The 144,179-nt window shown below is 41.4% G+C and overlaps 1 protein-coding gene across 1 annotated transcript; it reads right to left on the reverse strand.

Annotated features, from left to right (window-relative positions):
- Nucleotides 1–24,013: 24,013 nt before the first annotated feature.
- Nucleotides 24,014–107,242, reverse strand: ROR2 (receptor tyrosine kinase like orphan receptor 2). The gene is made up of 9 exons (XM_064176545.1): nucleotides 107,185–107,242; nucleotides 95,349–95,426; nucleotides 80,164–80,451; nucleotides 79,059–79,089; nucleotides 36,564–36,691; nucleotides 32,575–32,889; nucleotides 30,636–30,881; nucleotides 28,798–29,000; nucleotides 24,014–27,359 (listed from the first exon to the last, which is right to left on the reverse strand). Exons 2-9 carry the CDS (start codon nucleotides 95,419–95,421, stop codon nucleotides 25,917–25,919), a joined length of 2,727 nt encoding a protein of 908 aa, XP_064032615.1. The 5' UTR covers nucleotides 95,422–95,426; nucleotides 107,185–107,242; the 3' UTR covers nucleotides 24,014–25,916.
- Nucleotides 107,243–144,179: the final 36,937 nt, after the last annotated feature.

Genomic DNA, 144,179 nt, shown 5'->3' on the forward strand with positions numbered 1-144,179 from the left:
ACAAGCAGTGGCTCTTTGCACGGAATGGCTGTTGGCTCGGGCTCTGGCACTTCTGAGATGCAGTTTGCAGCTATGCTGACTGTGACACAGCTGGGTTTTCCTCAAGGTCTTTGGACCAGTCTGTCTGGGAAAAAGTGCTGCCTTCCTTCTGCTCTCAGGCAGACTCAGACTAGGTTCAGGCTTTCCTCAGCATAAGCACTGCACACAGGCTATGTACTATAATATTAGTAAGTGTGCATGGATCTACAATACTTTTGGGCAGGTTACTCTCACATCATGACAGGCATTTGGATTTCTGGGGTAAACTGAGGCACAGCTTCTCTCTTGGCTCTTGTAGCTCATCTGGATAAAACAAATGAAGCAAAGCTTATATGCTGTGGTGAGGCTTGACTTCTGTGGGTTCTCCAAGCAAACTGAGGCAGAATAGGCTTTCCAGGTAAAACAAGCAAGTGCCCTTGTTTACAGCCTATCATTTGCCCGAGAATCAATTTGATAAATAAGCACAGATAAACAAAGTGATTATCCAGTGAGGATGGCATTCTGCCAAACTTGACCAAATAAGGCAGATGCAGCAGGTCAAATTCAGGCAAGGCCTTCTCATCAGACTTGCTGATGCCAGATCCTTTGTCTTTCTCCCACATTTCCCCAGACCCTGGAAAAAGAATGGAGGAGAGAGGGCTGGTGTTGCACCCGCTCGACTCTACCATCACAGTGTCTAATTTCAGGACTACTGGTAATAGTCTCGTGCTTCTGAAAAAAGAAACAGAAGAATTTTGGACCATTAAAAATTTATTGAGGGTTTGATTGGGAGTCCATCTTCACAACAGCACAGGCCTCCCTGTACCTTAATTCAGCTCTCTTATACCCTCCTGCGGAAAAAGGGTCCCAAAGACTATACAACCACAAGCTCTCCTTCTCCCCCAACCTTGTATCTTACAGAATCCAAAATAGAGAAGCTGCAAGATCAGAGTGAGGAAAACAAAGTTCAAAGCCAAGACAGAGAAGAGAGAGTGAGACAGAGAAATAGCAGCCAGTTCTGCAGAATATAAGCTACTTCTTCAGGCCAATTGATTGAGATTAACTTGCTTTTATTATAATAGGAACTCTGAGGAGTCCACTCCTCTCAAACTGTCTGAAATCCCTGGAAAATTCTGTTTACAACTAGATTTTAGTCTCAGACTGTAACAGGGTCTTCTGGTAAAGCAAGGTGTGCTGATGCACAGTTGTATTAGTGGTTTTAACCTGTTATGGAACACATTACAATGCAAGTGTGTAAGTTTTCAGTGGTAAGTTGCATCCTAAGAAGAAAAACATCAGGCAGGTGTGCCAGGAGACCAGCATGGATGAAAGAGGTGCTCCTGGACTTAGCTGGGTAAAATAAATAAATAAATAAATAAAGAGAGAGAGATTCTATAAGGAATGGAAGTAACAACAGCCACAGGGGAGGACTATAAGGAATTACAGAATCACAGAACTTTAGTACTTGGAAGAGACCTCCAGAGATGATTGAATCCAACCTCCCTACCAAGACAGAATCACCTAGGGTAGTTCGCCCAGGATTACATCCAGGCAGGTTTTGAGTAGAAGACTCCACAACTTTTCTGGGCAGCCTGTTCCAGTGCTTCATCACCCTCACTGTAAAGAAGTTTCTCCTTATGTTGAGGTGAAACCTTCTACGTTTCAGTTTGTAGCCATTGGTCCATGTCCTATTGCTGCTGACTAGCAAAAAGAGATTGTCCCAATCCACTTGACACCCATCCCTCAGATATTTGTATACACTGATAAGATCTCCTCTCAGTCTTCTCTTCTCCAGACAAAAGAGCTCCAAGTCTCTCAGTCTATTTTCTTAGATGAGATGCTCAGGTCCTCCAGTCATCCTTGTGGCTCTCTGATGGAGTCTTTCCAACAGGTCCCTGTCTCTCCTGAACTGGGAAGCCCAGAACTGGACACAGTATTCCAGGCGTGGTCTCACTAGGGCAGAGTAGAGGGGGAGAAGAACCTCCTCAGACCAGCTGGACACAATTTGCTTGATGCACCCCAGAATGCCATTGGCTTTCTTGACCACAAGGGCACATTTACTGTCCCATGGTGAACTTGCTGTCCACCAGGACGCCAAGGTCTTTCTCCATGGAGCTGCTTTCCAACCCAGATGCAGGACCCTGCACTTGTCCTTATTGAACTTCATGAAGTTTCCCTTTGTCCAGCACTCCAGCCTGTTAAGAAGGTCTTGTTGGCTGTCTGCCACCCTCCCCAGTTTTGTATCATCAGTGAACTTGCTGAGGGTACACTCAATGCCCTCATCCAGGTCATCAATAAAGATGCTGAACAAAACTGGACCCTGGAGAGGCTGATTTCCCAGAGAAGTTGTCAAAGCAGACAGGGATCAATGCAGATAAAATTGAACTTTGGCTAGGGACATAAACGGGAAGAAGAATTTCTTCAGGGACACAAAGGGGAAGAAGAATTTTTTCTTTCAATGATGAAAGAGAAGGCTTGTGAAAATGTGGATCCTGTCCAGAAGGAAAGGGGAGTTGTTTGTGAGGGATACAGAGAAAGCTGAGGTACTCAGTCATTCCTTTGCCTCAGAGTTCACCAGCAAGGAGTCTAGCAGCACCAGCCAAACTCCAAAGGACAAATACAAAGAGTGGCAAAAGGGAGATCCACCCACTGTAAGTGAAGATCAGGTTCAAGACCATCTAAAGAACCTAAAGGTGTACAAGTACACCCATGGGACTGGAAAGAACTTGCAGATGAAGTTGCCAAACCACTGCCCATCATATTTGAAAAGTTATGGCCATCTGGTGAAGTCACTTCTCACTCAAAAAGGGAAAACATAATCCCCATCTTCCAAAAGGGAAAAAAGGAAGACCCTACAAACTATGGACTAGTCAGTCTTACTTCCATGCCTGTCAATATCATGGACCAGATGGTCTTGAAGGCTTTGCTAAGGCATATGGAAAATGAAGAAGAGGTGATTGATATCACTGAATATGGCTTCATCATGAAAGGGATGTCATCTAGTGAAACTTGAACAAGTTTGAGACACGAGCCCAGGCCAGCTCATGAAGTGCAAGAAGGTCCTACACCTGAGTTGGTACAGTCTCAAGCACAAATACAGGCTGAGCGAGGAATGGCCCAAGAGCAGTTTTGAGGGCGTGGGGGTGTCAGTTGAGGAAAAACTCAACATAAGACGGTAATGTGTGCTTGCAGCCCAGAGAGCCAGCTGCATCTTGGGCTGCATCAAAAGAAGTGTGACCAGCAAGATGTGGGAGATGATTCACCCCCACTGTAGTGGGAGCTTCAAACTCCCTTCCCCCCCACCTCCTTCAGTGAAGGTTTGAATGGGGGAAGAACAAGGTGTGAAACTGCTTTCACCCACCCCTACAGGCTTGAATGGGGAATGGCAAGAGGTGCCCTTTTCTCACACATGTACTGACTCACGGGCAAGAGCGCACTAGAATCTAGGATTGTGATTAGCTGGATTCTTTGTGCCCAGTATATATTTGTATTGGACACATTGTCTGGGAAGAATTTAAATAGAATGATGAGAAAAGTGTGGGCAGTCTTGCTTGCTTTCATGCAGTTCCATAGCTCTCACGCAAGTGCTGCAAGTCCAGCAAGTCCATTAGGTCCATTCGAGAGAGCTGCTTGCGGCACTGGACCCGGCTCTCCTTGGACCCAGCATATCCTGGCCTCCTGCCTGCTACCCCAAGCTGAGAGGACCCTGCCTCTGCCGTAAACTGCTGCTGTTCACAGAAACACACCAGCAGCATGGCTTTTGCCTGTGCTGCCGAGGCAGTGCTTCTCCAAAAGGTCTGCCTCGTGGAAGTTGTGTCTACTGAAACTTTGACTTTGGCAGGTTTCATTCGCGTTGGACCTAAATGCCATGTGGATTATTACTTGCCATTCCAGAGGCTGATGCAAGGAAATCCAGGGAGTGTCTCCAAAATCCTTCTCCGCCTTCATGAGCAAATCAGCTTTACCATGGGCTCTCTGCTCTGTCTCTTGATATTATAAGTGGGGTAAAGCTGTGCTGTGGCTTACCCTTTTCCATTTTCTGACTTTTCCAAACTACTAAAATTGCCCATAAACATCCTTGTGGAAGCTCCTGATCCAGTTAGAACCTGTAAATAAAATTTAACTAGTTTTGCATACAGTTTGGGAGTGGGGCTTTTGGGGAAAATAAAAATAATTATATTTTTATAATTCCTGCCTCATCAATCATTCCCAGCCAAATCACCTCCCTCTCTGCTCTCAGGAGACTCCGTCTAGAGTGCTGCTTCCAATCCGGTGCCCCAGGCAGAATAAGGACATCAGACTGCCAGAGCAGGTTCAGAAGAGGGTTATGAAGATGATTAGAGGTCTGGAGCAACTCCTCTATGGGGACAGGATGAGAGAGTTGGGGCTGTTCAGCCTGGAGGAAAGAAGGCTTCTGGGAAACTTATAGTGGCCTTCCAGCACCCAAAAGGGGCCTACAAGAAAATGGGGAAGTTTTTTTTTACAAGGGCTTTCAATGATAGGATGAGAGGGAATGGAGTGAAGCTTGAGGAGGATAGATTTAGATATTAGACAAAAATTCTTTACATCAAGAGTGGTGAGATACTGCGGCAAGTAGACCAGAGAGGTCATGGGTGCCCCCTTTCTGGAGGTGTTCAAGGCCAGGTTAGATGAGGCCTCAAGCAACTTGGTCTGATAGAAGGTATCCCTGTCCATAGGAGAGGATTTGGAGCAAGATGAGCCCTAGGGCCCCTTCCAACCTAAAGCATTCTATAATTCTACATGAAAGCACACACAAACTGAAATTCAGAAGTACAGCAGTGAGACATCTCATTATGGATCTATCATGTCCTGTCTCACACTTGTGAAAAATCCTAGTGTACCTCTTTCTGAGATTTTTCTATGAACATAATTTCATTGTCTTTGCAGTTACTTAACTCTGTCCTATTGCAAGTACACTCATAAAAATCTAGCTATTGCATAAGTATAACATTATTCAAAACGCCTCCATTTCCACAGAAAATAATTTCAGTGGAAGTTTTCCCTTGTTCCCTCAGCTGCACTTCCACATTTCGGGAGTGGTTATTTAAAGACAATCACATCTACCCTATTTGATGGGCAAAATGCCTCTCCACCTAGAAATCACAAGTCAAAGCTATGCTTATGGTCATAATAAATCTTGTTTACCTCTTGTAGAGATTCCAAAGGTAAAACAAAATGTTAAAGGAGTTCTCACTGCCTTTTACTGTGCATATGTGTTTCCCTCAGTCTGCTTACATGACCAGCAGCCCATGCTTGCCACCAGTGTCATGATAAGCAGCTAAGTCCAAGGAAGCATGGGCACCACTTTAATGAGACATGTTTTCTGCACTGGTAGCAATATTCAGTACTGTATTTTCGGTAATATTCCAAGGTAGGAGTAAAACCAGATTTTTTAAACACAGCTCTTAGGACGTTGTACTTTCTTATTATAGTTCTCATTTTTTGAGCTCTATGGTCAACATTAGCCACCGTATCACTAAAAATTATTGTTGTGTGTTATGCTAAAAACACACTTACAAGTCTTACCAAATCTGGTTTATATAGAAAAGAATAGCAAAGAGTAAATGTCTGAGTTGAAAAGGGATCTCCTTTTTCCATATCCTTTTTCTTGTAAAGACTCACACAAGGCTTTGGTGGCAGTAAGGTTAACTCGTTAAATAGAAAAGCCTATTCTTCTGAAATCAATCTATCACATCTCTTAGTGTTATTTTATTTCTGATGTGCTAACTTATTCTGGCTTAGCATCAACTGAAAATCTCACTTTGGTTACCTAACAAGACTTCTATACAACCTGGGCATCTGATAAGCTGAAATGTAAGATGTCTTAACGTTTACCGTCCCTTACAAATGACATGTTTTGAGGCACTGCTGTTCAAATTCCCTCCCCCCCACCTTCCCCCACCTTTTTTTTTTTTTTTCCTGCGATAAAAGAAAATCAAGACAAAGAAGAGACCAAGGTCAGAGATGAAGAGCAAGCCAGTTTTACACTACTTTTTTATCTCATTTTCACTGATGCCTGAAACTTGAATTGCAAGAAGCGGAATCAGCCTAGTGTCTCTCTGTGATGTTCTATTTTGAAGGAAAGTCAAAAGTGGGAGCTTTTCAGATTATATCTAGATGTTATGGTTTAGAGCTTGTACTCCAGCCTGGTTCCTAATTGCAAACAGAAATAGGAGATTTCCAGAGACTTTGAGTAAAACACAAGGTTAGGGATTGGACACAGAATAACTGATAGGTTTATATCATCCCATTCTTTTGTTGAATAACTTACACTTGGTAGCACAAACTTCCTCTTACTTTTGCTTTTTTTTCTCTCTGCAGCTTTGCTTGCTTGCATGGCTTATCTCCCTTCTGACTCTCTGCTGGCTCAGCTAACTCATATTGTGTCTGTAAGGTACTGGACTGCCTATCTTGGGGAGAAAGCTGAATTATTGTACACAGAGGTCCTTATATTGCTGTTGACTTGTCAATATATGTAAATATACTTTGTACATGTTCGTTGCAGTTTATGTTTCTGTATTTTAGCCCACTTTTGTAAATATAACTTCAATTTTTCTTCCAAGTTCTGAGTTTGTTTGGTAATTTACTTTGGGGTGTGCTAGTTTAAAGCAAGCTGGAATGTTTTGGTGAGAAGAACTAGATTACAGGCAGTGAAAGGAAAGCAATGGTGATGTCTACTTCACTTACTGAGATGTATAGGAACAAGAAACAAAAACATAGATAACCACTCTCACTTGGGCTGCTGGCTGAGCTGAATCTCTCTCTCTAATCTCACCCTTCATTTTGGACTAATCCACTTTGCTTCCAAACCCCTTGGCTGAACCTCTATCCTTCCTTGGGACTGGGATAACGTTGAGCGGGGTAGGGGGAAGGTGGAAGAGGTGATTGGGAGCCCCTCCTGGGGATTCAGGTTTCTGGGAGGGAGGTTGTGTTTCTGTATTACCTTTTATTTTGTATATTTCTGTATATAACTGTATATACTGTAAATATCTGCTTGTATATTGTGCTAGCTGTACATATTATCTTCATTCATATTTCCAGAGCTGACTGAGTCTAGTCTGGGTGATTTCTAAAGTGTGGGAGGGTGGAGAACACCCAAACCATCACATGGGGGTAAATTCTAATTCATCACGGTCCAAATACAACCCACATCACTAGATCAACCAGAAATGGCAAATTTTGTTACAGTCAGGATTCATTCTGAAGAACTGGTGATGTGGCATCTCTCCCTGAGATCAGAAAAATCGTCATAGGCATGCAGAGCATATTAGCTCTGTTCAGTACTGCTTCTGCTGATATTCAGATGGGGCTGGGTTTTCCTTGTGGAGATGGGAACATGACATCAGGAAACATTTTACATGTTCTTGAGGTTGTTTTTTAAACAAGCTGAGTGAATTCATACCTTCTAATCAACATCAGTTCAGAAAACTATGTTGGGAAAAAAGGTTACAATATGCAAAATTAAAAGCCTAAGTACATAATTTACGATTTCCTTCATTGATAAGAATTTATAATGCCAGGCAAAATGTCAGACTACCACACAAAATACAAGACATTCTTTGTTAGTAACTCACTGGATTCCATCACTGAAACAGTGGGACTTACTGCTGGCTATTATCCTCTTGAACATTTCCATGGAACACCACTTTATTTTAAAATAATTTTTAAAAAGTATTAATTTTTAAATCCAGTTTAAATGATGCTGAAAGTGTAACCTTTGCCAAAACAACATTGTATTTGACTGTGTTATGTGAGAAGGAGGCTCTTTTTTTTTTTTTTTTTTTTTTTTTTTTTTTTTTTAATGCAGCTTCTAAAACACAGGGAAATACTGTGGAGCTTTATCAGTATGTATTCATTCAACAGGCTGCTTAGTATGTACCTGCATAGCCTGTGTCATGGAGAGGTTTGTCTGGGCTTTGGGGGAATGAAATATGAGGCTGAATTTTAAAAGGGTTTAAATAATTTAATATTATATACACAAGAAATCCCCCCTCCCCAAACTTATTTACAACTACCCTACACAAGTTCTTTGTAGGCAGTTCTGAGATTATATTACAAAATGTCTATATACAGCAAATTGGGAATTTAGCAAAAGTTTGAAGGATTTAGGAAGAGAGTCCGTGGCATGAAAGTGCCACTGGTAAGCTATTGAGAGTTTATGCTGGCTTAGATCAAATTTGCTCAGTTACTCACTGGCTGGAGTCAGTTTCAATGGTCCCAGATATCATGGGTTTGAATAGATTAGCTCAGGGGTTATTGGGGTGCGCTCTCTGGAGCTTCCACGGGCACAGTCAAGCTGGGAGCAGCGGCTGGAGCGGTGGCTGGCCGGGAGTGCCTTGGTCAGTTTCCCTGGGCTGGTGCCATGGGCTGGAGTCATGCAGCGGTGGTGGTCCCCAAAAGCAGCTGGAAGCGGCTAGGAGCAGCAGGTGGGTGGTAGAGGGTGGCAGGATAGGAGTGAGGTGCGAGATGCGAGAGAGAGGTAGCAGGGATACTGAATTGTCCTTTTTATGAGTTTTGACCCCACGATTGATGGTCCTTGGGCCACGATTCTGTCCAATGAGGGCTTGGCAACAGGCCAAAACACACCAAATAAGGTGAAGTCCGAGGGTCTGGTACCCCCAACTATGGAGAGGGCTCAGGTGGGTTCCCCACCCTAGGCGCGTGAGCTTATGTAACGTGTTTACTTCAGCCTTCGAGGAGGCAACCCAGACTCGAAGGCACCAAGGCCATTGTGTCCCATTGCCCCCCTTAACTTGTTTACCCCAAGTTTAGGCAGGGCAACACCCTCTGGGGGGACAACATGTCCGGGCATGAATAGATTTGTAAACATAGTCATTTGAGGCCTGTGCAACCCTCCACCACAGCCTGGAGAAAGAAAGCTCTGGGGAGGCCTCATAGCAGCCTTCCATTACCTGAAGGGGACTACAAGAAAGCTAGAAGGGGGTTGTTTGCAGGGACGTGTCTTATGAAGGGGAAATTAATTAATACAAGATGATATTTTCCCCCAAATTGATATTGTTTATTAATTTTGGTATTCAGAACTCTTACCACTTCCAGCCACTAGTTTTAATAGTATTCAGGTTCTTACACAGTCATAGAAACATTTTACAGATAATATCTAGATCTAGTAATAACCAGCAAAAAATATCTAAACATTAATTGAACTGGAAGTGAAGATTCCTGTGGTCAAATGCCACTTATCCAGTAAATGGACTCAAGGAGCTCTTTCTGCTTATGACAGAAGGCAACAGAGAATTACAAAGAGTCTTTTAAGTGTTTACTCACAAAATTATGATTACCTAACACGTGGGGCTAGCCACGGTCCCAGACAGTGCCCAAAAACCTTCAGGTAACTCTCTCTTGTCAGCTGCCGAGACTTGATTCTTTCCAGGCTTCATATAAACACACCGTGACAAATGAAGTGAAAGCAAAGCAACCACATAAATGTTGAAGTTACATAATTATCATACTGTTCTCTCAAGGGCTAGTATAATAAACCTTGTGTGTTAACCCTACAGAAAGAACATGTAAATTTGATTTAAAACAAACAAACAAACAAACCAACAATCAAACAACAATTAACCTAAATGTGCGCTGGACTTGTACAAAATGTATTCTATAGCTTCAAAAAATTCCTGTTCTTCCCACACAATGCAAGTCTCCCCACTTTCAGGATCCAGGCAGAAGCAGAAGTGCTGGAGAAGTGGAAGGAGGGCTGTGGGACTGTGCTTCCATCTTGAAAGGAGGGAGCTCACTTGAAGGCCTGTTTTCACTACCCTGCTGGCAGAGCAGATTAACAAGATGAAGATGAGTCCTGCCTCATTGATGTATGCAGTTTCTGGGGTTCGTTAGTGTGCTAGTTTGAAGCAGGCTAGAATGTTTTGGTGAGAAAAACTAGATCATAGGCTGTGAAAGGAAAACAATGCTGATGTCTGCTTCCCTCAGAGTCCTGCTGAAGAAGAAACGAAAACATTAGATAACACTCTCGCCATTTTTGCGGCACTCTGCCTTGGGCTGCTGGCTGAGCAACATCTTACTCCCTAACCTCACCTGCCACTCACCTTTGCTTCTTAACCTCTTGGCTGAACCTCTATTCTTCTTTAGGACTGGGGTAAGGTTGAGAGGGGCAGGGGGAAGGTGCAGGGGTGGTTGAGAGCCCCTCCTGGGGACTCAGGTTTCTGGGAGGGGAGTTGTGTTGCTGCATTACCTTTTACCTTGTATATTTCTGCATATAACTGTATATATTGTAAATATCTGCTTGTATATTGTGCTAGCTGTAAATAGATAGCTTCATTTATATTCCCAGAGCCCAGCTAAGACTAGTCTGAGTGATTTCTAAAGTGTGGGGGGGGGCGAGGTACACCTAAACCATCACAGTTAGTTAGTTTGTTTTTTTAGGAGAGGGATAGGTGAAATCTCATCAATGTTCAAGACACAAGGTGCAAAGTCCATGCACTATCACCTCTCACTGTGGTCCTGGGCAGCTATTAGCATCCAACACTGTTTTCCCTAGAGCCACGCGGAGTTGCTGCAGTGACCTTGATGTGCTTAGTGCCTTTGGACACAATACAGGTACCAACTCATTGGAAGAAGGGAAGAAAAACTTCAGAACTGTGGCCCAGCAGGGTGGAGACCAGACTGGCCATGGGGACTCAGCTGCATTGTGGCCCCAGCTTTGTCCCCAAGCTCCCTGGTCCCCAGACTCCACAGAACCACAGAACATTAGAGGTTGGAAGGGACCTCCACAGATCATCGAGTCCAACCTCCCTGCCAAGCAGAATCCCCTAAGGTAGTTTGGAGGTGGAGCAAAATGTTTCTCTGATCCCATTCTCTCCTTTGCTCAGACACACTCTGACAGATCTGTACCTCAGGCTGTGGGTAGATCTCTTACAAAGTGGCAAGACTGCAACCCTCTACACATCTTCCCCCCAGAACCCTCTCAGATGTTAGCACACTTTTAAAAATGCATGAACAAAGTAGGTATAGTGATGTTCACTCATTAAAATCAGATTATTGCAACTATGTACACTGATTTCCAAGCAAAGCCACAAAGGAAAAAAAGAAAGAGGTTCTCATATATGCTCTTTTGGCAAATATTTTTCCCAAGGGCATCAGCTAGTGAACAAAATGATTACAAGAAATTACAGTATGTATGATGAATACATTTTGGTATGCACAGAGCAATTTAAGGTGTTATAATGTCACACACACTACCACGTTTGAAAAAAAAGGGGAAAAAATCACAGGCTTTTAAAGTTATTAAGAAAGTAATGCAATATTTGCTCTGTGCTATAGAAGTTATTAAAGAAAAAAATATTTTAAAACTATGCTTTGACAAAACTGTACTTACAATTTGGTGAGTGTTTATCTAAGGGAAGAAGAAGAAGAGAGTTACTTATGTCCTTAATCCAAAACCTTTTGAAACTGAAGTTTTCCCCACTGAGACTGCAATGGCTTTTGATTCACTTCTCAAGACCCCTTGCCCTTATAAGACACACCTCCTCATTTCAGATCAATGCCTCTCACAGAAGATCTGCATCTACAAACAGTATGTCTGTAACCATACAGCCTGCACCAAACCAATGAACCCTGGAGACAGTTAAAACAATAATCTCCTGGAGAGCAGAAGCTGCCTTTTTGTAATGCTTTTGTGCTGTATCTAAAGTGAGGCATAAGCTATCATGAGGTTGCCGAGCTCATATGCAGTATGAATTCCATGGTACCCCATGAGCTTCACCTTGCAATAACCGTGTGAAGCACTGTGCTGGTTTGAGCTTAATTGGAATATTTTAATGAGAGAAATTAGGTCATTGGTTGTAAAAGAATAATTATGATGAAGTCATGATTCATTGGTTTGATGAAAGGGATAAAAAGCCAAAATGCAAATAATTTGTCCCACTTCATTCTGGGATTATTTTCCCTTTCACTTCTGCTTTGCTCTATTCTAATCTTCCACTAACCTTGGCTAACAGATAATAAGTAAGCTTTGCTGGTTGTTTTGGTTTCTATCTGGGAAAGAAAAAGGAGAGAGAAAGGGTGGCTTTGAGCCCCTTCTGGTCTTCATTGGTTTGTCTGGGAGGGAGCTTGGATTTCAGTATTGTTTCTAAATTGTACATAGTTGTAAATATGTAGCATATATATGCTTGTAAATACTGCTTTGCTGCAAATACAGCTTTATCTTACATCTCAGCCATCTGAGATGGTCTGGTAAATTTCAATAGTGGGAGAGGAAGTTCCTAACCCACCAAAAGCACCAGCAATTTTGTTGTTCACAGGAGAAACAACACCACCTGGACACATCCCTGACTCATATTCAGTAGACTACCAAACAATACCCCCAGAACCCATTTAAAGTTGCCAACCACATATCCCCAAGTCTGTACCTTCCCATGGTGTTGCGACCCAAGTGCAGGACCTGGCAGCTGGTCTTATTGAGCCTCACACAATTAACCTTGGCCCATTGGTCTAACCTGTCCTGACCCCATTGTAAAGCTTCCCTACACCCCAACAGATCAACATAGCTACCCAACTTGGTGTTATCTGCAAACTTACTGAGGGTGCACTCAATCTCCTCATTCACATTATTAATAAAGATATTAAAAGAAGACAAGCCCAAGTAGTGAACACTGGGGGACACCACTTGTGACTGAGCACCAGACTTAACTCCATTCACTACCATTCTTTGGGCCCAGTCATCCACCTATTTTTTTTCTCCAGAGCAGAATGCACTTATCCAAGCTTCATGTCCTGAGTTCCTGAAGGGGAAGGCTGTGGGGGACAGTGTCAAAGGCTTTACTAAAATCCAGGAAACAATGTTTACAGCATTTCCCTCATCCACTAAGTGGTTCACTTTGCAATAGAAGGAGATCAGGTTAGTCAGGCAGAACCTGCCAATCATAACCTATGATGTCTGAGTCTGATTGCCTGATTGTCTTGTGTGTGCTGAGTGATGGTGCTCAGGATGACCTGCTCCATAACCTTTCCTGGCACTGAGGTCAGACTGACAGGCCTGCAGTTCCCTGAATCATCCTTCTGGCCTTTCTTGTAGATGGGCATCATATTTTCTAGACTGCAGTCAACTGGGACCTCCCTGGATAGCCAGGATGATTGACTAATGAAGAGTGGCTTGGTGAGCACCTCTGCCAGCTCTCCAAGTACCCTTGGGTGGATGCCATCTGATCCCATAGACTTGTGCACACCCAAGTGGCACAACAGGCCACTTCCTCCCAGATTGTAGGAGTTGGACTCCCAGGGAGAAATTGATACCACTGACAAAGACTGAGGCGAAGTAGTTGTTCAGCAGCACACTTTGCCCTTGGTTACCAGGTTCCCTCCTGCATCCAGTAGTGGGTGGAGATTCTCCTTGGCTCTCCTTTTACTGATAATGTATTTATAGAAACCAGTTTATCTTTAATGGCACTTACCAGGTTAACTTCCAGTTGAGCCTTTCCAATTTTCTCTCTACTTGTCCTGACAAGAGCCTTGTACTCTTCCAGAGTTGCCTGCCCCTTCTTCCACAGTAAGTAGAATTTCCTTTTCTTGCTGATTTCTACTCTTATGGTGCACATATGGTGTTCCCTCTTGAGGAATGTCCAGACTTCCTGGGCTTCTTTGTTTTCCTCTCAAAGGATGTTGCCAATCAATCAATCAATCAATCTTCCAAACATGTCAAAGTCTGTCCTCCTCTGTCCTCCTCTATTGACCACTCTCCTACTTTCACTAAGAATTGAAAACTCCATCATCTCATAATCAATTTGCCCACAATAGCCACCAATCTTTACATTTCCCACTGGCCCTTCATTATCTGCAAACTGCAGATCTACTAAAGAGCCTTCTGTAGCTGACTCACCTATCATCTGCTTTAGGGAGTTATTTTCCATGCGCTCTAAGAATCTCCAGAACTGCTTCCTGTCTGCTATGTTGTATTTCCAGAAGATATCTGGTAAGTAGAAGTGTTCCACAAGAACAAGGACTAGTGATTCTAAAGTTTTATCCAACCACCTGTAAATCGCTTTGTCAACCTCCTCATCCTGGTTGGGTGGCCTACACAGACCTCTACCATGACAGCTGCCTTTTTGGCTCTCCCCCTAATTCTTACACACAAACATTCAAACCTATCACCACCACCATCGCCGCACTTGGGACAATTGAGACCTTCCCCAACACACAGGGCCACTCCACCACCTCTCCTTCTGGGACTCACAGCTTTCCATGCTGTGGCTTTTGAGGGGTGACACAGAACTAAGAGGAGGCCTGAGCTTAAACCACTCTTCTTTGGGATTGAATTCTGCGTTGGGTAGATTTGCTTCTTTCAATATGGGACAAATCTTTCCACAGAAGCGGCTTTAACAGTCACCAGCATCAGAGGACTGCTTAGAGTTTAGCTGCTTACACTGGATACCTAGACAGCAGAATGGGTGAAGAAGTTACACAACACATTACAGAATCACAGAATCACAGAATGTCTTAGATTGGAAAAGACCTTCAAGATCATTGAGTTCAATCATTAGTTTCACACTATGAGTTGCTATGGTTTGAAAGGACCACCAGGATCATCCAGTCCAACCTTCATCCCAGCGTCCTTTATCACTAGACCATAGCCTCAAGAGCCACATCCACTCTTTTTTTAAACACCTCCAGGGATGGCAAATCCACCACCTGCCTGGGCAGCCTGTTCCAGTGCCTGACCACCCGCTCAGTAAAGAACTTCCTCCAAATGTCCAACCTAAACCTCCCCTGATGTGACTTGAGGCCATTTCCTCCTGTCCTATCATTAGTAATTCGGGAGAAGAGACCAGCTCCAGCCTCACTACAACCTCCTTTTAGGTCGTTGTAGAGGGCAATAAGGTCCCATCTCAGGCTCCTCTTCTCCAGACTAAACAATCCCAGTTCCCTCAGCCCTCCTCATAGGTCATGTCTTCCAGACCTCTCACCAGCCTCATCACCCTTCTCTGCACCCACTCCAGCACCTCAATGTCTCTCCTATTCTGTGGTGACCAAAACTGGACACAGTACTCAAGGTGTGAGTCTCACAAGTGCTGAGTACAGGGGCATGATCACCTCCCTACTGCTGGTCATGCCATTTCTTATACAGGCCAGGATGCTGTTGGCCTTCTTGGCTACCAGGACATACTGCTGGCTCAATTCATTAGTTACAAGCAAAGGCATTGTAAATTGTTGATAAATAGCCAGCACTTACCTTTCATATTGTATTGTTGTAGGCTAAGGGTTAACTTGGTTCCAGTGGGTGTCACCAGATCTGCAATGGGTTATTCCCTTCCTTTTCCTGTCTGCTTTCTACTTAAGGGATGGAACTTGTGGTCAGCTCTCTCAGCTCCTGCTTTCTCCTTTGCTAGCTGGGAGGAAGGTTTGTTGCTGGCTAGGAGCTGCTTTGCTACACAGCGGGTTCTAATCCACTTCCACCCAGCAAACATGGTTTTGTATATATATTCCTTTCCCCTTAGTATCTTTTGTACTTTGTTTGCTTTTGTTAATATTACTTCTATTAACTTCCAATTCTGTGCAAGTCTGTTTTGTTTATCCACTTCACTTTCCCCTGAGGGGGGGAGAGTGGTAAATGTACATTCTGTCAATCTGGGACATAAAACACAGGCCAGCTAAGTCAGCAGCAGACTTACACTGAAAAACAAAGACATTACTTCCACACACTCTTTAGTTTGGGAATATTGAGCTTGTGAGTTAGTAAACAACAGAATTCTCACACTTCTACTGCTGCATGCTTTTCAACATGTGGAGATTAAGTTAATTTGTAAACACATCTATTAAAAAAAAACATATATACTCTGTATTTTAGCTTGTCTTCAGAGAACAGTATTTTAAGTAGAGGCAATACACTAGTGAGTACTGTGGTGATCCTCTGAGAGATACCTAATGGAGGGCAAAGGTGAGGAATGCATTGAAGAGCAAGGAACAAGAGCAAGTAAAGGCAGTATAAAATACCTCCACTTCATAAAGAAATAAATTCTTCAATCTGACTGTCAGCAGTGTAAAACTTCACAGTATCACAGTATCACCAAGGTTAGAAGAGACCTCATAGATCATCAAGTCCAACCCTTTACCACAGAGCTCAAGGCTAGACCATGGCACCAAGTGCCATGTCCAATCTTGCCTTGAACAGCTCCAGGGATGGCAACTCCACCACCTCCCCAGGCAGCCCATTCCAGTATCCAATCACTCTCTCAGTGAAATGCTGAAATGCTGAAAACTTGAAATGCTTCCTCAGTAATCTGTACCAAAATGGTCACCCAACCAGCTAGGAAAAAAGGATACACTGAGAAGACACACACTTAATGTGGAAACCAGACAATGGGAGAAAACACAACATTGGTGGTGAATGGTGCCACATGCAGTTGGCAGCCAGTCACTAGTGGTGTTCCCCAAGGATCAGTGCTGGGCCCAGTCCTGTTCAATGTCTTTATTGATGAACTGGACGAGGGGATTGAGTTCTCTATCAGGAAGTTTGCAGATGACACCAAGCTGGGAGCAGGTGTTGATCTGTTGGAAGGTAGGAGAGCCCTTCAGAGGGACCTGGAGAGGCTGGATGGGTGGGCAGAGGCCAATGGGATGAGATTTAACAAGGCCAAGTGCAGGGTTCTGCACTTTGGCCACAACAACCCCAAGCAGCACTACAGGCTGGGGATTGAGTGGCTGGAAAGCAGCCAGGAAGAAAGGGACCTGGGGGTACTGATAGAGGGTAGGCTGAAGATGAGGCAGCAGTGTGCCCAGGTGGCCAAGAGAGCCAATGGCATCCTGGCCTGCATCAGGAACAGTGTAGCCAGTAGGACAAGGGAGGTTATTCTTCCCCTGTACTCAGCACTGGTCAGGCCACACCTTGAGTACTGTGTCCAGTTCTGGGCTCCTCAATTCAAGAGAGATGTTGAGGTGCTGGAGTGTGTCCAGAGAAGGGCAACAAAGCTGGTGAGGGGCCTGGAACACAAACCCTATGAGGAGAGGCTGAGGGAGCTGGGGTTGTTTAGCCTAAAGAAGAGGAGGCTCAGGGGTGACCTCATTGCAGATACAACTACCTGAAGGGGCATTGTAGCCGGGGGGGGGGGGGGGTGTGTGTGGCCTCTTCTCTTGGGCAACCAGCAATAGAACAAGGGGACACAGTCTCAAGTTGTGCCGGGGGAAGTATAGGCTGGATATTAGGAAGAAGTTCTTCACAGAGAGAGTGATTTGCCATTGGAATGGTCTGCCCAGGGAGGTGGTGGAGTCACTGTCCCTGGAGGTCTTCAAGAAAAGACTGGATGAGGCACTTAGTGCCATGGTCTAGTTGACTGGATAGGGCTGGGTGCTAGGTTGGACTGGATGATCTTGGAGGTATCTTCCAACCTGGTTGATTCTATGATTCTATGATTATCTCCCTGGTATAAAAAGCACATGGATATTAACTCTTACATAAGATTTTCCTCCCAATGTTTCAAGTTACATTTCAGATATACATTTAATTTCAATCTCTAATTAATTAAATGGCAAACCATAGCAATTTATGAGAAAAAAAAATCATAGGATTAACAACCAAAATAGACAAAGATCTTTATCATAGCTGTAAAACCTCAGACTATATTTGGGAACAATCAGCCTCAGCTGAAATTGTATTACATCTAAATTAAATTAATGCTATACACTTGAAATGTTTCTGGTTTTAAATTACTTCAAGACAGCCCCTGTGTGGTCAATTACTTCTTAGTTTGCTGCCTGTTTTCCTACCTACTATCCCATCTGTTAATTACAGTATCTATGTCTGTTGTGGTTCTGAAATGAATTCCTTTCATTTGTTAGTCATGGTATATATCAGGCAGTCACCTCAAAACAGACTGAGAATTAGTGTTGGATTTCTTTATAAGATTGTTAAAACTTAATTAAAACAAAATTAAAACAGCTTCCAACATCTCCAGGGACTACTTCAGTAGTTTGAAAAGAAATTTGCAAGATGTCTTGTGGAAGGTGGCTGCTAGAAAGAAAAACTGCTTCAGTAACAAACAAAAAATATGTGGCAACAAAAACACTTCCTGTAAATCTCTGTAATGATTAATTATTACTTGGTGTATGGAAAAAAAAATCCAATTAAAAGAACACTTTCACTCTGATCTCCCTCTCCTCTCCCCAGTTCCATCATTTTTAGAGTTAACAAAAGAACCTCCTGAACAGATAAGTGACTTCCAGTTTTATAAACAGGACTTAAAAAGGACAGTTAAACCACCAGGTACACTGCAAATGAGATAAAGTGAAGTTCTTCTTTCAGATCAATAGAAATGAGAAGTAGCTACATCAGATTCTGCTTTCCTTCGACCTTTTTTTAAAAAAAATTTTTGAATTCTGTCTCTCCCGAAGATTTACAGCTCTGTGAATTCCTTACTACTTCCAGCTCCTGCCAAAGCCTGTTAATATTACTTGCTCCTGCTTCTGTGATTTGATGCTGTGTTTTTGCATTTAAAGCACCTAGATGGGGGCTGGATCAGGGAAAATCTTAGAATCAACCAGGTTGGAAGAGATCTCCAAGATCATCCAGTCCAACCTAGCACCCAGCCCTATCCAGTCAACTAGACCATGGCACTAAGTGCCTCATCCAGGCTTTTCTTGAAGACCTCCAGGGACAGTGACTCCACTACCTCTCTGGGCAGCCCATTCCAATGGCAAATCACTCTCTCTGTCAAGAACTTCCTCCTAACATCCAACCTATACTTCCCCCAGCACAACTCAAGACTGTGTCCCTTTATTCTGTTGCTGGTTGCCTGGGAGAAGAGACAAACCCTCACCTGGCTACAGCCTCCCTTCTGGCAGTTGTATCTGCAATGAGGTCACCCCTGAGCCTCCTCTTCTTTAGGCTAAACAACCCCAGCTCCCTCAGCCTCTCCTCATAGGGTTTGTGTTCCAGGCCTCTCCTCAGGACATGTGGCACGAAGACCCTCAGTGTGAGTGTTGGAGAGCTGAGTGTAACTCTGATAGTGACACCTTCAGCAAGTCCTATACAGGGACAGTGCACCATGAGTGCAGCTAGGGGATTCCTTGTGTCAGGATTGCCTCAGGAGTACAAGTGACTGGAAGCACTGACCTGAAAAAGTCCACTTAGTGCTGCTGGGAACTAGGTTTGGATTCAGAGCTGCAGAAGACCTCACACAGACCTGTGTATCACAAAGAGCAAAGGGGAAAGCATCTCTTAATGAACTACAATTGTATAAATATACATTATTCCGTGATGTTTCATGTCTGTTTGTCTGTATGTGTATGTACATGTGTAGGTGTGTACACACACACACATTTAATTAGATACTGAACTTAGAGGTCATAAAGTAAGCCAGGGGGCCCAATCAGCTGCAGCAGCAACTCAGTGTTAGAAAGTCCCACCACATATCTATCAAAGAAGAATAATGGCTGTGGAGTTCAGACATTACAACTCTTCACTATCAAACATTGGGCAAGACAAGATGAGGTGTGAAATCCTTTAACAGCATTTTGCTAGGAAGGAAATTCAGCCAAACAAACTCTCCTACTTTCTAGTAGATGTAAGACATTTTGGACTAGAGAAAGATCTGCCTGATCAGGATACTATGGACTTGGTTTATTTTGCCAGTGGAGCACATTTAGTATTTCTTGGTAGTCCCTAGGATGCTTAGAACTCATATTGTTGACTGAAGGGGTCAACAACTTGTCATGTCTTCGAGGTGGGCAAAACTGAAAATTTACACAAAGTCATTTCTGAAAAAAAAAATAAAAGTAGAAAGAAGCTGAGTTTTCTATTAAGATGGAACTAAACTTTATTCACTGAGCCATGGCACTCTTCTCTCTGCTCTTCTAACACTCCTTCCCAGTATCTGAAAGAAAAAATTGACTCCTGCCACTCTGACATAGATCTATTAATAGAATGGGAACATACATTGTTCCTTTACAATATGAATTTAGTCACATTCCTCAAATAGAGGATGCCTTTGCTGTGGGATTTTGCCTTTGTATTTTGGGTAATGGAAGTACTGGTTTTGAGAACAACTTGTGATAGAGTTTGTCTGTCTAGAAACTGAGAGTTAGTCTACACAGGGTCAAACTTTGAAGACTTTTTAAAGGTTTAAAAACATGAAAGCATGGGTTTATTTGGAGATACAGCTGTGGCTATAGCTGGGTGATTAGTTTTTAAAGTTTGTCTCAGCAAACACCTCAAACTCTGACATTTGAGAGTGCTCCAACTCAATGAAGATTCCTGAACGTTTTTCTAGAAAGCATCAGACTGCTTTCTTTCATTCCCACCTGGCTGAAGTGAGATGATTTCTCTGAACACAGAAACAAGTGACATCTGAAGAACACCTTAGAAAATAAGTGAGAAACAAATTCAAATTTGTATCTGAAAGAAAAGATTGAGGTACCATTACTGTGAAGTAATCTCGTTTTGACTTACCATGATATTCACAGCTAAGGCTTCCTGAATACAGGAAGCAAAGGATTTTATTCTCCGTGGTCAGCAAGTCTTTCTCAATCAGCCTTCAGGGAAACCATTAGATGAAACTGAGAATAGTGACATTTCGGTGGTGAAGGAATGAAGCTGCCTATTCAAACTTGTAAAAATAAGGCCTCTTACCAGTTGCACTGTAAGTGAATTTGTTATGAATTATGCAAAATTAATAATCAATAATAATTTGTATACCCAGGCAAAGATTGTTAGTAACTATGAAAAGTGTTTATTAACATTAAATCTCACCAGAAAACTTATTTACAATACTTGAAATGCATGGTTTAATTGCTTATACACACAGGGAACAGACAAAGCTAGAACACTTCAAGAAATAATTAGCAAATACAAACATTAAACTTAAAACTGGAAGGAGGTCCTTACTTTTAATTATACCTCTTGCCCACTAGGGGACTTGAGAGGCTCTTTTCTGCTACTAAGGCAGAAAGGCACAGTAGAATCCAGTTACAGAATTTCTTAGAGAAGTGCTTAGAATATTTACTCACAAAAATTAGCCCTGACTCGCAGGGCTAGCTACAGATTCAGACAGCACCCACACACTTTCTTTGGATGATCTGTGAGTCCTTCTGGCACAACGCCTTTTACTGTTCCTATGGGAACACTGTCTTCCAGATTCTGAAACAGATGGGAATGAGTTTCTGTGATGCACTTCCCTTTTGCCATGTGATGCTGCCTTGTGGCTTTCTTTGTGCTGCTTATCTTTGTGCTGCTTGTCATATGTGCTCTTTGCTTCTGGCAGTGATTTTACCATTGCCTTCTGCAGCATTATGCTCTGCTAAGCTGTAAGTTAGCCCTAGTGCTTAATAAGAAGACCTGCACTTTTGGCTTGTTTGCCTGGAAGCTGCCTTCCTCGAGTTTACTAGGAATAGACACCAAATGCCTCCATGCAATAGGCCTGCATAGTGAGCGTGACATCTGTGTTAAGACTGCACATTACAAGACATCCTGCCTACACTTGCCAAGACAAGGAGCCCTGGAAAGGATACACAGATCATCCAGAGAAAGTAGGACCAGGTGAGAGATTGCCTCTTTTCCCAGCACCCTGTGGAGCCTGACAAGCCTCAGCAGCTGACAAGGCATTGAGAGAACTCCCTGAAAGTGTTTGGGTGCTATCAGAAGCTGAAGCTAGCCTCACGAGTTAGGGGCTAATTTTTGTGAGTAAATACTCTAAGCATCTCTGTAAGAAATTTTGTAACTAGATTCTACTGTGCCTTTCTGCCTTAGTAGCAGAAAGAAGCCTCTCAAGTCCCCTGGTGGGCAAGAGGTAAAATTGAAACTAAGGACCTCCTCCCAGTTTTAAGTTTAATGTTTGTATTTGCTAATTATTTCTTGAAGTGTTCTACCTTTGCCTGTTCCCTGTGTGCATAAGTATCTAAGCCATGCATTTCAAACATTGCAAGTAAGTTTTCTGGTGAGATTTAATGTTAATGAACACTTTTCATAGTTACTAACAAACTTCACCTGGATATAAAAATTAATATTGACTATTAATTTTACACAATTTGTGACAAAATCCTGTCTTTATACATCTGTTCATACTGTATTGTTTATCATTTTATCTTCCCTAATAATCCCAACTGATAAAACAGATCAGAACACCTTGCAGCAACTCAGGCCTTGAGCAATATCCAAATGGGCTTTTAGACTGGCATTCTTGCCAGGCTGCACTAGCATGGTGGAAGTGTACACCTCCTCCTCAGCCACTCTCTTTGGTCAGATTACCAATAATCCCTGAAATTCTCTGCCCTATGATTGCAAATCCATTTTCCATCTACCCCAATTTGCAAATGGGGACCCACATTTGCTTTTATGCACAGGCAGATGCCTGGTTGAACAAAGCACTACAAGATCCTATAGATCTTTGGTTCTTTATGCTCTGGATCACACAAAGCCTAAGAAAACCTTGTCATGGGTCAAGACTTTGTCCTGGCACATATGACTGTGCCACATCCAAAGCCCTCCTGCCTTGTGTTTCCCATCTCACTGCTTTCTCAACAGGACTCTTGCATATGGGCGTGCAGACCTTCAGGCCTGCTGGTGCTAGGCTGATCACCAGACCTGCCAGAGACCTGTCCAGCACAGTGGTGCTTTGCCCTGCCTTGAAGAGAATCTCGGGAGCACTTTAATTCTCTGTAGGCATAGGCTGTACATTAGAGAGGTGGCTAATGACACCTGGGCTCTTTGTGTCTTTCTCCAACAGTTTTCTTCACAACAGTCTGAGCCAAGATAAGACACCGACATCATATTAGAGAGCCAGGCCTGAATGAGGGCAGCTGAACAATTTGGCATGGGCAAGGTGGAAAGGCACATACCAGATTGTGTTGTAAACCACTGCAGATTGGAAAGAAGCAGACTCTATCAGCCACAGCCTCCTGGCTCATCAGTAGGCTGCTGTGGACACTATCTATGCTTCATCAATTTTTCCTAAGGTCAGACATGTTTTCTTAGGAAGATCATAATGGCTGAAGCAGAGTAGGGAACTATCAAGAAGCAAGAGAAAACTTTTGAAACATCCCACAGCCTTCTCAAAACCATCTTACCCTCTCGTGGCCATTCAAGCATGTGTTTTTTTTTTTTTTGCTTAGGAAAATTGGTCTGTCGCAAAAGCAAACACCATCTTTACTGGACCTGGAAGGAAAAAGTAAATCTGAATGCCCTGGAGAGTACCATTTGGTGGCTTTACTGGGCCTCAGCCCCAGCCCTTCTCTCACCTTACCACATTGTCCCATCCACCTATCACCACAGCCCTTCCCTATTCTTCCTTGACCTTGTTTCCAAATCCTGAGGAGGAAAGGCAGATCTTGACTCTGTGTAGATCTTTACCACAGACATCACAGGAAGAGTAGCCTGGGGAGCTGCAAAGTGAGAAGTTACTGCCAGTCCCTATGACAAAGCAAGCAGTACTGTTTTGGTAGTGGTAACCACTTAGGTACAGGTGCTTGTCAGAACCACAGAGGAGATGTTTTCATGGTGTCATGACTCTGATTGTGGGAGCTCAGAGAAGTGTCCCCACATCCACAGAGAAGATACTACTGTGGTATTGTGGGTATCGCCAAGGCTGGCATAGGCAATTGCATACTGCTCCCCTCCCATCCCTTTGGGGTAGTGCATTCACCATCTTAGTGTGGATGAGAAAGTCAGCGAAGGAGACTGTCCTATTTTTTCTAATTATAAAGATTTATAGGCATGAATTCCTGAGGCTCGAAGATGGAAATTGGGAGTTTCCTAAACTGCATCCAAAGCACTCAAAGTTGTAATGCTCTTTGTCAGAAATGGTCTGAACTTCAGAAAGTGCTGTATAGAAACTTCCATTGACTACTGCTCATTCATATAGTGCATCTCTTCTCTGACTGAAGTATCTGTAGTGTAAATGGATCACTTATTCTCTATTTTTCAGGCAGTAAGTTAGACAGTGTAGACAATTAACAAAGTTCATTAGTCTGACAATAGGAAACCTAGAAGAAACAAGGAACTTTTTTTTTTTTCCTTTTATCTATCCTTTATTTAGTTATAGCACCCAAAGCTGCATTATATTAACACAAGTAATAAAGTTTTCATATTTTATTCCTGCCAGCGTGTTTCCAAAGCCAGTTGAAATGCTGGAAATATGTAATGCTGCATACCACCAATACAGGGTCTAGATCACAATGATATTATGACTTACAAGTGAATCCCAATGAAAGAATTTATAATTTAGGTGTGAAACCTGTAACTTAAGGAACTGTGGCCATTTTATTTCCACCAGGTATTATAACAAACAGCAGCTCTAGGAACTATAAAGGTAACATATTTAATCATAATTTTTTCATCACTTTATTGGATGCCCCATGTACAACTTACAGCTATAGTGTGTGTTGACTACAATGCTATAATGAGAATGTGTATTGCTTGTATTACAGAAAGGATCATGAAATGTAAGGACCTGTCTGCACGTTTAACAAAATGGAACAGCAATGCGACAGAACTGTGCCACATATGAATATTGTAAATGGATAAGTTATAATGTCATTCATTCAAAAAACCCCAAAATATTTCAATGAAAAAAAAAAAAAGGATATAAAATGTAGTAAAACATAAATTACATTTAAAGGCCTGTACATGATTCAAAGAAGCACAAACCCAGCACTTCGTACAGTATTGCTTATTTCGGTCCTCTAAGGTTCAAAGATTCATTTTCACTAAAGAGGCAGGAAAAAACATGGATTCATGTGCAATCCATCAGTAATTGTGTTAAATCAAGTAAGTCTGTAACCCCACACAAACCTCAACACTTTTACAACTTAGGAACAGACATGTGGAGCCCTTTTCTGTACTTGATAAACAATATGCAATTAAAGTTGGATTGTTAAGTTAGTGCACACCTATGATATCCCCTACAATATCCCCATTTTTTTGGTTAACAGTGTATTAAGGCTGCTTGCTGCTGAAAATACACAGCAGAGAAGGAATACTTTCATCCAAAAATGCAGTCAGATGATCTCGTTTGGAAGCTTCAGTTGTAGTCATTCATTGGGAATGATGAACGAAAGCCATCCTCTTTCCTCACTTGTTATTCCACAGGATGTTGTGGATGCTATAAGTTCATGTGGGTTCAAAATTATTTGGATCAATTCATGGTTGAAAATTCCATCAAGGCTGATTGAACAGAAAAGAATTCCACTTATGGCTTGGGAAGTCCCTAAGCTAGCGATTGCTGGAGGCTGGGGACATTCTACAAGGGAAATTGTCCTTGCAGTCTTCCCTGGTCAGACATTATTGATAGCATTTGAGACACGCTACTGAGCTGGAGAGGCCCATGTTCTGACTCAGCACAGTCAGGTTTGTGTTCCATTCTCCTGCTTTTCTGGTTATCTTAATACAAGCACAGATCAGCACCCTCAATGTGTAATCTTTTAGAGACAAAAACCAAACAAAGATCTCATGTCCATTATATCAAAGAGATAAATACTATAAACTAAACAGCTGTCCATCACACCCAGGCCATTCTTTGTGCTCAGAGAAATTCTACAACCATAGCTGGATTCCTTTCCGCATTACTGGTTTAAGCATAAATCACTAACATTACACCCACATGTCATGATATACATGATGTGCAATGCTACTCTGCAATACGTTGCACAGCAACAGTACATAACTGAAAAGCAGCTTCCCTCAAGAACTGTAGGACAGTAAAAAAAAGATTAAACCCAGCAATTCTATACCATCATATTTGCAAAATCTGATGGTGGCAATGGTTAATAAATCCAGTATACCATTACTGCTGCACTTTACATGACTGTAGGTTTTTCAGTTTTCCTTCTTTAAGTCAGGTCAAAATCACTGCTAATAAGCCTAAGGATCTATAGTCTCCACATGTGGAAGTGATGTGGAATTCTTAGTAACGAGACTGAATTCATTAAGCTTCTGATTGAATTTCTGCTTCATCCATCTGAAGTGTGTCGTTATCACCAAGCAATTCTGTTTCAGGCACAGAGCCCTCCTCTTCCTCTTCCTCCTGGACAGCATTCTGGGTGATGTCTTCTGTTCCATTATGTGTGTCATCTGTGCCCTCTGAGAGCAGTGCAGCCCTGTCAGCCACTGATGCATTGGAAGGTGCTGTCGTTACATAGCCTGTGCTGGTGGATCCACTACCACTATGGTGGGAGCCTGGTTTGGGAATGATCTGGGGAGGCATTTGCTGAGGAGCCATTTGCATTGGAATTTGGACAGGATAAAAATTAGGCAAGTAAGCACCATAGGCAGGCATTGGCTGGTAACCATTGACTGGAATGTAGAGCTGAGGAGGTGGGACCATTGGTCTCATCTGCCCTTTCATTTGTATGAACTGTGGTTGAGGGAAAGATGGAGTTTTCTGCTTTGGTCCAATGTACCTAGCATTGCTGATGTTGCTAACAGGGCTTGTGCTGAGAGAACTTGTTTGAGTGGTGTTGCTTGCCCCAGAGGTTTGCGCTGAGCTGTTGTAATTAGAAAGGTTTCCCCATGTTCTTAATCTGTTGTGAATATCTTTAAATCTCGGTCTTCTGTTGGGAAATTCATTCCAACACTCCAACATCAAAGTGTATATCCATGTGGGGCAGTCATCAGGACATGGTAAAACCTGTCGGTTCCTGATCATCTCAATGACATCCTGGTTAGAATAACCACAGTAAGGCTGCAGGCCATAGCTGAAAACTTCCCACAGCACAACTCCATATGACCATATATCTGAATCGACAGAAAATTTGCCATACATAATAGCCTCAGGTGACATCCACCGGATAGGAAGAAGAGAATTTCCCATCAGTTTGTAGTAATCAGCAGCGTAAACCTCTCTGAAAAGGCCTAAATCAGATATTTTGACATTCAGTTTATCAAAAACCAGTATATTTCTAGTGGCCAAGTCCTTGTGGACAACATGGTGGCTTGAAAGGTACTCCATTCCTGCAGCTATCTGAGTCACAATATGGAAAAAATCTCCTGGTTCCAGAGTGGATTTTACTGTCTTGTCATCATCAGTGCTGCCAACATCTGAATGAGGAGATCTCATCACCAAGAATTCGTGGAGGTCACTGTGGGAACAATAACTAAATATCATGCTTATAGGTTGTTCCTTTGTAACTATTCCTAGCAAACAAACAATGTTTGGGTGCTGTAATCGTGATCTCATCATTGCCTCATGTTTGAATTCTTCTCGAAGAGCCAGTTCTGCTTTGTCTTTAAGTGTCTTGATAGCAACAGCTTGTGTCTGTTCACCTGGTGCTGTGCCAAAAAGATGACCTTTGTAGACTTTGCCAAATCTTTCCTCTCCTAGTTCCTCCATAAACCGCACGGTGGACAAATTGATTTCTTTGAGTTTAGCCTGAAATGAAGTAAAGAAAACAATTCAGTAAAAAAAAAAATCACAGTGCTTTCTAAACTATAGATCTCTTATCAAAGAAAAGTGTTCAGTGGTTAAATGCTCCAAATGGAAGATACATAGGACCAAAATGACTTTTAGGTCTTTGCATATTCACATCAGTGCAGTATATTGATTTTACAGTTAACCTTGAAATGTATTATATTGCTATTTGATATGTAAGTTGAATTACCCTGCAAAATGATGAATAAAATTATTTTTACAAAGGATGAACCATATTTCCTGCTAAATGAATAATGGGTTCAGAGTAAATCTGGCAAATTATGACATCTATTAACTGAGAACTCTTGTGCTAGCTATGATGAAGAGGAGGGTGGAAGAGGAAAAGGAAGAAGGACTTTTTTCTCTGGTGCATGAAAGAAAAGGTGGCAAGCATAAGAGAAATCACCAAAGCTTCCCTCCTGCAGCTGGCAAAGAAAGGGAATTTGTGATACTGCTCTAATGAGTCCATCCTGATGAGCTTGGTCTGGAGAAGTACCCAATTGAACCAGATGCAGCCAGCACACCTTCAAACACAGGCAACTGCAACACAAGGGAGCAGGGGAGGTTGTAAAGAGGCTTTAACAGGTGATTTGGGAACAAGCTCTGATTTTAGTGGCTAACACACTGTGGTCTGGACCAGGCAGTTTCTAGCACAGCCCAGATTCAGCCATCAAACTGCCACCTCACGGCATAAAGTCAATGCAATTTGCTGCAATTGGTACTATCTTGGAAATATTCTACAGTTTCCTGAACAGATGTTGCCAATTCTTCCCAACTGAGCACAGATTTTTAGAATGTGTGTCTTGTAAATGTTGTGATTAAAAATTCAACATTAGTTCTGAACAGGACTTTAGCTTAGAGATCAGTTAGTTGAGCCAGAAAAAAATGTATGCAGGAACTGAGACCTGTAGATGGAAGTTCAAAGCCATTCTCATTTCACTGTCTTTTGTGAAGCATGTTACAGCTCAGCTCAGCAAACCCACGTGGTGGAGAATACTTGCAGACACAGTCAACGGATTAGACAAGAAACTCTGTCATGCATCCTGGTTTAAACAAGCAAACCAGCCATGTCATTAGTAGGAGTGAAAGTGAGCTGCAGGCTGAAGACTCGATCAAAAATAACATCACCTCCAGTCACTGAGACGATAGGCAGAAAGGGATTGACAGGTAAGGGCAAATGCCACAAAATACTTTGTCCTGAAAGCTGTTGCCTGAAGCCAGGATTTCTGAATACAACTTGTGAGTGCAAGACCTAGTTTTCACTGAAGTAGATGGCTAGTACAGTATGAAAATAAGATTCTTTACAACATGGGTCAATTTGAACACTGACAACATGACATGCTGAAAATCATGACAACTTGGAATTGTGCAGCACAAAAAAGATCTAAAAAACAAATACCTGTTTGTGTTGATTGATGAGTGGCATTTCCATGTCCTGGCTAGGAGATGCCATCAGCTGGCGGCGCTGTGGTGTAGCAGCAGATGCCTTCTGCTTGTTTCTGCACATACAGACCAGGAAGAAAAGACAGGCAATAACCAGAGGAATGGCTATGCTGGGGACCAGGATGTAGAGGATTCCCATTTTACTGTTGTCACGTGGACCTGGCAGGCACAGAAATGATAATTATTAAACAATTTTTAAAAAAATTAATTCAATAGTAAATAAAATCCCAACAACCTATGGTATGATTATTAAATGCCATATTTTAAACAGAAAGTAAATTCCTTTAGCTTGAAAATGCAAGTCACATTAACCTCTCCCAATTCTCCATAGTCATCCATTACATATTTCAGGGAATGGACAGAGTAATTAGCAGCATGAAGATAAACACCACATTTAATGCACTGACTCTAACAGTATGGGGTTTGTTTCACTTTGTTTTTGAAGTTTCTGGTTGTGGAAACTGAAGAATATAGACCAGAATATCATTGCACTATCTTGTTCAGGTTAAAAAAAAAACATAACCAGCCAACCAACCAACCAACCAAAAACAAACAAAAAGCATATAAATCAACGTGATAAACCACAGCACAGCATTGCAATCAGGCCTTCTCACTCACATTCAGACATTTCATCAGCACATTGCCCTCATTTGACCTCAACTTGTACTGCTTCTGTCCAGAGTAAAATAAATCTCACTTCTCATTGGCAGAGGTATTATTTGTTCTGCCTTTAATAAACTGAAAGTACTCTTATCTTGCTGTGAGACAGTCACAAAAGAGCCATCAATACACGTAATAAGACTGCTCTGGAACTTTCCTAATTTTTTTTTCTAGGTATTTGGAGACTTTAGGAAATTACTGTGATGTCTGGGTGTGATGTTTCCTGCAATCTGTGGTCTTGCTATTTGTGGCTGCTATTTTCACCACAGCCACTTCCCAGTGTTGTCTTTACACCATGTCACATGCAACATAGAAATTTCTTCTAAATGTCGAATCACGCTACTTATAAAGAATGAGTCAACTAAGAAATTTCATACAGTTTCTGAGAACTCTTAAATATCCAGGCAATCTGTAAAAAGAAGAGGGTTTTGGCCTCTGTGATACATCTGCTGCTATGGGAAACATGTCTTTATTCCTAACAATGCGCAGTATTAAGCTGCTTTGTCACATCCAAAGACATTTTTCGTTGTAACAGCTCTAAAGTGAAGGTTATACCGATACAGGAAAACGAGTGGGACAGCATTAAGCTGTGGAAGCTGTTCTTTTTATTTTTGATATCAGTTCTGCAATACAGAGCCACTAGCAGATAGCTGGGACTTTATTGATAAGATCAGCTGGTTTATGACATCTGTGCTGCACAGGGCTCCTTCCCAACCAAGCATGGTGCTCTGTCTCCCTCTATAGGACGTGAAAATCCCTGCTGTCTGCAAGACGACTGGAAGCAATAGCAATACACCACCAAGTAGCATGGGCAAATAAAACACATAAAAGTGATAAGTAGTCCAAGCCTGGCATTTGGCAAGTTAGGATACAAACTGCAGCAGTATCGTTAATTATTACCTCATCTAAAGTACCAAATATATAGCAAAAAAGTGACACACTATCAGTTACAAGCTCTCCTCTCCAGAAATTATTAACCACCTATAGCACAAAATGAAGGTGCCACATTAGCAATGGTGAGCAAAACTTTCGAAAGCATTTCCTACGTGAACTGTACTTGTAAAAATAGGGAACATTTGAAATTGCACAGGATTCAGGATAGTAGTGGGGGAAAAAAAGAAAGAGAATACATACTACAAGAAGGTATGTCACACAGTTCCATGCGTACGTTTTTGTTCTTTGTAAAACACCAGGGACCATCCATCTGACCTCCAGGATTTCGACAATACGCATGTCCTCCACCTAGCTCTGGAAATTGTGTGCTGGTCAGATCGTGGTTGTGGGGACTCTGGGAGTCCCAGAGTTGGCAGGTGTGGCCGGACTTAGTGATGCTGACTGTCCCTCTGTAGTCTGCTCCAGAACCATTGTAGCACTGATGATCTGCAACACAGTTTGACAAACCAATCAAGCGTCAGCATAATCAAAAGGGTTATTGAAGTGTGCAGACTTTGTAAGCAAACATACTTGAATTTGGGTACCAGAGTTGTGGGTTTTGAAGTTCTGCAAGTGTCTGTGCTCTTACACTCAGTTATTTCTGGGCTGTGCCCTAGAGTGGCTCATCCTCATGGCTATACAAAGTAATATCTCGTAATTGAGTATCAGTTGGTACTAAGGAGTACCTATGAACCTTTACATACAGGACAAGACAAATTAAATTAGACTTGAGTTTCACTCTAGGAAAAGTCCAGAACAGTGCAAATGCCTGCCATTTCTACTTCTCATAATATTCCTGTCTTGCTCACACTGCTCACTTCCTAGAGAAATCAGTGCTGCTTTTTCCAGTGTCTCTTATTAGCTTTTCCTTCTTTACTTCTTTAGAAATAAGAGATTCAGGCTTTTCTTATCTTTGCATATGTCACTTTCATATCTGCTTAACTCTTATCTTTACTCTTTCTGTTTTGCTGCTGTCTTCACTTCATATTTTTGGAGTCCTTGTCTCCCTCATACATCACTGTAACCAAATCATGAGTTTTTCTGCATGTCTTCAACATTATCTTCTCTATTTCTGAGACCCCCTCCCTAGCTGTCAGGGATCCATCTCTCTCACAGTCCTTCCCCCAGACTCCCAGGGTACTCACACTGCATCTGTTACAACAGAAGAAACACTGTTGGCTATGATCAGGTTCACTGAGGATCAAGGATGACTTTTTGCCAGACTTTTCGTTGTTCATGTTCTCGTTCCTTACGCTTGATACTTCTTTCCCTGAATGATTTACCTCTGTCATAATTTTCTCATCTTTTTCCACTTTTCAGCTACAATGGATTATTGCCTTCCAAGCACATAGGTAGTCCTCCTCACTGTCATGCCACGACTCCTGCTTTTTAAACTGTGAGTTCAAACAACTAATATTTAGAACAATCTTATCACACTTTGAACTTTAGAGTCTGTTGGAGATTCCTTGTTGAGCATTGTAAGGGCTTTTGACTAATTGCTAGGAAATGGAATACACATAAAGATTGTCAGCACACTGCTGGCAATGGAATGGCTCTTCTGCTCCTGGGTGCAAAATAAATTCATGGATGTGACATCAATGTTTTCATCATCCTGAAGAAAGACAATTACACACTCTGCACAGTTTGCAGGATTAATATTCTTGTGGATTTCCATACAGAAAGAATGCACACTACATCTTTAATTTTTAACAGATTTTTCCAGTGAAGTTGCCACAACCTATCTGACTGGGGTTTATTGATAGGTAAACAAAAATCATGACAAAACTCCAGACAGGCAAGGACTCAGGCAGAGGCATGCACATGAGAAAGGAAACCTACAACACACTGCTGGCCTTCCTAAATCCAAGCCAAGTTGGTTGTGGGAACACACAGTGTTATAGTCCAGGGTGGCTGCTATAACCCTTTTCAGTAGAGAGCAGCGTGCTTCAAAATTCCTTGTTATCCTAACTATGCCCTACAGCAGTGCAAGATTACAGTTAGTGTTAACCTGGTAAGTAGTAACATCCAGCACAGCAATACATCCTTGCAAAAAGAATGACTGATAAACTTTGCCTGCCATACTGAACCTGGATAAGTGACAAGCACTACTTTTTCCCCATAATGGAACACCCAGACTTACATCGGCTGAGCCTCTCCACGGGAATCCCAATCCTTATGCAGTTGGCAGCTTCCAAGGTGTCAGGTCGTGGGAGATCCTCACACTTAGGCAACTGTAGCTGCATCAAGATGAGGGGATTTGACCTAGCGATGTTGTACTCCTGCCTACAGAGATCATTCTCCAGAACCTCACATTCATCCCGGCACAGTTCCCGTGGCTTAGGAGTCCGAGAGCGCTCATCACACAGGGGAAACACGAAGTGGCAGAACGATGGTATGGCAAACTGCGAGCACTGATCGGACAGGTGCGTGGAAGTGCCAATCATGGTGAAGGCGGCTGGAGAGGAACAAAGTACTGCTTAAGTATCCATTTACAAAACATATGGGGAAAAGCCATCATATTCATATCATCTGCCTCTTACAACTTCAATCTTTTCTGGAAGATCGGAAAGCCTGCTGAGAAGCAGGGAAATTAGGTTATTTCTGCTGTAAAGCAAAGCTGACACTTGCAGAAAGCAAACCCAGCACCCCAGTGTGCTCTGACACCTGCACTGAGCTCATGGGACATCAGTTCTTGTGAATTTGCTCAAATGACTGGTGTTGAGCAAACTGTTAGCACTTGACCACTTTTAAATTAAAAGGTGAAATGTGAAGGCAAGATAAACCTACCAGGGTGCTGGCATTACTTCCAGTGTTCTTATTTAGGTAAAATCTATCTTCTTCTTCTTCCTTTAGACATTTTGATTAACAAACAAGAGAAGTGTTTTTCAAGCCTTAAGAGGCAAAATAAAATGTGTCATTGGTACTGGGGGAGATATTGCTATTAATAGGCAGAGAAAGGCTAACAGGCAGTAATTTGGGGAAAAATTAATGTAATCAATCTCAGCACACTGATCACATTAAGGTGAATGTCATAATGAATTAGGAACTTCATCCTCCTCTTTAGCTCTCAGTATTTATGTACTAACATTTATCTCAGAGTTTACTTGTGCACTGCAAAGGCAAGATAAATGTGCATGTGCATCATATCAGGATGAACCAAGCTTTAAAGGCAGAAATATTCATTCCCACACTGGAAAGCATCATTTGTGAAAGAGGCTTGTTAGGCTGTGTCTTCCACCAGCACACATTGTAAAAAATGAAGAAATGAGCAGTTCAAGTCATTCATTAATCTATTTACAATCTATAGATTAATTCTTTCCCTCTTGTCCTGGTCCTGCTCTCTCCATTCAAGCACCAACTTCCTACTGTTTCCTGCTTCCAGAGAGTCTCCGGTCTTCCTGAACACCACACTTGCAGCAAGCAGCATCAATTCCAACCTTTTGTACTCTTCACACATTTGGTTACTTTAATGCTGTAATATTAACATAGTAGTATAACCATTTACTAGTCATATAGGGAATACTTCATGCAATCATAGTATCAGGCCTCAAATCACAGCTGTGACATGTGCTTGCCCTGAAGACAAATGGAAAAATTAAACCTAGAGGAGTGAAGCAGTTGCTGTTGACTGTTTGAGATGCCACATTAATTTTTTAAGGCATTATAGAATCTATGTAAGTACGAATGAAGAATTCACAGTTACATCTTTATTTTGACATGAAGTGTAAAAGCGAGCAGGGCTGTGTAATTGTATCTCATGGGCATACATTGTTAGCTATTAAATAGCACAGGAAAGCCATTGCTAGCCACTCATTTGCACACGTCAGGGGTCAAGTTCATGCATTCTTTCTTGTTGGTTTTCCAGTCTTTCAGGTTGTATCTCAAGTTTTTCTCCAGAAACATCCATTTATTTTTAAATAGAAAGCTGTAATTCTCACTAAACCACATGGCCAGGACCAAACAGCAGCAGGGGCCAGAGAGACAAAGGGAATGTATTTCATATATTGACACAGCAGGGAAACGAAAATCCAGAACGAAAATTCCCATAGAGGTCGCCAGTAACCTTATTAAATGTTCTCAGTATCAGGCAGGAGGTGTCACTGCTTCCCACGCATAGCCTCCCCTGAGAGACCAGAGGCTCTCAGCACGGATACTTCTCCTACAAAAAACCGTGTTGAGGAGGTATGGGCAAACGTATAAGCAAATATTAGCAGCAATTACACTGCCTTTTCTATGTGTTTAAATCTAACAAGCCTAACAAGTTTAACAAGTTTAAATCTAACAAGCTTGGAACAGGCTCCCCAGAGAGGTCATGGAATCTCCTTCTCTGGAGACTTTCAAGGCCTGTCTGGATGTGTTCCTCTGTGATCTGTGCAAGATTGTGTGGTCCCACTTTGGCAGGGGCGTTGGACTCGATGACCTACTTGGGTCTCTTCCAACCCCTGACATCCTGTGATCCTGTGAAGTTACTGTGACTTCAACAATATTTAGTTTGCACAGAGAACACCCAATACTTTTTCATGTGTGGTAAGAACCACATATGTTCTGAAAAAGGCATTTGAGATGCCCCTGAGACATATAGATGTTGTACACATGTATACATCTATACAAGTATAGATGTTTGAAAATGTTGCATTATTAATGGGCTATCATTACTGCCTAGCTAGACACTGGGCAGATCTACATGGTGGGTCTCACAGAATTTTCCTAAAAATGAACAGTTTTATAAAAAATTCTCCCTAATTCCAAGACAGAGACACTCCAAAATCCAACCAATAATCAGTGGTATTAGGGATCCAGCAGACAAATCACAAATGTTCATGTTAAATATTCCAGACCAAGTATAACTCAATTAATATAAATTTTCTGGAAGGCATCAAAGTTTTGGTCTTTTGTTTGTTTTTTTGTTTGGTTTGGTTTTTGTTTTGTTTTGTTCAGTTTGTTAGGTGGTTTCTTTTTTTGTTTGCTTGTTTGGTTTGGTTTTGTGGTTTTTTTTGTGGTTGTGGTTGTCATTTGTTTGGGTCTTCTTGTTTGTTTGCTCGTTCATTTTTAATAAAAAGGACTTTATGAAACCAATTCACTGAATTACAGAGATCTGTAGCATGTACGGACATAATAGTAAAAGACAAATGAATTACAATGGGTTGCAGGAGAAAGGAGGGAGGAGGATGAGTCATAAAAGCACAAGGAAATGTCAACATCTGGATTTTTGCCAGTCCCAGAATCTGATCACCATCGCAGGAATAGAAAAAAAAATCTGACCTGGATTTCTGTCTTGACAATGAGCCTTTAGGGCAATATCTTAAAGGAGACAGAGCTGACAGGTGAAGTCAAACTCATTTTGGCCACTAATTATGTTAAAATTGCACATTCACTTAGTTAACCACATCTGGCCATAGGCAAATAACCTCCTGTTGGACTGAGTTAAGCTGGGTTAAATATTACAACAAACAGTTCGGTCTGTTCAACAGTTCCATTGATTTTCTCTTCTTGTGTACAGTAGTATCATAGCTGCTAATGTTAATGTGAAGAAAACCTATGTTCATGCACAGTCCATTTAAAGTTATTGAGATTCTGGATTTCTGGTTTTGATTCTACCAAAAAGATTATCAGAGGAAGAATCATCAGAGGCAGAGCACAGGAACTCTTGTTTGATGTAAATCAGTGTGGAATCCACATTCTTCCAGAATTGTGCAACAGGGAAAGAAAGCCAATGGAAAAGCCATCATACATTTTTCAATAAAATTAGACACCACTAACTTTTTATTGCATCACAAAGTGATTTACAAAAGAATCCTAAAAAAACAAAATCCAAACCAAACTCCTTTTCTTTGAAACCATCACGTAAAACACGCTAGTATAAACTGTAAGCTGTTAAAAAGTCAATGCTGCAACATTTTACTCAAGAACATGAAAGAAGCTTCTACACATGACTCCAGACATTCATCTTCCTTGATCCAAATTTTGCCAACTGCACAAGTAGGAAGCTGGCTCGCTTCCTCTAAATCTTAATATATGGATGCCTCAGTCATTGACCAATACAATGGAAAAGGATGACAGCATTATTATACTTGAACTGGATACTTTCATGAATGTTTTTTGCCCTGCTACAGAAAGGTAAAAGCTTACCAGTTATTCGGTTTTCAATTTCCCCTTGCATCTGGAGAGAGTCCACATAAATGGTCCTGTTTCCAATGATTCGCGCACATGCAATTCCCCTGTAGGGCTGACAGAACCCGTCTTCATGGTAATCTTCTCTGCAAAAGACAGGTTAGGATTTTATAAACAGATGTCTAACTGTTTCAAATGAATTTTTATATAATATATTTTTATAAAAGGTGAAAACCTCTAAGAACTCTGAATCTGAAATTGTTCGGGTGCAGCTTTCTCCACCAATTACCCTTAGAAGTATTAATGAGGTATCCTGTAAATAGCTCATTAGAAAAAGAAGTACACCAAAACTCAAGATTAATTAAAAATTCATATGGTAAAACTAATGGGGTTTGACAGATTAATATATTAAAGTCTTCAGACTGAGACAGCAACATAGATCTTATCACATGCCCCCATGCATTGTTCCCATTTAGTTTTATTCAGTGCAATTAGGCTAGCAGTTGTCTTCTGCCTCTCTCTCTCTCTTTCTCCATTTCCTGCAGTGAATATCAGAAAAGATCTTGCCAAAATTTACTTTAAAAACAGAGTAATTTTAAACTCTGAATTAGGTAAACAGAACAACAACAACAAAATCATCAAGGTTTTAACCTGATTTCCTCTTCTCTATAGTCAGAAAGAATGCCAGATTCCTCTTCCAGCATATATTTTAATATATTTTCCAACTCAATGACATTTTAGATCAGATTTTACTCCCTTACATCAACATAAATGTTTTTGCATAGGAGCACTAGCCTAAAGGCTCAGTGGTTAAACACATCATCTCCAAAGACTCAATAATACAAAGGTGGTCCTATCTGAGTACTGAAAAGGGCCTTCAGAGAGCAGTCTTAAGAGTTAATTATCAAGTATGTGTGTTTCCTCTGTCACAGGACAATCCCTGTGTTAGGATTCATTGGCCTGATGGATCCACACAAAGTTATTCACTGTACCATGGGGAAAAAAAAGCCATAAAAGATAATCGAGAAACCATGATTCCAGGACACCAGACAGCTTGATCAACTTTTGCAAGTAAACAGTTGTGCTGGTTTGAGGCTCACTGGAATATTTTATGACATAAATTAGACCGCTGGTTGCAAAAAGAAAATAATGATGAAGTCTACATCATTCACTGGTTTGCTGAAAGGCACAAAAAGTCAAAATATAAATAATTTGTCCCTCTTTGTTCTGGGACACTGCTTCCTTTCGCTTCTCCATTCTGCTGTAATATCTCCCCACTAGCCTCGGCTGACAGACAATGTAAGCTTTGCCAGTGAAGAGACATAGAGAGAAGCTTTGAGCCCCTTCCAGGCAGTTTCCTTGCCCAGGAGGGAGTTTGGATTTCTGTATTATTTCTATTTTATATGTAGTTGTAGATATTTGTAAATATACAGTGTGTGTATGTATGCTTGTAAATTTTGCTTCACTGTAAATATAGCTTCATCCTACTTCCAAGCTGTGCTAGTTTGAAGCAGGCTAGAATGTTTTGGTGAAAAGAACTAGATGATAGGCTGTGAAAGGAAAACAACTGTGATGTCTCCTTCCCTCACAGTCTCGATGAAAAAGAATGTAAACCTTGGATAACACTCTCACCATTTTGCCTTCACTTTCTGCCTGGACTCAGGCTGAGCTGCATCTCCCTAACCTCATCTGCCACTAACCTTGCTCCTTAACCTCTTGGCTGAACCTCCATTCTTCCTTAGGACTGGGATAAGGTTGAGAGGGGCAGGGGGAAGATGCAGGGGTGGTTGAGAGCCCCTCCTGGGGACTCAGGTTTCTGGGAGGGGAGTTGTGCTTCTGTGTTACTTTTACCTTGTATATTTCTGTATATAACTGTATATACTGTAAATATCTGCTTGTATATTGTGCTAGCTGTAAATAAATAGCTACATTTATATTCCCAGAACCAACTGAGTCTAGTCTGGGTGACTTCCAAAGTGTGGGGGGGCAGGGTACACCCAAACCACCACATATTTTTATTTGGCTCTCCCCAACGTGGGGCAAATTCATTTGAGTGATTGTTAATTAACTCTGGGAATCAGAATGAAGCTAATAAAGTAGCTGTTTTACATGGTGGGGGCTATTGTGTGGCCTGTTTTCTGTTTTCTTGTGTACAATTGGATCAAAGACCAAATTGGTTATTTTTTGCTTCATGTAGTTTTTAAGAAGGTCAAAGCTAAACTTACAAGCATTTTCTGGTCCTGGGGGTGATCTCATTCTTGGGTATGCTGGTTTTAATGTCACTGAAAATCTTACCAGTAACATTACAGGGGTATTTGCCAATAATATTACAAGCAATCGAAATACTGCTTTAACTACAGCCCTAATGAGGGTAATCCACCCCAGAACGGAGATGCCAGACATTTGTTCAGATTTTTGTTCATGTAAAATTGTGATGCTTCTCTCATGTCTTATCCTGGGCCTTATAGTTTTAATTTTCATATTAATTCTGTCATTATGTGTGAAAAATTCGAATGCAGTGCCTGTAAAAACTAGGAAAATTTCTGTCTCAAAACCAAACCAAAACAAGGGAATACAATCTCTTTCCCAGCAAAATTCAGGGGCACAGCCGGGGAAGATTTTGCAGCAACCAAACCAAAACACAGATAATTCGTGTACACCACCTTCTTCCCAGCCAGGGGCACAACAATCTCCTTCCCAGCCAAATTCAGGGGCACAGCCAGCAATAGTCCCTGTACCTCCTTCTCCCCAGCCAGACCCTGCACCTACTTCTCCAGATTCTGGGAAAACTGCCAATGTTCCTGACAACAAAGATAATAACAATGACAACAAACAAGGATTGGCAGGCGTCCCAGGAGTACAGGCTCAAAGTCAGAATGTTCCTAATAACACCAGCTCAGCCAGTTTGAATCCCCAACCAGCAGACCAGAACCCTGTTAATTCTAAGGCAGATCTGAACTCACAAACCTCAGGCCAGACCCCCAGTGATTCAAACCCTCAGGTAGACATGTCAAAGCCTGTTGCTGTGTAGGCCTTTTTGGCACCTGCTAAGGCAAAAGCCAAGACACAGCTTTTGACAAAGTGTGACTCAAAGGAGGATGTAAGAGAGGGGACCTCTGGTGAGCAAGAGGAGGAAGAGGAGGCATTTAGCCTGCCAGACCTGGCGAACATGCTGAGATCGCAGTACTCAAATGAGAAGAGTGCTATGAGGTTGGCTGCCAAGAAAGAGGATGGTTCCAATGAGTTTAAAAGTGCTATGAGGAAGGTTCTGTTTCTAGGCCAGGGACAACCAGATCCAGAAGAGGAAGAGGAGGACAATGACATCCAGGACTCCAACGATCCACTCAGAGAGGTCAGGGAAGTTAGAAAGGAATACTCAAGGGAATCAGGTGAACCAATCCTAAGCTGGCTAGTGAGATGCCATAGCATTGGTGCTAATGCTCTGCAGGTAGGAGACAAGTCTGCCAAGCAGTCAGGACCACTCACCAAGGAGAGTGGAGTGGACAATTACCTAGCAAGTCCTCTTGGTAAGGTTAGCTTGTGGACATGCCTTCTTTTGGCTGTGGCTATGAGATATCCTTCCAGAGATGATTTGCCATGGGCTGCCAAGAAGTGGAACACCATTGAGCAGGGAATTAAGCTTCTGAAGGAGTTTGCTGTGAAGGAAGTGCTTTATGGAGATCATGGCACACATGAGCCTGATGACATTCCTCTTGGAACAAGTCTCATGAAGAAGCTTATTAAGCTTGCTCCTTCATCCTATGCTAACATCTTGGCCAGCAAGTTCCTATCAAGGAGTGATAATGGAAGGTCTATCACTGTTGGTGAATTCACTAACCAGCTCCGGCAGGTAGAGGACAGCTTGTCACATTCTGGCCTAGTCTCTGCCATAAACACTGTGACTACAGAGATAAAGGGAATGAAAGACAGCATGAAAGAGCTGAAAGAGGACCTTAAAACCTCAATTTCCAATCTGGTAAAAGATACCATTCCTGCATCATCTGAATGGGTGCATGTTTCTGCCATCAGGAACAGACGCCCACCTCCTGCAAGGCAATTCCAGCCCAGGAGGAGACAAATTCCACCTAGACACCAGCAATCATGTGCATCACTGTGGATAATTCTGCATGACAAATACGGTGAGAACATGAACAAGTGGGATAGTAAACCTACTCCAGCTCTTTCAAAGAGGGTCAGGGAACTACAGAGTGGCAGAAACAGAGGCAGCAATGCCAGGAAAGTAGCTGTCACTTCTTCAGCTCCTGAGAGCAACTGCAATTATTCCAACAATTGCAATTTCTCTCACAACAGCACCAGTCACTGTGTACACCCCACATGCCATGTTCAGCATTAGGGTTGCCCTGTCTCCAACCAGGAGGAGGAAAGGGATAGTGGAGAAAACCAAATCTATAGGAATGTATGCATTAGGTGGCCTGGCTGTTCAAAAGTTTGGAAATACAGGGCTTTAGTTGACACAGGTGCTCAGTGTACTTTATTGCCATCAAATTGCAAAGGGACAGAGTCCATATCTATTTTTAGACTCACTGGTGGATCTCAAGAGTTAACCAAGTTGCAGGCTGAGATCAGTTTAACTGGTAAAGAGTGGAAGAAACACACTATTGTAACTGGTCCTGATGCGCCTTGCATTCTGGGAATTGACTTTTTGAGACAAGGTTGTTTCAAAGATCCTAAAGGTCACAAATGGGCTTTTGGTATAGCATCTGTAGAGATTGAGGATGGTAAATTGAAATTGTCCATTAGACCTGGACTTTCAGATGAATCTGCAGTTGTGGGACATCATGACCAACTGTCACTCAGTCATCCACAATGCACTGGAGAAAGGTAAAGCTCCAGAGCATATCCAGTACATCGACAACATCATTGTGCGGGGCCAAACTGCTGAGGAAGTCTTCAAGAAAAGGAACAAAATCATTGACATTCTGTTGCAAGCAGGTTTTGCCATTAAGAGAGACAAGGTCAGAGGACCTGCCTGAGAAATTCAGTCTCTGGGAGTGCGGTGGCAGGATGGTCGCCGTTACATTCCTCAGGATGTGATCAACAAAGTCTCCACCATGGCAGTTCCCACCAATAAGAAGGAGACTCTCTCTTTCTTAGGTGCAGTGCAATTTTGTAGACTACACATTCCTGGTTTCAGTCAGATTGTCAAACCTCTGCATGATGTGACTCGTAAGAGAAACAATTTTGAGTGGGGACCTGAACAACAAGAAGCCTTTGGTCAGATCAAGCGAGAAGTAGTCCATGCAGTGGGCTTGGGACCTGTGAGATCTGGTCCGGACACTAAGAACATTCTGTACACGGCTGCCAGTGACAATGGTCCAACTTGGAGTCTTTGGCAGAGAGCTCCAAATGAGACACGTGGTCGTCCACTTGGTTTCTGGGGTTGTGGCTACAGAGGTTCAGAGACAAATTATACCGCATCACAGAAAGAGATACTAGCAGCCTATGAAGGAGTGAAAGCAACTTCTGAAGTGATGAGAACTGAGTCACAATTGCTTTTAGCTCCTAGACTGCCAGTTCTAAACTGGATGTTCAAAGGCAAAGGTTCAGTACTGCATCATGCCACAGATGCAACCTGGTCTAAATGGATGGCTTTGATAACCCAACGAGCAACAATGGGTAATCTTGATCGACCCGGTCTGGTGGAGGTGATCACCAACTGGCTGGAAGGCACAGACTGTCCCAAACCTCCAGAGGAGAAAATAACTTGTGCTGAGGAAGCTCCTACCTATGGTGATCTCTCTGATCAGGAAAAGAACTATGCTTTGTTCACAGATGGTTTCTGTCATCTTGTTGGGAACAAATGAAGATGGAAGTCAGCAGTTTGGAGTCCTACCAGGAGAGTTACTGAAGTGAGGGATGGAGAAGGAGAATCCAGTCAGTTTGCTGAGGTAAAAGCTGTCCAGCTTGCTCTTGATATGGCTGACCATGAAAATTGGCCTATCCTTTACCTGACTCATGGATGGTAGTCAATGCTCTCTGTGGTTGGCTAAAGGACTGGAAGAAGAATGGTTGGCAGAGGAAAGGAAAGCCTATTTGGTGTGCTGATCTATGGCAGGACATTGATGCACGGCTGGAGAGAACTCCAGTGAAGGTGCAGCACGTAGACACACACATGCCTAAGAGGAGAGCCACTGAGGAACATCAACATAACCAGAAGGCAGACTAAGCTGCTAAGATTGCTCAAGTTGATACCAACTCTGATCTTGACCTTGATTGGAAACACCGAGGTGAGCTGTTCTTAGCTCGGTGGGCCCATGACTCATCTGGACATCAAGGCAGAGATGGAACATACCGATGGGCTCGCGATAGGTCAATTGACTTGTCCATGGATGCTATCACCCAAGTCATCTATGACTGTGACATTTGTGCTGCTATTAAGCAGGCTAAGCGAATCAAGCCCTTATGGCGTGGTGAGAGATAGTCAAAGTACAAGTATGGTGAAGCCTGGCAGATTGACTACATCACTTTACCTCGATCTCGTTCTGGCAAGCAGTATGTGCTAACAATGGTAGAGGCCAACACCGGATGGCTGGAAACCTATCCAGTTCCACATGCTACTGCATGTAACACCATTGTTGGTTTGGAGAGACAGATCATGTGGAGACATGGAACTCCAGAGAGAATTGAGTCAGACAATGGTACTCATTTCAAGAACAATCTTGTGAAAAACTGGGCCAAAGAGCATGGTATTGAATGGATCTATCACATACCCTACTATGCACCAGCTCCAGGGAAGATTGAGTGCTACAATGGTTTCCTGAAAACCACCCTAAAAGCCATGGGGGGTGGAACTCTGAGAAACTGGGACAAACACTTAGCACAAGCTACCTGGTTGGTAAATAGTAGAGGCTCAGTAAACAGAGCAGGACCTACACAATCAGACTTGGTCCAAACAGTAGACGGTGATAAAGTTCCTGTTGTATGTGAAAAGAATCTGTTAGGGAAAACTGTTTGGGTATTTTCTCCTTCAGGCGAAGGGAAACCTGTCTGAGGGGTGGTGTCTGCTGAAGGTCACACCTACTGGGTAATGCAGGAGAATGGTGAAATCCAGTGTATTCCACAGAGAAATCTAACTTTAGCTGAGAGAGTCTAAATTCAGAGTGTATAATACGAGCTGTTAGGAGTTTTCTGTTCTAGGTACTATCAGTGTCCACCACTGAAAGAATCTATGAGAGAATCTACATTACGTGAGCACGAACCCAACGTCACCTGGGAGTCCCTGTTCTCGTCTCACCTGTGAGGAGACAAACTGTTCTAAGCTTTTGAATCACCTACATCTATGATAGCTGGAATGAAATGTGAACTGAACTTGCAATATTCATTAGTGTAAATATTGGTTTAGATTAGATCAGATAATTCTCAGCGATACTCTGAGTGAAGTAGACAGGGGTAGATTGTGCTAGTTTGAAGCAGGCTAGAATGTTTTGGTGAAAAGAACTAGATGATAGGCTGTGAAAGGAAAACAACTGTGATGTCTCCTTCCCTCACAGTCTCGAGGAAGAAGAATGCAAACGTTAGATAACACTCTCACCATTTTGCCTTCACTTTCTGCCTGGGCTCAGGCTGAGCTGCATCTCCCTAACCTCATCTGCCACTAACCTTGCTCCTTAACCTCTTGGCTGAACCTCCATTCTTCCTTAGGACTGGGATAAGGTTGAGAGGGGCAGGGGGAAGGTGCAGGGTGGTTGAGAGCCCCTCCTGGGGACTCAGGTTTCTGGGAGGGCTGTTGTGCTTCCGTATTACCTTTTACCTTGTATATTTCTGTATATAATTGTGTATACTGTAAATATCTGCTTGTATATTGTGCTAGCTGTAAATAAATAGCTACATTTATATTCCCAGAACCGACTGAGTCTAGTCTGGGTGACTTCCAAAGTGTGGGGGAGCAGGGTACACCCAAACCACCACACAAGCTGTCTGAGCTGGTCTGGTAAATTTCAGCTGAGGGCTGGATGGGGGCTGGAGAGAGGGGGAGAGAAGTTCCTAACTTGTCACAACAGTAAGGTCAAAAGTTTGAGGTAACCCTCTAATATAGGTGATCTTTTTCACATATTACTTGAATACTGTTCTGCACTTTTCCTTTACTATCTTTGAATAATAATAATGTATATCAATACCTGTTCTGATCACCTGTGCTTCCACTTCTCTTACTTCACCCTTTCTTAGAGTGCCACATGAGCAGAAAAAAACTATCAGTGAACCCATATAAAACCACATAACTTTGGCTGGACCAAATCAGCACAAAAACCTGCTGCCTGACAATAGCTATTCAAGATGTTATCAACACCTATGCAGTGTGCAGCTCATTATTTCTGGATATCTTTTTCTGGTTGAGGAGCATTCCCATTTTTCCCTCTGCTGCGTGTTCCCAGTAAAGCTTGAGTTTACCTTTGGAATGTTGGTCAGGACAGTGTAGCCAAAAGCTGGAACCACTAGTCAACATTTGAGCCTTCTCTCCTTTTCCTCCCAGAAAAGAATAAAGTAACAGGACCTGATCAATCACACATCTGCTAGATGGTTTCATGGCGGTATGGAGTGTTTTGTGCAGTTGTTGCTCAGACCCGACTTATTTTGTGCAGTGTTGCCCAGACCTGACATATTTCCTATCACAATGTGACTGTTAAATATTCATATAGCAACACTTTGTCTACAAACTCTGAAACAAGTTCTGGTTCCACAAAAATGCATTGCGCTTTTTTGCCGTGGTGAATCAAGTAAAGGAGGATGTTTCAGGATCAGCTAATTCCTGCTGTGAAATTATTTTGCTTTCGTAACGTAGCCCCTAATTTTGCAGCAACTGCATCACGCCTGAAAGGACAAAAATATCAAATTATTTTATCTGTGCTTGTTTTATGATCCTTGACCACCTTAGCAGGAAGTCAGCAATTCCCATAAGGAGATGAATGAGCATGAAAACTCTATTTGACCTTTTTATCAAGAGTAAGTTCATACCCTTATCCTGCAGAACAAAGTTTGCAATGTATATAATTAAAACCATACCTCACATCTCAACCCTTAGCGCAGGGCACAACAAATTTAAAAAGAAAAAATAAATCAACAAAAACACAGCACTCCAAACAGCATGGGTTTGGTGACAAAAGCACCATGATCTCTTACTTAGCTCAGTTTATTTATTTCTGTCAAGAACTTCTAAATACAGCTTAGATGCTATATATACACACATGTGCTCCCCTGACCCATGTTATAGTCAACTGCTGATTAAACTAAAATGGATACGACCATTACCATGGATGCAAGCAAATGTAAACAGTACTCTGATGTCTGATACTCTGACAGAAGCTGAGCTGTTATTCTGCATGTATCTTTGTCAGGTCAGGAAACTCAGTGATTATAGTATGACTAGCATTAGTGATTGACAGAATTACATTATCCTTCCTAGGAAAACAGTCGATCTCAACAAAACTGTGGAAGTGGCAGCGCTTAGTCTCCTTTCAGATTGCTCCTTCCCTTTGGCTACATGTACACTCAGCACATGGCAAAAGAGCTGCATCAAAGAAACAACCTTAAGGGCTCTGATACAAACACCTGCAGGAGCAGTGTAATGCTCAGTTCAAAGTGAAGAGTTTGGAACCATGTGCAGCTCCAAAATATATGCTGGCAATTCATTTTCTGATTAGACATAAAAGCTGTTGAAAATAGGCAGGAATACTGAATCTTCACTTTCTTGCTGCTTGAACTGTAAAGTCTGCTCTGACGAGGGATTCTGGTAAAAGCAGAAGCCCAGAAGAGTCCAAAAGAGTTTATTTGTACCACTTACAGAAATCTTACAAACAAACTGCCATAGGTACTTCTGAATCTTTGTTTTTTATTGTTTCTTTTTTAGTATTTCAAGATAGCATTGCTTTGTCTCACTAGTGATTTTCTTCCATAGTCAGAAACATCACGTTGACCTTATTTTCTCACATTTATTGGAGGGCAGTGTCAAAGACAGTTCACCCAGAACATAAATTTTCTCAGCACTCTATTCAAGTGGAGGTAAGTAGGTATGGTCCTACTGAGAGAACCCTCATCCCACCTGCTTCTCAGATATTTGGACTTAAAAAAAAACCTGCAAAGAATTGGACTAAACAGGTCCTCTTTCTTGAAAATCCCTAGCTCCATTTCTTAGGATGAATGCCGTTTGTTTTCCAGATCCATAAGGCAAGCTTCTGCCAGAACACTAAACTTAAGAAATAGCCTTTCAAACATAAAACTAAAGCAAGAGATATTTTTATCTGGGGCACGCACAAATAAAACCAAATCACTGATACTACATTTACTTACAACATGGAGTTTCCGTAAGACGATCAGGTTTAACAGGTCAGGAAATGCCTTGAAGAAACAGGCACCAATAAGGCATTTACAAGTTCTTTATTACACATGCACCACACTGCCTGATTAAACGCTATCTGCTTTCAGATTTGTGGCAGAAATTAAATGGACCTTTAACCAACCAAACAATATAGAAGGAAGCTGCAGGTTCAGTGGTATGGTGCCACATGAATCCCCTTCCACTGACAGAAATATTAGTTCCAGGGCCACAACCACCTGAGTTTGTAAAGGAAGCACTGAGAGAATCAGGTGGATCTGAATAGAAATAAACCCTAGCATGTGTGAACAGTCTGTAGACTGAGGTCATGCAACACTTCCATATTGCAGATATCTGGTCTATAAGTATATGGGGAGGTTTCCAGGTGTACTGCTTGTGCTGCACAAAACATACTGAATCATGCCACCCCCACCTGCACATCAAGCATCACTTTAATTTTGTATGTGACACAGAAAGAACACCAAACAAAAGACTACAAAAGAAAATACCCAGGAAACAAAGAGGCTTTTATTAATGGAAAATCTGAAATGCTGAAAGAATACATCTGGGTACAATACACTGTAAGATATTTATGTAACACAATCTAATGTATGCAACTGTCACAGCCAGAAAGTCCAGGAGGTATATGAAACAAAAAAAGTCATAGTAAATGAAAAGCAACTGTGGAAACTCTGTTCAATACTAAAATCACCCTGTGAAGCATGTTTGGTGCCTCTGAAAACAGTTAGTGCAGACCTAGTGGTCTTGCTGGAAAATCAGAGAAAACACACCAAGATGTAACAATCACAACGGTTTACAAAGGGGATTCTGAAAGCATGGTTGAGAGGTAGAAGATATTTACTTGCTAGTAAGACATCTTTCTGGTCTCAAAGACAATAGCATTTTTAAATTTAAATCTATTTTCCTGAAGATAGAAGAGAGACAACACCATGCACCAGCCTCAAAGAGAAACTCAGAAATCCTCTGTAACACTTGGAATATTTTTTTTTTACTGAATATATTTAAAAAACAAACAAACTATTAATGCCCTACTGTATTGGGTGTGGCTGAGGTGGAGTTAGTTCTCCCCACAACATCTTTCTAGTGCTGTGTTTTGCTGTAATAAAGCTGTGTGTTGATAACACACCAGTTCTTTGGCTACTACTAAGCCAAACACAAGGGTGTCCTTTTCTGACATTTTCCCTCCAACAGCAGGCAAGGTGGACAGGCAGGCAAGATCTTGGGAGGGGACACAGCCAGGACAGCTGATCCAAACTGATCAAAGGGGTATTCCATACCCTATGACATCAGCTCTGACATAAAAGCTAAATGAAAGAAGGAAGTATGGGGGCATTTGTTGATGGTGTTTGTCCTCTGGAGCAAATGCTACACTCCACTTCCTGGGGAGCAGCCAAACATCATCTGCTGAAGGAAAGTAGAGGGTAACATCTTTGTTTGCTTTTGCTTCCATGTGCAGCTTTTGCCTTCACTATTGCCCTATTAAATTGCTCTTAAGTTGACCCACAGGCCTCTTGTTATACTTTCCTTCTTTCCTACCCACCTAAGAAGTGGGTGGGCATCTGGCAACCATCCAGGGCCAAAACACCACACCTACCAAAATACACTTGCAATAAAATGAATAAAATTACAGTTAAAATTATAATTAGGAAAAATAAATAATATATTCAAATAATAAATTTATAATTATTTGGAGGGATACACCCTCAGCTTCCACTTTTCCAAATTAAATACTGAGCCAATTCGTGGACAACAACAGGATATTGCAAGTAATTTTTAAAGACACAGTAGAAACTTTGCTACAACAGTTTCCCACATGCAACATGCACTTATAATTTCCTATACATTTTTCCCACAACAAACAAACAAACAAAACCCCAACCCTGAAGAATTGACCCTCTTTCATATTGTCTAAGAGTTAAAAATCTTGTAATTTTAAACTGTTAAAACACTAAGAGAGGACATAAAGACATCCCCTCATATTCCATTCCAAGCAGCGTGACAAAGGGAAGTTAAATGTACAGAAAACCATGGCTAGACAATGACAGACGAAGGAAAGGACAAATTATTTATGTCATCTTATTTGCTATAGGTAAAGTAACACAACATTTGGTATGTGATCACTCATCTTGTTGAAAAGTCTCAGAGCTTGAAAGCTGATGGCAGATGCTGTGTAAAGAGGATTATAGCTGACAGTAAGAACAGAGGGGAAAGGACAAGCATCATAGTTCAGATTATGAGTTTACTTAGCCTTGTGTGTCTATTTCATAGAATCAGACAAGGTTGGAAGGGACCACAGGATCATCTAGTTCCAATCCCCCTGACATGGGCAGGGGCATCCTATCCTACATCAGGCAGGCCAGAGCCTCATCCAGCCTGGCCTCAAACACCTACAGGGATGGGGCCTCAATCATCTCCTTGGGCAACTCATTCCAGGCTCTCACCACTCTCATGCTGAACAACTTCCTCCTCACGTCCAGCCTGAACCTACACATCTCCAGCTTCACTCCATTCCTGCTAGTCCAGTCACTACCTGATATCCTACAAAGTCCTTCCCCAGCTCTTTTGTAGGCCTCCTTCAGATACTGGAAAGGCCACAATAAGGTCACCTTGGAGCCTTTTCTTCTTCAGACTGAACAGCCCCAATTCTTTGCATAAACATAAAGCAAAGAAGTTAAATGGTCTGCAATACAAAGAACTAAAGCAGTAAAGAGTTTATGTTTAATCAGAGGCAAATCACTCCGGCTCATGGGAAGGTCATTATAAAATGCTGCAGTAAAAAAGCAGGGAATTCTGTTTTTAATATAGGTACGTATTAATGGTTTGTTTACACTGCATCTCAAGCTACTAAACTAGCACTACAGTCCTTATAATTTGTTACCCTTGTCCTGGAGTCCTGTATACCCATAAATTCCTCTCCCTCTGTGGTTTGAATGGGAGAGGAAAAGGCTCAAAAAGACCTGTTTCCCCACCCCTGCCCTGCAGGGGTAAAGGGGAGAAAGCAATGGTCTCTTCCAGCATGAGGTGTGCCCTGTGCAGTGCCCGCGTTGGAATTGGGCTGGGATTGGCTGTGGTCTTCGTGCCTAGGATGTGGTAACTCTGCTCTTTGTCTAGGCAGGGTATAAATATTGGGGGACTTCCGCCTTGGGGTTCCCGTCTTGGGGTTCATCCCCACCTGAGTGTTCACGCCTGCCTGAGAGTTCTCCCCCCTGCCTGGATAGATCCTGCAGAAGGAGCCCATGGCGCTCTGCTCTGAAGGACAGATTCTCGACATTAGCACCCTTTATGCAGGCTCAAATAGGCCTTAACAAGCCTCCGACTGCCTCTGAAAGAGAGAGGACAAGCAGCTGGACCACCCCTTCTTCCAGCCCGACTGTGAGTTATTTTGGCTCAGCTTTATTATTAAGTGGGAAATGCTAATATTTAATAGCTCAAGCCTTTTCCACCTTCTGACTTCCAAATAGTCAAATTATCTATGGCATCCTTGTAGATTTTCTAAAACGAGGTGAATCTGGTAATTAAAACTAAATCAATTTCTGCATATAGTTTTGGGGGTGGGTTTTTGGGTAAATAAAATAACTCTATTTTTATATAAATTCCTGACTCAGACACATTAATTCCCTGCCTCCGCAACAATCCTTACTCTGCCATGCATCATATCATAGCTCAGGGGACTAAAAGAGGAATGATTTTCAATTGTTAAAATGAGTTTACATCTCTAAGGCTTGGTTAGAGGATACCTTGAGCAGACGAGTCTAGTTGAGAGACGTCCCTGCTCATGGCAGGAAGGCTGGGGTAGATGATCTCTAAGGTCCCTTCCAACCTAAACCATTCTATGAGTCTGTGAAATATTCACTCCTCTCAATGAAACAGGTCACAGAGAAGATCTGAGAGAGAATAAATACTACATTTGTTGTATGTTGTATCACTGCAAAATTTCCCTCCCATCAAAACCCATGAATTTGTATTAATGTTACCATAGGAAAATACTTGGTGGTTTTCATTTAGGTTTATCTATTTACCGTTCAAGAAAAAACACCAAACAAAACACTCAGTTTCTTTTTTCAACATGAATTAAAATGTATCAAGAATGCTGAATTTTAAAGTAATAGTTACAACACACTATAAAATCATTCTTTCTGGTAGGCATTCTGTTGTGCTCTGGAGATCAATGGAAGTTTTGCTACTGACATTCAAGACAACGAGACTGAGTATAAATATTTGATGGAGGAAAAGAATGGGATATTTCAAGGTCAGTATTGCCTAAACTATTGCTATTCATCCATTGAGGAGGAATGGACTAACACCAGGTGCTCCTGACATTGCTCATAACTACTCCATGAACAGAGCAGAAATTCTCTAACAGGCACAAATGGGTTGGAGGTTTTAGCAAAGTTTCCAAAACCAAAGCATACAGAAAAATAAACAAGTGAAGAAACTTAACAAACCCAGAAACCGTAAAACACCAAAAACTCCACACCTGCACATCTGTGCCCTACCTGCCAAACGCAAGAGACAAAAAGATGCAGACAGAACTTCACTGTTGCATCAGACCCCTGGCTGGTTGTAGGCACCCATCTTATAGGATAAAAGCAGAGGTTTCTTGCTTTACTTGTTTCCGTACTCTAAACAAGGAGTTTCATTCCCTGACCAAAGGTTTATCTGCAAATAACCCACCTTTCCAGCACGTAAAATTGTTGTTTGCACATATTCCCCTGTGTCTAAAGGTTAGGACTCCTAGGATATCAGAAAATACCCATCAAAGTGCTTGATACATCAAAGACAGACTTCACTAAAATACAGGGGGAATGTGAAAATGTTTCCCATACACTAAAGGAATACAACAAATAATATCAGAAAAGGAGCGGGTGTCTAGTATTAACAAGTCAAAAAATAACAGGCAGGGGGGTTTATATGAATAGTCATAGCTCAGTTGAAGTCATTGGACCTGTGATAGGTCCCTCACCAGGGATATGGCCTGATCATAACGACAGGCTCCAAAAGCAAGATTACCTCATCTCTAGCACACAACTTAGACAAATATTAACAAATAGCATTTGCTTTTGTGGTTTTTATCCCAGAATGGTATGTAACAGAATCTCTACAAGAAGTAGAGATTACAGGATGAATTAAAGGCACTGTGCTGCTGAGATACTGTGACATAGTGGCTATTACTGAAACTTGGTGGGATGATTCCCACAACTGGAATGTAGGGATAGATTGGTAAAAGTGCTTTAGGAAGGATAGGCAAGGAAGGAGAGGAGAAGGCATTGCTCTCTATATCAGTGACCAGCTAGAATCAGTGGAGCTTCTCCTGGGGAAGGACGATGAGCTGGTTGAGAGTGTATGGGTTAAAATTATAGGGAAGACAGGGGAAGATGATGTACAGTTGGTGTCTGCTGCAGGCCACCTGACCAGCAGAACCAAGCAGATGAGGCCCTTCACAGGCAAATAGAAGCAGCTTCCAGGTCACAAGTCCTGGTCCTCATGGGGGATTTCAACCACCCTGATATCTGCTGGAGGGACAAAACAGCAAGGCATCAGCAGTGTTCCTGGATTGCATAGATGACAACTTCCTCCTCCAAATGGTAGAGAAACCAACAAGAAAAGGTGTTATGCTGGACCTTGTTCTCACCAACAGGGAAGGACTGGTGACTGATGTGAGTGCCAGGGACAGCCTTGGCTGCAGTGACCATGAAGTAGTTGAATTTAAGATTCTCAGGACATCCAGGAGGACATATTCTATGCTTACTACCCTAGACTTTAGGCGTGCAGACTTTGAATGCTTCAGGGATCTGCTGGCCAAAGTATCACAGGACAAAGCTCTAGAGGGAAGAGGAGCCCAGGACAGATGGTCAGTATTCAAGGATCACCTCCTCTCTGTCCAGGAGCAATGTACATCAACAAAGAGGAAAGCAGGGAAGAATGCTAGAAGGCCTGCCTGGCTGAGCAAGGAGCTCCTTGACATGATGTCACACAAAAAGGGTAGGAAGGATGAGCCAGGGAACTCCAGGCCAGTCAGTCTCACCTCTGTGCCTGGTAAGATCATGGAGCAGATACTCCAGGAGAGAGGATCTACTACTGAAACAGAAGTGAAGAGATGATTGGCTACAACCAGCATGGCTTCGCCAAAGGCAAATCCTGCCTGACAAACCTGGTGGCCTTCTATGAACAGGTCACAACTTTAATAGATGAGGGGCAAGCAACTGATGTCATTTACCCAGACCTGATCAAGGCCTTTGACACTGTCCCACACCACATCCTGGTCTCCAAGCTGGTGACACATGGGTTTGATGGGTGGAGCACGAGATGGATAAAGAACTGGTTTAAAGGCAACACTCAAAGAGTGGTTGTCAATGGGTCCATGTCCATGTTCAGGCCAGTGTGGTGGAGGGTTGCATAGGCCTCAAAATGACTGTGTTTACTTGGCCTGTTGCTAAGCCCTCATTGGACAGAATTGTGGCCCAAGGACCATCAATCGCGGGGTCAAAAGCCCATGGCACTAGCCGCCGTCCCAGCTGCCGTTCCCAGCTGTGGGAAAATTTCTCCCACAGCAGGGCATGAGCTGTAAACATGAGACCTTGTGATGGGAAAAAGTCCTTGAGCTGGAAGGCACTGTGAGCAACCCCTGCACATCTGCTGAGGGCTGACTCTGCCAGCCCCCTGGGGTGGAACCACAGGTTGTTTTGATAAGAAATAACCTGTCTGTACCTTACACATAACTTTGAGCCAATCTGTATTGTCTATTTGTGCCAGCCCTAGTCTAGCTGGGTACACCTCCTCTAAGAGCTATATAAGACACTGCATTACCCTAAGAAAATTGCACTGACCACACACACACACGCACTGATCACACACACGTGCTGATACACAGAAGCTAGAGAATCGACTCGTCAGTGCCCCGATCCTTGTTTTGCCAGCCTCCAGACCCCAACACCCAGCTTGACCCGCACCCGTGGAAGCTCAGACAGCGCGCCCCAATAACCCTGAATTGTTCCAATCAACGATATTTGGGACTTTCAAAACTGACTCCTGCCAGTGAGTAACTGAGAAACTCAATCTAAGCCAGAATAATCTCTCAATAGCTTACCAGTGGCACTTTCATGCCATGGACTCTCTTCCTAAATCCTTTCAAACCTTTGCTAAATTCCCAATTTGCTGTACATAGACATTCTGTAACATAATCTCAGAACCGCATACAAAGAACTTGTGTGGGGTAGCTGTAAATAAGTTCGGGGAGGGGGAATTCCTAGTGTATATAATATTAAATCTTTTAAACTCTTTAAAATTCGGCCTCACATTTCATTCCCCCAAAACCCAGACAAACTCCTCCGCAACAGCCAGTGACAAGTGGAGTTTCCCAGGGATCAGTCCTGGGACCAGTCTTGTTCAACAGTGACATGGACAGTGACATGGACAGGGGCACTGAGTGCACTCTCACAAGTTTGCTGATGACACCAAGGTGTGTGGTGCAGCAGACACGCTGGAGGGAAGGGATGCCATCCAGAGGGACCTGGACAGGCTGGAGAGGTGGGCACAAGCCAACCTCACGAGGTTCAGCAGACCAAGTGTACTGTCCTGCATCTGGGTTAGGGCAATTCCAAGCACAAATAGAGGCTGGGCAGTGACTGGCTGGAGAGCAGCCCTGAGGAGAGGGACTTGGAGGTGTTGGTGGATGAGAAGCTCAACATGAGCCAGCAGTGTGCACCTGGAGCTTGGAGGGCCAACCAGATCCTGGGCTGCATCAGGAGAAACGTGGTCAGCAGGTCAAGGGAGGTGATTCTCCCCCTCTACTCCACTCTGGTGAGACCCCACCTGGAGTACTGCATCCAGTTCTGGAGCCTCTATTACAAGAAGGATGTGGACATGCTGGAGTGTGTCCAGAGAAGGGCCACAGGGATGACCAGAGGGCTGGAGCACCTCTGCTGTGAGGACAGACTGAAAGTGTTGGGGCTGTTCAATCTGGAGAAGAGGAGACTCTGAAGTGACCTTATTGTGGCCTTTCAGTATCTGAAGAAGGCCTACAAAAAAGCTGGGGAAGGACTTTTCAGCATATCATGACAGGACTAGCAGGAATGGAGTGAAGCTGGAGATGTGTAGGTTCAGGCTGGACGTGAGGAGGAAGTTGTTCAGCATGAGAGTGGTGAGAGCCTGGAATGAGTTGCCCAGGGAGGTGGTTGAGGCCCCATTCTTGGAGGTGTTTAAAGCCAGGCTGGATGAGGCTCTGTCCGGCCTGATGTAGGATAGGGTGTCCCTCCCTGCCCATGGCAGGGGGGTTGGAACTAGATGATCTTTGTGGTCCCTTCCAACCCTGACTGATTCTAAGTAGTCTGTGTTTACTGAACAGAGTAATTGTGTTGGGTTTGATTTGAGTATTTATTTGCTAGCTCCTAAAGAAAGTACACTATGAACTTTATGGGGCTCTGTGCAACCTCATCTAGTTGGGAATGTCCCTACTTAGTGCAGCATGGTTGGACTAGATGACCTTAAGGCCTCTTTCAACCCAGTGTACTCTATGACTCTATGAACTGAAACTCCCAATTGTATTACTAAGATCAGTAAAAAACAAGAGCTGATCTTTATTTGGCTGATTCTACTATTCAGTGAAATTTTTAATGTTAACCATAGGATCTAGGAGCCCATTTTATGCCAGGTAATTGGCAAAGCAATTAATTGAAAAGCGAAGCCACAGCTGCAAATAGACTTCTGTGGCAAACAAGAGAAAGGTAAGTTCTTTGTCAAACAGCAAGCTGTAAACAACCACCTCATTTTTGGCAATTATTTCCATGGCAGATTATAAAATATGTATTTTAAAACACAAAACTCAAGACTCTGAAGTCTGTTTCTTGAACACAGTCCAAATAATGTTTTCAACATATATTCTGATGTTACGAGGAAAGGAGGATGCTTCAAATGCAAAGTATTTTTAAAAAGCAATTAAACACAAAACAGCAGAAGGATATGAGTAAACTGTGACACTGGATCATGAACCAAACTGTTCTTCTCACTAGGCACTCTTTTTAGTCAGTATCAGCACACCTAGATGAACTCCATCCATTCTGAGAGGTATCACCTTCAATGATTTACGAAGAAAATTGTATAGCTTTTATTTCACTCCTATGAGAAAAACACACAGTCCTCACTAGTAAAGATGTAGAGGAGAGCTGACCATATAAAACTGTGTCGGGATGTTGATTAGGTAACACTACATACTTCTGTGGCTTGATGGTATCACTGGCATTCATGTATGTATTATTGCCTTATATACTAAGAAAAGGTTCCAGTCTACCAAAAATTGTTGCTGTTCTCAAGTAATCACATATAGAAGTATAAACATGGGTGTCAGGGAGGGTCTTACTACAGTAACCTGAGTAAAACACTCGGAGAAACAAAGCCAATCAAAGACATCCTGAAGGATTAGAGGGTTATCCCTGAAGGTATAAGCAGCCATATTCCTTTGATTACCACAAATAACTTCTACTTACAAACTCTCTCTTTCAATTTACTCAAATTACATTTCTCTAAATTCTCCTTCTGCTATCATAGGTGTGAGCATGCTGGGACTAAATCCTTGAAAATCAGATGGTTCACCTGGCAATCACGGAAGGCTGCAATTTTGCTGAGTGAAATATCTGAAACATCTCAGTTACAACCCAAGGAAATAATTACAACTCTCCCTCCCCACTCAGGTTTTTTTTTTTTTTTTTTGAAGGCAAGTTGTCCCTCTCTATGTGTCTAATTAAAGTTATCTTCCTCCAGCATTCTGAAGGTAAAACAACAGACCCAGTGAGCCCTCTGAAGAGCTTCTAACAAGCAGCTACCTCTTCCTCCAGCTGCTAGAGGAAAGCAAAATTCTTGTTTACTTGTATCCTTCTTCCTACTGCCATGCCACCTAAATAAGCACTCATAGGTCAGCTTCAAATATGATTTGGAAGAATCCAGCAGGTGAAAATGTTATTTCAATTACTGTCACATCAAGGAAGAACTAAACCTGGTAGGGCCATCCTATGTGGCTCACACAAGGCTTCAGCAATAGGCATGACTGAGCCTCAGGGACAGTACAGAAAACAAAAGGCTCCACCTGGACTGCTGGGGATGTGACTGAGAAGGAAGAGATAAGAGGCTGAGTCAGCTGCCTGGCAGGAATGGGAAAGCCATTCTGGAGAGAAGAAATGAGATGAGGACAGCTTTGATGGCTGTGAGACACAGAGGACTGGTCATAGAATCATAGAGTCAACCAGGTTGGAAGAGACCTCCAAGATCATCCAGTCCAACCTATCCTCCAGCCCTATCCAGTCATCTAGACCATGGCACTAAATGCCTTATCCAGTCAGGGTGCCTTCTCATGTCTGGTGGGTGAAAGGGCAGCCGACTCCCACTGGGCTGGTCCAACCTTGCCTAGAGCAATCCTCTCCCCACTCTGTAAAACCATTAGGAATAAGCAAGATATAATACATGGGAGGTAAAACTAAAAAAAAACCTTTTTGGGTAGATGTTCATGCATCATGATTTATCTCCATGGAGAGACTTTAAGCACAAACAGAAATTTTATACTACTATTCAGTTGATGGAATATCATACATATGCCAGGCAGGCAGGTAAAAAGTATAAAGTCTTGAGATAAGAGTAGTCTAAGAAAGCATGGTCAAAAAGATCAAGTTATGTAATCCAAAGAGAAGGATAGGTTAAAAGAAAAACAAAATAATAATTTAAAACAAAAGAAGAAATCTTACAGAAGTGCTACAAGTTTCCTGTTTTGGGTTTTATGGGAAATGAAATATTTTGCTGACTGCTTTCTAGTCTTTCAGTAGATGCTATAAAGTTAGAACATTTCTGTTAATAAATACAATAGTTAAAAACTGGGTCAGCACAATCCCAAGCACAGATACAGGCTGGGTGTCAAATGGCTGGAGAGCAGCCCTGAGGAAAAGGACCTAGGTTTCTGGGTTGATGAAAAGCTCGACATGAGCTGGCAGTGTGCACATGCAGCCCAGACAGCAACTGTGTGCTTGGCTGCATCAAGAGAAGTGTGGCCAGCAGGGCAAGGGAGGGGATTCTCCCCTTTACTCTGCTCTTGTCAGACCATACCTGGAGTACTGTGTGCAGTTCTGCAGCCCCCAACACAAGGCAGACATCAAACTGGTAGACTGAGTCCGTAGTTGGTCCACAAAGATAATCAGAGGGCTGGAGCACCTCTGCTATGAGGACAGGCTATGAGAGTTGGGGCTCTTCAGCCTGGAGAAGAGAAGGCTTCAAGGAGACCTTCTGGTATCTGAAGGCAGCCTGCAGGAAGGCTGGGGAGAGACTGTTTGCAAGGACTTGTAGTGACAGGACAAGTGGTAATGGGCTTAAACTGGAAGATAGGAAATTCAAACTAGATGTTAGGAAAGGGTTCTTTCCAGTGAGGGTGGTGAGACACTGCAACAGGTTGCCCTGCCCAAGGAGGTTGTGGATGCTCCCTTCCTGGAGGTGTTCAAGGCCAGGTTGGATGAGGTCTTGAAGTGACCTACTCTAGTGGGAGTTTTCCCTGCCCATGGCAGGGGGGTTGGAACTAGGTGATCCTTGTGGTCCCTTCCAACCCTGACTGATTCTATGATTCTGTGACCTTCGAGACCCCTTCCAACCTAAAGCATTCTACGATTCTATTAATTAAGAATTGCTTCAGGAATTAAACATATTTCAATTGACCATGCCATTAAAAATGTGATCACTTAGGAAAGTATCTGAGCAGCGGGAAAATGAAAATAATTATACCAGTATCATTTTTTTTATACTTCCATCTTTTCTTTCTGTTTTTTTTTAATATATTAAAAAAATACATAAGCAAGACAGGTTTTCTATTTCAGCTAATACAGAGATTATTGTCAAACAAACAGAAATTATCATGGCATCAACTGTAACTGGCAACATGACATCTACTGACCTGTAAGTGCTCATCTTACAAAGTCTTTTGCAGATCATTTTTATTAAAACTGTAGAACCATTAACTTTTTACAACTGTATGATAGTGCAGTGTCAGTTTCACAGCAATTTTCCAGTTAAAAAACACCAAACCAAACCAACACATTCCATTTAACAGAAACGTCCAATATCAACTAAACTTCTGCTTTAAAGCCATATAAGCAACAATACGAAATACTTGTTAGCCTCTCTGATAGTTTTTGTGGGAATGCAAAGTGAAGAAGGATAATAACAGGCAGATGCTGACCTTGGTTCTCACAAGCAGATGGGTTACATCTTAGAAAGGATAGATAATGGACACCTCGTTAATGACGAAAACAAGGTGTGGTCTGTGATGATGGAGCGGGTTGTCCTCGACTAATTATGCTAATGTATCACAGTATCACAGAATCATCAGGGTTGGAAGAGACCTCACAGATCATCAAGTCCAACCCTTTACCACAGAGCTCAAGGCTAGACTATGGCACCAAGTGCCACGTCCAACCTTGCCTTGAACAGCCCCAGGGACGGCGACTCCACCACCTCCCCAGGCAGCCCATTCCAGTGTCCAATGACTCTCTCAGTGAAGAACTTTCTCCTCACCTCGAGCCTAAATCTCCCCTGGCGCAGCCTGAGGCTGTGTCCTCTTGTTCTGGTGCTGGCCACCTGAGAGAAGAGAGCAACCTCCTCCTGGCCACAACCACCCCTCAGGTAGTTGTAGACAGCAATAAGGTCACCCCTGAGCCTCCTCTTCTCCAGGCTAAACAATCCCAGCTCCCTCAGCCTCTCCTCATAGGGCTGTGCTCAAGGCCTCTCACCAGCCTCGTCGCCCTTCTCTGGACATGCTCAAGCATCTCAATGTCCCTCCTAAACTGGGAGGCCCAGAACTGAACGCAGTACTCAAGGTGTGGTCTAACCAGTGCAGAGTATAGGGGCAGAATGACCTCCCTGCTCCTGCTGGCCACACCATTCCTGATGCAGGCCAGGATGCCACTGGCTCTCTTGGCCACCTGGGCACACTGCTGGCTCATGTTCAGGTGGGTATCAATCAGCACCCCCAGATCCCTCTCTGTCTGGCTGCTCTCCAGCCACTCTGACCCCAGCCTGTATCTCTGCATGGGGTTGTTGTAGCCAAAGTGCAGCACCCTGCACTTGGAGCTATTGAACGTCATCCCATTGGACTCTGCCCATCTGTCCAGGCTCATCTTTCATCACATGGGAACTGCCAGCTCCTGTGCCTTCAAGAGCTCCTGTTTAAAGTAGGTCCAACCATCCTGGACCCCTTTGTTCTCAAGGACTGCTGCCCAGGGGACTTTGGAAATAAGTTTCTTAAGCAAATTGAAGTTTGCCCTCCGAAAGTCCATGTGTAGGCATGTGCCTTGGGGCCCTGAAGGTATTTATTGAGAGCCAAAACGATCAATAAAGGTCTCTGGCATAATTCACATTGAATAGTCTGGAGTCCATGTGGCATCTCCTTTGATGACATTGATCTGTGGGGCCTTGACCACGTTCCCACGGCAAGCTAAACAGTGTTCTCCAATAAGTTTTTATGGTACTATATGTGATGGCTTGGGTGTTCCCCGCCCTCCCCACACTTTAGACATCACCCAGACTAGTCTCAGTCGGCCCTGGGAATATAAAAGAAGCTATTTATTTACAGCTAGCACAATATACAAGCAGATATTTACAGTATATACAGTTATATACAGAAATACACAAAGTAAAAGGTAATACAGAAACACAACCTGAGTTCCCAGGAGGGGCTCTCAACCACCCCTGCACCTTCCCCCTGCTCCTCTCAGCCTTACCCCAGTCCTAAGGAAGAATGGAGGTTCAGCCAAGAGGTTAAGAAGCAAAGGTGAGTGGAGGGTGTGTGATAGAGAGACACAGCTCAGTCAGAAACCCAAAGCAGACTGCGAGACACAAATGGCGAGAGTGTTATCTAACATTTTCATTTCTTCTTCAACAAGACTCTGAGGGAAGCAGACATCAGCATTGTTTTCCTTTCACAGCCTATGATCTAGTTCTTCTCACCAAAACATTCTAGCCTGCTTCAAACTAGCACACTATATGAACTATTATTCTAGGCAAGACTGCAGAAAGTTTCAGTTTGTAAATACTTCTCAGCATTAAAGACTGTTTCATGGCTAACCCTTAACTCTGTAGTACTTAATCTGAGTTGAAGTTATCCACAATCTAAAACTAAATTTTAAATTTTATTTTTTTTTTAATCCAAAATAAATTGTTAGTGTTCAAAAAAAAAAAAAAAAAAAAAAGGTGTTAAAAAAAAACAAAACCACAAAACAACTCTTTTTTTTTTCCTTTAAGAAAAATAAATAAAAAGGTCAAACCAAAACCACTACCAGGAAAACAACCAGCCATTTGGTTGTTTGGTTATCATGTTGCCTTGCCTTGCTGCAACAGGCCTTTTGCTGTTCACGTGACACTCTGCTTCTGTTTGTCCAGCCTTCACAAGGTTTCCATCTTGATATGCTCAACCCAGCCTCCAAAAGCATAGTTGATACTATCTCTAAATACCCTGTCTACAACAACCATTGCAGATGTGTGAGAAAAAACTGCTTGGCAACCTTGTCAGGAGATGTGCCTAAGGTTAACTGAGGCAATCTTACGAGTAGCTTGCTGAGGAGAACAGTGACTATGAACACAGGAAGAAGAAGCAGATCAGGGATGTATGAATGAGCTACCCCGCTGGAGCAAAAACTCGTATTTCTTGTGTCTCATAATTTCTTTCTGTCAATAGATGAGTAAGTAGGTGTCTCCTCTCCTGGGTTTCTTCAGCTATACTGAAGACAGATGTCTATTATTAGCACTGTCCACTTGTTGGCTGGCTTTGGTGATTGAGATCTGGGTGGTATGGCTAAGGAATCCAGAAACTCATGAAATAATTCTGGTGTGTCACTGTAATTCCACACAATAGGATTGTTGATTTTTTCCAAATTAGGAAAATTAGTTTTTTTTCTGTACAGGAAATTTGATGCCACTTTCAATCAAAGCCTCTGGAGTTCCCAAGAATGAAAAAAAAAACAGATACTGTTCCACTTCAGCCACTGGAATGGGAAGAAATCAAGGGATGGTGCCAGCTGCGGCATTTTGGGTTCTTTGACCACGGAGGAACTTTTACTGAGCCAGACCTGCTCGATCCTGATGGGGTGCAGTTGTCTAGGAGGGGCAGGAGAGTCCTGGCACGGGAGTTGGCAGGGCTCATTAGGCAGGCTTTAAACTAGGTCTGAAGGGGGTGGTTGAGGCAATTACTCTCTCTGAGAAGGAGAGAGTGGGAAGGAAACTAGGGACAATTGGGGAATTGAGAGCCCAGCTGAAGTGCATCTACACCAATGCACGCAGCTTGGGTAACAAGCAGGAGGAACTGGAAGTCCTGGTCCACCAGGGTGACTATGATATAGTTGCCATTTCAGAAACTTGGTGGGATGACAGGCATGACTGGAGTGCTATACTGGGGGGATATAACCTCTTCAGGAGAGATAGGCAAGGGAGAAGAGGAGGAGGGGTGGCCCTGTATATTGGGGAGTCACTCCTTGCCACTGAGCTTGGGGTGAGGGACGAAGGGGTTGAGAGCTTGTGGGTTAAAATCAGAGGGAGGACTAACAAATCTGACATCCTGGTTGGAGTCTGTTATAGACCACCCAAACAGGATGAGGAAACAGATGAGATATTTTACAAACAATTGGAGGCTGTCTGAAGAATATCAGATCTTGTCCTTGTGGGTGACTTTAACCTGCCAGATATCTGCTGGGAACTTAATTCAGCAGAGAGGAGGCAGTCCAGGAGATTTCTAGAGTGCATGGAGGACAGCTTCATGACCCAGCTGTTAAGTGAGCCTACTAGGGGTCAAGCTCAGCTTGACCTGCTGCTCTCCAACAGAGAAGGGCTGGTAGGAGATGTGGCAGTGGGAGGCTGCCTGGGGTGTAGTGATCACGAGATAGTGGAGTTTTCAATATGCAGGGAGATAGGGAGGCACTGCAACAAAACCCACACCTTGGACTTTCGGAGGGCAAACTTCAATTTGCTTAAGAAACTTATTTCCAAAGTCCCCTGGGTAGCAGTCCTTGAGAATAAAGGGGTCCAGGATGGTTGGACCTACTTTAAACAGGAGCTCTTGAAGGCACAGGAACTGGCAGTTCCCATGTGCTGAAAGATGAGCTGGTGGGGAAGGTGAGCAGCCTGGACGAGCAAACAGCTCCTGAAGGAATTGGGGAAAAAAAAGAGGGTGTATCACCTTTGGAAGGAGGGGAAGGCTTCTCCTGATGTGTTTAAGGAGATGGCCAGATTATGCAGGAGAAAAATTAGAGAGGCTAAGGCCCAGCTAGAACTTACGCTGCCACTTCTGTGAAAGATAATAAAAAGCACTTTTATAAATTTATCAATGTTAAAAAGAAGGGCAAGAAGAGCCTCCACTCCTTACTGGACCAGGAGGGGAACACTATAACTGATGGTATAGAAAAGGTTGAGGTCCTGAATGCCTTCTTCGCCTCAGTTTTCAACAGTAAGGAGGGAGGAGTTCAGGGCAAGTGGCCTCTTGAACTGGGGGATGGGGTCGGGGAGCGGTGTGTTCCCCTGGAAATTCATGAAGAATTAGTTCAGGACCTGCTGAGTCATCTGGACACCCACAAGTCCATGGGACCAGATGGGATCCATTCCGGGGTGCTGAGAGAGCTGGCAGCTGAGCTGGCCAAGCTGCTCTCCATCATTTTCCAGCAGTCCTGGCTCACCAGAGAGGTCCCAGGAGACTGGAAACTGCCAACGTAGTCCCCATCCACAAGAAGGGTCGGATGGAGGAACCTGGGAACTACAGACCTGTCAGCCTGACCTCAGTGCCAGGGAAACTGATGGAACAGGTTATCTTGGGGGTAGGAGCGCACCTGAGGGATGGCAAAGGGCTCAGGTCCAGCCAGCATGGGTTTAGGAAGGGCAGATCCTGCCTCTCCAACCTGATCTCCTTCTATGATCAGGTGACCCGCTTGGTGGATGTGGGGAGGCCTGTGGATGTGGTCTATCTGGACTTCAGCAAGGCCTTTGACACTGTCCCCCACAGCAAACTGCTGGCTAAGCTGTCAGCCCATGGCTTGGATGGCAACACTCTGTGCTGGGTTAGGAACTGACTGGAGGGCCGGACCCAGAGAGTGGTGGTGAATGGTGCCACATCCAGCTGGCAGCCAGTCACTAGTGGTGTCCCTCAGGGATCAGTGCTGGACTCCATCCTCTTTAACATCTTCATAGATGATCTGGATGAGGGCATCGAGTCAGTCATCAGCAAGTTTGCAGATGACACCAAGCTGGGGGCAGATGTGACTGGGTTGGAGGGCAGAAGGGCTCTGTAGCGGGACCTTGACCACCTGCACAGATGGGCAGAGTCCAATGGGATGGCGTTCAATAGCTCCAAGTGCAGGGTGCTGCACTTTGGCTACAACAACCCCATGCAGAGATACAGGCTGGGGTTGGAGGGGCTGGAGAGCAGCCAGACAGAGAGGGATCTGGGGGTGCTGATTGATACCCACCTGAACATGAGCCAGCAGTGTGCCCAGGTGGCCAAGAGAGCCAGTGGCATCCTGGCCTGCATCAGGAATGGTGTGGTCAGCAGGAGCAGGGAGGCGATTCTGCCCCTGTACTCTGCACTGGTTAGACCACACCTTGAGTACTGTGTTCATTTCTGGGCCCCCCAGTTTAGGAGGGACATCGAGATGCTTGAGCGTGTCCAGAGAAGGGCGATGAGGCTGGTGAGAGGCCTTGAGCACAGCCCTATGAGGAGAGGCTGAGGGAGCTGGGATTGTTTAGCCTGGAGAAGAGGAGGCTCAGGGGTGACCTTATTGCTGTCTACAACTACCTGAGGGGTGGTTGTGGCCAGGAGGAGGTTGCTCTCTTCTCTCAGATGGCCAGCACCAGAACAAGAGGACACAGCCTCAGGCTGCACCAGGAGAAATTTAGTCTTGAGGTGAGGAGAAAGTTCTTCACTGAGGGAGTCATTGGACACTGGAATGGGCTGCCCGGGGAGGTGGTGGAGTCGCCGTCCCTGAGGCTGTTCAAGGCAAGGTTGGACGTGACACTTGGTGCCATGTCCTAGCCTTGAGCTCTGTGGTAAAGTATCACAGTATCACAGTATCACAGTATTATTAGGATTGGTAGAGACCTCACAGATCATCAAGTTCAACCCTTTACCACATCAAGGGTTGGACTTGATGATCTGTGAGGTCTCTTCCAACCCTGATGATACTGTGATACTGTGTGTGATACTGTGATAACCTTTATCTCTGCATCGCCTCTGCTAGAGCTGGCTACATGGCACCCTGAACCATTCAGAAGAGCTGGGAGGCCTGTGTATCCCTCCAGCTCTCATACAGTCCCAAATGATAACTTCCCTGTACTTTTCTTCCTTTGGACTTAAAAATGCCTATTGAATGTTTGTCAGACCTTATTTCCAAAGATTCCTCTCTTTAATTTTCTTTTCTATGTATAACCATCTAAAGCCTGAGTGACATGTTTTTTCATTTAACTTTCCCTAAGATGTAATAGTGGATACCACACTCTATCTCAGGGAAAGCAAAATAGCTCATGTCACAAAATTAGTTATGATTTATGTTCAAATGCCACTCATACGATGCTACACAAACATTATTAGCTTGATAGGCTATGAGTAGGAACTGTACCAGCACCAGAGCTTAGTCTTCGTTCCCTGAAACACCAAGCAGGCTCATGACTTCAATCACCATGAAGCATGTCAACCACAGGCTGTGGAAGTGGTGCCAGACATCCTGTGGGAAGCCTTCACCCTGAAGAATGGGTAATCCTCTCCTAGAGTCACCCAGTGCTCCTCCAGACAATGCTGACCTGGGTTCAGCAGAGGCTGAAGTGCCTTTACTGAAGTAGCAGTGGGCTGTTGGCTGGGGCGTGCCCCAGAAATCAAGCCCCCCAAATCATACTACCCAAATAAAGCAATAAAATTGAATGAATATATAGAGAAAGTCTCAGCATTATCAACAGCGCAGGTGGTGCTGCTGTCTGTGGGGTTAACTGCTCAGGTCGCCATAGGACAGGAAGGCAAGGTGCTTTAACACAGTGCGGGGCCATGATCATTTACCATCAGCAGCTGTTTGTATTAAATGAAGATCTGCAAAGCTGGTCTGACAACACCTGAAGGACAAAGCCTTGTGAAGAAAAGTTGGACCTGTTTTGGCTAAAACTGATGAAGGAATGGTAAAGTAACACGAACACACAACTTCAAAGCAGATTTTGAAGTCTATAGCTCACAAGCAAAGACCTTTGCCTAATTAAATGGAATTTTAACACTCATCAGTATGCTAATGAGTCAAACTAAGTATGCGGTAAACATATATGACTATGCTATTAAATCATGCCAAATGTCACCTAGAAGTCAGGAATAGCTGGGACTAGGGCATGAAATCCATAAGAGGAACATCTTTTTGTGTGCAGGGGCACTGGCACCAGCACCAGTGGGGGTGCAGTGTGGGCTATCATCAGAGATGCAGTGTGGCCAGCATCAGCAATTGGGAGGGTAAAACAGAGATGAGGATGGTCAAGAGGCTGTGCTCCTCTTCCTCCACTGAAGACAGTGACACCCTTCTTGGTAAGAATTGCACCTTTGATACACAGCTTAATTTTTGCTGCATTTCTGCTGCATATTGAAGCTGTTGCAAATGTTTGCATCTCCAACTGTGCTGGATGTTACCCAGGATTTATTAACCTGAGATGATTTTGAGGTCGGCGCATTTATCTCTGGCAATCCCAAGTCTGTTGCATCTGTTGCTTTAATTAATTAACCCATTTGAGTGTTTTAACTTTTTGAACCTGTGTCTGTTTGAGTCTTTATTGGAGGGCTGGAAAAAGAGAGGCAAATTCTAATTTTGTCAGGTAATTCCAGCAAGGATTCTGAAACCCTGAGATAGGCAGGCATGGGGATCTTAAAGTGACACTATCCTTGCCTTTTTCTACCAGGAGGGGTGGGATATTAACTCTAGGGTTTTTTTTTCACATGTGCCAGGTCCTGTTGCATTGTTCCCCCCAGGCTTACACTGCTGCAGCTGGTCCTGGGGCTGGTGGTTCCATCCAGTGCTCATCATCATAGGCCTGTGTTTTGCCTCACTATGCTCTTTGTCCCCATGTCCCAGGACTCTGCTCCCCCACCAGCCTGCACTGCTAGATGCAGCCTCACTACAGCAACATCAAATTCCTTCTCACACGTGGAGTCAAAACTTGGTGCTGTTCTTTGCATCAACAAAGGCAGAAGCCTCCAGAATCTTAACAAGGAGAAGCACACATAGTAGATGCAGCCATGGAAAGATGACCATGCCGTTGCCCTTGAGCACAGGTTTTGTTCCTGCTCTACTAGATCCAGACTGTGCACTGGCATTTCCCCTGCTTGGAAAGGACCCATGTTTGGCAGATACCCAGTAAATGGATGGCAAGCAGCTGAGGACTCTGGGTTTGTCTAGTTCAGAGAAAAGAAAGCTGAGAGGCAACCTCATCACTTTTTACAGCTTCCTGAGGAGAGGAAATAGAGAGGAAGGTGCCGAATTCTTCTCTCTGGGATCCAGTGACAGACATGTGGGAATGGTTCAAAGCTGCACCAGGGAAAGTTCAGGTTGACATTAGGAAACCATTATTTAGCAAGAGGATAGTCAGACTCTGGAATAGGCTTCCTAATGTCACAGGATCACAGGATCAGAGGATGTCAAGGATTGGAAGGGACCCAAAGAGATCATCGACTCCAACCCCCCTGCCAGAGCAAGACAATACAGTCTAGCTCAGGTCATAGAAGAACACATCCAGATGGGCCTTGAAAGTCTTCAGAGAAAGAGACTCCACAACCTCTCTGGGGAGCCTGTTCCAGTGCTCTGGGACCCTTACAGTAAAGAAGTTCCCACTTGTGTTGAGGTGGAATCTCTTACATCCATTGCTCTTTGCCCTATCACAGGGAGCAAGTGAGAAGAGCCTGTCCTCCCACTCCTGACACCCAGCCCTCAGATATTTATAGACCTTTATTAAATTCTCGCTCAGTCTTCTCTTCTCCAGACTAAAAAGCCCCAGGTCCTTCAGCTTCTCCTTATAAGACAGTATTCTGGTCCCCCAATGTATAGGGTTAACACAGGAATCCTGAACCTGACCCTAGGGGTCTTGGCCCCTCCCCAGGGGTGGGTCTGAACACCACCAGGTGATGGTTTGCCCACTCCCCCCTTCCTGTCCCATAAAAGGAGGGGGACTTTCTGTTCCTCTCTCTCTCCCACCTCACACCTCACTCTGCACATCTCTCCCTGCATTGATCATACCACCATTACCTGCTGTTTTACCATGTGCAGACACGAGGCAGACAAAGCCACCAGCACACAACTCAGGTTTTATTTATACATTTTGTATTTTGCTATTTTTCCCTTCCCTATCCTTTGTAAACTTCCCTACCTCAGATACCCTTCTAAGTTATTGCTAAACTTTTCCTTTTAACTTCCAAATTGAGTGGGATCGATTCATTCGGGTGTGCTTACCTCTCTCTCTCCCTATATCTAACCCCTTTCTTTGGGAAAGGAGGGGGAAGAGGGGAGGGCACTCTACAAATTGTTATTGATTCTATCAAATTTATTAGAGTCTCTGGGAATTTGGATTAGAACCCAAGACACCCAATCATCTGTGTAGCCCTCCACTGGACATTTTCCAGCAGCTCCCTGTCTCCCTGTCCCTCTTAAAACTGGAAAGCCCAAAACTGAACACAGCACTCAAGATGAGGTCTCACCAGAGCAGAGCAGAAAGGAAGGCAAACTTCCCTTGATCTGCTGGATTCACTCTTCTTAATACACCCCAGGATCCTATTTGCTTTCTTGACGACAAGGGCACATTGTTGTCCCATGGACAACTTGTTATCCACCAGCACTCCCAGGTCCCTCTTCAGAGGATTACTCTCCAGCAGATCACCTCTCAGCCTGTAGTGGTGCAGTTTATTATTCCTCCCCAAGTGCAGGACTCTGCACTTGTCCTTGTTGAACCTCATCTGGTTCCTCTGTGCCCAGCTCTCCAGCCTGTCCAGGCCTTGCTGGATGGTCACACAGCTTTCAGCTGTATCAGCCAAGATACTCTGTCTCCTCATCATAGAATCATAGAATCGATCATGTTGGAACAGACCTCCAAGATCATCCAGTCCAACCTATCAGCCCTATCCAATCAACTAGACCATGGCACTGAATGCCTCATCCAGTCTTTTCTTGAATGCTTCCAGGGATGGCATCTCCCCACCTCCCTGGGCAGCCCATTCCAATGCCAATCACTCTCTCTGGGAAGAACTTCCTCCTAACATCCAGCCTAGACCCCCCCCAGCACAACTTGAGGCGGTGTCCACTTGTTCTGTTCCAACTGATTTTTTCGCTGATTCTGTGAAAAATGGGACACAAGATGGTCCTTTTTGAGGAGCGTGACAGACTGCTGAAGAGATGTGCTTAACCATAAAGCCACAAAAATTGAAAGGATCGTTCATGGTGTGGTGTTACAACATTATCTCATTTTGTTAAATTACTTACTTTTCATTAGAATGGTGTTCCTCTATCTTTGTGCCTAGCTACAACACTCATCCTTTCTTTGTATGTACTTAGAGGCTATTCAGCATCCTAAGGAACTGTAATTAAGCACAATGTGGCATCAAATGTTGAAGGGAAGTCATGAAGTACATATAGCTGGCCTTTTGTAGGACATACAATAAATACTTTGAAAGCCATATAAGCTCCTGAAGGAAGGAGAGGAGGGGAGGGAGAGAGGGGAAATAAAATCAAACTAAAGATCACTGGAATAGCTACTCAGCAAAAGCCCAAGGGCCATTATTACTCTGAATGTCAACTTACATATATTCTTATATGGATTTACAAATGTCTGATTTTGCTTGCAGCTTCTTCAGTAGTTTAATACAAATTGTTTCTTTGAGCTGCTCAACTCTACGAACCTGCTGCTGATCTGGAGTCTGCTGTAAGAGGGCACATTAGGGTCACATATTTACAAAATCAGAGTTGTGTTTTGCTCTTCACCACACTTTGCACATCTCAGAGACACACCTTACAGATTGCCTGATATGATAGCCTGCTGGCTATTAAAGACCTAACCACCACCATGCAGAACAGGAAGCAGACTTTCCCAGCACAGAGACTGTGGGTAGAGATTCTCCTGACATAAACCATCCACTTCCTTTAACATTCATCTATATGACAAATTTCTACATTTTGGAAAAGAGAAATCTTAAAGAAGAAAGTATTTGTGTGCAGCATCATATACAAATGCAAAGTGGCAAGCATTACATTCATCAGTGGACTGATCCAACTCTGCTAAAAGTATCTTGATAATATTGCTAATCACAAATGAGAAGGTGCTTCCTAACTCTTAACCCTAAGTTAGATTAACTATAAGAGTAGACAGAAGTGTAATTAATCACTTCTTCCTAAAGTATTTGGAAATTTTGCCCAGCAGTAAACAACTCCCATAGGGTAGTTTTCTTCTCTTTGCAACCAGGCTGTCTCAGTAAAGCAGTGCAAAGTAGCTGCATAACACCGTAAGTCTCAGGGGCATTTGATTTATACAGCAGAACAAAGATGGTAAACCTTTCCTGGAGGTCTGTAATCATCTTTGCATATGTTTGGTTTCTTTTGTTTTTTTTTTTTTTTTTTTTTTTTTTTGTTTTTTTTTTTTTGTTTTTTGTTTTTTTGTTTTTTTGTTTTTTTGTTTCTGAACAATGCAGATTAGTGGCCATAACAGATTGAAACAAATTATTGTCCCTTTTTTTTCTATATTCCCTGTCAGCTTCTTTCCTTTGCTCTACCCTTCCTTTGAAGGAAAGGAAAAAAAAAAACCACTTGAATAGTTTCCACAGATAAGGAGTTGCAGGAATACAGACACTTGTGCTTGCTCCAAGATACTATGCCTATTAGCTTAAATATACACTCAGATGTAAAAAGTAGTCAATTTTGTAAGCACATACTGAATTTCTACTTATATCACTAAATAATATCAAATGCATTAGATCAGACCATTCATCAATTACTTGTTACTGATTAGAAAACATTTAAGTGGACGACCAGAGCAGAACAAATAACACAGTGTGGAAAGAAAGTGGGATCTTTGGTAGTGCAAAGTGACCCAAATCTGTACTACAACTGCTTTTCCTTGAATTACACTTACTCTGTGTTTTCATGGGAAAAAAAGTATTAAAAAAAAAGTTTAAAAAGGCAATATTAGAATAAAACTTGTGCAGTATGCTTTACAAGACAGAAGTTCCCCTTCTTCTGAGTATACACTGTATCTCCAGACAGATGAGCGTAATTTTCAAGTATACATTACTTGTGGCAGGGTATACCAACAAGTCCTACTAGGTTGTGTCCTATATAGCTAGAGTAACAACAATCACTGCACCAAAAAAATCACACTTTTAAACGGATAAAAGACTATGCAAAATGGTTTAGTGCAGCACTGGTTTCAGTGCTCTCCCATCTCTACAGATTTCCTGTTTTGGCCCAAGCAATAGCCAAAGGATATTTAAACTGATGGACCCAGAACCTGATCTGAGGTTGTAGATCAAAATTCCCCAAAAGGAGCCTCAACACCACACCAGGGTGAAATACACCCCCCCCCTCCTCTCCTTGAAAGAAAAAAGTAAAAGTTGACATGCAGGGGCTAGAAGGGAATTGCAGCATGCTCCAACCAGAGCCACAGATTGGATTGTCAGAGAATCAGGGAATCTGCCAAGGTAAACACACTCTGTTTAATGTACACCAGCCCAAGATAATCTGTGCCTCAGTTCCTCATTTGTAAAATAAGAATAGCATTCCATGTTTTATGGGGAGAGAAGGTACTCTAAACACTTTGAAATACTCTGTTTCTGAAATAGTACAAGACAAAAAATCCCCAAGATTAGCCATCTCCATCTGATGTACAAAAGACAGACAGAATCTGCAATCATACATGGAGACAGGAGCACAGACAGAAATTGAGCCCAGACCTCAAAGATTGTGGTGCAGTGTTTTAGTCACAAAATCCTTCTTCTTTAATTAAAATAGGAAACTAGAACACAAAGTAGACACTTCTTCTGTAACTTCAGCATGTTGCCACAAGCATCACAGAAAAACATCTATACTTCAAATATGTCCACCTCAGCCAAGTATGTGTTTTGACATAACAAAAGGCAAGCATGTTAATCTGCAGGAGGCTCATCACTGAACAGCAGTGTTCAGTGCTTATGAACCCAAATAAACACTGCATCGTCCAAGTTGAGACAGCCTTGTTTTGGTTATAAAAAAAATCTCTTTATGCAAATTTTAAGTTAATCTTGTATAATTGAAAATGTTATCAGTGGCTGAACTGGACTGATACTAAAGAGCATTTCCCACACCACGCAAGGAAAGGGGAAGCTATGAAGTGGTGCTGCTATGCTAAGGAACGTATTCTGCCTCTGTAACATGATGTTGGGTACTTTTGGTTTGCAAGACAAATCTAGTTTTGAAAATATCTGCCCCCAAAGCTACTGGGTTTTACTTGGAAGATCCTAGCCATGGACATAGAGGTGACCTCAGCGTGGAGTGTTCTGATAACTCACTCCTTTCCCAAGGCCCTGTATTTCTTTTCTACTTTATTATTACGTGAATACTTGTCACACAATGAAAATATACTTTGTCCTGTCACAAAAATGTGAGTGACCATCACATCAAGCAGAATATTCCCTCTGGGGTCACAGAAGAGATGTGTTTTCCTTGTGTTATGAAAGTCATGGGACATGCAGACTCCTTGTCCTAGTTTGAGGCTAGCTGGAATATTTTAGTGAAATAGATTATAGGCTGTGAAAAGGAAACAATGGTGATGTCTACTTCACTCATTGGCTGCTGAGATGTATAAAAGACAAGACCGCAAAACACAGATAACCCAGTGGGTCTCTGTCATAGCTGGTGCCTGTACTTTTCACCCTGGCCTGCTTTCCATGTAACTAATCCTTCTGCTTTCTAACCCCCCTGGCTGATCCTCCGAACTCACCTTGCATGTAAGGCATACTCTGGGATAAGGCAGAGGGGTGGAAAGAAGGTTGAAGAGTGGTTGGGAGCCCCTGCTGGGGACTGTGGTTTCTGGAAGGGCTCTTGTGTCTCTGTATCACTTTTAACTTGCATATTTCTGTATATAGCTGTATATACTGCAAAATATCTGCTTGTATATTGTGCTAAACTGTAAATATAAAGCTTCATTCCTTAATTTCCAGCCAGCTGAGTCTAGTCTGGGTGATTTCATAAGAGTTGGGGTGGGGGGGGTGGGGGGGTAATACCCAAACCATCACATCTTATTTTGGAGCTTCCAAGTGGGGCTAATTAAATTTGATTGATTGCTAAATAAGTATGGAAGTTAACATGAAGTTGTTTTACATTTTATTTTCAGTTTTGTATCACCTAGGGGTGTGGTTCTCCTACTATTGGTTCCCTCTTCTTTGATCTAGTGTGATGGAAGATTAAAGGAATGTTTTTGGATTTTGAAGAGTGTCTTCTGACCTGGGTAGGCTTTAATATTACTGAAATTGTTCCCAGTTCTGCTTTTACTATGTCAGGAAATGGTGCAACTGCCAGAATTTATTCAACATCCCTGGTGAGGGTAATTTTGTTGTGTTTCTGTTACTTTTAACTTGTATATTTCTGTATATAGCTGTATATATTATAAATATCTGCTTGTATATTGTGCTAAATTGTAAATATAAAGCTTCATTCCTTAGTTTCCATCCAGCTCAGTCTAGTCTGGGTGATCCAGAAGAGTGGGGAGGGGGGGGGTAAGTAGCACCCTAACCATCACACTCCTGGAGAACAAATTGCCCACCTCACTCAGGGTTCCTCACAGGAGTTTTAACTCAGAAGTGTAACTAGTTTTTGAAGACATTTTGCTTTCCCTTGTTTGAAAGAACTGTTTCTTTTCTCAGCTACAATGGTTTCTTCACTCCTTTTCTGATGGACTGCCTCTCCAAAAAATTTTACTCTTGCCTCAAACTTCCTGAGGAAAATAAGGCATGGGAGGATGGAAGTCTATTCTTAAAAGTAAATATCTCAAAAGTTTCCCCCAAAGTAATGACAGTTTCTACTTGATGACACTGTTTCTTCCCACCTATTTTTCCTTCTAAGGGTCTACCCTATAGGCATCACTAACTGCAAACTCAGAACTGGTCTTAGTCAGAGTTCAAAGAAAGACTTCTCGAAGTGTTGCAGACAGCCTAGTTCACCTGCACAGGGCTCTTGAAGAGGATGTTCATTGTCAGGCATCCTGAGCAGACAGCAGAAAGGTCTGGTGGGGAAAAGTGGCTACAAAACCAGTTCTGATCACCTACACCTAGTAAAGGTTGTACTTCATGTATTCCATTGTGCCTTCCTAACATTTACTAAAGCCTCATCAGATTTTCCAGGAGCCCTTAGAGCCAGCAAACCATTAGATATCTACCACAAGAAGGTCTCTTCAATATAATACCACCTTTTTTTTTCCTCACTTTTTTTTCCAGTGGGCTGCCTTTTAAAAGTTTTTTACTGTTGTCTCAAACTACCTGAAAAAATAAGGCATGGAAGATGGAAATTTATTCTTAATGATCCTTACTGAGAAATCTAACCAATTTTGAAACAGGAATTTGTGCAGCAAGCAAAATTCAAGCTGATCATTCCATTCATCAGAAAAATATATCAGACTAGAGAACACATGGTTTAGAATGACACTGTCTTATAAGATCAGTACCTGTAGAATGCAAAGCATTTGTTCTGGTGTTTCAGCCCACTCATGACTCCAACAAATTAACATCCATTGCCTAATTTTAAGCCATGCTAAAAAAAAAAAAAAATTAAAATCTCCAGTATTTGGATAGATTGTTGTATAGGGTTAACACTCCTGGGGGAGTAACCCTGAACCTGACCCTAGGGGTCTTGGCCCCTCCCCAGGGGTGGGCCACACTCCAGGTGATGGTTAGCCCACTCCCCCCACATCCTGTGCTACAAAACAGAGGACCTTCCTGCTCCTCTTCCTCTTTCCTGTGCTCCCTCCAATACCTTTTCTAAGTTATTGTTAAACTTTTCCTTTTTAACTTCCAAATCGAGTGAGATTGATTTATTTGGGTGTCCCTACCTTTTTGTCTCTCCCTGTCTTTTGGGGAAAGGAGGGGGAAGAGGGGAGGGCACTCTATAAATCCTATAAATTGTCATTGGGTCTATTAAATTTATTAGAGTCTCTGGGAACCTGCATTTGAACCCAAGACAATTTATTTGGCACCACGTAACTTAGAAAAGGTATTGGAGGTAGGGGAGTTTACAAAGGATAAGGAAGGGAAAACAGCAAAATACAACAAGGGATGGATACAACCTGAGCAATGTGATGGTGTCTCTGCCTCGTGGCTGCCACGTGGTGTGCTGGTATGCAGTATGAGTGTGTGGGTCAAGAGTGAGCGCAGGAAAAGAGGAAGAGACAGGGAGCTCCTGTCTCTTTTATACCACAGGAAGTGGGGGGAGTGGGCTAACCATCACCTGGAGTGTGGCCCACCCCTGGGGAGGGGCTAAGACCCCTAGGGTCAGGTTCAGGGTTACTCCCCCTGGAGTGTTAACCCTATACAATTGTATTTTTCTATTTCTACAGAAAAGTACCATAGAAAGTTTTACAGGTAGAGACCTCCACAGAATGAAGAGACCTGGCTATCCTCTCTAAAAAAGTCTACATCAGTCTGAGACTATTTGGCTGAAATTTATTTCTTTTAGATTTTTATGGAAATGCCTCAAGTATACTACCTGCAGGCAAGCCTGCACTGGGAAGTCTGACTGTATAAAGCATCTCTGGCAAACTTTAATTGTAGATAATTTCTAGAAATTCACAACAGAACACATGGACTGCATAAAAGATACTTTTCAAGATGGTATCTACATAGCTAATGGTTTTTATCCCTTAATAATTCATTAGGTCTAGTTTTAAACCAAGTTACAACAGTTTTAGGTTTCAGTGCTTCCAGTGAAGTGTGTCTTTTTGAAAGTGTTAATGCCAGGAGAAACAGCTCTTGGGTGGCTCAACGTGAGGTTGTGCTGTGCAGCCAGCAAACAGAAAGAGCCCTTTGTTCCTTGCAGGCTTCTTTAAAGAAGTTAGTATTTCTTTTGCCTTTCCCTGCTGCCTCCTCTTTCCTGGCTTACTGACTGACCTCCACAATGTTTTACATCATTCATCCAAAAAAATCATTTTCTGGGAAAGAAAAAAAACTCGAAACACCAAAAAACCACAACTGCCAAGTTATGGCATTTTATCTAAGGACTAGGCCAAAGGCATGTGTGCTAGCTTGAAGCTAGCTAGAGTGTTTTGGTGAGAAGAACTAGATTACAGGCTGTGAAAAAAAAAAAAAAGGTGATGTCTACTTCCCTCATAGGCTTGCTGAGAGGTATAAGGACAAGAATCTAAACATAGATAAGGCACTTCTGCTGGGGAGCTCCAATCTGCATTTCTCTCTCTAGCCTCTCTGCCGTTTCTCTGGTTAATCCACTTTGCTTCCTATCCCCCCTGCCTGAACCTCCATTCCTCCTTTGGATTGGGGTAAGGTTGAGAGGGGCAGGGAGAAGGTGAAAGGGTGATTGGGAGCCCCTTGTGGGGACTCAGGTTTCTGGGTGGGATTTGTGTTTCTGTATTACCTTTTACCTGGTTTATTTCTGTATATAACTGTATATACTGTAAATATCTGCTTGTATATTGAGCTAAGCTGTAAATATAAGCTTCATTCAAATTTCCAGAGCCAGCTGAGTCTAGTCTGGGTGATTTCCAAAGTGTGTGTGGGTGGGGAACATCCAAACCATCACAGCATGGAGCAGAAGCACCACAGGAACAATTGTGAGGCATAAGGTAAAAAATAAAGTATCAAAAGGAAGTATCAGAACTTTGGAAAGCTGGGCAAAACCTGGTTAAGCAGGAAAGAAAGGAAAAAAGTGAACAGGAGCAGATATGTAGTCCTCAAAATCTAATCCTCAAAAGCTCCTAGACCTCATGTAAGTCTCTCAAGACTTCTCACTAGGCCTCTGATATGAACTTGTTTTTCTCATGTCTCTCACCTTTCTCTTCAATCTAGCAAACATTGTGAGGGAGGGGGAAAGGAGGGGGAAGTAAAACAACCGTCAGCATACTCTTAAATTTTTAAAGGCAGGTTCAAAACATCGATGGCATGCTACTGCTTCTAGGTCCTCTACTTACACCATCAGAAAAAAGTATCATAATCAAAATGACAGGATTTGCTTGTTTTGTTATTTCTTTCCTCATTTCAATGTCTTATTAAACACCTACCTGCTGAATAATTAAGCCTTCAAAATCTAGACAGAAGCAGAACCTTAATTCACTTCCACTTTGGGGGAGCAAGCAATTAAGAAGCATATCACACAGTAACCTTTTCCCCTTCATTTACTGGAATTTTTAAATTTATATTGGTATTTGTAAATTACCATTAAACTAATTCTCAGTATGGGAGAAGAGTTTGGGAAATACTATGGAAACCCAAAGAAGCAAGATTAATCATCTGCTCAGTAGCAAAAAGTTCCCAGCTTTTTGCCATGTGCTCAGAGCTTGCTACTCTTCATAGAATCATAGAATCAACCAGGTTGGAAGAGACCTCCAAGGTCATCCAGTCCAACCTAGCACCCAGCCCTATCCAGTCAACTAGACCATGGCACTAAGTACCTCATCCATTTTTTTCTTGAACACCTCCAGGGACAGTGACTATCTTTCAGTTCACTTTCTCCTTAAAAACCTGTTGGCCAGTTTGGAGGAGGTGTTGGCCAGGCTGATGGAGGCTGAGGTCTGCAGCATGTACCACATTTCAAGTTTCATGCAAGTCAGGAGCTAAGGGAAAGATATGATGAAGTATTTGAGTTGAACAACTTGTTCAGCAACTTGTTCTGTGTAACCAGACAGCATCTGTTTACATGCAACACACCCATAGCACGGCATCAGCTGCCTTCTGCCCCACACATACTAAAGGAGTGTGTGGGGTGGGCTGTGAAATGATGCATTCGAGTTGCATTTAAACTCCAGTTCAATGCTCTACTATGCACATTTCAGTTCACAATCTCTGCCTTTTGATCTTGTAAAAGGACAGTCAGCTTCCAACTTTTTTGAAAGTTTCCTAATGTGCTGTGAGCTCTAAGGTAAGATTTCAGTGGTTACAAAACCATATTTTCTTCCACTCAGTCATAAGCATCTGTTTGTAACCTTCAATAGCTAGCAGTCAATTTTAAGAAAAAAAATGAAAATTTGTTAAATCCATACAATGTTGAAATATTTTAAATTAATTTACACTTTCTGTGAATACAAAATATAAGAATGTGTACCATGTGGTATTACGTTTATCTATATAAGATGACTGCACAAGGGGCATTGAAGAAGGATGGACTACTGGTCAGCCCACTGCAGTCATTGAAAGTTCCTACACAAACAACTGAGGGCTCAGAGATCATAGACACTGATCAATAATGTACTTCTGTAAAACATTTACATGCCTTTACAAATTTATTTTTACTCTTATTTTTAATTAGTGACCACCAACACTGATTTTATGCCACTTACACACCAAAAGGCCTGACACCACGTGCCTTACTCCAGTAACTGATCAACTGGAGAATCTGTTTCAAGAAATTACACAATATGGGGTATTTAAAGTAAAACTAACATATAAAGCAACAATGGTGAAACAGAACATATCTATTTTGATCTTTACAATTGAATCAGCAAGTGAATTCAGGCAGCTAGCAAAAAGTCAAAATGACACTAAGATTTTACCTACCTCCTAAAGACAGGATTTTAGCCTTGCTTTATTTGACTTTTAATGTGATAACACTATAACGTGGGTAAATTTGCAACCACAGCAACCCAGGCATTTTACCCACTCTTCCAGTCCGTACTTGCCTTGTAAAAAATCTACTGTTCAAACATCATGACTTTGTGGTATCTCACTTGACCAAAATATGAAATAAGCAAGCATGGGTTGCTCAAGAAAATTCAATCAACCCAAACCCCACTGTAACACAATGCCATCCCAGCCTGGAAAAGTTTCATCCATTCTGTGAGGTTTTGATCAAATTACATATTTTCAGAAAGCACATTGTGCTTGTAGGCAGTGTTTTTCAAGCTTGTGAACTAAACTCTTACAGAACTCAATCAATCAGACTGCGTTAAGCAATTTTCAATGAAGTACTTACTGAAGATTATGATTTGGGCTGTTTGTTGGACCTGTAAACATAAAACAAAAAACACTGTTGGCAAGTTAAGCCAGGGAAAACAACACAAAAAAAGTAAATTGCAGTTGAAAGGAAACTGTCTCTTTAAAGATTTATCTCAAGATTCAAACAAACTCCTTTGCATTCATGCACACAATTATATAGTGCTATTTTAAAAGCCACAAATAAAGATCACATGAATCTTCTGTCTGCTCAGGCAGCAGCTTGAGTGGACTATATTATTTCTTAGAAATACAATCACAGGCTGTTAAAAAGATTGAGTTGTGCTGACACATCACTTACCTCTTAATAAGCCCCACCTGAGTCTTACTACCAGGCTTTATGGTATGACAAAGGCATGCTCCTAACCTTTGTCACAGTGGGAACAAGGTCCAATACCCACCACTTAGAGAATTACAACAAACTGAACGGTGGAATTAGCTATTTTCATTATAAAATTAGAAGAAAGTTCAGGAAAATGCCTCTAGAATTTTTTTCCCATTGCTTCAGAAATGAACTAGATGGAAGCTTGCCTTCTGGGTTGGATGATTAATTCTCCATATCACAATGCCAAAGGGCAGAATTTGAGGCCAGGCTTCACAGAGCACTACATACATGGCATGTCACAAGGATAGGCCCAGCATGATGAACATCATACAGAAAACTGCTTCTCATTCACATCTTCAGGTCTTTTTTTACAGATTGAGTTCAGCAGTGGAGTGAAAAGTCTAGGAAATAACATGTTATCCTTTTGTACTTTACACTGGCATTTCTTTAGTTGTTTGGGGTTGGGGTTTTTTTTTTTGTTGTTGTTTTTGTGGTGGTTTTTTTTATTTTGTTTTTGTTTTTTCCTTTGGCTTTTTTTCTTTCATCACCACATATTTACAGATGTTTCCATCTCTATTTACTTTCTTTTGTTATCAGTAAATGGGTGTCAAGTTCAACCCACAAGCTCTGCACTGAGGGAGAGATCCCAAGCAATGGCTTCTTCTTAAAATGACATCAAATTAATTTCTCATTATGTTACTGCAAAAACTAATACCTGGTCTATAAAGCAGTCTGAGTAGTCATAAACGCAGGAACTCACCGAGCCTTACAAACAACACTCCTGTTGCGGTTATTGTCTTCATCCCATTGGAAGCCACACACTGGTAGTATCCTGTGTCTGTGGTGTCCAGATCCTGGATTCTCAGGCGTGAACCATAATCTGTTTTTCTGATGATTATCCGTCTTGGCTCCTGAACCACTGGAGCATCATTTTTTAGCCATCTGACATTTGGAGATGGGTTTCCTGCTACCTTGCAGTGGAGAATTGCTGTTTGTCCCTGGACTACAGTGATATTGTTTACTGGTTCCAGAAAAGTTAGGAAGTAACCTAAGAGGGTAAAACATCAGAAAAGATCAAACTTCACTTGGATTGCAATAAGAGTGCTCAAAGACACATTTTTTGCGATAGGGTCTTGGAAACTATTGCAGTTTTCTTTCAAGCATTTACTCAGAAAAAAAAAAAAACAAAACAAAACAATTCACTGTCTAAAGGGTGATAGCATCACACTCTGATTTCTCTTTCACAATTAACGTCATATTTGTCTGCAGGTAAGTATGGAGATCAGAAAGTCAAGCATAAATTAGTACCATTACAATACAAACTCCCTTCCTGGACATCTATTTTGAAGCAATAATGCTGGTTTTTTTTCTGCTTATTTCCTGTGACTCTTGAGAATTGTCTAGTGCTGTAACAGAAAAATACACCATTATTCCGTTAAACAGGAATTTCAGTATTAGAATATAATCTTACCATTTCATCTTCTTGCACGATCATATACTTGACTTAAAGATAACTAGACCTGGAAAAGTTACTTGACAAGAAAATCTCAAGATGAGCCTAATTTGGGTAGGTTTATGTTACAGCTGAATTTTAGAGATGGCAAGCTAATAAAAACAGATGAGGAGAAGGCTGAGGTTCTCAACACAGTTTTTTGCCTCAGTCTTCACTGGCAAGTTCTGTTGTCACACTTCCTGAACTGATTTTTTCAGGCTGTCCCAATGTGCTGAAAAGTCATCAGAGAAGAAAGCCAGCCTGGTTGAATAGAAACATTTGGTTGATGCTTAGGGGGATAGTTTACAGACCTTGTAAGAAGGGGCAGGCCACTAGGGAGGACTACAAGGTTGTAGGAGGCTATGCAGAGAGAAAATTAGAAGGGCCAAAGCCCAATAGGAAATTAATCTGGATACAGCTGCTAAAAAGAACAGGAAATCTTTCTACAAATATATTAATAACAAAAGGAGATCTAAGAAGAATCACTGTCCTTTGTTTGGTGCATGGGTAACACAGTGGTAAAGGATGAGGAAAAGGATAAGGTATACCCAGACTCAGAGCTGGAAGAGAGAGAGATGGGGAAGAGAATGAAGTCCACATAATCCAAGAGGGGATGGTTAATGACCTGCTGCACCACTTAGACACACAAGTCTATGGGGTCAGGTAGCATACACCCAAGGCTACTGATGGAGCTGCTGGAAGTGCTCATGAAGCCACTTTCTCTCATTTACCAGAAGTCCTGGTTAAACAGAGACTCCCAGCTGACTGGAGACTGGCACATGGGATGCCTATGAACAAGAGCCATAAGGAGGATCCAGGGAACTTGCAGACCTGTCAGTCTGATCTTGGTGCTGGGGAAGGTCATGGAGCAGATCATTGCTCAGTCAGTGTGCGATTCATGAAGGGCAAAGTCCTGCTTGACTAATCTGATCTTCTTCTATGACAAAGTGACCCACTTACTGGATGAGGAATAGGCTATGGATGTTGTTTCTTTGGACTTCAGTGAAGTCTTTGACACTGTCTGCCATGGCAGCCTCCTGGAGAAAATAGTTGTTTATGGCTTTGTTGGGTGGACACTTCTCTGGGTTAAAAACTGGCTGGGTGGGCCCAAAGAATGGTCGTAAGTGGAATTAAATCTGTTTGGCAGCCAGTCACTGGTGGTGTTCCCCAAGGTTCAGTTTTGGGGCCAATTTTCTTTATCAGTGATCTGACAAGGAGATTGACTGTACCCTCAATATGTCTGCAGATGAGTGGGAGTGCTGATCTGCTTGAATGTAGGAAGGCTCTATACACAGATTTGGACAGGCTGATCAATGGGCCAAGACCAATTTTATGAGATTTAACAAGGCCAAGTGCTGGGTCCTGTACTTGGGCCATAACAATCCCATACAACACTACAGGCTTGGGGCAGAGTGGCTGGAAAGCTGCCCTCTAGAGAAAGACTTGGGGTTATTGGTGGACAACCATCTGAACATGAGCCAGCTGTTTGCACAGTCAGCCAAGAACACCAACAGCATCCTGGCCTGTATCAGGATTAGCATGGTCAGATTGAGTAAGGAAGTGCTGGTGAGGGTGCACCACTGCAGTTGGCAGCAGTGAGGGCGCACCTCAAGTATTGTGTTCATTTTTAGTCCACTTACTACAAGAAGGACCTTAAGTTGCTGAAGCATGTCCAGAGAAGGGCAACAAAACTGGTGAAGGGCCTGGAGAACAGGTTTTATGATTATCTGCTGAGGGAAGTGGGATTGTTTAGTCTGGAAAAGAGGAGGCTGAGGGATGGCTTTATACTTCTCTATAACTACCTGAAAGGAGGTTATAGTGAAGTGGGGGTTGGTCTCTTCTCCCTAGTACCAAGTGATAGGATGGGAGGAGATGGCCTCAGGTTGTGCCAGGGGAGGTTTAGGTTGGATATCAGGAAACTTTGTTGTGAGGGTTTGGGTGTTACGCCCCCCCTCCCCCCCACCCCATTTTAGAAATCACCCAGACTAGACTCAGCTGGTTCTGGAAATTTGAATGAAGCTTATTATTTACAGCTAGCACAATATACAAGCAGATATTTACAGTATATACAGTTATATATAGAAATATACAAGGTAAAAGGTAATACAGAAACACAACTCCCCTCCCAGAAAACTGAGTCCCCAGGAGGGGCTCCCAACAGCCCTTCTTCCTTCTCCCTCCCCTCTCCACCTTACCCCAATCCAAAGGAGGAATGGAGGTTCAGCCAGGGGGGATAGGAAGCAAAGTGGATTAATCAGAGAAATGGCAGAGAGGCTAGAGAGAGAAACAGCTCAGGCAGTGCCCCAAGAAGTGCCTTATCTGTGTTTGGATTCCTGTCCTTATACCTCTCAGCAAGCCTATGAGTGAACTAGACATCATCACTTTTTTTTCACAGCCTGTAATCTAATCCTTTTCACCAAAACATTCTAGCTAGCTTCAAACTAGCACATTTGTGTAAGGAAAGAGTGGTCAAGCACTGAAATAGGCTGTTCAGGGAGGTGGTGGAGTCACTGTCCCTACACGTACACAAAAAATTTGCGGACATGGAACTTCAGGACATGTTTTACTGGCCATGCTGGTGCTAGGTCTGTGATTGGACTCAATGACTTTGAAGGTGTTTTCCAGATGAATCAATTATATGATTCTATTCTATGATTCTAAGTCTCATCATTTAGGGAGTACCCATGACTTTGACACATTTTCATAAATCCATATGTAGTTTGCTGTCATCAGCACTGTCAGCACAGAGTATATGGTGAAGAAAATTTGTATTTGTTTGAAGTATGTCCAATGAAAAGCTGCCCCACTCTGTATTACTGTTCACTTCAGAATAATGAATTCATAAGAAGCGGTGGGAAAGTGCAAAAACAGTAAAATTCTGATTCTAGTAAAATAGCTGGGGCACTGATAAAAAGCAAGGACATCTGGTTATGCCAATGGCTGTTCAGCTACTGGGTGGAAGTGGAGTGGAGCCACAATGTGGGGCCATGGAAGAATCAGCTCAAGGAGGAGTTCTGGTAGGGTAGAGCTCTGTGGTCTGCAAACCTGTTAGGAAATTTGCTCACAGGCTACACTCAAGAGAGTGATAATCCAAGTTCAATACTCAGTCTGGCATCCTGACACAAGTGGGGTCCCTCAGGGATCAATGCCAGGTTCAACACTGTCCAGCATCTTCACAGACATCTTGGGAGATAAGAATAAAAGCACTCTCACAGGTTTATTGATTAAACCGTGGTGATGTGGACAGAAGAGAGCCTTTTTAGAGAGGAACTTAGACAGACTTAAAGACAGGGAAAGAACTGTGTGGAGTCTAACACAGACACATCCAACCTAGACCAGAACAACCAGAGTCCAGTACAGGCTAGGATCTCTGTGTCTGAGGAGCAGCCTTGCTGGAAGTGCCCTGAGGGTCCTAGAGTTAAAAATGCTCAATAAGTCAGTAGCGCACTGCTGTGGCAACAAAGGCAAATCAGATCCAGGGCTGTGTCCACAGGTGTATTACTAGCAAGAACCATCCAAGAATCATCCAAGATCATCCAGGCCAACCTAGCACCCAGACTGTCCTGGAGTCCTGTACCCCTAAATTCCTCTCCTGCCCGGACTTCGGGGGGAAAGGGGAAAGCCGCCTGGTTTACCCCCCCCCTCGCCTGCCCTGCAGCCATGAAGGGGGGGAGGACTGCCCCGTGAGTTCCCGCGCTGGAGCCAGGCTGGGATTGGCCGTGCGCTTTCGCGCCTAAGGTGTGGTAACTCTGCCCTTTGTCTAGCGAAGGTTATAACTATTGGGGATCTTCCCGCCTTTGGGGTTCCCGCTTTGGATTTTGCCCGTGCCTGGACATACGGGTCTGCCTGAGCCCCCACACTCTCCTCGCCTTGACTGCAGAGAGACCTTCAAAGGGATTGCTTTCCTATTGACACCTTTGTGTGCCTAATGACCCTTAATGACCTTTAACGATCCACCGGCAGCCACTGAAAGGAAGAGGAAGACAGATCGTGAACAAGTCAGCCTGAGTGAGTTATTTGGCTTAGCTTAATTTAGTAAGAAACCGCTATTAATTAATAGCCAAAGCCTTTTCCAACTTCTGACTTCCGAAATAGTCAGATTATTGATGGTATCCCTGTAGTTTAATTCTCATGCGACTGAATCTGCTTATTAAACTAAATTAATCTTTGTATATATAGTTCTGGGGGTGGGTTTTTGGGAAAATAAAAATTAACTATTTTTGTATAATTTCCCGACTCGGCCACATATTAATTCCTGCCTCCGCAACACAGTCCTATCCAATCAACTAGACCATGGCACTAAATGCCTCATCCAGTCTTTTTCTGAAGACCTCCAAAGACAGTGATTCCACCACCTCCCTGGGCAGCCCATTTCAATGGCAAATCACTCTCTCTGGGAAGAACTTCCTCCTAATATCCAGCCTAGACCTCCCCTAACATGACTTGAGACTGTGTCCTCTCATTCTGTTGCTGGTTGTCTGGCAGAAGAGACCAACTCCCAGCCTGGCTACAGCCTCCCATCAGGTAGTTTGAGACAGCAATGAGGTCACCCCTGAGCCTCCTCTTCTCCAAGCTAAACAACCTCAGCTCCCTCAGCCTCTCCTCATAGGCCTTGTGTTCCAGGCTTCTCACCAGCTTTGTCACCCTTCCCTGGACATATTCCAGCATCTCAATGTCATGTTAGCCTGGATATTACACTCAAATACATATACAGTAAAATAGATACTAATTTTACCTATTAGGACCAGCAGGTGTTGTTAGTTCAAGACTGAATCCTTGGTAGGCTTTTCTGTTTTTCCATTTAAACCAGAGTTACTGTGGGAAGCAATGTGGCCCTTTTAAGCACTTCAAAACATTTCACATGAATTTATTAATCATATCCTTTTAATAATTAGAACTAAACTAATACCACCACAAGCAGTGCCAAAGATGTGGATGAGTTCAGACCAGTTGTAAATAGATACACTTTCTTGAAGTCAGCATTACTGAATCCATTTCCAGCAGGTCAGGACTTGGCATTAGTTCATTATTTCTCTTGCCCATTCTACAGGCATTTTCTGCAGTGTTTTATATTGCCCCATTATTACAAATCAAGTCGTAACTATTTTAATCTACTGAACTTTTAAGCATTTTTGGTTTTTTTATCAAAGCTCTGCAGAGCAGCTTAGGAGCAGTAGGGCATCTCACTGCTTATTCATTGCTCCTAGTCTGTATACTGAAGTGTACACTGCTACTTGGTAGTTTCATTCCCTCTTTGAGAAATGATGCTGAAGTCTGATGTTTATATACTTACTGGATCTGAAGTAATTTTATGACAGGGTAGGAAGCCATTTGTTGAGCTGCTCTGTTATTTGGTGTCCACTTGAGATAACCCATAATTGCCAATTTTCCAAACAAAGTAGAAAATTTAACCAACCATGTTCTTAACAATGTTTTCCTTATTTAATGTCCTTGGTGATAATCAGCAGTTACTTTTTGTGATGCACGTCACACTACAAACACTATTTCGATGCCATTTTGATGCAACGGTTTGGGGAAAAAAACCAACCATTTCCCAGAATAAATTGGGACCTCAATAATGTACAAAGCAATTTTTTTTTCTGGTGTAGTTCTCTTTCTCTCTTAATAATTTTTTGTTTCAACAGGTATGGGTGAAAACAAAATGTGAAGGCACTAGAACTTGTATTTTATTTGTACCCTATATTTCGCATTATGCATGTCAAATAGAACATGAACAGACTTGCTCATCTGTTTTAGTAATGACATACCTCTGAAACAAAGAACAAATGTTCTGCAAAATATTTTGTGTATGCTATGTACAAGCAGCATTAATAAACACAAATACCATATCATAAACAATGATATTTCATTTGAGATATGGATATCAGATAGGTTTGTTTTGTTTTGTACAATAGGCAGCAATTTTCTGTGTCACGCAGATAATATTGTTGGCTGTATTCTGGCTTGGTTCCAGAGGTCATTGAAATCAAGGAAAATGCCTTCAGCTGTCTTTGGCTTGGCTTACAGTACTTCAAAGAGAAAGCTATCTGGTGGATATTTCTCCATTTGCTGTAGGCAAAGAGGCTCTAAATTAAATTTCTCTTTTATTATGTTTTTTTTTTTAGCATAATGAACAACCAATGCTAATATTTGTTTTGCTTGAATAGAGTACAAACTGCTCTGTCAAGAAGCTATGACAGGATAATGCGACTCAGTCTACATATTGTGCCACACTATCGTACTCTGTGTACCCTATGAATAAAGTAGCTTAGGGAAATGACTGACTTCTGGTAAAACTCTTCTATATTTTGAAATGCCTTTACTAGTTTGTCATTCCTTCATATTTGTAAATCAAATAGATGTGATAGCAGTATCAACCAAATCAAAATTAAGGTGATGTTCCTGTTTCGCGTGGTTTAGCAAGAATATAAACTTTTCCTGCATGTGCCAAGTCATTGTCAAGATATGAACAAGAAAAGATACTAAGCTAAAAACATGAAAAGTAAGTTGTTACTGAGAACTCATTCATTTTATTCTTCTTAGTTTTATTATACTCTTCTGGCACTTAGTTATCCAGTTCTTTTCTTAAACAATGTATGCTATCTTTGGCATGAGCACAATATAAAATGATTGCTCTGTTATGTTATTTTAAGATTTTTGCTGTGATTTGAAGTTCATTCTTAAAAAAATATATTTTAAACCTCTTCACTTAGGCTGAGTTAATTTTGCATTAGCTGTTTCCAGTGCAAGTGTTGGGTACTATTAATTTTTTGCTGTTTCTCCTTTTTCCCTGTATGACTTTAAAAACAATTCTGCCTACTTCATTTTCAGACCAGCTTTGTGATGGCCTCCATGGATAGCAATTATTAAAAGTTTGCAATTCATGTCAGAACACCTGAATCATTTGTAAACATTGAAATCTTATGAGATCAGAAGATACAGCCATGTTTTCTAAATGCCAACTCTAAAAGCAAGGGGAGGTAAGTGACTTCCCAAATTCACACATAGACTATGTGGTAATATGTATGATGCAATATTGAGCTTCACCTCTTTCTGTGCTCCTCAGATAATGAGGATATGAGATAATGAGACCATATCCTTCTCTTTGGCATGGTTGATTCCCTCTTCTTTCTGCACTACACAAGGGAAACAAACACTGAATAGATAATTTCTGAGAAAAAGAAAGTAACGTTTGAGTCACTAATTGCTCAATACCTGAGGATACAACGCAGTCTCTTCAGAACAAGTAGTAATAATTGCATATATGTTTTATCACTTCTTAAAATATGTATTTCTCAGTGAGACACATACACATGCTTATATAACTTCCCATAAAACAGTCAAAACCCCCATATATTCATCTGTAACCCCCATAAATCCATCTGTTTGGTATTACAGAACACACCACAACACACTGCAGTGCAGGCTTTAGACACTCAAAAGATTAAAATCAGTTGTTAAAAAAGAAACAAAACCAAAACCAAAACTTTTTTGTCTTCATAACTTCATACAGCTTCGAGCGTTTTCAGATTCACAGCACAAAACTTTCCCGTGTGTTGAAACCACAACATTTGTTTAAAAAGCAATGTGAGTTTTTTTCCCCTCTCCCCTCGTTTTTTCTGTTTTTCTCCCTCCCCACCCTTTCCCATATTTGTCTTCAAATAACTTTTTTCATTTTTTAAAGATATAAATAGAAGAACATGGTCTCTTTCACCACGACTCTTTCACACCTTAGGTGGAAGTCCAGCAAAGTGTGACTCCATAGGTCACACAAGTCCACTTGTGTGACTTCACAAGTAAATCAAGACTGGAAATACACAGAGAAACACCAACCTAACAAGGAGAGGAGATAGAATCATAGAATCATGGAATCAACCAAGTTGGAAGAGACCTCCAAGATCATCCAGCCCAACCTAGCACCCAGCCCTAGCCAGTCAACTAGACCATGGCACTAAGTGCGTCAGCCAGGCTTTGCTTCAACACCTCCAGGGACGGTGACTCCACCACCTCCTTGGGCAGCCCATTCCAATGCCAATCACTCTCTCTGGCAAAAACTTCCTCCTAACATCCAGCCTATACTTTCCCTGGCACAACTTGAGACTGTGTCCCCTTGTTCTGTTGCTGGTTGCCTGGGAGAAGGGGCCAACCCCAACCTGGCTACAACATCCCTTCAGGTAGTTGTAGGCAGCAATGAGGTCACCCCTGATATAGAAGTCTAAGACCCATAACTTCTTGCATAGACCCATTTTCCTAAATACAGTCTTCCCAGTTCTTCACCTCTCTGCTTTATACAAATGAACAATTAATGAAATATGCTGTTAAATACTGTGACATAATATTTACAGATTAATACCTTTAGGGACTAATTTAGTCCCATTATTTGCCCTCCATCTTCAATACTATTTGTGATCTTAATGTATTAAAGTATAGCCCAAGGCATGTAAAGTTAATTTATTTGAATCACATGCACCTCAAATGTGCTTCAGAACTAATTATAGCCAATTCAAACAGAGTGAGCACTGAAGTACTAACACAGTATGGACACTGCTCCCTGCAATGAAATCAGTGGACTTAAGGTCTCTTACTAACAGAATGAGACCTGGTATTGAGCAGTATTTTCTTGTACTTGGAGGGATACAGATCTACCTGCCTAAGAATCCAATTCTACGGGGCAGAACGGCTTTTAAGGTTTTGTCTTCTGAAGTCCTACATGACATGTGAAGAGATAGGTACCACCTGTCCTAGGCTACTGTCTCTTTAGGAGGATATCCTTGGGATACACAACAATGCATCAGGATATTGACTGTTCTTTGGGTCACCAATTGTGTAGATAGAAAGCTGCCCCCTTCAGAATACATATGAATGATTTCTGTCTTTATGTCAGGTCAAAGCAACAATAACACTGCAGAAATGACCTGAATTTACCATACAGCTGCTTCTTGAATCAGAATGAGTTCCTAGACAGATTTGGGCAGAAACCAGAGGTCAGAGTCTTGACACAAGTTGTGTTCTGAAGCAACCCAATTCATTCAGTATCTCAGCTATTGCATGTTGCCCTTACTCATGCATGTCTTTAACTAGTAAAGTCTACTGAACTAACGTTCTTCCCACCAGACACTATTTATGGTGTAAGACTCTACTGGTAGCTCACCTATGCTACCTACTCATCTACAAGGAGTTTCATTTTAGCCTTTTAATACCTTCCCCAGGGCTTGTTTTACAAGTATGACACGGCCTCATCCTAGTCAACCCACTGCTGCATTGAGAGAAAGAGGGAACTTTACCACTTCTCCAGCATCGTCATCACGAAACACAGGCCAAGAGTCTGAACATGGGCAAGGGGCAGTGCAAGACCAAGCAGACTGTGAGCCTGAGTGCTTCCAGAATGGGGTGAAGTTTGTTGCAAAACAAAAAGACACCAAGAAATTGAGAGTGGGGGAAGGATCACCTTTACAAAGACTCATTAGATTGGGAAATGAGTTTCACTCAAGTATTTTATTATTATTCCAAAGCAGACCTGCAACAAATACTGTTTGGCTTTGTTTTTCCACGAAATACAGCTCAGAGGCACTGCTTCTCTGGTGATTCAGGTGAACACTTAGGGGAAATGGAGGAAGGTAAGTTCTCCTCAGAGCTCTAGCTGAATCATGGTTCTAGTCCATCAACTACCTGAAAACTAGCTTCACTTGTAGGAACAGACTTCAGTTTTTTTTTCAAGTCTGTGTTATTAATAACCAACACTTACTGGCTTAGAGACACATCTAAAGAGGCTTTAACTTTGGGCATTATTAAAGTCTATTTACTATTATTTTCAGGCCTATTGTGGGTCTATTCTACAATTACAAAAAAACAACCAACAGGTCACAAACAAATCAGAACAATGAAACATTTCTAAAGGAAGAAATCATAGAATCATAGAATCATAGAATCAACCAGGTTGGAAGAGACCTCCAAGATCATCCAGTCCAACCTATCACTCAGCCCTAACCAATCAACTAGACCATGGCACTAAGTGCCTCATCCAGTCTTTTCTTGAACACCTCAAGGGACGGTGACTCCACCACCTCTCTGGGCAGCCCATTCCAATGGCAAATCACTCTCCCTGTGAAGAACTTCCTCCTAACATCCAGCCTATACTTTCCCTGGCACAACTTGAGGCTGTGTCCCCTTGTTCTGTTGCTGGTTGTCTGGGAGAAGAGACCAACCCCCACCTGGCTACAACCTCCCTTCAGGTAGTTATAGACAGCAATGAAGTCCCCTCTGAGCCTCCTCTTCTGTAGGCTAAACAACCCCAGCTCCCTCAGCCTTTCCTCATAGGATTTGTGTTCCAGGCCCCTCACCAGCTTTGTCACCTTTCTCTGGACACGTTCCAGCACCTCAACATCTCTCTTGAATTGAGGAGCCCAGAACTGGACACAGTACTCAAGGTGTGGACTGACCAGTGCTGAGTACAGGGGAAGAATAACCTCCCTTGTCCTACTGGCCACACTGTTCCTGATACAGGCCAGGATGCCATTGGTTCTCTTGGCCACCTGGGAACACTGCTGGCTCATCTTCAGCTACTATCTATCAGTACCCCCAGGTCCCTTTCCTCCTGGCTGCTCTCCAGCCACTCAGTCCCCAGCCTGTAGTGCTGCTTGGGGTTGTTGTGGCCAAAGTGCAGAATCCTGCACTTGGCCTTGTTAAATCTCATTCCATTGGACTCTGCCCACCTATCCAGCCTGTCCAGATCCCACTGCAGGGCTCTCCTACCTTCCAACAGATCAACACCTGCTCCTAGCTTGGTGTCATCTGCAAACTTACTGATGCTGGACTCAATCCCCTCGTCCAGGTCATCAATAAAGATATTGAACAGGACTGGACCCAGTAGTGATCCTTGGGGAACACCACTAGTGACTGGCTGCCAACTGGATGTGGCACCATTCACCACCACTCTCTGGGCTCTGCCATCCAGCCAGTTCTTGACCCAGCACAGAGTGAACCTGTCCAAGCCATGAGCTGCCAGCTTGGTTAGGAGCTTGTTGTGGCAGACTGTGTCAAAGGCTTTGCTGAAGTCCAGGTAGACTACATCCACAGCCTTCCCCACATTCACCAGGTAACCTGATCATAAAAGGCCAATGTGATAAAAGAATGACATCAACAGTAGGCACAAACTCTGACGCACAACTGTCTTTGAAACAAAACCTGCTACCTCACTATGGTACAGAAACACACAGGTTAATGTTTGAACTAAAGAAACAAAAGATTTCAACAAAAGGATTTTTGCTTATTTGGAGAATTCTATAGATGCAAAAATGAAAGGGAAGAAGAGTAAGGTCATTTCCAGTCAAACCATGCATGCTGGAAACTAATAACTGATATGTATAAGGGTGTATTTTTTTTTTCTGAAGGTAATACATAATCCTTATGATGTAGAAGCATTTGAGATGTGATTAATTACTTCCTTAGGTACTACCTGTGGTCCTGTGAAAAAAAAGAGGAAATAACTGCAACTCCTTTCTCAACAAGAATTTATCCAACTCATGTCACATGAAAACAAAACCAAAAACCACAAACATTTTCATTTATGTCTCTAAACTTAAAAGCTCAGACAACACAAGAGTGAAGCAGGACCAACTTGACAAGTAAACAAGCCTGTCAGATCAGCTAAGGAGCTGGACCTTTTCCAATTGAAAGTAGAGGATGTGTGTGTAGCAAATACAACAACTGCATAGTGTACACTGCTGCTGACAGGAATGCCTGTTACTGAAATTCATTCCCAGAATGGAGTTAGATCCTCTAAAATAATTTGGGATCTTCAGAAAGTCAAAAAAGTTTGAGAAGAAGCATACACCAACGTTGATCGTATGAGCTGCAATAAGGCCAAATGCCAGGTCTGCACTTGGGCCATAACAACCCCAAGCAACACTACAGGCTTGGGGAAGTACAGTGGGAAAGCTGTCCAGCAGAAAGGAGTCAAACAATTCAATATGAGCAAGCAGTGCGCCCAGGTGGTAAAGAAAGCCAGTGGCATCCTGGCTTGTATTAGAAATGCTGTGTCCAGCAGCAACAGGGAGGTGATTGGACCCTTGTACTCAGCACTGGTGAGGGCACACTTTGAGTGTTGTGCTCAGTTTTGGGCACCTCAGTACAAGAGGGATGTGGAGGTGCTGGAGCAGGTGTAGAGGAGGGCAATAAAAGCTGGTGAAGGGCCTGGAAAATAAATCTTATGAAGAGGGACTGAAGGAGCTGGGGCTGTTACTTTGAAGTAGAGGAGGGTGAGGGGAAACCTCATCGCTACTTGAAGGGATGTTGTGGAGTAGCTGCTGCTGGTCTCTTCTCACAGGTAAATAGTGATAGAACAAGAGGAAATGGCCTCAAGCTGCAACTGAAAGGTTTATACTGGACATTAGGGAATATTTGGAATGGGCTGCCCAGGAAGGTGATTGAATCACTAATCGTTAATGTGTCTAGAAGTCGTTTGGATATGGTGCTTAAGGGATATGGTTTCAGAGTGAACTTTGTAGAGTGGGGATAATGTTAGGCTTGATCCTGAGAGTCTTTTCCAACTGGAATGTTTCTGTGGTTCTGTGATTCTTTTCAAATGACAGGGCAACAGTACCACATTGAATATCAATAGGAATGTAGCTAGAGATATGCAAACATAAATACATAATTTTGAATTCAATTAAGGATAGAAAAAATGGAAGGCTCTGAAGAAAAACAAACAAACAAAAATTCCTGGCAGCTTCGAATAAGCATAGTCAAAGTAAGAACAACTAAGGATTGCATGGCATTGGACACCTCTGAGAACAAAGAATACATTCACTCAAGAGCTGTTCCTCTGAAAGAGAAGCTCCAAGAACAACAACTGACTAGCACCTCAGAGCTCTGCAGGCTTCAACACGTGCTCATCTTGCTGAGAATGCAAGATAAAGCAGAAAGAGGTTTGCACTCCTTACGATAACAAGATTAATTAGCACTTTTTCTAAGCCTATGGGTTGATGTTAGTGCAGCAGACCATTCATACAAAGGAAAAAAATCTGGATAACAAGCAAGATATTATCATGGTATCACAGTATCACAGTATCACCAAGGTTGGAAGAGACCTCACAGATCATCAAGTCCAACCCTTCACCACAGTGCCCAAGGCTAGACCATGGCACCAAGTGCCACGTCCAACCCTGCCTTGAACTGCCCCATGGTCGTCGACTCCACCACCCCCCCAGGCAGCCCATTCCAGTGTCCAATGACTCTCTCAGTGAAGAACTTTCTCCTCACCTCGAGCCGAAATTTCCCCTGGCGCAGCCTGAGGCTGTGTCCTCTCGTTCTGGAGCTGGCCACCTGAGAGAAGAGAGCAACCTCCTCCTGGCCACAACCACCCCTCAGGTAGTTGTAGACAGCAATAAGGTCACCCCTGAGCCTCCTCTTCTCCAGGCTAAACAATCCCAGCTCCCTCAGCCTCTCCTCATAGGGCTGTGCTCAAGGCCTCTCACCAGCCTCGTTGCCCTTCTCTGGACACGCTCGAGCATCTCAGTGTCCTTCCTAAACTGGGGGGCCCAGAACTGAACGCAGTACTCAAGGTGTGGTCTAACCAGTGCAGAGTACAGGGGCAGAATGACCTCCCTGCTCCTGCTGGCCACACCATTCCTGATGCAGGCCAGGATGCCACTGGCTCTCTTGGCCACCTGAGCACACTGCTGGCTCATGTTCAGGTGGGTATCAATCAGCACCCCCAGATCCCTCTCTGTCTGGCTGCTCTCCAGCCACTCTGACCCCAGCCTCTATCTCTGCATGGGGTTGTTGTGGCCAAAGTGCAGCACCCTGCACTTCGAGCTATTGAATGCCATCCCATTGGCCTCTGCCCATCTGTGCAGGCGATCAAGGTCCCGCTGCAGAGCCCTTCTGCCCTCCAACCCAGTCACATCTGCCCCCAGCTTAGTGTCATCTGCAAACTTGCTGATGACTGACTTGATGCCCTCATCCAGATCATCTATGAAGATGTTAAAGAGGATGGGGCCCAGCACAGATCCCTGAGGGACACCACTAGTGACTGGCCACCAGCTGGATGTGGCACCATTCACACAGAATGTTGAAAATGTCCTGATTTAAGAATTTGCCCCAAACCGTAGCTGGAATCACAGTTTGCTGCTTCACATCCAAGGATAGCATTGAAGCTACAGTTGAAGTGATAAATTATCATAAAAAATTATGCTAAGAAAATCTGCCATTACACTTTAAAAAATCCTGAACATTATTAGTGCTCAGAGCTTAAAAATTAATTTTCATATACTCCTGTAACCTTGCTATCCTTGCTTTCCATTAGAAATAAGTCAGACAAGGCTACCTTTCTTACAGACCTGTATTCACAGGTAAACCAGATGAAGATAGATAGTAATAGGAGTTTGCTGGTTCTCTCTAATTTTGCATGTATTTGGACAGGAGTAGGGAAAAGTAGCTACAATTCATTTTACCTTTTGGTGTTGGAATTGGTCTCTGAAGTCCATCCACATGACCTAGGGGGTCATTTGAATCTGGAATTTCCATTTCACCTAGAAAATGAAAAATACATTGCTCATCAAACTCCTTCAGTCTAGACTCTGGGTTACAGAGCAGCACACACAAAACACCTAGTAACAAGGCCAGGATTTATCCATCCCAGATTAAAAAACTTCACAATAATACACATTGTGGATTTACCTTCTGCTAGGCAGTTGTAAGCAGGATTAAAAACTACTTTCCAGTTCTTACCAGTATAAAATCCACAGGTTTACAAAGAATGCAAACATTTCCTGAGAGTGGTGCTGGCCCATAAAATCAAGGAATACCTGAGCTTTAATAACAGACTCAGTGAGAAAAATCGCATAACTCTGCTTCTGAAGTTACATTACGATAATTCAGATTCTATTTCCAGAGGCCAGACTCATCATCTCTGCTGACTTTCTTATCCTATTTTCAGTTGCATTCCTAAATGGTATCCCAGAAATGAAAATACAGTAACCATTACCCAAGTATTCCAAAAGGGTCATGAAATGCACACACATTTTCCTGTGTGCCTTCCTTGTTTGTGCCTAACATGTATCAGAACAAGACAGAAACAATGCTCAGCCAGCAGCCACTGGAGACAGCATACAGGTTCCTTTGCTTCTGCAAATCTTACAAAACATTGACCATTATAGAGCAGAGGTTCACATGTCTGCTCTCCCTTTTGAAAACACAATGGTGTGAAGAACAGAGCTGAACTGCAGAGGTGCTTCTACTAAAACAATTTCTCAAATGGCATTCAGTGTACTTTTGCATTACCTAATGTACAGTCAGCAACCCGCATTCTTTGTCACCTTGGCATGTTACCAAAAGAGCATGCAAAACCAAAGACATCAGTATCTAGAGAGAAAGATCTGGAGTTTGTTGTAGACTTGTTAGAGGTGTAAATGTTACATAATGATCTCAGTAAAATAAAACTATGGAAAAAGTTCTCTCTCTTTCTTTTGTTCCCATTCTCCTTCCCTCAGAATGCAACTCGCAACACCACTGTGCAATCGCAATAATGAAACACAAATAACTCCATTATTATCTTCCAATAATTGAGATTGATGTTAGTTTTTATTTCTCTTTTTTACCATTTTATGTATTATTTGAGAAGATAAGATTTAGATAATTTGCCTCTAATTTCATAAAGTGAAACAGAGATATCCTCTACTTCAAGATGGGTCTGAAAGTATTTTTGCTGTCACAGAACTGCCACCTTGACATTACTTCATCTCTCCCTCCACCTCCCACTGGTTAAGCCTTCTACTTGAGTTGTCTGCCCATTGCCAGATACTGCAGTTAGAGTGATGGTGAAGACAGTGCTGTCTTCTGGTAAGATACTCTTTTTCAAACTGGAACAGCTAAGGCTTGGGCAGACACCTTCTGCCATCCCCAGTGGTGTCCAGTGGAAATCATGGCATCATAGGATGTTAGATTTTGGAAGGGACCCAAAGAGATCATCGAGTCCAACCCCCCTGCTGGAGCAGGACAATATAATCTAATACAGATCACAGAGGAACACATCCAGACAGGCCTTGAAAGTCTCCACAGAAGGAGACTCCACAACCTCTCTGGGAAGCCTCTTCCAGTGCTCTGTGACCCTTACAGTAAAGAAGTTCGCACTTGTGTTGAGGTGGAACCTCTTTTGATGCAACTTACACCCATTGCTCCTTGTCCTATTACAGGGAGCAAGTGAGCAGAGCCTGTCACCCCCCTCCTGGCCAGCCTTCAGATACTTATAAATGTTTATCAAATCCCCTTTAAGTCTTCTTTTCTCCAGACTAAAATGCCCCAGGTCCCTCAGCCTCTCCTCATAAGCCATGCTCTCCAGTTCCCTAATCATCCTCGTAGCCCTCCGCTGGACCCTCTCCAGCAGCTCCCTGTACCTCTTAAACTGGGGAGCCCAAAACTGAACACAATATTCAAGATGAGGTCTCACAAGGGTAGAGTAGAGGGAGAGGAGAACCTCCCTTGATCTGCTGGACACACTCCTCCCAATACACCCCAGGATAGGCCTTCCTCTGCAGTCTGGAGGGAGAAATGGAAATAGATGGACAGGATAGTGCCATTCTAAATTCCATTGTAAATCCCTTTCCAAGCTGTTTTCACACCTCTGAGGGAAGACAATCCAAGTGACTTTTTTTTTTTTTTCACTCCACAGTAAAAAATTATTTGTTTGATGCAATATGAACTGATAAAGGTATAATAGCCATGTTTCCTCCAAATTTCAGCAAAGATACATTATAACTCATTTTTACCAAAGGACAGAAAGGTAGGTAAATTCACTTCCCTTTCCTTGCTTCTGTTTGACCTCTGTGTAGCAGAAGGAATTTAGGATAGAACAGCAATGTTTACTGGTTAGGAGGAAGGTTAATTCAATACGAGATATTGTAGCAAAAAAGAAGAGTAGAAAATCAGTTGTTCTTTTGGTCCATAAGAACCTGCAACTGGCTTATTAGGGTGTTCCTAATTCACCAGTATTCACAGGATGAAACATTATCAGTAGAAGCCCACTTTTAGGGACATATGGTCACTCACAATACTCACAGCTCAAAACTCCAAACTGCCCAAGATCCAAGTGGCACTTCTGGTTTAATATCACACATTCAACTTTAAGATAGTTATTCCAATTTCCTTCATCATTTAGTGGGATCCACAAAAGAAAAACATTGGAAGCTGAGATAAATGATCACAGAAAGGACTTCCTCTTTCTTCTCTCCTTCCCACACTCATGTCTTTAATTTTTTCAAGCTTCTCAAAACAAAGATGGAAAGAGACAAAAAAAGCATTTGCTGATTTGAAAGTGCTTCAATAACAGTTTGGTGTGATTAGTTCCTGTGCTTGATATGTTTATGTCTGGAAAAAACATTAATCTCCAGATGTGGTTTACCAAAGAACAACTAGAAACCATAGACACAATCCATCAGTGAAGTCTCTATAAGTAAGCAAAGTTAAAATTGAAAATCCTTCGTATATTTTTCAAACTGTACACACAAAACATCTGTCACTCAAACTTGCTTTTGTGAAAGAAATGTGTATTTTCTGTATCTGCAAATTTCCACTTCAATCACATTTATGATGAATTCCAAGCCTTAACCCTAGAGTTTCTGTATCACAACTTAAAACATCAAAAATTTATTAGCAATAAGACAAACTACAACCAAATAAAATCTTTTCCTCTTGAATTAAAAATAATTTTAAAAATTCCACAACTAGTAACTAAGAGCTGTGCATTTTTGTTGAATATTATTCTCAGTGCTTTCTGATTTTGCACAACATAGTACATTTTCCTGCCAGAAGTAAATCTACAGTGTTTTCTTCAGCAGATAGTATTTCTTGCCACTTTGATTTTTATTTTCCTCTCTGTAGTGCAGATGCACCCTTAATCGTGTGTCATCACCAATGTTTCCCAGACCCACTCTCGCCTGAAGACTCCTATCCAGCTATATTTCTATCTGCATCTTATTTTTAACTTATGTCTTCCCCCCCCCACCCTTGTTTATTCACTATTTCAGTGTGGCTACCTCATTTTGCTTTTCTCCTCCCTATTTGATGTTGCTTTTCCTGGGAGCATCTTTATGTGTTGTTCCACTGCCTGAAATGAAGATAAATCCACAAGTAGTTTTAATGTTCTGCTTTCACTGATCAGTAGGCACATACTGGCAGAAAAGATAGAGGTGTTTATTGAACTGATTTTAAATTCAACAAAGATATTAGATAATCACAGCTTTTTCTTTTTCATATATATTACAAATACATCATTGTTGTAAGATGCTATGACAAAAGGTAAGGTTGCAAACCACAAAACTGGCAGAAAAAAAGCAACCAGCAGAACAGATAAAAACTGGTAAGAAGAAAACCTTAGATGTTATATTGTCAACCCACACTGGCAAGCAGTATGCTAACCAGAGCAGTGCTACATAAATATGTAGCTAACTAAAGACAAATCAGTCACTATGGTGCCTGGAAAGTGTCTCAATGAACACAGCCCCATTGGTGTATAAAGAATCTCCACAGCAGGTTGGACAACTGTGCAGATATGTGCAGAAAACATCTGCACAGGCTTGGACAGTCACTAAGCCTGAAAGAGCTCCTTGCAGAGAGCTTTGTGTGGCACAGATGTTCCTGGAGAAGACAAAGAAAGAAATGGCTATATGGTATACAGGCTATCAAACTTCTCTAATCAAAGCTACTAAAGAAAGTGAAGCAGACAGGGAATGAGTGGAAGACCAGCAAAAAACGATTTCAAAACAAAGCCAAAGCAAAGTGGAGTTTTCTCAAACAAGACGAGGGCTGTGGGCAGAGTTCACATGGGCTACAGCTGAGACTGCGAAAGTTCACATAGAAAAATCTATTCAGACCTAAGTAATTCACAGAAATCTTACTCAGGCAAGGAAGTCACTGAGCTCAAAATGGCTGGAGGCTAGGTAAACATCCAGCATAAAGTATGTACACCAGAACTCTTACTTCAGTATGTTTTTTACAGCTATCAGAACCAAGACAGGGTTGAACAGATCTCCCATCTGCTCCTGTATGACTACTCTCACATTTTTCACTCCTTGATTAAGAGTTAAATGCATCACAGCTTGTTTCTGAACATCTACCTTACATTTGCAGTGACAGTATCAAGGTAGGAAAGAACACAAACGTCTGTTCTCCTCACACATTGGCCCAGACAAGACTTCAGAATACCCTGAATGCAAATTGCCAGTACAGGACAATGTATGTGTCAGATGTGCCACCCCTCAGACCCCCAGGAACATCTCTTTGTTTCAGTGACCACATAGTCAAGCAAAATGCAGATCCTGTAAATAGTACTACTTTCAAACTGCCCATCCATGTGAAAAGGATTTCTGAACTTTTCAAGGTAATCAGGCAAGCCATTTCAGTTGGAGGAAAACTTCAGCCCCGAAAGATAAACCACATTTAGAGACAGTGTTCCATATTTCTGATGCACAAAATGCATTCTGTTCCTTCAACTTACGACAGCTAACTGCATCAAGAAAACAAGCAGTATATAAAACACTCTTCCAAATGGAATGCAAGTAATTTTCACTTCTTTTGTCAATTCCTTTTTCCTGAAAGCAGGAGGATTTGCTCACAGACTAGATCCAGCACAGGTGGCCCCACTGCTCTGGCTTAGGCTCCAGTGACCAGCAGAATATGTAAGCAAGCACCCTGTATTATTTGGACACAAATGCCCTTTCAGACACTTGAAAACAAAATTGTCCAACTGTTCACAATGTCAAGTCATAGGGCATGCAACATTCATCATAAAAGCACTATTTTTTTTCTGTCTGAAATGGTTATGAGTTCACAGATCATTCACTATTTGAAAGGTATTTGCAGTAAACATTTCAAAACGCTCATGGCTGTAAGCAGACATCAAAACAATGCATTAATCTTCATCAAAAGAGCCAGTCACAAAGAGGCAGTTATCATAATTGATACCAGGAACAAACCAAGGCCTCAGCCTTGTACAGGAAGATATTTTCAAACAGAGCTGTCCTAATTAATTCAGATCTGTTGAGGGTTGGCTGATGCAACACCTTGCAATGTAATGCTAGCAACTGTCAGTTCTCACAGAGCACAGAAGAGGTGCTGGAAGTCGCACAAATAGTTCCTGTTACTTATTTTAACAGGTAAAAAGGTATCCTAGAGATTTATAGACTCATCAGTGCAACTTCAATTCTTGGAAAAACAATGAAATAAAGAACTTCTATGTATTTACAATAAAGCAGAGAGATAATTTACAACTAAGATTGGTTGGCCTAGCTTACATGGATAGAATTAATCACAAATCAGCAATCTCAAGCTGTTGCTGACAAGGAAAAACATCATACAGGGACACATAAACAGTAGCTTGGAGAAGAAGACTGAGGAGAGACCTTATAGCTTTCTACAACTGCCTGAAAAGCAGTCACAGTGAGATGGGTGTTGATCTCTTCTCCCTAGTATCTGAGCTAGTTTGAAGCAGGCTAGAATGTTTTGGTGAGAATAACTAGATTACAGGCTGTAAAAGGAAAACAAAGCTGATGTCTACTTCGCTCACAGTCTTGATGAGAAGTATAGGAACAAGAAATAGAAACATCAGATAACACTCTTGCCATCACTTTCACTTGGGCTGCTGGATGAACTGCATCGCTCCAACCTCACCTTCCATTTTGGGCTAAACCACTTTGCTTCCTAAACTCTTGGCTGAACCTCTATTCTTCCTTGGGACTGGGGTAAGGTGGAGAGGGGTAGGGGGAAGGTGAAGGGGTGGTTGGAAGCCCCTTCTGGGGACTCAGGTTTCTGGGAGGGGAGTTGTGTTTCTGTATTACCTTTTTACCTTGTATATTTCTGTAGATAACTGTATGTAGTGTAAATATCTGCTTGTATATTGTGCTAGCTGTAAATAATAAGCATCATTCATATTTCCAGAGCTGGCTGAGTCTAGTCTGGGTGATTTCTAAAGTGTGTGTGTGGGGCGGGGGGGGGGTGGGGTGTGCAGGGAACACCCAAACCATCACAGTATCAAGTACTAGAACAAGAGTAGATAGCTTGAAATTGTTTAGACTAGATATTACAAAAATTTCTTTACTGAAAGGATGGTGAGGATTGGGAATAGTCTATGCAGGGAGGTGATGGAGTTGCTGTCTCTGGAGGTGTTCAAAATATGTGTAGACATAGCACTTCAAGATATAGTCTAATGGCCATGATGGTGTTAAGACTGACAGTTGTACTCAATGATCTTAGAGATCCTTTCCAACTGAAATAATTCTGTAATTTTGTATTAATCCTTCCAGTCTACTCAACACTAGTAAAGCCATGAAGCTCTTTCTCCAGTTTTTTGTATTGTCTTTCAAGAGGTATATGGGTGAAACCAAAATACTGCAAGTAGTGCCATGAGGATCACCTACAAAACACAACCAGCAAAAAGAAAAAATGAGTGATTATGATGGCCCCTTACTCTGAAAGAAATAATGTATCAACTAAGAGCTAGTGTTCTCTAAACACTGAGGAATTTCTTTTGCATGAAAACGAATTTAGTTCTCCAGAGTGGCAGTTTAGGCAAGCACCTATTGCACATGATATAGCACAGATGTAGGTAATGCTTCCTTTCACAGGGTGAAGCAGGATCTCTTCAGATCTTTTCCAGTGCCATGACTCTAAGAGGCAATCATCCTACCATTGTATGCTAAATCTCAAAGCTTGTGACTAAATCCTTCAACATTAACAACTGTACATAGCCAGAATTAGGGAAATTTTAGTAGATTTTTGTTCAGCAACTTCTTCTACTCATCAATAATGCAGTTTCTGGAGCTGAAAGTGTTTTCAGATTTAAACAGGAATATGCAACCTTTGCTTCCTGCAGCTGTAACCTTTGACTCAGGTTCTAACTTTCTTCCTATAACATAAACCTTCCAAACTCTCCCTCTTCAGCCTAATACCTTCTAATATTCTGTTCTTTTCTTCATAAAACTTTGTTGACCTTCTGTCAATTACTAACCTCTGGAGCTCTCAAACAAAGGGCTCACTGTACCCTTTGATTCAGCTGCCAATCTGATTACTTTGGCGGGGGGAGGCAGGCTGCTTGAGTTGCTGAATCAGGGCCTTTCATTGACATTTCTCTTTTCCAACATCTGCAGCTCCTGGCAACCAATTGCAGAGTGGGCTTGGCAGACCTGTAAAGGGTGGCAAACAGTCTACAAAAGATGCAGTTTGTAGCATAAAATCAGTGTGCTTCTTTCATAGTGATGGTAGATTAGAACCACCACAGCATACATAGTTTAACTCCTGAAGCAACACGTACAAATAGTTGAAGGTGGTAGAAATAACCTAAACTGGCTTTTCTCATTTTTCTTTTCTTTTTTTCAGTTGCTCTAATCAGACAACTTTGTAAAACAAGCTCTTCCTAGCTTGCTATCACCTTGCAAAGCATATTACTCATAGGATAGATTAACTAGTTAATTTAGATTGATTCCTTAGCCACCCAAAATTCTTTAAAATTATTTTCAGCTAAATTCATAGTAATAAAAACCTCTCACTATGAGGCCACTAGAAAGGGAATTAGCTGTTCTAAACCTGCTACAGTATTACATTAAAAAAAAAAAATTAAATAAGTACATTTAAAGTAAAACTAACATGAGACTGCAGAACTCACAGAACTCTCAGCTGGTAGAAAACGCAGACAGAAAAAATATTTAACAAGAGAAAAGTTCAGTTACACAGAATCAATTCTCACAATTTATATGCATTCCTTATTACAGCGAATTTCTGGTTTCATTAGCACTAAATTCCACCTCTCCATGTTTTTCTACTTTACCTAATAACTACATTTAAATGGTTTCATTTAATCTAGTATCAAGAAAAACACTCTTTATGGGAACTACAGTAGGGGACAGAGGCAGATGTGAGATTTATGACCTGTAGCAGTGAAAACGGCTTCATTATTTGTTTGGGACAGAAAACCAATCATTGGTTTAAAATAAAATTTAAAAAACCCTCGAATGTTAAACCATCTTCTCTGCATGGTGAGACCTCGTTTCTTAAGACAGCTTAACAAAGACTCAAAATCCTGTATTTTTACATCCTTTTGTCAGTCACATGCATACAGAGAGAATCTGCGTGCTGCATGAATCTCTGTTACCTATGAACGTTTATGTTCACAGACTTATCCAAGACAGACTGGTTGTTTGTTGGGGAAAAGTAGTAGTCAAGTGTATGATTTAAAAAAAAAAAAAAAAAAAAAAAAGGCAATTTACAAACTTCACAAGGCTCCTGCAGGAACTTCCTCATTTAATAAAACAATCCTTAGTAACCTAGCATCAAACCATTCTAAATCACAGTAAACAAAACCAGCTGGCCGTAAGCACGAATTTGCAGAGTAGGAATGATTCTTGATTTCCAAATAGAGCTGTAATGAACTTCCAAAATGGAAAACAGTATACTGAAGATTCAGTTTGTCTTCTTAGTCATGAGTGAGGCATCTCACCAAGTACTTTTATAAAGTCGGTATGAAAATAATTATATCAGGAAAGTAATTTAAAATGTTTTTAAAAGGGATTAAAACACAGACTTCAATTAATACGTTATGTCAATACCTCATACATATTTATGTTTAACCACACAGCTGCCTTTCAATTGCAACTGTGAATCTTTACTCTTTCATTATACAGCCCTCATCACTGCGCTTAGCCATTACATACCCTGGATTCTTTCTCCTGCAATTCGTATTTGCTACTTGAAGTGGTGTTTATAATTGTCAGTGAGGCAAACCAAAGATATAGATAGACTTTATTCACAGAGGAGCACAAAAGTAACCAAACAGCACCCACAGAAAAGAAGATACTCCTTTCAAGTCACCATTTTTATTGCACAACCTAGTTCTGAAGATGATAACCATTGGATTACCTATTACTCTGTTAATTCACTGCCAAAACACTCTTTTGATAAAGTTACAGTAAAGGCAACAGATAGTGGAGATCATTAAATGGGAACTCAGCCATCATGAAGAAATATCCAAATCCTAATTTCAGATTTTAGGCCTTCCTGCAAAGTCCTAGCCAAGTCACCTTAGGCTAGATTGTTGGAAGTGTTTGCCACCAACAAATAGAGATGTCTACCAGGCTTTTCAAAAGCATGTGGGCACCCAAATCCAGTGTCTGCAATAAATGTCCTTTAATCTTTTGTACTTCAACTGACCAGTACACTGACAGATGGGGATAAAGGTTAGCTCCCTGATGTGGTTCCCAGTGCAGCTGCAAAAGTGTTGAGTCAGCTACAGGAAGGGAGCACCACAGAAGCAAGAAGCTGGGGCAGAGAAAAGGGAGGGAGTTTTTTGATGACTGAACTGATTTATGCATCTTTCAACTGATCATGGAATTCCTGGCTTAAACCTTATTCCTGCACACTGTGGCAGAAAAAACTCACTGTCACTGCACAGTCCCAGCTTTGCTCCTAGTAAAGAAAGGCAAAAATTAAAGCACTATTTGAAAACAAGATGTAATAATGACAATAAAACCAAGTGTTTAATAAGTAAAAATGAATCACATGATACTGACAGTGTAAAATACTTGATGCTTTTAAAACCACAGATTACAATGCAATTTCCAATTTAGCAGCAGCAGAATTAAGTTTACTGTCACAAACATGGCTTTTCTGCTCAACTGTATGTTAAGCAGTCCGCATCAATATACTGAGGTGCATCAAAATCCTTGAACCATAGAAAAGACAAGTTAATCTGGATTTTGTAGCAAATGGTCTTTGTTGGTAATGCATTATGCTAAAAAAAAAAAAAAAAAAAAAAAAAAAAAAAAAAAAAAAACCAACCAAACAAAAAGACCCCAAAACACAGCAACAACAAAACCCCCAACAAACAGTAAAACCATTCTGAGTACATTCCAAAGCTCTTCACCACCTCAGCTGTAAAAATCACAGTTGAAACAGAACCAATAGAAGCTCCGAACACACCTGCAGTAGTACAAAGAACACTAAGTAACATGATAATTATCCATGGCATTATTACATGACTGATTATTTTACTGCTTCTGGCTGTGAAAACAAAACAGTCTCAACCAAAAGGTTTAAAATAGTCGTGATTTATGACTATAACACTCCATCAACTGAGATAAACAACAGTTTTCACAGCGCTCCTTTTTTCTGCAAAATAATTTAGAATCCAAAAATGCCAGTCCTGTGAGCAGCCTTAGGCTGAAATTTTTAATACTCCAATTCAGAAAAACACTCTTAGTCACACAGACACTTGAAAATATACTTATTTCTAAGCACATGCTGTATTTGAAGCAGCAACATTAATTAAGCCCAGATCACAATCAGTGTGAAAGAATATAGTAGAATCTGCTATTATATATCCTAATGGTAATTCTGTCTGGGCTGACAACTACAGGAAGTGGAACTACTCTAAGCTTTTTTAAAAAAATACTTCCTGCAGTTTAATTTTCACTCTCTAATTGTATTTCAAAAGCTGGAATTGTAGCACCAGCCTTGGAAGGTAAGGCAATTACATCTACCCACTCTATTCTCGGGGAAACAGTGAGAGTAAATTGTACATTTGCATTAATCTGCACATTTTTGGAATGACAGAAGTATTATGACTAAGTTGTTTTGCCAGCTTTGTGACAGAAAGGAGAAAAATTATTAATTCTAAAATGGTGGTGTCTGATAATAAACACTGATTTGATAAGCCTGGTCACCCAGGCAGGATGCCTGAGCTATCAATATTTTAAGAAATTCATGCTCACAAACAAGCCAATGGTAGCACAATATTCATCCCTGAATAAAATCATTAAACAGATAACTCACGTTCTTTCCTGCCAGAAAGCATTGCTACTCTTAAAAAAATTCAAGGAGATAGAAAAGCATGATTTTGGCTATCTGGAGTGCTACCTACCCACTTGGGGCTTGTCTCCACTAAATCAGATGAGAATATAATCTTACAAAGTTACACTGCCAATATGTAACATCAAACACTGCAATCAAGCAGAAGCAGCTGTTCCCTAGCCTGAACAAATTCATATTAGAGGTTTTGCTCATAACCGGTTGGCATAAATTTAAATAACCAGTTTACATTTTAATTTTGTTTAATGAATAACCAGGTTTAATTTCCAGAGAAGGCAAATTTCCTTTTAATGCAAAGTATCTTGGTTTCTAGATCAAGTGCTTAACATTCTTGATTTTCTACTGAAAACCTTCTTTGTAATGAGTAATTAGTTACAGTCTATGTATACCCCCAAAGAATAATTCCTCTCCTTCACTAGCAATTCAGCCCATACTGACCGCTGCAGAGCAAGCACGAAGGAAGTGAGTCAGCATGCAACTGTGGTGACCAGGTGAGTCACAAGTGAGCACTCGCAGCAGCAGTGATGGGATCAAATATTTTTGGTGGCTGTGAGAGACTGTGTGTGGGTGTGCCTGTGCTTCTGCATATACACGTTTGCCTATGTGTGTAGAAAATGGAATACAAAGATAAGAGCGGCTGCCAGGATGTAAAAGAAGCTAACACCTGATCTGCATTTTAGCCATTGAAAAATATAAACCAATTACTCCAATTGAGAGTTTAAAAGACATGTTACTGATTTGGTTTGGTAGACCTTTCTTAATTTTCAAGTCACGGTGTTATTTGTTTAAACAATACTTATGCTTCTTCACTTGAGAGTAAACCCCTAAAACACAATATTTCTTCCAACAAGCTGCTTGTCCAACAGTCTTGACTGCTGACTGAACTGTTTGACTTCTTTGGATTGCAAGTGAATATGCACAGCGATGGTGGTCTGCTCTGAAAGAAACTCCCATTTCTTACTCATAGTGCTTAAACTACCTTTGCTGCTGTACGGGGTGAATCATAGAATCATAGAATCATAGAATCAACCAGGTTGGAAGAGACCTCCAAGATCATCGAGTCCAACCTATCACCCAGCCCTAGCCAGTCAACTAGACCATGGCACCAAGTGCCTCAGCCAGTCTTTTCTTGAAGACCCCCAGGGACGGTGCCTCCACCACCTCCCTGGGCAGCCCATTCCAATGGGAAATCACTCTCTCTGAAAAATAGCTCAGATGCATAAGCAGACTTTGGTACAGTTGCTCTTAGTTATTTGTCTTTGATTAACAGAGCCAAGCAACAAACTTTTCTATATGGGAAGAGATGGGATATTACTTGCTTATACTCTTCTCAAAGTAATAAAATGATGTAGAGCCCTGGAGGTGGAAATTTTGAGGAGAATGCTTCCAGATGTGAATACATGCTGTGTCCAGTAGGTGGACAGTGAAAGAATCAAACGAAAAATCTGGTCACAGTCCCACTAACTCTGGCCAACATAGCCATTTCCAGATCACATAACGATGTGCAGAGCCTTTTCCTGCCACGCCGGACCACATGCAAAGCAAGGAGGAGCTTCCCCAACCAAGCGACACAGAGGAGAGCTCTGGCATGCACTCACTAGCTGCAAAGAAGACCAAAGCACCGGGCAGATTCCACCCAATTCCTGTGTATTTCCACAAGCCAGGCAGGGATTTCCTGAGCTGCCAGTCATTCCTCGTTATTCAGTTTAATGATTATAACTGATGACACTCACAAGATCAGCTTCCAACATGTTATTATGATTCTGTTTCACAGCAACATTCAAAGCTGCCATACCTCTATTTTAACAAGTTCTGTGTAAAGTGCAGTGCAGTTGTGTCTTGCCATCAAAGATCTTTTAATCTTACAAGTATAAACTACTGTTTTGCAAACTACAAACTTTCCCACGTTTTTATTACTGTGACAGCAGGACTGACATAGTTTTCTGTTCATGACATGGATTAGTTTTGCTTCTACATCATGAAAAATACTGTGGCTCTAAATCACCTGTTTTTATGACATGTAAGAGAGAAACAACAGAGAAATTTATGTTGCAAAGTTAACTCGTGGTATTGAGCTTCTTATTTATATGTCGTGCAAATCTCGTCTGAAAGTCACATATATAACCGCAGATGAGATTTCAGAGATGTGCTTTGGAAAAACATCCTCTTGAAGTGGAAGTCTCTTACTTTTAACAAATGCCACAGAAAGCTTACATCTGTGAGTAAACTACTACAGACATAATTATAGATGAGAGTGGAACAAGCTGTGAGGAACCAGCAGCATTTACTGCTGGAAAATTGGTTGGTTCCAGCCCTGGAGTGCAAAGTGCACAAAAGCAGACAGCTATTACAAGCAACTGCCAAACACATACAAGCAACTGCCAAACATACTGGTCTGCATTTCTAACACTTCTGAGCCATAATGCAGGTCTCTCAGCTTTAGGATTGCATTTTAAGGAAGAACAAATGTTCTTCACAGAGAGACATAAAAATGGGACATACTTGCATTCGTTTTTCACGCACTTTATTTGCTTTAACATTTCAAAATATACATAGCAGGTATCCTGCTCAGACCCAAATGCTACTTTTATATTTGATACGTTCTCTTGCAAACACTGTTTACTTAATCAAAGGGGATAGCTGTGGTTTTCATTATCCTTAAGCAAATATTTGCACAGGTATTACTTACTTGTGCTGTACATCGCCATAAAGTTTTGCAAGCAAAAGCCAATCATGCCAATCTGAATGTCCTTACATATGAACTTCTTGCAGTACGTGTGAGCATTTGCCAAATTAATTGTTTCACATATATAAGCAGTTGCCTTCCTTCATGTTAGTTATGGACAGCTTTAAAATTGCATTCGCTCCACAGTATAGAAAAAGACTTCTAACTCTAGCAATCAGGAGATGATGCTAGAACCAGAATACACCTGTATATATAGCAATCAAAATAGCCATTATAGGAGAGAGAACATTACAGTAAACTACATTATTTTCGGTCCTTGTAGGAAACTAATACTTTGGTGGGTAATGAAACTTCAGTGGAAGTGTCCATGTTGTTGAGGTACACAGAAGCAATATTTGCATAGTTAGCACTTTCTACAAAACAGAAAGACAGGAAACTGCTAAGCCTTAACGGGTCATTTTTAGCTGAAAATGCTCAAAAATACCCCACTGAGTATATTCTGAAATAATAACTAGGTCTCCTCTGGCATTAAAAAATAAGCATAATCAAATCTTTCCATCCTCACTTGTACATGTAGTCAAAACACTTTCACTGAACTATGAGAATTTCCCAAAAGACTGTCTGGTACAGAGCCCATCAGATAACTACCAGCTTGTTCTGCACAAGTGCACGGTGTGAGATCAGCCTTACTTGGCAGAGCAGCTGATTCACAGAGAACTGCTAGAAATGAGAATGACAGCAATTTGAACTCAGTGTGGACCCATCAGGTGCTCAGTCAAGGCTGGAAGGTGCCAAGCTGTAGAAGAAACAGAGGTATGCCCAGTCCAGCAAGGTGGAAGAGGGAAATCTGCAACAGTACAAGACAGTAGGGTGGAAGATGACTGCATTTTTACTTACTCGTCTGACCGTTTTTCTGCCCATACTAGACAATATAGATGAAGCCAACATTTTATTTCTCACCAAAAGCACAAACTTCCTGTTATGAAATAAGCCCTGTTGCTCCAGTTAAACCTGATAAAGCTTTACAGCCATAGAAATAATTATCTGATGGTTGCCTGGGGGCACTGTCTCCCTTATAGTAAATAACATTTACATGACAAAAGACTAATATAAAAATCAGCAACCACTAGCTATATCTGCTATCAGTCAGGGTGACAAGTTAGTAGTCAGAATTGATCTATCATGATACTGAAGACCAGGAAAGTTTATTGTGTCTGATCAAGCTTCTTCTCTAGTACTAGCGTACATTTACTTCCCAGAAGTTATCTCCTTAAAACTTGTATTGTTGTTTTTTGTTTGGTTTTGTGGGGGTTTTTTGTTAATTGTTGTGGGGTTTTTTGGGGGGTTGGGTTTTTTTTTTTGTTGTTGTTGTTGTTATCTGTGTGAGCATCCAGTTCTTTCCTCTTCACTCATTGGGGTTATGTGAGAATCTGCATATTCCTGTAGCAAAATTCAGCTACAGCAAACTTTTGAAATCCTGTCAGAGTTGCTTGTGTTAAGCAGTTACCGTGTTAATAAAAGTATGGAATGTTCTTTTTGCAAGTGTGTATGCATGTTCCCATGTTTTAGGGAAATAGAGAAATCTGTTCAAAGCACCAAGTGAGATGCTAACCACAACTTAACCATTAGCCATCTGCTGTGTCACTAGAGAAATGTATCTTTGAAAAGACTGGGGTGGTTATCTGCCTGCATTGCACTTTCTATTGCTAGGTATGAAATTAAGAACACACTTAGAAAAAAAGCTTCTTTGGATCTTTCAGCATGTCCTCTACTTACTGCCTTGTAGGTTTTCTATAAAGCAGTCAACATGAAAGACATTTGGTGATTTACAGTTCAGCTACACGAATGTAGATAACATCTAGTCAAAGATCTGAAACAAAACAAAGAACTCTATTACTCTTGGAATGGCTTCTCAAATATTTAAAAACTACTATGACCTAAAAAGTCAGCCACTTGATATATTGCCTTTGACCTTGCCATTCTTGCCTAGTCTGTTTATCTCTGCTCTGTCTCGGTATTGTGTCTTGTATATATTAATCTGAAACACCTAATGTCATTCATCTGATAAAGCAAAAAAATAATAGGATACAAAGTGCTATGTCCAGTTACCTGGTTATTCATAATTTTTGCCAGTATGACTGTTCAGAATTAGCATTATTAAAGTCTATTAAGAAGCCTCTTAGGCATCCTGCAACATATTCTAGGAATAATTATATTATTTTTGTTTATTTATTAAATTAAATTATATTTTATTTATTCTTCACCCCAGAAAATTTTCTGTATATTTATAAAAGTATCTACCTCCAAGAAACCTGAAAACCAGTCAAGAAATTTTAGTTACAATGAAGGTAAGTGAACTCCATTTTCTCCTTATTCTTGCCTCACTAGCAAAACATGTACCAGCCTCTGTAACAGAGAGAGGCAGTGGCAAACTTTACCATGTCAATCCAAACAAAATAAATGATAAATGCACATAAACAAATTTTACTTATGCATATAGAGAAAAAAAAAAAACCCAGACTGTGATACATACACCTATTTCTGCCTCCTATTTGTCTCCTCTTCTAAACAAAAATAAATATTAAAAATACTCCAAGCCCTCCCTCAAGAACATGTAAAGCAATTTAAATTTCACAGCTCATAGAGAAATTGCAGGAGAGCTCATAAATGAGTATCTGGCATTGCAGTTCTTGTATGCTTAAAACTACTAATAAGAGCTTGAGAAAAGAACAATAACATGGGATGGCATTCAATAGCTCCAAGTGCAGGGTGCTGCACTTTGGCTACAACAACCCCATGCAGAGATACAGGCTGGGGTCGGAGGGGCTGGAGAGCAGCCAGACAGAGAGGGATCTGGGGGTGCTGATTGATACCCGCCTGAACATGAGCCAGCAGTGTGCCCAGGTGGCCAAGAGAGCCAGTGGCATCCTGACCTGCATCAGGAATGGTGTGGTCAGCAGGAGCAGGGAGGTCATTCTGCCCCCGTACTCTGCACTGGTTAGACCTCACCTTGAGTACTGTGTTCAGTTCTGGGCCCCCCAGTTTAGGAGGGACATCGAGATGCTTGAGCATGTCCAGAGAAGGGCGAGGAGGCTGGTGAGAGGCCTTGAGCACAGCCCTATGAGGAGAGGCTGAGGGAGCTGGGATTGTTTAGCCTGGAGAAGAGGAGGCTCAGGGGTGACCTTATTGCTGTCTACAACTACCTGAGGGGTGGTTGTGGCCAGGAGGAGGTTGCTCTCTTCTCTCAGGTGGCCAGCACCAGAACAAGAGGACACAGCCTCAGGCTGCACCAGGGGAAATTTAGTCTTGAGGTGAGGAGAAAGTTCTTCACTGAGAGAGTCATTGGACACTGGAATGGGCTGCCCGGGGAGGTGGTGGAGTCGCTGTCCCTGGGGCTGTTCAAGGCAAGATTGGACGTGGCACTTGGTGCCATGGTCTAGCCTTGAGCTCTGTGGTAAAGGGCAGGACTTGATGATCTGTGAGGTCTCTTCCAACCCTGATGATACTGTGATACTGTGATACTCTGATGTATTTTTACCTGGTAGAATTCCCTCTCAAGGAAAAAAAATAAATCTACAGACCAGCAAAAGTAAAATTAAATCACATGACACAAACGGAGACTCATAGACTGTAGAAACTGGATCTGAAGAACACATATCCATGCCAGAGCACAGCAACTCGACTTTTAGTAGTCACAGAAGGACTGACTTCCCTTACCATAATCCACTTTTCTACGTATCTCTTTCCATGAGGCAAAGGTTACTGCTAATTTTCAGTCACTTGGTTTGGCATGACATTGGGAAACCACTCCATAAACAAAAAAGGCAACATACATACTGTATTAAGTTACCATAACAAGGCTTTCAGGAAGCTCTGGAGTGAACTTATTGGTCTGAGCCATAAAACAGTAATTCTTATTGGGCTTACATTTTATGGTAAAGTTTGACTTGAGCGACAGCCCCTTGCTGCCTTAGTTGGTAAAAAAGCTTGTACCACATTCTGATTTACTGAATTCTGGTTGCTAAACATTGTATTTTTTATAAAAGTATTTAGAGCAATGATATTGATGGAGACTCAGCACAGTGACAATGAGCAAGTCAAGAAATTAACACTTTCATACATATTTTGCTTCTCAACGAAAAAAAAAACCCACAAAATACAACACTAACCTCAAAGTTACAGCATACCAAGTGCAACCACAGTATCAGTGTACAATCCAACTATCTGAATTCACTGCAGAAATGTGCCTAATGAAGTAAATTGTTCAAAACAAAATTATTACTGCTTGCAACTATGATTGCCTCATATTCCAGTGACTAAGCTGCTTAGGTGCAATAATGCTTAACAGGTGAAGCCTCTACATTAAATTGCTATTTTGCTTCAGAGGCTTTCTAGCTGAGGACAGTGAAAGAGCTGAGGGACACTGAATGCAGGTTAGAAATCACCAGTGGGAATAAAGGCTGTAATTGCTACTGATTCCATTGTAGTCAACTAGAGTATAAAAAAGGGTCACCAAAATGTGGAATTTCTTAGAGGAAGTCTGGAATCTATACTACAATTCAATTCAGTACCAAGAGAAATTAAATCATTCAAGTCAGTGTTAGCTTTTTTCATAGTGAAAGTTTCTGATATTTTAGTTGTAAGAAACCTGTTCAAGAATGAAAGCTACACATAATTTGAATTTGAAAATGACTACAGGACACAATTATAGAAGCAAATAGGCTTGTGTCAAAAATTCCTGTTAATTCATTGCTGTACCCTGTGTAATGGGGCTACAGAAGCACAAGATGAGAAAGGATGAGAAAGGAAAGTGTTGTGACAGTTGTACAGGTAAGAAGCTCTTTGAAAGTTAATATAGTTTAAAAGGTTCACTTTCATGTTGCAGAAGATGTATTAGGGAAAAAAAAGTTTCTTTCAGATTTCAGTTTTTGAAAATAAGAAAATTTAACAAAACCTTTTGTATTTATATTGTCTCAAATATTGTAGGCCACAAGTGATTAAGACATAAATGTTTACAAATACTAAGCATTTGAAAATGTGGGGTTTATTAGACTAGCAGAAAGCAGTTGCTACAACTAAAACAGGGTTCATACTGTTATTAGCAGGTTTTTTTCTCTTCTTCATGAGGAGAATAGAGCCATTAATCAGAGTCCACTCATTCTCCTCAAATTGCAGCTTGTCAGAAAGCCCGGTGTAACAATTCTTGTGTCTGTCATTCTTTCACCTATAAGTGAAACCCACCATGGCAGGGGGGTTGGAACCAGATGATCCTTGTGGTCCCTTCCAACCCTGACTGATTCTATGATTCTATGAGGTCTTGATTTCGGTCCAAATAAACAGACACAAAAATGCTTTACCTTCTATTTGCATCCGTGATTCCCTAGATATGGTTGAAGTCACTGGACATTATTTTAGTTATGTATTAAAATAGTTGAGAAATTCTGACTGTGAAAATATTTCAGATCAGCTCCTTATCTGGTGTCATACAAACACGCAAGGTAACTTTTTTGAGTAAGCTGGAGGACTGTATGAGCAGCTTTTGCAGTCTGAGCTTGTAAGTGCAGCCTGAACCCTAAAGGCAGCAGAGAGTAAAACTTCAGCAACAGAGCCTCTGCCATTTCATGCACGAGTTGCAGTAGGGTAGCAATCCTTAGGACATACCTCTTCACACATTCCACCCCTATTGCTGGCAGCTGCAGGTCCCCCAGCCTGCAGGAAACTTCCCAACGGCACATCTAAGAGAAAAAAAAACCTTAACCCACTTTTGTCACTTCTGTGTGTGTAGCATAACACTTGCTGCTGTGGGAAATGAAGACTCAAAGGCTGTATCAACATGACATTGACCAGGGCTCATGCAAAGGACCTGTGAAATTGCTACTTAAGTTCAGAAGAACCTTCAAAGTCCTGACACTACTAGAATTAATGGAACCATTAATAAAAGCACTCCTTTCCTCTTACTTGCACTTCACCGTTCTTTTCCTAGAGGAGTGCACGTTTGGGTGGCAAACTTTATCTAAAGAAAGATAGTTGAAGAGTGTGTTCAGAAGATGAGAAGATGAGGCATATTACTGTTGTATTGCTATGAACAAAGTGAAGGTTCATCCATCTAACCAAAGAAGGTAGTTTAAAGAAAGCAAAAAATCAGCACATTCACAGAGAAGAAGAGCCACGTTGTGAAGTAACAGAGATCCTCACTGTGAGCGTTTCAAAGCAGGCAGCTGAGTGCCTTGTTTTCATTCTGTACCCTCACTCAGCAATATAGCACAGCACCTGAGTAGTTTGTGATTGCTTGTGTAGCCAGATTCTCTGACTAACTGACAGTATAGACTACAGTTTTTCTGTAGGTATTCTGGACAAGACTTATAAAACACGAACCACTCTCTGTTTATTTTTTAAAAATCCCAGGATGATTCATGTTGGAGTGTTCACAGCCAGCATGCCCCCTCTTTCCATCGATCTTTCTCTTTCCCTCCCTCCCTCTTGTTTCTCCTCTTCCTCACGACAAGGGTAGCTTTTAACTTTCTTCATGCTTTCAGTTTACCAATTTAAGCAAAAGGACTCACACTAACCCTAGCGAAAATACTTAAATTTGCCAGCTTAAAGTTAGGTCTTCAAAAATTCATGTTCTCAGGACTGAATTTCTGAAATGCCAGTTACGCTGTTTTCCACTGGGGTTCACTGAAGTTACAAATGTGTGGTTGCTTTAGGGTAGAGGGAATAATGGACTTGCTTCCGTTTATGTCCTTGGACATAGGGACTTAACGGCTCAGATGTGAACGTCTTACATCTCTTCGACTAGAGAGAGAACAGATTTTTTACATTATCATCTAATTAGAAGCACACTTCTAATTCGACTACCCTTAAGTACTAAATAAACTTTAAATCTTAACAAGTTAAGAAATAAATATCAATCAATATTCTTTTCCTCTCCTACTCATCTTTCTTAAGTTTTATCCAAGGAAAATATATTTATGACCAGACATCTCTAAAATGTTAACTCATCACGAAGTAAAGAAAGCACTATGTTCTCTTCACAGCACTGGAAAGCTTAAGGCATTCTGGGGAATTTTTTTTTCTGCCAGATGTTTCCCTATTCAGAACTTGTACACAGCAAAAGAAATCTAACACTGAAATCCTGCCTTTTGGCAAAATGACAAAATAGTCATACATTAAATGTCAGGTTTCTAGAGTTTACATCACTCACACCCCTCTGTCTACAAGGACCTACAAATTACAGCTGTCGAAGTTTTTGCATAACCTAAACTTTCAGCTCTGGAGAACCCTTACTTGTCTACATTTATTTATACTCTTGGTAATGGAGTGGTTCATTATTTATACTAGCTGTTCAAACAGTAACTGAGTTGTTTTAGGAATTGTGCATTTGTCCAGATATGGGCTATGCATTTTATGTATCAGAAGAAAATCAAGATTCATCAACAAAACTATGTTGACTTAAAGTTTTACAATCATAGGAGCAAAATACTTTTCCCTAAAATATTTTTCAGTAGGTTTTTTTTTGCAAGCAAACAACATAAACTGAACTAATTCTTGTATGTACCTGTCATGTTGCTTAACTCTTAGGATTAAGCATGTTAAATCTATAAACAGACATTGCTACATTTTCAAGTCTCCTTTCACATTTAAAAAGACGTAATTTTGTTTAATGAACATGTGTAAAGAACAGCACCAGAGACACATTTGAATAGGAGTTGTTACCTACATACTAAACAAGCTTCTAACTGAACTTAAAACTGAGATTGGAGCTCTGCAGACCTTTGAAAATAGAAATGCGTGAACCGTCTCAGTGAGCCTTTAGATCTTAGCGAGTCACAGCATCCACAGAAGTAGCAGCAACTCCCGCAACTCTTATCTCCAGCATTTAAAATGCACATTTCCTTTCAGTATTGGCTACTTCAACAAATTTGACCATTTTTTTGGCCAGCAACTGGAAACTTGGACTGTGTATGAGTGATGGATACTCTCTATGATATTGCAAAGACATTTAGCACAGATAGGAGCATGAGTATGTGCATACTCATACTCCTTTGCATTTTCTCTCCGGTCCTATTCCTTTAGTATCTTTTAAGCATGTACCTGTTAAGAGATATTCAACAATGCAAAAATTCAAGTAATTTTCTGGCAACAGCATTCTGGATCCCACACTTCAGATCTTAAGATCCACTTAAGAAAGAAGTTAAGGTTTTCATGATGAAACACTGGTAGTGACCACATGCCAAGCACGAAGGTGAGTGTTTATCACCTTGGTGAGATGGGATTTCCATTTCTTTAATGAGCCAAGACATCAGGTCTGCACTCATAACTCACACACAGAAGCCACTCCTGGGACAATAATTCTGTTTCTGTGAAGGCAAAGGAAAGTAAGTGTGGAGAAGAGGTGGGGTGAAGATGGGGACTAGGACTTTGAGGAAGACCTGTCTAATTAGACCAAACAATGAAGATATCAGTGATGTGCTGATCTTTGGGCAAGAAGGGGAGCAAGAAAGCACAATCATCATGTTTTGCATTGTGAGTTGCTGTTGACTCCCATATTTGCCAGCTCTGGTTAATACTGCATGTGTTTTTGCTCCAAAGACAGAGTCTCCAAACATCCCTGGTCACCATAAAACACAATTTCCAATTTTCTGTCCCCAGAGAAATGTCTCCTGTTCACAGAACACAGGGGTTTTTTTCAAAATCATATGAATTTTGAGTTTGATGAGATGGAAGATGCATGTGTTACCTTACCTTCTGTGTCACTACCTGCAATACCAGTAAAGACAGTAAAACAAAGCTGCCAACGATGCCAGAAATTATATGCAGTATTTAAAAGCATCTCCTACAATTCACCATTTCTTCATTAAGTAAAAAGATTTACAGGACATCTTGGCCACAAAGTTAAAATTCTGTGTTATCACCACAGAGAGGTCTGCCACAGTGTCTACTGTGACAGTCTCAGCCACACGAGTGTCCTGGCTGGAGAGTTGTCATGGTTTGAGTTGACTTTGCTGTTGTTATTCAACACCATGCTGCTGTCCTGCCAGCTTCAGAACAAAAGTGCTGAATAGTGCAAAGCATTCTTGAAGTTCAGATTATAATATAGGAATAGGAGGCTTCCTGTTCCAGTTCCTTCTTCCAGTTTCTGAGTCTGGGGTCTTGTTGGCCTGGGCAGATTGGGACAGACTTCCTGCTGCTGCTTCTGCATTTTGCTGCACTTTCCTGCAAATAAGCTAAGGTAATTGTGCACTGCATTACCTCATTTCCAGTAAAATTCTTTATCTCAACCCAGAGGGTTTTTTTGTGAGTTACTTTCCCTCACTTCTGTAATGTCATGAGAGCAGGCTGTGTTAACCCATCACAATAATGAAGATTGGCTGGTGAGTGAGGAAGTGCATACTTGCTAGCTCTAAATTTCACATCGTGCAGGTTAGCCAGGCCTCTTGCCAAGCAGTACATGCTACAACCTTGCTCCTGTGAGTCAAACAACAAAAAAGAGAACTGAGATGAATAAAAAGAAAGCCAGGAAGGCAAAGGGGAGACAAGAAACCTAGGGAAGTCTGAAGAAGCCTTCAGAAGGGAATTGGGCACTGGAATATGGAGTCACTACAGGACTTTAGAACAAAATCTTAGATGTAGTGGTCTATGTATAGAGAGAAAAGAGGTTTCAGTGGGGAAGAATAGGAAGCCTGTTGATAAATAGAGTTCTCAGCGGAATACCTACCCACACATCCACTACAGCAATACTAAATCACCTAAGTATATATTTTTGGCCTGCCTAGCCTCAAGTGTTTTAACCTCACTGTCACAGATCAGAGAAGTGAGAGTTAAAAGTGATCTGACTCTTGTAATGGTCTTTAGAAGATCTCTGGGAAAAAAAAAGAGATAAAGAGGAAAAAAATGCACAGTATTTAAAATGTAATTTGGTGGGCCCAATTTGAAAGCCCTTCATGGGTAAAACATGTGATGCCAAGAGCAGACTTGTTTTTATCAAGTGTAATTTGAAGTGGTACATTGTTTTACTTTTAATCTCAGACTGGAAAGTTTGAGTCTGCATGAGTACAACTGTTATGCTTATTTTTAGAAGGATACATCAATAGCTTGATTTACAGGTTAGAATGAGATGTTTTGGTAAAATTCTTTTTAACTACATTAAGTGTTGGACAGCCAGTCCTCTTCTACAGCTTTTCAGTTTCTTACTCAATATGTGGAAAAAGTTATTAGATGTAACTCACTTGTTGTAGCTGTGAAGTGCAAGACCGAGTAATCTCATTAACTACCGTTCTTGAAAGAAAGGCTTGCTACATAATTCCATAAAGCCTCCTAGTCACTGTTTCAGAGAACAGACTGGCAGCAACAGAGCCAAAGCCAGGAAGGGGGAAAGTGCCCATGGTTTGTATCTGATCTTTTAGCCATTGTCATGAGGAAATGTACACGTACAACAAATCATGCTCTAATCAAAATGAGTATGTAAATATCTGCCTGAACTCCAAGAGGAGTTTTAGATGTAATCAAAAAGTTCCTGAGACCTACACAACCTAGTTCTTCCAGAGTAATTGTGCTAGTTTGAAGCTAGCTAGAATGTTTTGGTGAGAAAGATTAGATCACAGGCTGTGAAAGAGAAACAGAGAAGGCGTTCGGGCACTGCCTGAGCTCTGGGCTGAATTTTTCTCTCTAACCTCACCTTCCATCTCTCTGATTAATCCACCTGCTTCCTAACCCCCCTGTCCAAACTTCCATTCTTCCTTGGGGAACAAGGCAACGTCTAGGGTAAGGTTGAGAGGGGTGGGAGAAGGTGGAAGGGTGATTGGGAGCCCCTCCTGGGGACTCAGGTTTCTGGGAGGGGAGTTGTGTTTCTGTATTACCTTTTACCTTGTATATTTCTGTGTATAACTGTATACACTGTAAATATCTGCTTATACACTGTGCTAGCTGTAAATATAAGCTTCATTCACATTTCCAGAGCTAGCTGAGTCTAGTCTGTGTGATTTTCAAAGTGGGGGGAGGGGGTGGGTAACACCCGAACCAGCACAGTAATGAATAATGGAGCTTCTATTGTGACGGAAACTGAAAACCTAACTTCAGGTGAAACAGCCATACAAGTAGACATGACTGCGTGTCATCTTTTTTATACCACACAATCAAAGTGCTAGCAGAGAAGGAGAAAATTTAATTTTTTTTTTTTAATTATTGTTAGCAGCCTGTACTGACCACTTAACATGCTGAGGTATCAAGTAGACTCAGGAGTTGCGACTGAAGTTAAGAATCAGGATATTAAACACAGACATTTACCCTTAAATCAGCCAATCCATATCTTTAATGCAGTACATGCTAGTGTATATGTGAAAAAGTACTACAGGCTCTCATCATTCATTATAACAACCTTACCATCAAAAGAGTTATTTTCATTTGAAAACCAGCATAATAATGAGGAACCAGCGTGTCTTAAGCAACATGCCTTAAAACATCTTCTTTCTTTAATATAGATTGTCATTTTACAAAAACGTATACTAGGGCTATTTGTACTCTACACAAAGCTAGAATGTGGGACTTGAAACAGAACACTCAACATTTAAGATAAAAGATGTACATTTCAATTCCAAATGAGGCATTAAATCAGCCAAAACTTGCTTTTTGAGAGACTGGTGGTGAATTATAGGATTTTCAGTAATCTTCCAATAAACAAAGTGAACAGTGTTCCTCGTGCAGAAACTTCTGGCTAAATCACACACAACATAGATCTGGTATTCTTGCTGGAAAATATGACATTACCTTGATTGTCACAGAGCCTTTTAAAAACACTCAATTTTCCAGCTTACCTCTGTGTAAGCACACAGTTTAAAAGACAAATTATGTGATAGAAGTCATAAACACACAAAGACCCTACCTAGCAATGCAGATCTTGAAAGAGTTTTCTATACTCTGATCAAGGGAAAAAAGTACTTTCAAAAATATGCTGTGAAGGAAGGAAGAAGGATTACAAGATGCTGGTATTACACTGCAAAGGAAAATGAAGCCTGTCATCCCTCTCCAACAGCCTGTAAAGATGCCTAATGTCAGAATTGGTTTGTCACCTGTGAGGGGTAGATTTCTGTACGGTATTTGGAACAAAACCTGCCTTGCATTGGCAAGTTTCTTACATGTTCGGCATCACTTGCACTATATGGCAAACCCTGTTTTCTTGTGTACATGACTGAGATCAAATACTCCTTAATGAAGTATGTCTGCATCAAACAAGCCTGTGGAGCGAAAATGAGATGTATGTACTGCTCTGCTCTTTAAAATGAAAACATGCCATGGCAGAAATAATTCACATAATAATTTCAACTAAAACGTCTATTCTAAATCTTGGATAAAACAATTACCTTATATAAATGTCAAATTAATAGAAAGAGTGTACATCATGCCCATCTGTCTGTTTTGGAAGCAAAGAGTAAAACTATGTTTAATGAACTGGAAAAACATATCAATCCTTTCTATCACATTTCCTTTCTTCAGAGAGCCAGCTTTTCAGAATTCCATAGAGATCTAGGGAGGCTGGACAAAAAAGAAAGGATTTTTTAAATAGCTGTCTTTCTGATCTTGCCTTATTTAAACACCTCTCTCTTTTCAAATTCCCTGTTTATATTTAAACATGAAATTATTATATCCAGTGCAAAGTAGTATTTTAGGAAACACAATTTAAGCTACAAAAATGATCAGTAGTATTTAAAGTGTTTAAGAAAAATAAAATCCCAGAAACCTCTAAAGACATAGGAGACAGAAAGAAAGAAAATGGAGCTAGAATAAGCTGAAATGCTAAACCAGCTTGTGACAGAAACTGACTATTCCGCAGGTGCATAGTGAATATTTGCTTCATTCCAAATTTCAACTACTTCATTCAAAGCTGAAAAACCAACTGGGATTTTAAAAGCCAGGAAACCCTATTTTCCTCTTACAATCTATGAATAAAAATGAGGTGAGAGGCTGAGGTCCAATTTTAAAATCTTGAAGCCCATGGTAACAAGAAACAATCAGGTCAATTCACTGCTATAGATAAAATTTTACTCACTAAGTCAATATGTTTCAAATTAAAAACATTTTTTGGTTACTTTTTTTACCCCCTGTACATTAAAGAAGTTTTATTTCACAAATTTTTTTCCAAAGTTGCTTTCTGCAGAAGCAGCACAACTATGGGTAATAAATGCTTACATTAACACTGTTTAAATTTTGTGAAAATGACAATAATGTATATTAAACTACACTTCTGCTAAAGTGCATTGTCCCATTAGAAAAAAATAAGATACGAGGTAGCATATTTAACAAACCTTTAAACTGCTTTATAATCAAAGACAACCAACATTTCCCTAACAAAAGAAAACTTGAAATAGACTCCCACCATAAAAAAAAAAAAAGTTAAGACTAAAACCAAGTTTTCCTATTTTCCAATTTGGATTATAATCAGAAACACTCAGTTACTTTTTCTTCCCTACTTTTCTTCACCTAGAACCTGGAAGAAAAGGGAGTTACAGTCCTTGCTAAACATGTTTCAGATTTCTTCCAAGTCAGTAGGGAAGAATGCTGATACAGAGCAAAGATTACTTCTCTTTAAAAAGAGCACAAAATTACATTTTCTTCTTTTGATAAAAATCAAACTGTTGAAAATTTAAGCTCAAAAAATAAACTCGTATGGAGCTGACAGTGGAGTTTGCTTGTTGGCATTACCCTCCCACAGTCCCATCACCCACTTTTCTGAACTTTAACCCCCCCAAAAAAAGAGCAAGCTCATTTCTGTTTGAAGACAAATCACCACCCTCACCCTTTCTCATGGCACTGGATCAGTATTTTTGCTTCACCTTCAAAGAGCAAGGCATGGTCTTTCTTGGGTAGGATAGAGGGATCTTCTTCAAAATTCAAATGCATCAGTAAAAAGGACAAAGGATACACTGGCCTACCCCATCTGAGCCTACAGAATGCCATGGCTTTCAAGTCTTAAGATGGGAGCATGATAATAACTTTGCTCTATAACAACACCTCCATAATTACTGAGGTTGTACAGTAAAAAGACTTCATCGATTTGCTTTCAACTAAGTAACTTGATGCTATAAATTTATCTTCAGTTTCCTGTTAGAGAGAAATTAGAAAGCAGTTGAAACTGTTTAGGCTACAAAGAGGCATTTTCTGCAGTAGCCAAGTTGCACAGATGAAGTCAGACCACATCAAATCCCTAGTATGGGCCATGTGCCTAGTATAGCTGGCACTCAGAGTTTGATATTCAACTGTTAATAAATATGGTGAGGGAAATTTCCTGTGAGATAAAAACATAAAGCAATGCAATGTTTTCCTTTGTTATTTTCCTTTGTTTAAACAGAAGCAGAATTATTTTAGCCATCTTTATTTGAACTCTCACAAGTTTCACTGAAGATCTACTCTGTCTTTTAAGGGCAAAGTTATTGCTATTAAAACAAGAAAGCCTATTCAGACAGCTACCTGGTAATGTAAAAGAATAAACACTAAGGAGTTTACTGCAGATGTACCATATATTCTTGAGACATACATATCATAGAATCAACCAGGTTGGAAGAGACCTCCAAGATCATGCAGTCCAACCCAGCACCCAGGCCTGTCCAAACAACTAGACCATGGCACTAAGTGCCTCATCCAGTCTTTTTTTAACTGCTTGTGACAATCATATAGGAATACATTTTAGGTGCTTCATTTATCAGAGAAAAGCAAACAATTTATCTTACAAAACTTAATTTACTCACAAACATGAACGAGTAACCTGAAAGGTATGAAGCTAATCCAGCTGAGCAGTTCTGATGTAATTCTTCATTTGCTTGAGCTCTTATATCAATTAATGCAGTAAAAGTTACACAAAGTGGCTAAAAACCTACTCTTATAAAGATGTTTATAAACATGACCTCTTCAGGTATGGGTGGCCCCACAGACATTCTGGCTGTCATTCAGCAATCAAACCTGTCCTCCAGTTATTTGCAGGTCACCAAGGAAAAACTGAAGGACATAGGAAACTGCTGCACAAGTAATTAGTGTGACAGCAGTAAAATTTCATTCTTTCAAGCAGCATTTTATCTTTCCACATCATTTCCTCCTAGCACTACTATGAGGCCCAAGCACTCACTGAGAGGAGCTCTCACTGCTCCCAGCACCAGGCATTTTGCAGACACTGCATCACATCAGGAGTTAATCTCCATTATGGCAGGAGATGGGTCCATCTTGCAGTCCAGGCATATGATGAAGGAATGACGATCACAACAAAGGCCTCAGTAGTACTCGCTTTGTACTGCACCTGCTTGCTTGCTTGCTTTCCACTCAGAACCACATTTCCCTTCATCTGCCTTTACAGGGACCCAGTGGTTTTGCATAATCAAGGCTGAGCAAGTCAGAAAACAATGGCTTACTAGAGTCACATAGCAAGAGATTTAGGCAGTGTGAGCCTCCCCCATTCACCTCACCATCATGTAAGAGGTCTACCTGTACCATGGGGTTTCAGAGGTTGGCAAGAATGTGTTACAGTGAGTTGGAAACCTAGTAAGCTTGATGAAGAAGTAAGTTACCCAGTCTTTACTGGGAACATCTCAACTGTCATAGCACTGAGGATTCAGTGGTAGGTGAAATGACATCTTATCTGAAACTGTATGGCCAAACCCAGCTACAGGTTGGAGTACTGGCGCATGCAAGCGAACAACCAGCAGAAGTTTTCCTTCTTGGTATCCAGTACCCAGTGAACAACAATATAAGTTATTTTCAGTTAGACCATAAAAAAGGAGACAAGGACCAGACGTACCTGGGAACACAGGTCCTGCAACATCTGAAAGCAAATGGGAAGGGCAAAGTTACCTCCAGCTGGGTACAAATGAAAGGAGCACTACAGACACAGTTCAGAAATACAGCTAAATGTTTGTTAAACACAAACCAGAAGTAATAGGAATATTTGTGGAACTATGTAGCTCAAATATAGGAGCTAAAGCAAGCTTATAAAGATTATATGGCCTGCATTTCGGGCAGTAGGCATTCTTCCACCATGCCCAGACAAAACAAATCAGGCTACTTTTGAGCTGAAATAAAAACATCTGTGACATGTTCTACCAATTAATGTGTTTAATCTCAGCTTTTTAAAAAAATGTGGTATTTTTTGCACGACCATCACTGCACTTTGCTTAAAATGAGAGTTTGAAGCAGTGCCCACAACTGATGTCACAGCCAGTGAACCATCACACTTCAATTTTCAATGTTTTGCCAAGCATGTAAGTACTAAGCATATAAACCTTGTAGCATTGTAATTATACAGTAGCAACAATGTAATTATAATTGTACAGACCAAATAGGGACAGTTCTGGGGAAGAAAAAGAATGGAAAAGAAACATCAGTAAGTAATGAAACAATAGATACATGATTCATCGACTTCAATATCCACCTTCTTTATTCAAGCAGAATGTGCTGTAGCAATCCAGAAGACTCCACTTGAACTGATTTTAAATACCCTTAGTTCCACATACGCAATAAGCATTTTAAAGTATCTGCTTCATCAGAAATATCTCCTCCTTACAGAAAAGACAATAATCCCAGGAGATGAAAATGAAAGCCCTGATCCTTGGCAAATAAGGCAAAATCTAAAGACAGTTTAAAAAATCTTTCACAGGACATTGTTTTCACAGCTGATGAGCATTGGCAGTGTGGGAATATTACTGCACAGACTTTACATCCAAATGTAAAACTATATATACACAAATCCGTGTGTGTGTTAACACAACTACGAAAGCAAAGTAAAAACTTTGGGGAGTTATTCCAATCTAACTCTTACAAAAGACTGCTTAATAAGGATACAGTTGAAGTTCATAATGCCTGCATGTAATAAACCTACTATGAAAAATAATTTTCTAAAACAAACACAACTTTTATAGTGCTTATATCTGAGATCCAGTGGACAGAAGTACATTGTATAGGTGCTATGTAATGCAGATTTGTGTGCTCTGAGTGATGCTAGACTGAATTCCTTAGACGTTTCAGAGTCAGCAGTGACACTGGTCTCTCAATTGTAATTTTGATTTACGTGTCTATAATGTGAACAAAGCTTTGTTCAAATGTTGAACCCTCTGTCTTCAGCTACAACCTTTGTAGTATTTAACATTTACCACTTCAAGAAATCTCCATCAACACAGAAAGGAGTCTTGGTAGTTAAAATGTGTTTTCACTGCTACTTGAACATTTTAGAAGGTTTATTAGACATATTTTGGAAATATTTCATAATTTAATACATAATATAAATATGTCCTATAAGTATAAATCTACCTAAATAAGACCATCATTATTAAAAGTTTCTTCAGGTATAATTTTATTGAGTTTTCATCACATTTTTCTTGTGTGTTTTATAAAGATCCCACAAAACATTATGAATCTTGTACTACACTGCCTCCGTGAACTGAAGGCAAACAAATCAGCTAACTTTCATGATCCTAAGCAAACATTTCCAAGACCTCCTCTCAAATATACATTAGAAATGCTCTTCAGAAGCCAAAGGCAGGTCCCTAGAGTGTCCTGAGCAAAGACAGACCTGTCACACCATTAAGCCAGCTCTTTCTCCTTACCTCATTTATTATGTCTCAGGGATAATAATTCCATTAAATTTGCAATGCTCATCAAAAACAGTTGAGAGTAAAAGAGATCTTGAATTATAGAAGAGCTAAGAGAAACATGGGTCTTCCTAAGGAGTACTTCCAGCTCTGTTCCACACCCTTGTTGGCAGAAGTACCTGAAACGAAGAAATACCCTAGGGTGCTACACAGTGTGAGGACTTCATCTGAGTCAAGGTGGATGAAGAGAATGCTTTTAGAAAAGCCTTCTGGAAAGAGGAGCTTTTAGCCAACTACTAGTGACCCAGGTATCCCAAAGGCACTTACTGTTCCCCAATATTCAGATGGAGAATTTTGGTAGGAAGCTCAATTCCTCGAAGCGGACAGAAGAGCATCATTCAGTTGCCAGCACTAATAAGAACAAAGAGGATATCCTTGTGGAAGCACCAGATGAGTGGCCACAGTCAGCTCAGGGTTTCTTCCTGTTTTAGCAGATGCAGGAGACAGAGTATGGGGTCTGGGCAAAAGGTAGACAGGTGTCAGGCATCTCAAGTAAGAGACACTTGAGCCAGCTCTCAGATAAAGAACTGTGGTTAAAGACCCCTGTATAGCTGCTACTACTTGATAGAGGGTTGAGAAGACACTGGGAAACCTTTGTTAGAAAAACAGAGGTGGAGATGGCAGATCACTTCTATTATTTGTGAATCCCTAGTTGCTAGGCTACAGGGATGCCTGTGCTTATTCACTGGGTATGCTCTGCTCTTTAAATATCTCTCTATATATATTCAGTCTCCTGTCAAATGCCTCTGCCTTTACATGATAACTGAAATCCAGAACATGTTTGTAACATGGGCACAAGGCACAGCTTCACAAAATGTCACTCGCTGATGCAGAAATAGTTCTTTTAGACTGAAAATGAAAATAGTAAGGGAGTGGATAGCTAATGCACCTGTTTCTCACTAGCTTTGTGGCCTGTTCTGTTTTCTCTCAAGCAGCGATAAATGGTGCATTGAATGCTTCTCTTCTCAAAATTCTCATTTCCAACATTAAATGAATTTAAAAAAAAAAAGTGGTGACAGAAAAAGGTTAAAGTACCAAAAGATTCCTAAAACCCAGCAGTCTCCCCCAAAATAACCGTCTTACAAGAAATTTGCACATCTAGTAGCTAAAGGGTTAAAAAAATGTTTCTAGCCTTACTTTTCTTAAACAGATGTTCCACACAACATTAAATAGGGGCTAGAAAGAGGGGGGAGGTAGAGAATGAACTTTGGTGCAATATGGAATTTTTAAAGGCATTTCCTTCTTCCTAAGAGCCAAAAGCTGTGATCACTTATGTCTTTGCTTTTTTGAATACATATTCATTTTGTAGCGTTTGCCAAACTAAATGAATCCAGTCTTTGAAAAGCACTTTTTTTCCCAAAAAAACAAACCCTTAATTTTCCCAGTCATACTTGAAGTCTGACTTTTTTTTCCAATAATGTCAACAAAAATGTGTATGAATTTCTCCCTTTACAATTAATTCTCCTTAACTGTTCAGATGTGTGCCACAACAGTAAGCTAGTGTTACAGAGTCTAGCTTTCAGATCTAAATAAATTAATTTTACTCAATAACTAGGCAAACAAACACTCATTTCTTCTGGAAGGGCATTGCTCTGTGTGTGTGAGAGAGGTGTGTGGGTGAGTTTTTGTTTCTTTCTTTGTTGCTTTTTTTTTAATTTGACAAATACCAATTAATGATAGAGATGCTGACTCTGAAATTGAAATATTGCTTAGCAGTACAGAATAATGTTATTGTATTTATAAAATACTTCATAAACCTACAATTGTGATTTTTTTTAGTGAAAATCTTAAAGTCAATCATAATTCCAAAGAATGTTTCATTTTTCTGACTACACAGATGTTTCATGTACCTTACTCCTCCCTTACATGAAGTATTGAGTGGACGTATAAATCAAGCAGGAATGTGAACTCCCAAATAGAATACTTCTTTCACTCTTGAAGAGCTAGAAGACATTTTTAAGTTAAGAATGTGCTAAACGTGTTTTTTTTTACAAAAATTAAAATCTGATTTTAAATGTTAAAAGAACCACAATGTTGATTATTCCTAAGTAACACTGTAGCTCAGAAGGCCTATTCTATAAAAAGGGGAAATTTTCTTATCTTTTGCAATAAGAATTACACATCTGTTCATCTAGGCGAGCTACAAAATTCAGAAGGAAAAAGAAAAAACAGATTTCACAAAGAATGTGAAAGCTGATTTTTTTTTTCTAAAGGTGCAGAGTAACCTATTTCTGATCCTTCAGTATTCTAAATACGTGCATTATACATCAGTTGCACTTTTCCTACTCTCCTTTGCCACCTCTATTTTCATCCCTTTTACATATCAGAAAACACAATCTTTTAAAACATTTGTTAATTTAAACAGGCATAAAGGAAAGCAGCTGGGAAACAAAAACAACAGAAGAATGCTAATAAATTATGGATAATGCAATAAAATGTTCTTGCTCAGTAGGGCTCCATACTATATGTGTGTTGACTTGCTTCACTGTAGAAACCAGCTTTAGTAAACCACATCAGCAGTCAATTTGACTACAGTGTGGGAAAAAGCACCTCGATCAGTTAAACACTCTGAAGAAAAACACAAAATCTGAACCTCAAACCAACCAAAATTAAAGTAGCATTAGATGATTCTCATTCAATACTGATGATGGTCCTTACGTAGGTGAGGATGTCCCATGTGGATGTCACTTACGTAAAGAAAAGGAAACAGGAACCATCGCTCTGCTGTTCTAATATGGGAAAGTTATCCATCCTCGAGGACAGGTGAGCATTTCTCTTTTGCAATGGGTTTCAAAGTACAACATTTAAATAATACTAATAATGATAGAATCATAGAATCAAACAGGTTGGAAGAGACCTCCAAGATCATCCAGTCCAACTTAGCACCCAGCCCTAGCCAGTCAACTAGACCATGGCACTAAGTGCCTCATCCAGGCTTTTCTTGAACACCTCCAGTGATGGTGACTCCACCACCTTCCTGGGCAGCCCATTCCAATGCCAATCATTCTCTCTGGCAACAACTTCCTCCTAACATCCAGCCTATACTGCCCCCAGCACAATTTGAGACTGTGTCCCCTTGTTCTGTTGCTGGTTGCCTGGGAGAAGAGGCCACCCCTCACCTGGCTACAACCTCCCTTCAGTTAGCTGGAGACAGCAATGAGGTCACCCCTGAGCCTCCTCTTCTCCAGGCTAAACAACTCCAGCTCCATCAGCCTCTTCTCATATGGAGGATCATCACTGATAATAAAATCATTTACAACTACCAGCAATCTATGGGACACTAGAATTCCTGATACTGTAGTGTTCCTTCAAACACTGTAAGAAAAGCAAATATGACACACAGAGTAAGCACATAGTAAATAAATTAAGTTCTTGAGCACCGATATTTATATACATTGAAATGATGTACTTTCCAGAGCTTTTGAAACATAAGCAGTATGTGCTAACAGATGCCATTTGACTTCAGTCAAAGTTACAAGCCTGAAGCCATCACAGATTTGGTTCCATACATCCCTTAGGAAAGGTGTCAGTACAAAGCCAGAACTTCTGGCAGCTATCACAAAAGCTACATGACAGTTGTGTTCTTTGCTACTCAAGCTGTTGCATGCCATTTTTCTTTCAGTACCTCAAACCTGTAGGAAATGTGGTATTCACTGCATCATGGGCATCACACACATGATTAAAAATAAGAGAGCAAGAAAAGAATGAAGTAAAACAGAAGCTGATTAATAAATAATCATATTCCTGGCTGAAAAGCATGCACAAACATCCTCAGCAAAACAAGAGATGCACTACTTGCCTTTTAAGTCTAAGAAAACTAAGTAATAGCCACAGCAGAGATGAAATAAAATGGTCCTCACAAAAGCAACAGCTTGAATCTCTCTCTCAAAACCCTTCTTGCTTGTGAAAGTAACCCTTTTTAATAAGCACGTGAAAGTAACTTTGTACTTTCTGGGTGATGACAGAGGTAGCTGAACAAATGCCAAATACCATTAAGAATTGTTTCCAAAATCTCCAATCCTTCCAAGATTTCAGAAATAGTTCTGTAAACACCAAAAGACTTTGCGTAGCTGGAGTGCTGCTCATGACAGCACTCAATCCTGGACACTCAGTTTAAAAAACAAAAGAAACCAAAACCCCAAACAGACAAACAAACAAACAAAAATGTTAATAACCTGTGATTTTTTCCCCCCCAAACTGAATGAAAACAGTCCTCACAAGATACAAGTATCTCTGTGCTAGTTTGAAGCAGGCTAGAATGTTTTGGTGAGAAGAACTAGATTACAGGCTGTGAAAAGAAAACCAATGGTGATGTCTACTTCGCTCACAGGCTTGCTGAGAGGTATAGGAACAAGAAATAAAAACATAGATAACCACTCTCACCCAGGCTGCTGGCTGAGCTGCATCTCTCTAACCTCACCTTCCATTTGGGCTAACCCACTTTGCTTCCTAACCCCCTGGCCAAACCTCCATTCTTCCTTGGGACTAGGGTAAGGTTGAGAGGGGTAGGGGGAAGATGAAGGGGTGGTTGGGAGCCCCTCCTGGGGACTCAGGTTTCTGGGAGGGCTGCTGTGTTCTGTATTACCTTTTATCTTGTATATTTCTGTATATAAATATATCTGCTTGTATATTGTGCTAAGCTGTAAATATAAGCTTCATTCAGATACCCAGAGCTGGCTGAGTCTAGTCTGGGTGATTTCTAAAAGTGAAGGGGGAGGGGGGCGGGGAACACCCAAACCACCACAATGTCTGAAAGTGGGTGTTGTGTTCACACTTCATCACTGATGTTGCAAATTAACTTTAATTATGCATCTGTGTTGTACTTGCCACCTTTGCATTTAAAAAAAAAAAAAAAAAAAAAAAAAAAAAAGAAACCACAAACAGACAGCCCTTGCACAGAGAATAAAATATTATTTGCATGAAAAGAATGAGAAACTTGACACTCTTCTTCTTCTTCTTTCCATATACTGTTTATATTAAACATGACCCTTCTGGAGGGTAATGGTTGACAGAGAGGAGAAAATGTCCTGCGTTTTAGGGCTATGATGTCAGGGGCCTGCTGTACAGAGACTAACAGTTGTGTTATAGTCATTGCCTACTCTTGTCAAGCATCAAGTAACAGTGGAAAGATAACAGAAGTTTTCCAATTTCTTCTCAAGTTTCCAAATGCAGGCAGTGCTCTGATAGCTGATGGAAACACAAAGTAAAACTGTCTTCTGAAATTCTTAGCAAAGTAACCACTTTTTTTTTTTTTTCAGAATGTGTTCCCCTTAGCAGAAGCTATTTTCATTTAAATATTTTGGGGTGCTCAGTGCCTGCAGAGCAGCTGTACTTTGTCACAGTTTGATGAAGCAGACCTGCTTTGACAGGGAACAGAGTTACTAAGGCCTGTCATTCATATATGCTGAACCAGAGCAGGAGATCAGTCACTTTCTGTGCCTATGCCCTACCCTTCATAAATATTCCCATGTGTTTGCAATTAGTTAGTGAGCTATTCTGGCAGTAAAGATTATTGAAGGCTGTTTTCCAGATGTGTTTCTTTTTTTTTTTTTTTTTTTTTTTTTTTTTTTTTTTTTTTTGTTCCTTTGCAAAACTGAGACTTGGTCTTAGTATGTTTAATAAGAACACAGCCAAACAGCAGGGGCCTGTACATGTGTATCAAAACCACCTTAAATGGACGACCTTACCTGCCTTCCCTTGCAAAAACTGGATGTGCTTTAGATCTACAAGGACATGGAATGCAATTGTGCAGTACTACTTAGCAACTAGTAGCAACTAGGACAAGCAACTTGTTTTAGCTGATGTAGTGTTTAGAGTGCACTCAGGTTTCAACATCTGCTCAGCTGAAATTTCATTGTGCTATTTGCCTAATCAAGAAATTAAGTTAGTTAAGTATTCCCTTCCAAGATTTGTAAATATTTGCCCAATTAATGCACTACCAGTTGTATCTCAAGAAACACACATGCATCAAAGTACTGCAACTCTGTTTATTATCTCACGTCACACCGTACCTAGATATCAGACTAAATGCCTGTATCTCATAATTACAAGTAGCTTGTTTTGTGAACAACAGTATAAAATCTCTATTGCTGGGTCAGTACAGGATTACACTTTCTTATGTCCACTCTATTAAGAACAGCAGAAAAGCTACAAATTGTTTCACCACTGTCCAGGAAACCAGTTGAAAATTCCCATCTGAAAAATGTCCAATTATCACCATCTTTCTACACAAAGATGTTCCCTTTATAAGCAGGTAGTACAGGCTAATACAGTTACAACACACTGACCTTTGATGTCAGCCACTTCCAACAGTTTATGAGCTTTAAGCTTGCTAGAATACAGCACAGTATCTCATTCACAGTTTACTGTAGTGAAGGAATGCTTGCAGCATGAAAGAACAGACAAGCAGACAAAAAGTAGTAGGCCAGGAAAATAATATGATTGCACAGCACACTCTGATTTCATATTGAATTTCCCCATCCAAAATTCAGCTGTGGTCTTCAGCAGCATTTGCCACCTATGATTCACAGTTGCTAAGAGATGTAAATATGTAACAGATCAGCCATTCATCTCTCTGCCAAAAGGGAATTACTGCATTGAGTGTGTTTTCTAGTAATTATACAGCCCAGTTTTATGAATTCCAAGAAACAGAACCTCCCTTGGGAAACTATTTCTGATAGCAACAGAAGCAGTCTGATACTACAGTGTATTGCACTGGCAGTTAAATAAACAAACCTCTAATCTCACCACCAAAACCCCAAACCGAGCTTGCTGAGTTTCCTATTGTTCTTCATTATTTTACCACACCCTTTACTATCAGTGATGTTTACACTCTGCATTTCTGTGCTTGCACATTCTTGTGCCATCATGACTTACCTACAATGCTTACATCTAGCCAATCCTCTTCATGCATATCTGCACATACGCACAGTTCTGATAATTTTTGGTGTTTTCCTCTGAGCTCAATTCATTAATATCTATTAATGGCAAATTCACAAACTCAACAGCTTAGCAAAATATTTTCCCAGCTTACAGAAAAGATTGTTTACACAAAAATGTTTCTGTGTGGTCAGCTTGTCAGCCCAGCCCTTTACTTTGATTTCCCAGATGTGTGCTGGGAGTATGCAGCAGAGAGAGAACAGCCTCAGAGGTTCTTGGAGCATGTGGAAGATAACTTACTGGCACAGATGGTGAAGAAGCCAACTAGAGAAGATGTCTTCCTAGACCTGCTGCTTATTAACAGAGAAAGACTTGCGAGTGGTACAACAATTACAAGCCAACTTGGGCTTAGTGACCATGAAACAAGCAGTAAGGAGGGGGTGTTAGCAGAACTACCATCGTGGACTTCTGTAGTGTAGATTTTGGCCTGCTCAGGAAACTGATTGATAGTGTCCCTTTGGACAGTGTCTTGAAGGACAAAGCAGTCAAGGAAGGTTGGGCACTCTTCAAGGACATTTAAAAGTGCATAACAGGCTATCCCTATTTGCCAAAAGGTGGGTCAGTGAGGAAGAAGGTTGGCCTGGATGAATGGAGAGTTTGGCTAGAATTCAGGAACAAAAGCAGAGTTTACGACCTTTGGAAAAGGCGATGGGCCACTCAGGAGGACTACAAAAATGCAGTGAAGCTATGCAGGGAGAAAATTAGAATGACCAAAGCCCAGCTAGAACTCTATCTAGCTGTTGCTCTAAAAGAATAAATGCTTCCATCAGTACATTAAAAACAAAAGGAGAACTGCGGAGAATCTTCCTTATTGGCTGCAGAGACACACACAGTGACTAAGGATGAGGAAAAGACCGAGGTACTCAACACCTTCTTTGCCTCAGTCTTTAATATCAGGACAAGTCGTTTGCTGGGTGTCCAGCCCCTCAAGCTGAAAGACAGGGATGGGGAACAGGAAGACTCTCTTAATCTAAGAGGAAGTGGTGAGTGACCTGCTGAACCACCTCAATATACACAAGGCTATGGGGCCAGATGAGTTACACCCAAGAGTGGTGAGGGAGTTAGCAAAGTACTCTCATGATTACAAGCAGTCCTGAATAACTGAAGAGGTCCCAACTAACTGGAGATTAGCAAATAGGATGCTCATATACAAGAAGGACTGGAAGGAGGATCTGAGGAACTACAGACCTGTAAGTCTGACCTAGGTGCCAGGGAAGGTCATGGAACAAATTGACAGTGTCCGGAGACACTTCCTTCAGAAGCCAGATGGTCTTTAGGTCCCTTGTCCTGACCTCTTTTTCTTAGTGTACCTATGGGAACAGTGTATCTCTCTATATGTCCATGCTGTGATTTGGGTCAGGGAACAAATCAGGCTAAAAATAATCCAGTAAAACAGAAAAAGAAGACATATTTAAAGCAAATCAGTTTTCTAATTTACCACATGGATGCACATCTACCAGTTAATTGATGTGATCTCTGGTGGTTGAAATAAGCAGCAAAAAGCAATGGCTGCAGTGTGGAATAGCACTGCTGGACAAGGCTATGCCCATGAAACTACATGGGCTTCCCAGAAAAAAAATTTTGCCTGACTGCTTAGAACTGCACTGCATCACCTGTCCAGAGAGTCCTGTGATGCATGCAAAGAAATACGCACTGGTGTAAACAAGACACGGGTGAAATCAGGTGAAAGGGTTGTTTTTTATTCCATATTCCAAATAAAGCAATGTTTATCTTCAGAAGTATAAGAAAGCAATCTGTTGTCATAGCCAATGGAATCACTGAAAGGATTTCCATCCTTCCTCCCCATAGCATTTTTCTGTCACTTCAGCTATTGCCATGCAAGTAAGATCCAGTGCCTTAGAAAGGTCCCAGCCTTTAGAAAAGAGGTTCTTCATTTAAAACCTCATCTTTTAATAACTATGATCTTAAAAAGAAAAAAAAAAAAAACTTAGAGAAAAAGAAAGAAAATATTTTCCAGTGATGCATTAAAATGGGTACGTATTTGTTAGTTGGGATCCAGGCGTCTATGAATCATATTGGTTACAGCAAACCTCTGACACAGACAATATTTTCCAGAGATGAGACACCAAAATTAAAATAAGTTACAATGGATTTACTAATATTTGTTAATAAAACACAACCTGGGAAGCAGAACAGAACCTAAGGAAGGCCTGAGAACCTCCTTTATTTCTCATTACCAAAAGATTAAAAATGTAGCTTGAAGGCCACAAAATGCAAATTTACTGTCAGTAGGAAATGTCACCTACATATGTTCTCCTCTGGGATGTGGTCAGTTGCCATTATTCTCTCTAACTCGTGTCCTCCCCATTCACACTGTCCATCCCAACCCCTGTTTTCTTATCATAGAATCATAGAATCAACCAGGTTGGAAGAGACCTCCAAGATCATCCAGTCCAACCTAGCACCCAGCCCTAACCAATCAACTAGACCATGGCATCAAGTGCCTCATCCAGTCTTTTCTTGAAGACCCCCAGGGACGGTGCCTCCACCACCTCCCTGGGCAGCCCATTCCAATGGGAAATCACTCTCTCTGTGAAGAACTTCTTCCTAATATCCAGCCTATACCTACCCTGGCACAACTTGAGACTGTGTCCCTTTGTTCTATTGCTGGTTACCTGGGAGAAGAGGCCACCCCTCACCTGGCTACAATGCCCCTTCAGGTAGTTGTAGACAGTAATATGATCACCCCTGAGCCTCCTCTTCTCCAGGCTAAACAGGCCCAGCTCCCTCAACCTCCCACTTTCCTAAGAGTGGCACTCTTAGGGCCACTATATCCTCCCTCTGTGTCTTTTATTCTCTTGTCTCTTTCAGCTTTGGTAGTAGTCTTTGCAATACCTTATTCTGGATTCTATCAGACTCTTGACTACAGTGGTCCTTTCTCCACAAGTTTCCAAATAAAGGCCAGCAATCAGAGAATACCTACCCAACTAATTCACAGGATAATTGACATAGACTGTCTTTTACACTTCTCCCTAAAATATAGAATAAAAATACCAAGCATCATCCTTATGTAGAAAGTTGACTATTTTTAACTCTATTATAATGCAATCTAACAATTTTATTGATAAGAAAATGTTACTGGTGAGCATTCTTCCACCTAGTGACAATTTCCTTTCACTTTTACTACTTTAAGCATTTATACCAATTCCACTGCTATGAAGTCTCATTTCAGTTTCTAGAGTTGTACCAAATACATAGTATTTGTAGTAGTACCAAACTTCCACTATGATTCATGGAATTATATTGCACACTCAGACAAGAAGAGTTACCTTCCTTACCAGGATTGTTCAAAATGCATACTACCAGTGAAAAGAATTTCAAGCCATTCCAAAGGAGGCAATTAAACTGAAATTTGAACAAATATTGACTTTAGATGTTGAAGTGGGATCCAAAGCCTTGCTTTAGTCCAACATCCAATTCAGTGATATTCAAAACAAAGATAAAATATGTGTCCAAAGACAAATAATAATATGACATGAACTGGCAGCTTGCTGAAAAAATGGTTGATAAACATAATGAAATACATACAAGAGATTGGTGAAAAGTCCACAAACTAAATAACTGCATTTTGCATCAGCTGAAACAATATTCAGTTTTGATCCAAGCACAGCACGCAGTAATATCTTCACCTCCTGGTAATAAAGGAATGTAATATGTTGTCACTCACCCAAAGATGAAAGAATGTTACAGAAAGATCTTTCTGATTATTTAGCACAAAGTCAACTACGTCATAAAGATGTACCTGTGCTCCTTGCAAAACCTTTTCTGTATTATACGGACGGCAAACACCATGAGTCATCCAGTCATGATCCAGCATAGCATACTGCTGACAATTTTTGGATAAAGAAGACTACATTGCTGGTCCTGCAGAAGTATTTTCACTGCCTTTTTTTGTGCCTTGTGTTTCATGCTTTGACAATGTCTTAAGGAAGCCTTGAAGATTTCATTGCACGTGGTTCCTTACCTATGCCTTACAATTCTCTCTCCTCTAGGACAGTATTTTCCTTAATGCAGTAAGTGAAAATTCATTATGCAGTTTTGGCAAGAGTACCTAAACTCCAAGCACTTTTGTTCCTCTCTCTAAAGGATGGGGGAAAGGAAAACAGGTAGTCAAGAAATAGCAGGCTGAGTCATCAAAGCACTGTCTCAAAGGATAAAACAAAGGCAGTGCCAACATGCAACAAAATCTTTACTATAATCAAATTTCTTTTGGCAGTCATCACTACTCCCCTTCCTTTTTCAGGCTAGAGGAATAACAGGGAAGCCTTGCAATCAATCTTCCTGTACAAGCTTGGATAGCATAGGAAAGAAAACCACATTTCTTCTAAGATTTAGATTTACCTTTGTGTTTACAGGAAGCCAGACATGAAATGCTAGGGGAACTGTAAAATAAACAGAACAAGAGGCTCATCTCCAGGTGAAAATCTGGAGAAACAGCATTCTCCAAGGAAGGCTGGGGGGAAAAACAGGAAGAGTTTTACACTGAACGGTGGGGGAAAGGCTGAGATGCATCTGCAATTTCTACAGCTAGTGAAAAAGAGCAGGTAAATCAGGCAGATAAGATTGCAGCAATAGGTGGAAAAAAATAACAAACCACCAATCAATAAAAAAAGGATTGAAAGCCAGAACAAAGTCCTAAAGTGAATGAAAAAAAGTAATATAGGTAAAAGAAGTAATTGATAGAGCTTCACCTTTCACAGGTATGATTTTGAGTGTAAAAAAAAATCAAAAGCAACTAAAGTGCAATCCAGGCACTTCTGGGCTAGGATTTCATTAATGGTCAAGACTCCTGAACAGATTTTAAAGGAACGAATAATTCACATGCAGATAAATTGCAAACAGAACTAATTATAACATAGGTTCTGTAACAATTCTACCATTTTTACCCAGTATCCTTCTCTAATAATTCTTCTCACTTTGCCAACAATGTTTGCTAGCTTAAGTAAAGCATTTGATAAGCAGAAAGCTATAGACAGTGCAGGATGAATCATCAGGTATTACAAGAGCAAATGAAAAAGAAATGACAGTAAGTATTACTGTACTGCCAGAAGATCATTAGGGAAATCTCACACAGGCTGATGCTTGGACTAGCCTTTCTTAATATTTTTACTGATACTGCTAGAACAAATATTGCAAGGTTGATCCTGAAATCACTGAAACACGATGCAGAGTGATGGCATGATGGAACAAATCAGTATCAAAATAATTAGATCACAGAGTTAGGGACTAAGACAAAATGCTGTGGGATACCAAGAGTTCATAGTTTAGTTGAGGTGAAGATGGATCTGAATGCCAGTAAAACACAGATGTGAAACAGGAGAATAAAATCCTTGTTGTGTCATGAGATATTGCAATATTAAAGAACAGCTAGCACTGCTGTATGCCTTACATATCACATACATTAAAGAATGAAACCAAAAGTAGATGCAGAAAAACGAACTGAGAGACAGTGGTTACAGAACACATGGAAAAAAACATTGCTTGTTTTCCATACCAAAATTAAATTAAAGAGAATTCACATGTGCCCTTTGTGTAAAATTCAAGGAAAGTAAGCCCAGGATGAGAAATAACTGCTTGCACAAAAATAAATAGCTATCCATGAGCAGTAGATAAACTTATACTCAGAACTAAATATTCCTACCTGTTAGATCAATCAAGTCTTGGAACGGCTTTTCCAAGTGGAGTATCCAAGGCAAGAAAACATTAGCTGTTTTCCATACAGACTTTGATAAGTTTGAGGAAGAGGCTGATATGGCATAGTGTCTTCAACAGCAGAAAACTGCTCAGTGATGCAGGAGGCTCCTTATAGTCCTAGGAAACCTGCTTTTCTCCTCTTTGGTTCAACAGCTCATAAAGAATTTAGCCTTCCACTCTTTCCCTTGCAGCTGATCTCTGTTACAACTTATTGGCTGTGAAAAAGGAGTTCCTGAGACAGTACAGAATATGGTCACCAAGAGCCATAGTGATTAACACCAGAATGAGGAGGAAATAAGAAGACAGCAATGTGTTTCACACTTCATCTTGCAGATGTAGACTCATCTAAGCAGGACATATCCCAGATGGGTCTTGCCTGACCAAGAAGGTGACAGGTGTGACATCCCAGCCACAGGGTCCTGGTTTGACTAAATTTCATAGGAGACTGGAAAAAACACTGGTCCAAAAAAACAGCACCAAACAGCTGGAGACAGAGGGCAACGTGACTGCTCCTTTCAGCAGCAGTATTACATCAGTCCAACTGCAAAACAAAATCTAAACATGTGCATAGGGTGGACTGATTCACTGCAAGACCAGCTTGGGTGGCTTTGCTTAGTTCTTATAGCACTCTGACCTCTGGGGAGTGTTATTCAGTGACATACAAACACTTCTCTGAATACCTGCTGAGTTTATTAACTGATTCCAGCACTCCTGCTGCAGATCTAGCTGCAGTGAAGACACACCTGAAGATGAAAATTCTTGGCTGTGGGTGACAGCACTTGGGCATGGAAGTGAAGAGGCTAAGGAAGAAGAGCTAGACCCTGTGAACCTTAAAGACCACTCTTACTCTCAGCTAGCCCACAGCAACATAAAATCACTGCTCTAGAACACACTGAACATAGATTTTAGTGTTGTAATAAAAAACTGTTTACAACCCCTTTTTCTTTGTAAAAGCATGCAGTTTACCTTTCAGAAACATGCATCACTAAGTCTTAAGCCCATCCTGTCCATGCAGCAGTGGGCTTCTGGAATGGAACTACTCTTCTTTCTTCTTTCTTTTTTTTCCCCTTATTTTTTAAAACACTGTTTTGACAAGAGGCAATTTCTGATTTGAAAAGAAAGTGATTTCAAAATTAAATAAAACATTTCTCCCTAGTCCTATACTTCATAAAAGCACTAACCTTTTGATGCAGCACAAGGGTTTACCTTACATTTCCATTTCTCTTTACTCCCACAAGGCCCAAGATAAACAGTACCCTAATAAAAGTTGATAGCATGGGCTCTGTTCAAGTGAAACCACTTTATAACTTGCCAGAAATGATTGCTTTTCCAGTTCAACACAAGAATGTTGTTCTGTCTTATGTCTGCTGGCAACAACTTTTCTGTTTATGGGTGGGCTAAAAAAGGAGGGCTCAAAGGCTAAGTTTAGGCCTCAGATAGTGGTGCTGGGATTAATATTTATTCCTAGATTTCACCATATCTTTCATACTGGTTTGTGAGGATGAGCAGACAAACAAGGAAGGTACTATTGCATATGAAACAGTTTAATAAGCTTCTATTTTTATTGTCCTTATACTTGCTCATTGCAGTAAATCAAAATCAGATCTACAGGAATGAAACCACAAGGAGGTATGATTGTTTTAGCTTCTTATTAACAATCCCACATACTCTCCTATCAAAGTCACTGTATTCTCATATATTTCTTGTAAGAAGATTCCTTGGGCCTTGATCCTTCCTGGCCAATGCAATGCCAAAACCAGCACTGTAACTGGTGAGTGTTTTGCGGAGTACCACAGCTCTAGCCTTTAATGCAGAGAGGTACTGCCCAGGTACCCAAAAGAACATACCATGCAAGCTCAAGAGGTACTGCTGCAGGACACCCTGCAGTGCTTCCACCAGGGAGACTTGGGGTGGAACACGCTGCCAGTATTCCCTGTATCTCTAACACACAGAATGAAAACTAAAATTAAGCTATCCCCTTATCTTGCACACAAAGGCAAAGTGCCTCAACATTAAACTATGTACTTCAAATGCATTTGTGGGAATTTCCCAAGCTTGGGGAATTATGAAGAAAATCTAGTACAGGTCAGAGCATTTAAGTCACAGTTAGATTTCACCACCTGAAACTTTCTGCAATTATCAAACAGCCTGGAGTATAAACTGAATCATGCTACACAGCCACGCACCATTTATTTTCCTGCCCATACATTGCTGCCCTCACTTTGAAAAAGAATCTCTTATATTCTTCCCCCCCACCCCCCAGCAAAACCGTGTTGTAGGTAGTACAATCTAGAGTTGTGCAATCTTGCTTCAGTTACCATGTTATTTATTGTCGTGCAGCACAAATTTCTGATCACTGGTTTAGGCACTGAGAAGAAGGACATAAACTATTGTGCGAACACTTACATAAAGAAATAACCCCTTCTGCAGTCTCAACATAGCTAACTTTAACCACATACTAAGCTCAGCCTGTTCACACGGCTCTGATAAGGCAGCAAGCAGTATAGAGGGCTAGAAGACTGAAGGGTGCACATGAGAGATTTTTGTTTGCTATTGTTCTTAGGATTTCTATGCCACATGCTTAATAGTGTGATGCAGCTTCACTTAATGGTTTCTGCCCTTCTGTTCTCTGATATCTCTGCCTCAACATGGGTGACCTGTGGGCCACAGTTCTTGCAGGGTATTCCTAGCCTCATCTGGGTCACCTATGGATTGTGCTCTTATGAAGGTGTTCCACTTCAGTGTGGTCTACCAACGCGGCTCTCAGGAGAGGTCCAGCACCACTGCTGCCCACTTCTACTTGCAGCCTGTAATGCATGTGTGCAATCTACTACCCTTGACCCTGCATAGTACTCCTTTAAACCTGGATTGCAAGAGTTAACATCATCACAGTCTAAAGATATTTTCATTAGAGACCTTTTGGAGCAGAAATATTTCAGGAAAAAAAAAAAAGACAGAGAAGTTGCAAGAAGAGTGGAGGATGTGTAGCAGGTTAATGCACACTAAATGGGTTAACCTGCCTGTTTCCCCCCGGCACAGAAGTAAGGGAAAGTACCACACAAAAAAGAACTCCAGGATAAGATCGAGAGTTAAGAGTTTAATATAAGATAACATTATTGTAATGCACAATTACCTTAGCTAAGCCTACTTATAGAAAAAGCACAATGAAATGTAGGAAAGGGAAAAAAAAAAAAAAAAAGGAACAGAAAATGAAAACCAGCAGGCTACCCAACTCCCACCCACCTTGCTACCATCTCTGCAGAAAGGAGCCAACATCCAACACCTGGAACCCAAAAGCAACAACCACAAAAGGAAGCCTCTCGTGTTGCAATCTGAACTTCAAGCCCCATGACACTTTTCTCCAGTCTGCATTTTTGTTTTGAAGCTGGCACAAGGCAGGATGTTCGAGTAACAGCAGCAAATTTCTATTCAATCTATGAGAGGATTAAAGAAACAGTCATCCACAATGCACCTATTGAAAATGTAGATGGATCCATCTAAGCAAGAAGGAGAGAGAAGAAAGAAAAAGAAGATGAAAGCATCTAAATTGAAATGCCACTATCACTAGGCTATCAGAAAAACTGTATGATCACTGAGCCTCTTATGGACAAGGTTCAGCTGTTTTTCCATGGCAGTGAGGCTTACCTTCATAAGCTGAGCCAAAGATACAAGAATAATTACAGACATTTCAACAGCTTCCAGTAGCGTCAGTAGAATAATCAGAACACGCAGAGCTTCTGAAACCCTCAGCTCTTCATATCACACTTTTGACTACCCAGAGATGAAGGAGATGTACAAGTCTACTCCTGAAAAGAAACACTTCAAGAATTTCATGCAGCTGCAGCAAGACATGTGAAAATGTACCTTACTAGTAGTTTATCTAGAACTGAGAATTCCATTAGAAAGTAGTCCTAAGTTGTACTAAAGCAGTGAGAACCAGAATACCACTATGCCAAATCTCTAAGACTGGTACAATTTACCTGTCTTATAGCAGCTGTGTTTACATAATGCCAGAAAATGAAACATAGATTAAGTATTAAGGAGACAAACACAACCAATATTTGGGAGATTGTGGTAGTTTGAGAGATCCCAGGTATCCCTTAAACAAAACCATAGGGACAGAGGTCCACCTCAGGGGAATGGACCTGCTTGTCCCAGGATATTGTAATATTGTTATTCTATTCCCTTTTCGGTATCACAGCTTAAAAGGTAGTGCTTCACTGCACTTCTCCCCCTTCTCCTCTCTGACTTTCTCCACTTCTCCGAGCAGTGCCCACTCTTGTCTCACGGTTCATGGGAGTTGATGAGCCACTGAGGCCTTGTAGATCTATCTGGGGGGTGGGGAGAAGTTTCAGCCTACCTTACAGACCAACTGAGAGTGGAAGGGGTGGAGGAATCTAGAAGCCCACTTTGGGACTAGTGGATTTTATACTAATTCTATCTGATTGCCATATATATATATTTAT

This window comes from Pogoniulus pusillus, chromosome Z (assembly GCF_015220805.1).
Source record: "Pogoniulus pusillus isolate bPogPus1 chromosome Z, bPogPus1.pri, whole genome shotgun sequence".
Taxonomy (NCBI): Eukaryota; Metazoa; Chordata; class Aves; order Piciformes; family Lybiidae; genus Pogoniulus; species Pogoniulus pusillus.

What these genes read in the sequence shown, in the direction of transcription:
- ROR2 (XM_064176545.1), bottom strand. Translation starts at nt 95,421, where the DNA reads ATGGAAATTCCAGATTCAAATGACCCCCTAGGTCATGTGGATGGACTT. An exon ending in ACCAATTCCAACACCAAAAG is followed by an intron (nt 80,452 to 95,348) that starts GTAAAATGAATT and finishes TTACCCTCTTAG; the next exon opens with GTTACTTCCTAACTTTTCTG. An exon ending in AATTGAAAACCGAATAACTG is followed by an intron (nt 32,890 to 36,563) that starts GTAAGCTTTTAC and finishes GTTCCTCTCCAG; the next exon opens with CCGCCTTCACCATGATTGGC.